We start from the raw sequence: 144,179 nt of genomic DNA, 5'->3' as shown, positions 1-144,179 counted from the left end.
TAAGGCCTTACTAATAGAGACATTTTATACGGATATATTTTGTCCTGCGTCTGTGCTGTTTATTGATGTGTTTTGTAAAGGATATGGATCTTATTAAAAGATTTATACATCTGGTGCCTGCGGTAGATTTGTGGTAGACTCACTATTCCTTTTCTCTTAATACTGAGCCAGAAAACAGAATTTAATATGTGCTGGTGTCAGCTAGACTTTTTCCAGGATGAAAATCACTTCATTTACTCAATACTCAGGTAGTAGTTATACCTCGCCTGTCACTGGGACAACAAATCACAGCCAGTGGTACATATCGGGGGATGGGACGGCAGGTGATTTTTACCTGGGCCCTGCTCCCCCCTCGCCCATAGCAAACAGCTGGGCAGTGGGGAGCACAGCCTCTCTCTCTCTCCATCCCAGCATACACTGCTCATTGCTGAGCTGGGGAGAGAGGCAGCTGCAGCTGCAGCCTGTCCTATCTCTTCCTGTGCTGGTGTGTGAATTTGCAGCCTGAGCGATTATTGAATGACCGCACATGTGCAAGCCATACTTGCGATCAATACTGTGAGTGCCCCAGAAAATGCAGGCATTGCCAGGCTATTGGGAGGGAGAGCCTCTGACGTCAGCACTGGGGGTAAATTATTTAGTGGTGAGTGATTACGAATGGGTGCCCAACTGCAAATGTATACGCGCACATGCACATGGGCAGGAAGACACCGTAGCGGGGCAACGTTTACCTGATGGCTGGGCTCCGAACATTTGCAGCCCAGCAATCAGGTCTGAATCGGGCCCTTTATCTCAGTCCACTCAATCCCCATCCAAGTCTTAGTACATTGACCCTCTTTATTTATTTGTGCTATTTAGTAACAGTTTCTTATATAGCGCACACATATTCCGCAGCGCTTTACAGAGTATAGTTGAACACTCACATCAGTCCCTGCCCCAGTGGAGCTTACAATCTATATTCCCTACCACATGTACACGCACACAGACATTCTAGGGTTCATTTTGTTGGGAGCCAATTAACTTATCAGTATACTTTTGAATTGTCGTACGTGGAGAATATACAAACTCCGCACAGTTAGGGACATGGTGGGAATTGAACCCATGACCTCAGTGCTGTGAGGCAGTAACACACCTCCCAACAGTCCCAAAAACCGCGGGAATGTCCCGGTTTTCGGGGACATTCCCACGGCCGGCAGTGTCCCGCGGTGAGGGGGGCTGTTTGGATTCCCCCGTCGGCTGCTGAGCAGCGGTGAATAAACGCTGTGTGCATGCGCACAGTGTCTATTCCCGCAGCCAGGGGGCTGGGGGTAATGGCTAGAGGCTCACGGAGCCTCTGGGTCATGCCCCCATAGCGACACAGGGGCGTGGTCTCGCGGGAGGGCCACGAGTATAGGCCACGCCTTCTAAATTAGGCCACACCCCAGAATTTTTGGCGCGCATCAGTCTGTCCCTCCTCCCTGGAAGTTGGGAGGCATGCAGTAATGCTAACCTTTACACCAAGCTTGCTGGACCCTATAGTCCTTTACATTTACATTGACCTATGCAGTAGTAGTGTTCTACATAATACCACATACAGAGCTACTTTATAGTGAAACCCTGATTGTACAACCCTTGATTTCCCATTTTTAAATGATCTGTTCTACATGGGTAACTGTCTTTACTCACATAGAGGACTGGTGAATGCAGTGTTAGGAAACACAAAGATTTTCACCTCATACTTGTACCAGAATGCATCTCCACCTGGTTGCTATATAGCCCCCAGAGACATACAGTAAGAGGAGTGCTTTAGATCTGAAGGGGGAAATTTACTAAGATGGGAATAAGACTTCACATGTGATGTTGTTATGGGCAACCAATCAGAATCTACTTCTTATTTATTTAGCACCCTCTAGAAGATAGTAGACAGGATGTGATTGGTTGCCCATAGTAACATCACATGTGAAGTAGAATACACATCTTAGTAAATTTCTGAACTGTGGTGCTCTTTATTTGTACTCTACTTTTGTTATTTATTCAATGTTATGCCAAGTTTTGTCTCCCTGTATTGTCCATTTGTACGGTGCTGCAAAACACTTGTGGCGCCTTAGAAATAAAATAATAATAATAATAAGTAATTCCCCCCGTCTTATACCTGTATGTTTGTGGTATAGCAGAATACTGGTGTTACCCTAGAGCAGTTATTCCCAACCTCAACCTACAAGGCACATTTAAGCCCTGTACACCAGTGGTGGCCAAACCGGTCCTTGAGATCTACCTTCCGGACCACCTGAGGATCTGTAGAATGTGTTGGATAGAAATGAATGTGACAGTTAGTAATGACTACACCTGTGCACCAGCTAGGTGGTCTGGAAAATGTGAACTTTTGGAGATCACAAGGACAGGTGTCGTCATTGCTGTCACATTCATTCCTAACCGGCACATTCTACAGATCCACAGGTGGTCCGGAAAACATGAACTGTCGGTAGATTTCCAGGACCGGTTTGGCCGCCCCTTATATAGAGTCCGTTGAGTTGTTAAGCATTTGGGCTGTGTGGTCTCTGGTATGTGGTCATTAGGTTGATAGTCAAAATGTCGACATGCATTAGGTTGACATGGTCAAAAGGTCAACACAAGAATAAGATAGACATTGAAAAAGGCCAGCATGATTTTTTTTTAAACCATGAAATACTTACATCAACCTTTACCATGTCGATCTTTTGACCATGTTGACCTTATGTGGGTCGACTGTTGACTGTCGACCTAATGATCCACACTTTTGGTCACTATACAAAAACTGGGCCTGTTTACAAGTCTGATGCTCACATGCAGGGGCGGATTGGGAATTTAAAGTTTCCCTGGAATGATTTCTAGGAAGTGGTTTCATGTTGGTGGCACCAAATCAAATGTAGGCAGAACCAACACCAAAGTAGGTGGGATTAATCCATCAGTACAGCGGTGTAGTAACAGTTTGTTTCAATATGCTTGGCAGTCTAGTGGCCCCCAGACCTTTAAGCTGCAATGACAAACCACAAAACTCCACATTTCAAATAATACCCTCCTCAACACATAGACCCCAAACCTCCATTAACAACTCATTACCATAATCCACCAAATATCCCCACACCTCCCCCAATGGAGCCCAGTAACAACCCAGAAATTGTTACACCCCAGATAGCCCCCACTGCTGTCCTTTAAAGCTGGCCATACATCAGAAAGATCGATCTTAAGATTGATTGCGCTCATGATTGTGTACAATTTCCCTTGAAATCCCCGGAAGTGCTTGGTGGTTTTTGGACACACAATCTACTCACAATCCATCTTACAATCAGTCATACAATCCATCTGCTGCATGATTGTGTACACAAGATGTGCACACAATCTGCATACAATCCATCTTACAATCAATTGAGATTGTATGATTGGGTACAATATCTTTCTGATGTATGGCAATCTTAACAGATATCACAATAGATATCATATAGCCAATACCCCAACATGAGTAATTGCAGCATCGGGTACTCTAAACCGCCAAAGGTTATTTTTGTGGGAGACAGGAGGAGGACGGGGCCACTACTCTTAGCAGGGACACATCTGAGAGGTGGCCTCACAGGAGTGCTGGCCTACCGGGACTCTTCCTTGTAAGGTCTATGGCCAGGGCCGGTGCTAGGGTGTCCGGCGCCCTCCTGCAAACCATTCATTTTGCGCCCTTTCACATTGCCATTGCAACAAGCTGCAGCCCGATTGTGGGAGTGTATGCAACAAGCGATCCTATGGAGGATCTCGGGTGCATGTAGATGTATGCATACACCATCTCAGTGCTGTGTCCACAAAATGTTGCAGGCACTAAAGGTGCCCATACACGCTGCGAGAATCGCATAGTTATCGGCTAGATCCCATCACACGGCATGCATGCAATGTGTGTGCGATGCGATCCGAAAGCAGTACAAAAAGTATGTGCAGCACATTACACCCCTCTCGTGACTGAGGGGGAAAGAAGGGGAGAGCAGGAGGAGATGGAAGAAGAGGGGAGGAGATAGAGGGGGCGGAGTGTTGAGGACTGGCAGCGGCACTGGCAGAGCACACCGAGAAGAGGAAAGGAAGGGGAGGCGGCGCTGCTGCCTGTTCGTCATTTGATTGACAGCTGACAGGCGCAGGGAGCAATGGGTAGGGGGCGGATCCGGACATGACATGTCATCCAGGCATTCACAGACAGCGCTACATGCCTCAGCGCAAGTGTCCATGAGGAAGAGGGAGCTGCTCAGCCTCTCCATACTGCCGCCCCCCGCTGTCAGACAGGCGCTGCAGGCGGCATGCAGGAGGCAGTGACAGTGAGGGCTGAGGCAGCTTTAGCAGAGCAGGGAGGGAGACAGCGCCTTTTCAGCATGTCGCCTCCCTGCTTTGCAGGAGCTGCTGAGTTGGTAGCGCCGGCCCTGTCTATGGCCGATCCGCCCCTGTTCACATGGATAATGACCCTTAAGCAGGCAATACTTTACTGCCATCCTGCCCAGCCAAAAAAAGGTATTTAAATAAAAATAATTTCTATTTGTTTACTGAGGATTTAATGAAAGTAGTACTCTGTAGTACACTGTTCTCTCCCACATAACGTATATTTCAGGTTCAGATCCGCAGAGCCTCTGATGATAAGAATAATATCACAATGTAATCTGGACGGCATGTACATACAGTAGACATTAAATATTCACGACTCACCTTGGGCGGCAGCAGACACAAAGCTGTAGAGAGAAGCTAGAATGTTGAACTCAGACTTCTGGGTATATGTCCTGGTTTATGACTTTACATTGCCATCTACTGACTGATTTTCATACTACATTTTAAACATTCATTATACTTATTACCATCAAGTGATGGTAAACCATGTAATGAATCTTGTAACTAACATCTGACACCAGATGACTGAAATGCGTTGACTAGATCAGGAATGTGGGCAGCCGCGTTTTTGATCGAGATGGTAGAGGCAGCCCGGATGGTGTAATGGTTAGCATTACTGCCTCACAGCACTGAGGTCATGGGTTTGATTCCCACCATGGCCCTAACTGTGCGGAGTTTGTATAGTCTCCCCGTACTTGTGTGGGTTTCCTCCGGGTACTCCGGATTCCTCCCACAATCCAAAAATATACTGGTAGGCTAATTGGCAACCTACAAAATAAACCATTGAATGTATTTTGTGTACATGTGGTAGGGAATATAGATTGTAAGATCCACTGGGGCAGGGACTGATGTGAATGTTCAAATATTCTCTGTGGAATATGTTTGTGCTTCATAAATAACTGGTAATAAATAAATAATAATTCTAGATATGTACATGGTCCTCTGGATTATTAAATCATTTTTTAAAGCTTTTTTATTTGTGGTGTCCTTAAGTACAAATGGATTCTGTTTAAACTTTGGTTTATTCCATCTTGTACTAGCTGAGGTATCCGGCGTTGCTCGGATTTGGTTGTGCAATTAGCATTACTTGCACTTTATCCTTCTTTTGTTTTAAGCTTAACCGCTCGCCATGCCCATGGTGTGACCGGCAAACACCGGTCTGTGGTGGGCTTCGGCATCTGAGCTCATTTTTGTTTCTTAAACATCCTGTCCTCTTCCCCCTTTATGTTATGCAACACTGCCATATCTTGCATCCCTGTCCCATTTTGTGTAGTGGTCGAACCACTTTTTGGGACCCCGTTGGGTCAGGATTGCAGGTGTTAGTGGTTGTGTACCTATTCTGGACTCATTCAATGTCTTCTACATACCCCCTCTATGTTATGTAACACTGCCATATGTTGTTTTCGTGACCCACTTTGTGTAGTGACCAGACCCCTTTATGGGGCACCGCCGGGGTCGAGATTGGGTTCACAGCCATTTAGACCCCCAATCTGAACTGATGTTCTCTACCCCCTCTATGTTATGCAACTTTGCCATACCTTGCTTCCCTGACCCACTTTATGTAGTAGCCGGACCCCTTTTTGGGCCTCCGGGACCCCCACAAATATATTTTTCCATATTGTAAATCATACTTGTACAAAGTTTGATGCAAATTGCTGCAGGCATTCCAGAGAGTTACTGTATGCAGGAACATACACACATCCGTCCATTTTTATAAATAATTGTGGTTTTTAATAAATAAAAAATGAACAGTAATTCATTTCGATTTGGAATTTTTTGAGTTGCCTCGGCCGTGTTTTTATACGCTCGCATGTAAAATACGATCACAACCGTATGAAATAAATCAATACGTTATTAAATACATGTATAAAATCACGATTGTCGCTTGTAAACTGTGGATTTGTATAAAAAGACGGAAGGATACATTTTTGCTTTTATAGATTAGATTTATTTGGGGCAACGTTCTGCGATGATGCTCATCTGTCAGGGCTTTGGGTTGGGTGTTTTTTGGTGTAGTTTATTATTAATATGAATGATAAATGAGGCTGATTTGGAGCTTTCGTATTTGAGAATATAGATCAGACCAGGTGCTCTGAATTCATAATGGATGTGGGGTGTGATCTGATAACTGTACTGAGGAGATACTAGCAATAGCCCCCAGCTGAGACAGGACATAAGAAACTGCAGGGTGCCTGGCTATGGAAAATGGGCAGATGAGTCAGCAGACCTAGTTACACATGCGTGCTAGGCGCTAAACACAGACTCCAGCATTAACCCCTGTTGTATGCTGTGTGAGTGCTGCACATTATTAATAAAGCTGTAACGTTTTCATAATCACCTTGCCTGAGGCTAGAGTCACACATAAATGTGCACTCAGCAGCATCTATTGGTGACTGACAGTCTTTGGGCAGAATGCAGCAACCATCACAAGCAACTTGTGAAGCTTGCCGACAGTCTCTGCATGCACACCGGCATCTAGTATCGCCATAAGCATTAACAATGTTGCATAGGGCGGCTCTTGCGTATTTTGAGTTTAATAAACGGCTGAATTCGCTCAAAACAATTATAATAATTGACATAATAATGGAAAAGCCCTGCCAAGTTTGTGCGATGGGCTATTGATTCTTACCGGTGTTTTCCAGCGTGTTTTTTTATTCGTAAATGAGCAAAATAAAAAACTGCCCGATTTTTAGGTTTAGCAAATTTGCCGATGTAGGATTCCCAGCTGAGCATGGGACATTCGTTCCCATTCGATCTAAATACATTTCCCTATTCCAGTTCGGCACAAGCAATATAAAATAAAACCACTACACTCTAAGCAGTGCAATGATCTTGACATTCTATCCCACCCACTTCAACAGCACAGACAGTGGCGCCGAGTGTGTGTTGGGGGGGGGGGGGCACGGGTGGGGTACTTTTTACTGGGGCCTGGGTTAGTTGGAGGGTCCAGGTGCCACTGCCACCTCCCCCTTGCAGGGAGCTAGGCAGTATGAAGAGAGATGACAGGTTGCCACTGCAGCACAGCCTCTCTCCCCAGTCCAGCAAACGCTGGGGATAGAGATGCAGTGGCAGCCTGTCCTGTCTTCCTGTGGAGCCCGCCCCCACTGGCTCCCACCTGCCGAGGTTAGGTAATTTTTTTCCCCACAGGGTGTGGCCAAGCCCCTTTCTAGTAGCCACGCCCTGCATAGCCATGCAGCCCCCTACATTTTACTGGCGCCCGGCTGAACTTGTGGATGCCCCTGAGCACATACGTCCGAAGATGAAGACCTGGAAATGACTATTCTCTCAGTTATAATAAGCGTATTGAAAACACCCACAAATAGACACAAGTATATAAGTTATAAGCTTTATTTCTTTTTCTTCCAATAGATAAATTACAGTACTTGTGTCGTTTTCATTCTTGAGTACACAGATTAAACAGGTATACATTTTACACTGACTTCTTTGTTAGCACTTTACCCTGTGTCACACTTTATTTAGGCCGAACACTTTTTACCAATACATATATCTAAAAGATAAGCCAAAACCATACAACAACATTACAGCTTTGTGTTCGGGTAGACCACGCACTTCTGTTACATCTCACCACTTTAAAAGAAACCAAAGTTACTGTTCCCACTAAAGTCACCAATCATTTCTTTTTAAATCAATATAAAAGAAGAGTGCCTGATTAACAGCATTAGACTATAAACACCATGCCCATCTACATACATACAAGGCTACTCATTCTCATATCTCCACCAGATGGCAGTAAAGAGCGCCACGTCTGTCCATTAAATGACATTGTATGTAAATTGCCATCATAGTGCTCGTTCGTCCCTGTCACTGCTACAGGACATATACACTTTAAATTCTAAGAAAATATAAAACCCGGACTTCTGTTAAACCTAGCCGACTTGTAGAGACTGCTGCTCACTGCCAGTTTCTTCACATCCTATCTTACCTTGACCTATGGGTGGAGGGGATTTGGTCATATGGTTGACCTAAAGTTAGGTGGACACCACTAGGTCGACATACAGAAAGGTTGACATGGGACAAGGTCGACAGGTCATTAAGTCGACACACGCATTAGGTCGACAGTCAAAAGGTCGACATGGGGTTTTTTGAGCTGACATCCACTAGGGCGCGGTGGGAGGATAAAATAGTGTGCCTGAAGCATGGCAAGCACAGCGAGCCATGCATGGGGACGCAGTGCACTTTATCCTGTGTCCATGCTGACCTAGACTGTCGACCTAATGACAGGTCAACCTTTCAGTATGTTGACCTAGCATGTAGGACTGCTAAATCAATCTGCAGATTTGGGAGGAAAAGGAACAGGAGTCAGTTCTTCAACTCTAAACTTGGTTTGGATTATTGATTTATTTTAGAACATGGATCTGCTTTAGCACTTTTAGAGGTGGAAATGCTCAGTGTAAGGACCTCACACCAGTAATGCAGTAAGTAGAGAAAGTGGACTGCAATAAGCCCTACCAATGTAAATGCTCTATTCCCCATTCACAAGGAGACCCCTATCCTAAAGCAATCGGAGGGGCTTGTTCCCACTGACAATAGTGAGGCCATTCGTAAATCAGTATTCAGTGGTGCTTCTCCTGGCATTCACCGGCTGATTCTGTACGTACCCGGAGAAATATACTGCTAAGTACATAATGCAGAGATAAAGTCTAATGTAATGCCAGATTTTAGGGAATATAAAAAGATCGGTACTTGTGAGTTATCCGGGCGTCCGATTTTGAAATCGGGTCGGATCGGGACATCGCATCGCATCGCATGCGACCATCGGATGCGATGCGATGCGATGACCCGATTTTTCCATAGGAATCAATGTTAAAATGGACTGAGTCCATTTTAACATGGAATTCAATGGGAAAAAGGGTCCTTTTCATACCCTACTATCCAAGTGGGCATGGAGTTGGATATAAACCTGTGGCGAGCGAAACGAGCCACCGAGCCCGAAGCGTGGCGAGCGTAGCGAGCCCCGCGAGGGGACACGGAATACCGTCCCCTCGCGGGGCTCGCTTCGCTCGCCACGCTTCGGGCTCGGTGGCTCGCTACGCTCGCCACAGGTTTATATCCAACTCCATGCCCACTTGGATAGTAGGGGTATGAAAAGGACCCCTTTTTCCATAGGTATCATTTTAACATTGATTCCTATGGAAAAATCGGGTCATCGCATCCGATGGTCGCATGCGATGCGATGCGATATCGCATCGCATCGCATCTGATTGTATGCCTTAACTTAAGGCATACAATCAAAAAAATCGGACGCCCGGATAACTCACAAGTACCAAAAGATCTTTGCATTTTCCCACCATCATACCTAAACTAACCACAACAGCAATCAGAGACTTTTCACCCAGAAACCGGTCAGAGATGGGCCAAAGTGCTACATATCCTGCCTCAGGCCACTTGCACATCGTAATGTTCCTCTACAAATGGACTAAGGAAGAAAAAAGAAATGTCCCCTTTAGGAACCAAAAGGGAGACCCTGAAAAACACGATTTTCGCTGAAAAACAGGTAGTAAAAAAAAGTGCACGAGCAAGACAAATAGTGTGCAATATTAGGCGTGTAAAACCCTGTATTTACATACAAATCCTTTGTTACTACTATCATACACAAACTACAAAGTGAATGCAGAGGACGCCAGAAGCAATAAAACAGGTAATTAAATAATTGTATAAAAACAATAAAATATTTGGTCTTTCCCATCTGTACCATTGTCCAGCAGAGCTGCAGCTTCATAAACAATTATACAGCAAATGAAGGAGTCCTTTAAAATAATAAAAAACCCACAGAGGAGGGCGTTACGACAATAGAAGAGCGAGCAGAGGAACAATGTTGTGCACTCAGAATCTGAAGAGGTCAATAAAGTGCTGGGGAGAGACCGGCATGAGGCAGCTGCCTGGATCATTAGCTGTGCAGGGGTGCCCCGAGTCCTGACAAGAGAAAGCCAAATTAGACATGATCATTCCACATAGCAAACTAGCACTGCATACCATGATCTCCGCAATGAAGTGATGGGTTCTTACTAGTATAGCTGCTGATCCAGATACTGTGATTATAGTGCTGGTAATGTGACATAAATACAAGTGAAATAATGCCCCACAGTGCCCCTTATTGAGAACAACTGTTTTCTTGATATCTATTAATTATTACTAGAGTCGCTAATTTAGTTATTTTGTATGTGTATTTTTCTATGTATGTAAAGATTAGTAGATGCCATTCCTCGCTTAGGGTTCTTTCTTTCCCTTTTTTTCTTTCCTTTATTTTGGGGGGTTTAGTTTATGTATATATATGTATATATCTCTTTATGAGACATGTAGTCTAATTGTCTTGTGCAAACAATACTAGTCACCTATGGAGAACGGACACTTCCCTTTTAAACTTGTCCATAGAGGGTTAATAAACTACCTTGCAGCACTAACGAGTGCCTCAATACGATTGGAGAGCAGTGCTTTAAATAACCATCAATCATGATCTCTGTTATACCCTTCTGAAGAAACCGCTACATACAGTTACAGCGGAGAAACGCGTCTGGTTACAGAGACCAATCTCACTCTAATCGTGAAATCCTTTCCAGCAGCTCCTTCACAAAGGTTTCCTATCATCTCCTGCTTACCAGCTGATTTAAGCATCAAGCCTCCCCAGCCGTCACAGCAAGAACCACGCTAGCCGCACGTCGGCAGAATCACATAAGCCTGGGTGAGTGCACTTGTCATACCTGTTGTGCAAAAGTCTCCGGCAATTCAGCGTGTGCCATCCAAGCTGTTGCCGAGGCAGACAGCTCGCTCTCTGCTCAATACAAAATCAGCTGTTCGTCAACAGGCGGCGTCAGCTGGCAGAGTGGCTTGAGCAGTCTGCAGACTGCATCAAATTGTTTATAATCGATCGCTATTTACCATCATCTTTAAGCTGGACACTCAGTATTAGAAACCTTGGCTCAAAGGAGAGCATATACCCGCAATTGGGACTATTGACTGCTGCTACGATTTCACATTGAGTGTAAATATGTCTTTTCATTTATAAATTTTATATTCTATTATTATGTGTTTATAATTTGATATAATGTTGTTTTATACACTTTTAATATAAAAATAAAAATCATTTGTACCTTCCCCAATCGTTTGGCGCTCTCTGGTTGTGTACAGTTACCAGTACACACTTCTTGCTTGATCCAGATACTGTGATTATAGTTACATAGTTACATAGTAGGTAAGGCTGAAAAAAGACTTGCGTCCATCTAGTTCAACCTGGTATAGATATCCATTGCTGATTTGGTAGGTTCTGGTATTTTACAGACAAATTATATTTCTTATTTGTACCCATGGATGTTTTTCTCCAGTAAATGTTTGTCCAACTTTGCCTTGAACGCATTTAATGAGCCAGCCGTTACCACCTCTCTGGGAAGAGAGTTCCAGAGTTTGACTGTTCTGACCGTAAAGAAATTCTTTCTACTAGCTGAATGAAATCTTTTTTCTTCTAATCTATACTCATGCCCTCGCGTCCTAGATTCCTTTCTAGTAGAAAATAGGGTGTGTGACAGTTCCTTATATTGGCCCTTGATATACTTGTACATGTTGAGCATGTCCCCCCTTAAACGTCTCTTTTCTAATGTAAATAGTCCCAAATTGCTTAATCTCTCCCCGTAGCTTAAATTCTCCATTCCCCTAATAAGCTTTGTTGCTCGCCTTTGGACTTTTTCTAATTCTATGATGTCCTTTTTATAGTGTGGGGCCCAGAACTGTACTCCGTACTCTAGGTGAGGTCTCACCAATGCTTTATATAGTGGCATAATTACCCTTGAGTCCCTAGTTTCCATTCCCCTCTTAATACATGCCAGAATTTTGTTGGCCTTTTTTGTAGCTACATTACAATGGGCACTACATCCTAGATTGCTGTCTATTTGGACTCCTAGATCCTTTTCAAGTATGGAATTACCCAGTTCCTCTCCGCTAAGGTTGTAACTTGCACACTGGTTGTGTCTCCCAAGGTGCATAACCTTACATTTATCTACATTGAACCTCATCTTCCATTTTTTTGCCCACTCATCTAGAATTGCAAGATCATTTTGAAGCATGGTGACATCTTCTGGTGATTTGATGACTTTGCTAAGTTTTGTATCGTCCGCAAAGATGGATACATTGCTGAGTAACCCTATCCCAATATCGTTAATAAAAATGTTAAACAAAATGGGCCCCAAAACCGAACCCTGGGGCACTCCACTTAGTACCGGTATCATATCTGATACGGCACCATTCACAACCACTCTTTGTTCTCTATTACATAGCCAATTCCCTACCCATCTGCAGATATTTTCACCCAATCCTAGGTTCTCCATTTTATTAATCAATCTCTTGTGTGGGACAGTATCAAATGCTTTAGCGAAATCTAGGAAAATCACATCTACAGCATTTCCATTATCGAGGTTTTTGCTAACCTCTTCATAGAACCCTAGTAGATTAGTTTGGCATGAACGATTTTTCACGAACCCATGTTGGTTAGTACTGAGTAGACGGTGATGATCTAAATATTCCTGAATACCATCCCTTAAAAATCCTTCAAATAGTTTACCCACAATTGATGTTAAACTAACGGGTCTGTAATTAGCGGGATCTTCCTTTTTTCCTTTTTTGAATATTGGCACTACCTCTGCTATTCTCCAATCTTTTGGTACTATACCTGACGATAGTGACTTGCTAAAGATATAATGTAGGGGGGTAGCTAGTTCATCCCTTAATTCCATTAATACCCTCAGATGAATCCCATCTGGCCCTGGTGACTTATTTGTTTTGAGTTTGCTTAGCCTCAGTATTATTTCCTTTGGCGTGAAATCCACAATGAGATCTGGCTTATTTGTCCCATTTGTGGTAAATGTTCGTTTCACAGTCTGCTCTCCCTTAGTAAATACTGATGAGAAGAACTCATTTAACAGTTTTGCTTTTCCCTTGTCCTCAGTAACACTTTTTCCACTAGTATCAGTTAGTGGGCCTATGTTTTCCTTAATTAAACGTTTACTATTTATGTATTTAAAAAACTTCTTTGGGTTGGTTTTGCTTTCAGTGGCTATGGTAATGTGACATAAATACAAGTGAAATAATGGACTCTACCATGGGGAACCTGGCACCGAAGACCTTCCCTATTTCTGCCCATATACACAGCTGTACATACATAGAGACGTGTCTGCCTCAGCAGTATGTGTGTCTACAAGTCACCATGTCCAGTGTCATCTGCTCAAGACTCCTTATCAGAGGTATATGCCTGGTTCTGCCATATATGTGTAGCACAGTACTCACTCAGCTCCTATATGATAAAGTAGCCGGCTCACCTCCGCCACCCTGTCCCGTCATATTTACCCCACCATCGTTCCTCCTCCGATCCTCTTCTACAGCACAGAAATGTAATGACCTAGCTTCGATCAGGCTCTGATTTAATAATAATAGATGTGGTCCTGATGTATCTGCCAATGTCCCTGATACTTACAGTATCTCACCTCATCTCTTAACGTTGTCTAAAGGGGCTTACACACGGGGAGATTTGCTGAGCGTTCTGAATGATGCAAGATCGCTCAGCACACAAATGTGCCAGTGCTGTGTGATGAGCGATCTGTCAGGGCCAGTGTTCTCCGGTGAGAACAATGGCCTTGCCTGGCAATATTACTAGATGCTGGATATTATTAGCCGGGTGATAACCACGTGCGGTGACGCGCATTGCTTTCGCCCCTACATAAGGAGCGTGTGTAGGCCCCATAAGGGGCGGCACTAATGTCAGTTCTCATAGTTCTGATAGCTGATGCAAATACTACTGGGCAATTTACACTTACCATAACCCTGCACTTCCTGGCATCAAGTAACCCGCCAACCCTTTATGGAACCATCGTCCTCCTATAGAACCTTCGTTTACCCTGATTTGCTAATAGATTTTGTTCCCCTCCCTCAAACACCATTATTAGCTATTTTATTTTAAGGCACACATCAAAGTCTGTTATTAATGTCACCTACTGCTTCTCTCCTCATGTTTCTGGAATATGTTCTCGTATTGTTAATGAATAAGTATACTAATGACTTGTATTCATCAACTGTCAAATGTCATTTGTTTCATTTTCATATGTTGTTTATCTTTGTCACCACCATTGGACACTTGTATTCAATAAAAATGTTGTGAATTAAATATCTAATACACCCATTTTCATTTCAAATCTCTCATTTTACAATATTTTTTTATTTATTTATAGTTTTTACCCAATATATCTGAAGCACCATTTTAAATACAAATTTTATCTTGCAATTTCTATAGGTTTACAGAATAGAGTAATAAATCTGTATCTAGTTTATATGAGGGTATAAGATTTGAATACAGTTTGCGGCACAATTTATTACAACTGTCCTTTACTAATAAACATTTATATTCTTTACCCTTTGAACACAGTAGATTTCAAATGGTAGAAACAACACTCCAGATTTGAATGCTCAGTGCTGGTACAGTTTAAGGCCGGGTACACACCAGAGTGTGTCACCCACCATAGGATGTCATAGTCCAAGCCAAAGGCCCGACTGCCCGTCAGCCTGGGTGTACCAACCCAAAGTTTAGCAAAGTGACGTCTGGACATGAAGCAATGCAGGCCTGTATATTGTAGAGCACGGGATGGGGCATGTTTGTACTGTCAGTCAGTGATACCCATTACAGGCTGACTGCTCCAATGTATATCTATGTGAATGAACCATATGACACTTGGAACACACATATACACACGTACAATGTTATCTGTAGTGAATTCACAGCAGGATGCAAGCAAGCAATATGAGGAATAACAGGGACACGGAACACCCCAGCAATGTGCACTAGTGACATAATACACACTGCATTGTGAGTGCTAGTGACGTCATGGAAAGCATGCACCAAATACCTTAAATAACAGGGCAAGATGGCAATCCTTTACCAGGGAATGAAACAGACAAGTAGAACAACAATAAGATTCTTCATATTCAACTGACCTTAATTGTACAAGTAACACATCTCACGCTTGTGCAATACAGTGACACACATAAAGCACAATGTCATCCGAGTGCAGGATAGTAACAAACCTAGAACTCTGAGGATTACACAATAGAATATACAGCAGTATAGTACCCACTGCCTCCTTATTGCTTACATAAGGCCAAGGGCCTGATTCGGACCAGTTCGCTAGGCTGCGTATATTCACAGCCTAGCAAGCAGAAAACCACCACCCCACACGGCGCCCCCCCCGCCCCCCCCCTTCCCCCCGACTGACTTTCATTCTGGACTCAGATGGCCGAATTCGGGGCGGGCGCCAAGGTTATGCGATGTCAGCTGTCTGCCCCAAGCAGGCGCTCGCAGGTGTACGCCCAGCGTTTTTATGGGTGCGCCCACCGTATCTGTGGGCACACCCACATGGACCCCTGCTCTCCCATCCTGGAATGATCACCCTGGTGAGTGTAAAACTCGCTGAAGGAGTTCGCACACGTGCAAATCCTTAACATCGGACGGATGAGCAAATTCTGCCTGCAACACGCCAGTCTGAATCACCCCATAACTACCATCCTCACATAATATATCGGCTCGGTGGCATCTTACTACTTGTACAGAAAGCAAAGGGCTTATAATAAGTAAAGAAAAGAGCCACAGGACAGCAGCCCTCTCTAACAGGCAGCCAGCTACTGATTCCTAGCAGAGGCCACCTGCACATACATATCACACGAGACATCTTTACTTCTGTCGTTATAATACACAGCGATACAGAAGGTGTATAACTGCGCTGAGACTAAGAACACATGCAAGAGGTGTCACTAAAAAACATATATTACGTTTATTTAAACATATTTAAAAGATGGGATCATGGTTAGTTGTTATTCAATAAATGAATGATTATAGTCACCCAGTGTCCGTTCCTAGAATGCCTTCTTTTTAGTTTCCAAGTGTTTGTAAGCCAATGTATGGACTGTTTCAGGAGAGACTGCGCTCTACAGCCACAGGGATATCGGACCTTGAAAAAGCTGCCCAAGCGAAATGCGTCGGGTATTGCTTACCTGGACACCCACCATTTGGAATACAAATATATACAGTTATATAAAAATGGATTTGTTTCCCGCAAGCCACAGGATTGAGGATAAGTCAATCTGTAGCTGGCAGGAGCCCCAGCGCTTTTAGTTCTAAGTCCTATATAAATGAGTAACACTCAGATGGTAAAAATGTCCAATATATATCAGCTGCTGCAAATCACACCTGTGGGTTTGCCTATGCCCACAAGTAACAATAATGGGATATAAAGAAAGAAGCGATTGGTGTGTATTGCGCTGCTGGATATATGTATAGGGATATACTCCAATCAAAAAAGACCACTGCACAGAGATTGAATGATACGGACACACTGCTTAGTAAAATGCAAAATTTATAGATTAAAAAACATCAAGCAATACATACAGTACAATGTAAAAAAAAAAAAAAATTATATATATATATATATGTTAGGCTGTCTAGCAACCACTCACATACATATAAAAATACTGGAAATAGAATAAATGCAATAGAGCTGTACTTGATACAGAAAATGATGAACAGGATATGGGGTAGGAGGGGGGGAGGGAGAGAAGGGGGAGAAAAATATAGGCTGTTAATGTAGAGCCTAATATTATACAATCCTTAATAGGACTAAGAGTGGACGATTGCTGGGGGTGCTCTGCTGTAAATATGTCACATGTATGATTTAGGAAGCCAGAGGGTTAATAGGCATCTCACGTAAATGCTGTTGTCCTTATAATGGTTAATGGTGGTTAGTGGAATGAAAGTCCAAGAAAGGTTATTGTTAGGAAAGATGAAATGATACAGTCAACAGTCATTTAGCATGTGGGTAACATGCACTAGCGATGGAGAAAAGCTGGGTTCCACACAGATGGTTGTAAGTATGCAATAATAGTATGCAGGGATTCAAGGTTTTATCTCACCCTGTGAATACAGCGTGTTTGCAGACGGCAGCGTGTAGCCCCTACGTCCTGGAGTAATGACGTCAACGCGTTTCGTCTCCTTAGTGGCGTGGAGACTTTTTCAAGACGGAAAAAGTCTCCACGCCACTAAGGAGACGAAACGCGTTGACGTTATTACTCCAGGACGTAGGGGCTACACGCTGCCTTCTGCAAACACGCTGTATTCACAGCTTTCTGGCGTTCCACCAGCACAAGCGAAATATCCACCTACACTGCCGCCTGTATAACTCAGGACGCTCCGTCCCCTTGGAAGTTACCATCAGCCGCCGGCACCTTGCGAAAGGTGACCCTTAGAGGACAACTACCGGCCGCCCTTCTCCCTCTGTGGAACGGAGCAACCAACAGACTGAGCAAGTGCTACTAATTACTGCCACAACAGGGTGAGATAAAACCTTGAATCCCTGCATACTATTATTGCATACTTACAACCATCTGTGTGGAACCTAGCTTTTCTCCATCGCTAGTGCATGTTACCCACATGCTAAATGACTGTTGACTGTATCATTTCATCTTTCCTAACAATAACCTTTCTTGGACTTTCATTCCACTAACCACCATTAACCATTATAAGGACAACAGCATTTACGTGAGATGCCTATTAACCCTCTGGCTTCCTAAATCATATATGTGACATATTTACAGCAGAGCACCCCCAGCAATCGTCCACTCTTAGTCCTATTAAGGATTCTATAATATTAGGCTCTACATTAACAGCCTATATTTTTCTCCCCCTTCTCTCCCTCCCCCCCTCCTACCCCATATCCTGTTCATCATTTTCTGTATCAAGTACAGCTCTATTGCATTTATTCTATTTCCAGTATTTTTATATGTATATATATATATACACACACACATATACACATTTTTTTATTTATCTTTTACATTGTACTGTATGTATTGCTTGATGTTTTTTAATCTATAAATTTTGCATTTTACTAAGCAGTGTGTCCGTATCATTCAATCTCTGTGCAGTGGTCTTTTTTGTGCAGTGGTCCGCTTGCCCTTTGGATCTTGGAGAGCACACATGCACTGGTGATACTTAGGGGGCTTTTCAATCCACCTCCATTTTAATTAGAAGGTGTCTACACCATTTATTTTGAGGTGTGGGATTTAAAACCTTGATAACTACTTACAGCTGGGGCTCAAACCCTAAATTATAAAAAGTAGTCCTTTGTTGGAGGTTGGCCGGGTTGGCCATTTTACTGGAATTAGCCACCCTGATCCAGACCAATAATATTCATCGTATTGGAGGGTCATTCCCTTATAAAAATCCATTAAACATATTGGCCACACATATACGGTCCGACCACATGATCTGAAAGGTCCGGCCACATGATCTGAATAAAGACGGATCATATAAGTCTATAAAAACATCTTCTAATAAGGGACAAGTACTACAGTAGTAATTTATCATTTGGAAGATCCAGCGTGAATAAATTCTCCTAAACTCCGTACTAATTTAAAAACATTCCTTATTGCTGAAAAGATTTATATCTAACCCCTGATGAAGTCCCATAAAGGGACGAAACGCGTCGGGTTCTTTGTTTGATCACCATCCGAGAAAAGTTCTCCAAGTGTATTACCTTTTTATATATTTTTAATAAATGTTTTTTTATTTGAATGAAGTTCTGGTGGATATTAATTCTACATTGAGTGGAAAGATATTACAAATTGTATTGATAAATTGTATATTGGGCGCTTAATAACACTATTGGGTTGTGTATTTGATTGTGTGGGTCCCTCTAGTAGGGGATCTAGTGTTAATAGCGACCACCCCATATCTAGCGCAAATACCTGGTGATATTGGATTGTTATATATATATATATATATACACATATACATACACACACACACATATACACATTTTTTTATTTATTTTTTACATTGTACTGTATGTATTGCTTGATGTTTTTTAATCTATAAATTTTGCATTTTACTAAGCAGTGTGTCCGTATCATTCAATCTCTGTGCAGTGGTCTTTTTTGATTGGAGTATATCCCTATACAAAATATATACAGTTAGCCAAGACCCAACCAGCCTTCCTCCTTCTCCTAAGCCACTAGTACATCAGGACTGGACAAAGCCAGCCCTTTAACAGTGGAACCCTCAAAACAGATATCCCTGTGGCTGGAGAGCGCAGTCTCTCCTGAAACCATCCATACATTGGCTTACAAACACTTGGAAACTAAAAAGAAGGCATTCTAGGAACAGACACTGGCATACATTCCATCTGGATAACTGGGTGACTATAATCATTTATTTATTGAATACCAACTAACCATGATCCCACCACGTAATCTTTTAAAGATGTTTTAATAAACGTAATATATGTTTTTTAGTGACACTTGTTGCATGTGTTCTTAGTCTCAGCGCAGTTATACACCTTCTGTATCGCTTTTTCCTTTTGGGTCTGACACCCCTATACACTTAACTGCCACTTCGCAAACCCACCCACCAGAGAGAAAGAGAAAGAGAAAAAGAGAGAAAGAGAAAGAGCGAGAGAGAGAGAGCGAGCGCGAGAGAGAGCGCGAGAGAGCGAGAGCGAGCGAGCGAGCGAGAGAGTTGAATATAATGAATATCATTGTACAAAATTTTACCTTCCAAAACAGAACGCTGCAATGACGACAGAAGTGTAATGTGTCTCCATACTGTTCCCTTTTTGGATAGTACTTTTGTAGTGTGAAAAACATTAATTTCCAGTCAATGTGACCGTTTTCTGTCAAGATCAGGTGCTTACAAAACTAGATATAAAGAATATAAAAATAAACAAATAAAGATACATGCATACAAACAGAAACAGTGGTTTAAGTCATATGTATATGATAAAATCTAGGCAGCAAATTAGGGAATAGGCTACAGTATATATGATTGTAGAGGGGAAGTTTTAGGTAGAATTTTGACACATTTGGTAATAAACACTCTTGCACCTAAGAAGTCACAGCAGCACAGTAGTGTCACAGCGGCAGCAGGAGGTGTGAGGGAAGGGTGAAGTCACTTCTGGATCCCAGGAGATTAACTCCTTCCTCACACCAAGCGGTTACTCTGCCATAATGATCTACATGGGGCACTGAATAAGGATCATAGGGGCAGATGTATTAAGCCTTAACAAGAGATAAATGCAAGGATGATAAAGAGAGATAAACGCCCAGCCAATCACCTGCTAACTGCCATGTTACAGCCTGTGTTTGAAAAAAGTCAGTAAGGAGCTGATTGGCTGGACGTTTATCTCTCTTTATCACCCTTGCATTTATCTCTTGTTAAGGTTTAATACATCTGCCCCCTTGTTACCAATGAAGGAATGCAGTTAGAAACGTCTGCCACATGCATTTGGATAGGACACGAGAACACCGCATAGCTACTTACACTTTTGATAGCAAACTGCAGACTACAATTCAGCTTCTGAGGCGAGAGCCATGTCTGGACTGTAGGGTGCCAGAAAAGCCGACTTTTAGCAGGTCAGCCGGCCGCCTCCTGAGGTTGCGAGCAGAAATGTGTACAGCAGCGGATTTTCACCCTCAAACAGAGCAACAATTGAATTGCTCCATTGGACACCCAAAAGCGGTAAAAACAATTGAATCGCCAATATGAATCAATTGTTCTAACCTCTTCTCCATCGCTTCAGCTACATTAGATTTTGTGACTTGTAATTAGGGGCATTGTCATGAAAAAGCAGGACCCCATTAGTACAATTTCCCCAGTATTTCCCTTTTAGGGCCTCCTATCAACTCTGCAACTAATAAGATTCTCCAATGACCTAGCAGTTAGTGAAATAGGAACGCTTCCAGGGGAACTCCTGTACTTCTATAATATAGGTTCTTGTAAGGATTCTCAACAGAGCATTCTCTAACACAGTTTCATTAAAGTTCTTGTCAGAAAAGGGAGGGTGCAGGGGATGCAGCTGCTATGGGGCACGGGACCTTGGGGGGGCCTGGGGACCCAGCAGGCAATCCCCTGCACCCTTTTTTCTAAGTAGTGCCAAATGGGCTTTGCCCAACCAGGAAGTGACTGCCGTGCCCCCTCCCCCATCAGAGGTGATGATTTGCTTACAGAAGGGGGGGGTGGGGGTGGTCCTCTCTGATGCTGCCAGGGCTCGACATCACTATCTAGTGACCAGCCCCTGTGTTAAACGTGCAGGAACTGCACCAATGCCACTAGCACTGTGGGGGAGACCCAGAGCTGCCTCCAGGGGGCAGATATTAGGGGCAGAACTGGAGATGGCTGCAGCGGCTGAGACAAGGGATGACCCATGCCCGACAAGGAGACCCTTCCCCAATGCTGCAGGTATATATAGCGCCCAGACACACACACACACACACACTCTCCCGCTGACTTCCTTCTCTTTTTTCTGCCACCTTGAGGGCATTGTATTGAGAAATGGGGCCCTTGTACCATCATCATAAGTTATATGCTACCACATAATGACTATTATTATTAATTAAGTTGAGGTTTATAGTAAAACACTTACCATTTTCTCAGTAAAATGATATTTGCAGAGCTCTTTCCACAGATGGCGGTCTTCACTGAGAACATGTAATGTAGGTGTTGCTTGGCCCAGGTTGATTATGTCCCAGGCATCAGAAAACCTGTACAATATATTGCTCTGCATGTGCATTGGTAGATCACACAGGGTAAGGCCATCGCCAAGTTGCTAGAAAATATCATTGTGAAACAGTAAGCCATTAGGAAAAGTGAGAACTCTGCTAGAGGGTGGCAACAGATAAAAGGGGCACTGACGTGGGCGTACCGGATTCATTTGAAGGTTCATAAGTTGCTGCTGCCATGACAGAATGGTCTCTAAGCGACACATCCAGGTGTCAATATTTCCTACCAGTACAGATTTGCCAACCTCCCGAATCAGGATGCACAAGGCGGAGCTCAGGTCATGAAGAAGCTCTCGAATTAATCGTGGGTTGTATTGGTCTTCCAGAACTGAAACGATAAAAACTTACAAAGTTGAAGGAATTTCCCAAGTTCAGACTAAAAGCACAGTGCAGTCATGTTTTTCATGGTAAGGAAACCTCTGGGGCACCAGCTGGAAGGCATGCTTACTGTACCTACGCATGCTCTTAAGCTGGGTACACATCTATACAATCCTTTTTTTTTGCAAGCGTTCGGCCGACCGTACTCCCGTCCGCAAACAACAGCCGACACGCGCGTACACACCTGTACAATTTACTTGCAACGTCTGATGTACTCCCGTCCAAACAGTCGCAAGAAAAGGATTGTACCACCGTACACACTCTCCCGATTTGGGCTATACACAATTCACATGTGACCAAAATTATAATAATGGGCTGGGTTAGGGCAGCAGTCACCCTTTTACCTATTAAAAAAAAAAAAACGGCGTGGGGTCCCCCCCACAGCCGTAACCAGCACCAGGCTGAAGTAGCCGGGGCTGGTATTAAAAAATCAGGAAACCCGACAAATAGGGCTTCGCTGATTTTTTAAAACCAGCCCCAGGCTCCAGGTCCAGGGCTGGTTCCCAAAATACGGGGGACAAAATGACTAGGGGTCCCCCGTATTTTAAGAACCAGCCCCAGGCACAACCAGCCAGCAGGGTAATGCCACAGCCGGGGGACACTTATGATATAAGTTCCCGCGGCCAAAGCATTCATCCCTACTGACCAGTCAGCCTGGCCAGGGGCCCTGGTGGAGTGGGGACCCCCCCAATGAAGGGGTCCCCCCCCTCCAGGACTTACCTGACCAGGCTGAAGCCTGGTACTGTCCCTGATGCCCCTGGGCGGTGGGCATAGGGCTGATGGAATGGTGTAAAAAAATAGAATAAAAACTATTGTTTTTTCCTGTGGAACTATGAGTCCCAGCAAGCCTCCCCCGCATGCTGGGACTTGGAGAACCACAAGTCCCAGCATGCGGGGCATTAAAGGGCCCGCTGGCACTTGTAGTTCCACAGAAAAAAAAAATAGTTAAATAAATACACACTGACACATATGAAAAATAAAAGTTTAATACATACATACATTACACAAACACACTGATACTTACCTATCTTGATCCCGTAGGTAGGTCCCTGGGTCCGGTCCACTGGCTTGGTTCCGGGGCTGGTCCGGGTCCGGGGCTCCAGGGCTGAAGAGTCCGGGGTCCTGGATCCGTAGTAATCCAAATGGGTACCTGGGGAAGGAAATCCAACTCACCTGTCTTCTGGCGACCACCCCGGCATCTGCTGTTCAAGACGCGCTGCTAAAATGTAGACGCAGTAACTGGTCTATATAGAACTTTAGTCACCCTGCCGGCTGACTAAAGTTCTATATAGACGTGTTTGCGCCTAAATTTTAGTCAGCCGGCAGGGTGACTATAGTTCTATATAAATGGGTTTGCGTCTAAATTTTAGGCACCCTGCCGGCTGACTAAAATTTTGACGCTAACCCGTCTATAAAGAACTTTAGTCAGCCGGCAGGCTGACTAAAGTTCTATATAGACCGGTTACTGCGTCTACATTTTAGTCACCCTTTTACTAGTTTAAAAAAAAACGGCGTGGGGTCCCCCCCACTGCCGTAACCAGCACCAGGCTGAAAGAGCCGGGGCTGGTATTAAAAAAATCAGGAAACCAACCAGATAGGGCTTCACTGATTTTTTAAAACCAGCCCCAAGCTCCAGGTCCGGGGCTGGTTCCCAAAATACGGGGGACAAAATGACTAGGGGTCCCCCGTATTTTAAGAACCAGCCCCAGGCCAAACCAGCCAGCAGGGTAATGCCACAGCCGGGGGGAGACTTTTTATACAAGTCCCCCCGGCCAAAGCATTCATACCTGTGACCGGTCAGCCTGGCCAGGGGACAAGCTGGGGTGTGCCAATTAGTTGTGATTTGTGTATAGTTATGGAATGCAATTATATGTGTGAAACCCATTATGTAATAGATAAGAAAATGAATATATGTGAGCTTTAGGCTATTAAACGCCAGAACATCGTTTTGACACTCCAGAGTGTGTGTGTCGATTTGATTATTCTCCTGCTAGCAGTAAAAGAACACAGGTTTATGATCAATTCCCGGAGACTAAGGACAGGCAGTTGTTAGAATCCCATCATAGAAGGTTCAGGATGGGGGAACACCTCTAACAAAGCACAAATAGGGATGTAACTTGCAGGTAGACATGGTGGGTTCTACACTGCAGCTACATCATGAGAAAACCCCTGGGATTACAAATAGTATGAGTGTGCACACATAGCACTACTAAATCACTACATACTGCCCAGAGGTAACAGATTTATTTAGGCAATGAACCCCTTTGAAGTCGGGCAGGGCTGTTGCTATATGGGCAGGGCGTGATTTGCCCTTTTAAAAATCAGGCAGGGCACGCACCCTGCTAAAACAGCCTGGAGAGAACACCACACACACACACACACACACACACAAATACATATAAACCCATTACCTTTTCCAACAATTGTCTCCAATACGGTAAAGTAATTCCTCTGGGCGGCACCGCTCAGTGATGTGAGTTGTGACTTTGCAATCAGCTGAAGCAACTGAAAGATGGAAATAATATATTGTGGATGTGATTAGATACGGTCCAAATCATATGTACCTAATCGCATAAGTAGTTGAGGATGGGGCTGATACTGAAAGGCTGACTTACTGTACCACTAGATACTAATAGGCATTTCCATAGGGCTAATGAGGGGATCTGTGCGGCTTCAAGTGGCAAAAATGCATAAATTCACACCTGCGCCATATAGTCAACCTCGCTGCTTACGTTCATGCAAAAAGATACAACTTATAGTGTGTAGAGAACACTGGTGATGGCTAGATTTATACTGCATGCAGTATAAATCTAGTCCAGCAAGAGTATTGCCGTGGCCGCGGGCCATACACACAGAGCGATCTGTGCTTCATTTCTAAGCGATCTAGACGGATCGCTTAGACATGGGTCTGTAGTCGCTCCGTGTGTGTATGGCCAATAAGTATTTACAGTACACTGGCAACAACAAAAACTTTATCAAATGAAAACAAAATAATATTTTCTTTTACAAAGCAAAATGTTTAAATACAAATGTTCGATGTCACTCAGATTAATTACTTTGCTGTTTTGTTAAACTATATGAAAGTGGCATTTCCTTTACATCTGACCATGAGAATACAGGACAAGCATTAAGTGAAAGACTGACAGACATGCCCTATCTATTCTAAGAGTCCAAAGAGCACAATAGTGTACAGCAGTTCTCTGATAGAACAGAAATCTAGAGCGCAGTGTTTAACCCCTTTATGCATATAGGACAGTAACTAGTCACTTTCCACCAGTAGTGGTCAATCTAGTAAAAAACTCATGAGGACCTTTTGAGCCTTCACACCTTAAGCTTGTGTCGACCTTCTGCTACTGTAGACCATTCTTAGGTGTTGATCTAGCCACTGTGGACCAATAGTGGGCGATCTAGTGACTTTCGACCTAGACATTGTTGACCCATAATATCAGAACAAAAAAAAAAGACAACCACGTCCTTCCTATTGGAACATCACCTAGTCACTGGGGAACTCTGCTATTGGCCCGGATTCAGATCAGATCTCCCCTGCACATGTTATGTGAATAAGACACTATAATAGATCAACAGTGTGGGCACCCTTAAGAACACCATGTACAATATCTTCAGAAATACATGTAAATATACCAACGTCATACCAGAATATTTGGTACTTATGTACTAACTGGGCTGCCGATTTTGAAATCGGGTCCATCGCATCGCATTGCATGCGATGCGATGGACCCGATTTTTCCATAGGATTCAATGTTAAAATGGACTGAATCCATTTTAACATGGAATTCAATGGGAAAAGGGGTCCTTTTCATACCCCTACTATCCAAGTGGGCATGGAGTTGGATATAAACCTGTGGCGAGCGTAGCGAGCCACCGAGCCCGAAGCGTGGCGAGCCCCGCGAGGGGACACAGAATACCGTCCGCTCGCCACGCTTCGGGCTCGGTGGCTCGCTACAGGTTTATATCCAACTCCATGCCCACTTGGATAGTAGGGGTATGAAAAGGACCCCTTTTTCCCATTGAATTCCATGTGAAAATGGACTCAGTCCATTTTAACATTGAATCCTATGGAAAAATCGGGGCATCGCATGCGATATGGTCGTATGCAATGCGATATCGCATCGCATCTGATTGTATGCCTTAAGTTAATGTATACAATCAAAAAATCGGCAGCCCAGATACTACATAAGTACCGAATATTTTAATATGCACAAAGTTATGAATGAACCAAAAGCAGACTCCGTTTCAACTTACATGTTGTAATGTCAAAAAGGAAAAACAAACAAACAAACAAGCAAGCAAACAAAAAACACACGACATGGGCACCCTTCCTTAATATTTGGTTGCAAATGTGTCTTGTAACCATCAATAAAGCAATTTGATGAAGCAATTGAATGATTGGATGTTTCCTTTTCCCAATTGCAGATTTCAGCTTCCTTCAGAGATTTTAATTGATTGGGATCAAGACTCGTTACTGTCCAGTTTAAACCAGTCAATTTTTTCCTTTACAATTTTTGTCTTTCGACCCAAGCCTCACACTGGAAAGCAGATATCACTCCACGCCTTGTTAATCCTCTAATTCCACGATTCCTTCAATACAGTAAAGCCTTTCTTGGTTTAGTGTGTGCCGTACGGTATAGAGTGAAACCGTCACTCCAGATTGTTCGAGGTCAGACTTGCACGCTAGGCTGTGAATAGGTCTGAATCAGGCCCCAAACGACTTAACAATATTGTGCAAAATTAAATAAGGGATGCCAAGGTCTTTGGAGGTGGCCTTGTATCTTTTAAAAGGTCCTTGTGTTTGGTGACAATAGCCCTTCTCAAGCTCTCAGATAGCGCTCTTGTATTCTCCATTGTGACGAAATAACAGGGAATAAAAATTGGTCTTTGTAAACATTTAGGCCAGGCATGTTCAAACTATGGCCCTCCATCTGTTGTGAAACTACACGTCCCATCATGCCCTGCCACAGTTTTGATATTAGGGAATGCTAAAACTATTGCAAGGCATGATGGGATGTGTAGTTTCACAACAGCTGGAGGGCCACAGTTTGGACATGCCTGATTTAGGCTATCATTCACTGGCTAATCCAAGTCATGGGATAACTGACAGTTCATTTCTAAATGATTACACTTAAGTCTAATCTAGCTGCTGTTTTATTTCACATTTATTTGAATTGTTCCAAAGGGTTCCAATGCCGGTGCCATGTTTTTGTTTTAGCCTGTTCTGGACCACGTAGGTCTACAAAATGTTTTCAGCAGATATTGTAAAAGGATTTAATTGAATTTCAAGGATGCCAATAACATTGACCAAAACTGTACAAAGGACTATAAAACCCAAACCACCATGGATTCATGTCCCCTATAGTTCATATAATAAAAACAAACTAGAAAATATGTTATAACCAATGTGGCTGAATAATGGAACAGCTGCCCTACCAAGTGCAAATGTGTCCCTCCTTGTGATTGGTTGTGGAGTGTGTGGTCCCGACAGTCATTAGCCCGCTGCCGGGATCCCGACTGCCCGGACTCAGACAGCTGGGCGAGCGCAACAAAGCCCCTTGCGGTGCTCGATGCACTAGCCACGCTGCGGGCACGGTGGCTCGCTATGCCAGCCACCTATTCTATTCTCCCTCTATGGGGGTCGTGCACCCCCACGAGGGAGAATAGCCGGTGGCCGTCGGGACCCCGAGTGTCTGGGTTTTGACTGTCGGGATCCTGACGTCGGGGTAATGACTGTCAGGATCCCGACTGTCGGGAAACTGTCCGGCACCCCTTGTGATTGAGCTTTATAATAGAGCCTGTTATATGACTTACCCTGACAACATAGTTGAATCTTCGGATGTCCTGTATTGCGCTTGAAAAGTCTAAACGGTTAAAGGCTTCACCCAAGGTGCAATATCCATGTCTCTGTTGGAAAAGGGGCAGTTAATTTAATGCTGCAAATAATGTGGCAAAGTCATCAGCAATAGTAAAGTTCTACTAATCTGCTCACAATAAAAATGCCCAATACATTATTTGAACCTGAATATTATAATCCATTTTCCATTAATATTACGTTTCTGTGAGCAGTGGAGAACCCAACAGCTCAGCTTCTGGCTGGAAGGACATCAGGAGTGGTTGGCATGAATAGGTTATAAACATGTAAAGAACACAAGCTAATGATGTACAAAATATCTGGTAAAAATGCCAGCGTCGCTCACATTTGTTATATAAATTCAAATAAATGTGTTAGAAAAAAAAAAAGATTATATTGCCTATATAAGGTAAACATTACAGGTCATCAAGCTTCGGGATTATGTGGATAGTGGGGATGTGAAAAATACAATTGCATCACATATACATATTCACTGGGGGTTTTGTGGCATCACATATACATATACACTGGGACAATATGGGCGTTATGCAATTGTTTCTTATGCTACCCATACACTTGTGCGATCGGATTCGATGCGACATCTCAGTGTGATGTCAATCAAACACGATCACATCTTGTGGTGCTAAAGTGCCCCCTTTGCAGCACCCGATGTCGCATGCCATCTTGAGATGGCACATCGGGTGCTGGAAGAGGGCAGGCAGAGGGCGGCATTGTGGAGCGCAAGAAGCGTAACGGGCGGCGGGGGTCAGTGAGCTGGGGTTGGCAGAAACACTGTACAGCCCTCTGATTGGCTGAGATAGCTCAGCCAATCAGAGGGCTGCCCAGTGTTTTAAACACTTCTGCGCCACCGCTGACTGACCCCCACCGCCGCTAGCGCTACTTCTTGCGCTACATAATGCCGCCCTCTGCCCACCATCTCCCATGCCGCCAATGGTCCCTCCGGCCCCCTCTCCCCATCCCCACGTTGATGAAAAAGCGTTCCCTCCACCCCCCACCTGCGGATTGCATTTGAGCATCGCATGTGGTTAAAAACCACATGCGATTGCTCCCGCAATTCGATAAATATTATGTGCAACACATGAGATCTTGAGACCCGGCATTCAACCGGCTTGCCCGCGCATCACGTCGAATGTCCCCTTAAAAATGCATACAAGCATTCGATTTATCTGCCAGATGTGGTCGAAATCGAATGATTGCATGCAATACCTCACAAGTGTATGGGCAGCATTACCCTCCCTGCACAATGTGTGTCCGCCGGCCACTATTCAATTGCTCCTACTGAGGGGCAAACAAACATCACTACAGCTTGCTTTCCCCGGGGGTGGTGATCTGCAATGTGCAGAAAGCCACCCATTTGTGCCCTCAAACAGGATTTTACGCATTGCGTTGTTTTAACAATCCAGATTTGAGCAACAAAAATAAATCAACTGAATGTCGCCCAGCCATCTCATATCATAAAATGGTGCCATATGACCGCTAATACGCCCAGATTACCTACTTCTACATTATACTTACTTCCCGAGTACTCTCTTTCTGCACACAAATCCATTTTTCTCTGTAATAATCTGCAAAAATAACAACAATTTAATTTAAAATGTGCGCCAGTTGGGAGGAATGCAACTGGAGAGAAGAATGCTGAATTACCAAGCAAATCCACATATCATTCTTACATTGTGATCTTGCAGTGTTGTTGAATTGCTCCTTTATCCTTTTATTGTTAGAAAGTACACAATCTTCAGTATAGGGTTCTCGGTCATCTATATTTAATCTGGGAAAAAGAAATATATTGTATAGATTGTAAACAATGACAAGGCTGGATTGTATACTAGGTTAGTTACACAAAGCAGTGTAAGGATAAGAATAACCATCTAGCAACCCAACTGTATCGCAAAGATACCGCCACTAACACCTTATTACACCAAACAAGCGCACATTTTCCACCGACAGTCGAGAACATCCCCAAAGGGGAGTTCTTGCGACTTAGAAGAAACTGTTCGGGGGAACAAGAATTCAAGATCCAAAGTCAAGATCTTACCCAACGCCTACGTGAAAGGGGGTACAGTCACTCATCCACCAAAAAAGCCATGAGGAACGCCACCAAATTGGATCGTGAGTCCCTAATATTCAAGACCAAAAACAAACCAGCAAAAGAACAGACTATCCGTTTCGTGGGTGATTTCTGTCAAGAATGGCAGACCATCAAAGGAATTATACAGAGACATTGGTCCACCCTGCTTCTGGACTCAACGCTAGCCAGGAGACTTGGTCCTACAGTCTCTATGAGTTGGCGAAGAGCCAGAAACCTAAAAGACCGATTGGTCAAAAGCCATTTTGTCAGAAATATACCAGCAACAACCCGTCTAAAAGGGACCCATCCATGCGGACAGTGCAAGGCTTGCCAATACATCACAACTAAGGCCAACATCAAAGACAGATTTGGCAAGATAATTGAACTTAAGGAGTACATCAATTGCAAAACCGAAGGAGTGGTTTATTGTATTTTCTGTGGGTGTGACCAGAAATACGTTGGAATGACGACACGCCCCCTCAAGCAACGAGTACTTGAACATGTAGGGACCATTCGCAATGGGGCTATGGACTTACAAAACCATAAAAAGCTAACATCTGTCGCAAGACATTTCATGACTAAACATGGTGGTTCCCTCAGAGATTTCCAAGTGTGCGGTTTGGAGAAAGCCAGATTGGGTATCAGAGGCGGAGATCTAACTGAAGTCCTCCTCAAAAAAGAGAGTAGATGGACTTTTGACTTGGGGACCATGTGCCCTGATGGCATGAATGAGTACATAAACTATGGAGTGTTCCTTACCTAGATCTCGCATATTAGGATAATACTAATTATATCCCTATTCTTCTCACTGGTTTTAGAATTCCCATCCCATTTAAGCTTCATGACATTCTTAGCTTTCCAAATATAACTTATATATATCTATTCTTATTACCATTATTGTTTTCTGGCCCTTGTAGCATAAATATTATTTCATTTATTGACAGCCAGTATACGTTATTTGACAATGATTTCAATTCTTATTATAATCTGAGTATTAGTACCATATCCCTCTTTTTCTTCCCCTTTATCACTTCCATACTCACTTGATGTATTTATCGAATATGGGTTCTGTTTCTCAACAGATATTTCCCTTCTGCACACATATTCACAAAGGATAGGTGGCATGCTCCCCCATCACTAATTTTTCTTTACAATAATACGAGGAATTTGTTTGTCCTCATACATACATGTATTTTCTTATATGTATATATGTGTATATATGTATACTTTTTCATATATGCATTCTTTCACATATCTGGCAATAGTATATATTGCCCATCATGCTAGCACTTCACTGTTTGGATATATATATATTTTTTTCACATTTTTTTCATATATATATTTTTTCAATTTTATTTCTTTAGTACTTTCTTCACACACATACACACAATCTATATAAAATCATTATGATCATTATAGATCATGGCTTTCACCATTGGATGTGGGTGGGGGCATATGAGTATGTTTATCTGACACCCATATAAAAAATAGAAAGTAGAAAAAAATAAACAATAAAATTAAACAAAAATCAATACAAATATAAGATATGTAAAAGTTACACAACAAAAAAATTAAAATAATTATATCTCAAAATAAAATAAAAAAATAAAAATATTAAACATAAAAATAATAACATTAATAAAAATAAACACCAACCACAAAACAATGTAAAATCGTCATAATAAAATCTTGATAAAAGAATTTATATGTATAAAAAATCAGCAAACAAAAGAAAAACTCAAATGGATAATATAATTATCATAAATGATATAGCTGAGAATTGGCAATGGTCATGCGGCATATAATTATATAAATAAACATAATACATCTACACGCACGAAAAACTCTTCCACACTGAACAAATACTAACTAAATAAAGTCAACATGGTGTACAGTTATGCTGCTTTGAAATGAGATGCGCATATATAGCACTCACCATGTTCACATACAGCCAATAATGTTAGTTGTAACTCCAAAAATTATTATACAAAAAATATATAAAAAAATAAAAAATCCCAATATATAAAGAAAAAGAAAAATAATGAATATATGAATAAAAATACAAATTAACGGGCTTAATATGAAAAAAATAAAAAAATAAAAAATATAAAATCTAAAAAAATGTATATCCTTTAATATTTTGTATATACCCTATATAAGTGCACTTTTTATAATATTAGGTTCCCTTCCCGCATATTGTTATTATCATTATTATTTTTCCATTATCTTTTTATGTAATGTCAAGTGGTGATACACTTTATAAATGGAGAATATATCTGTGCAAATCCATGTTAGGATACGAAGATAAAACCAATCTAATAAACACAGCTGCTGTGGTAAGAGCAATCAATCAATGAATGATTCTTATTGGCCGAACACAGGCATAAGAAGTATCAGCCAAGCAGTTCAGGTACGCTGCCCGGTGATCAAGCTTTCCTTGCGAAACGTACGTCCAGACAGTCGGTCAGGGACGTGGAGCTGCTACCAGACTGGAGCGTCAACACGAGACAAGCGCTCCTGAGTGTCCCTGCGCCCCAGAGATCCGGGGCTGGTAACGTAAAAACCCTGCCTGCAAAGTGGCCGTGCACCTTTGGTGCCGGCTCAGCTTCTGTCACAGGCAACTTGATTGATTTTTTAACACTCTCTATTTTTAACGCTAAAATTGTGCACCTGTTATCCCCCTCTTGTTCTTGATATAGCTTCTAATCATTGGCAGTAAGCACCATTTCACTCATGAAATTTGCGGCATTTTTATTAAATATAGAGTGTGTTTTTGTGAAAACCTCTCTAGATAGCCACACCATTTAAAAGTACAGGTGTATTGACCATTTAAGAACCTATTATAAACCGCTCTGCTTCTGAGCCCGCTAAAGGTTATTTCACGTGCATCTATTTGCTAATTAGCTACCCTCACATCCATCCACACTGTGTCTCCCACGTTTGTGGTTCATTGCTTCATTGAGGAGTGTTCACAGTTATGTGGTTTTGAGCGATTGATACTGCATGCATGAAAGTGACATTCTTGCAGTGAATGTGTAGGATTGAGTGGCTTGGTTGTTGCATATATATATTGTTGCCAGATTGGGACACTGTTGTGTAACCAATGTTTTTCCAATTGATACAATTATGCTTACTAACATTACAGGGCATTTCTGATTACAAGCTCTATACAAGCCAGTGAATCATTAGGGGAACCTATACAGGTGCACAAGTGTAAATAGTGTGTATTGTATATACTTTATTTGGTTTTGGATTTGATTTTGCTGACTGATGATTATAATTGTGAGGTTATCAGATTTACTGGAAATCTGTAATTACTATATTTTATTAGGTGTAGTAATTAATGTACTATTTTAGTCCGTCGGTACCCTCTTGTTCTCCATATATGTCTATATACCCCCTATATGTGTGTGTAGTTCCAGATCATATATTATTAGGCTGTATAATCCCACCTCAAATGTAATGTCTGTATTTCCCAGGACTTTATTCATGTAAGCATTGTACCATTGGCAATCTCCCCAGGGGGGTTTACAATTCTTTGTAAACCTCTGGGCTCTAGCAGACTTTGTGGAACCGGCCACCACAGGGGGTGATCAGCCCATAATGTAATCAGCCGATTATTGTTCCTGCTGTTTACATGAGGGGGATAGCTGAAGGACAATCACCACAGGGGGTGATCAAATTCCCCTACTATCAACAGGAGGGTTGTCCACAGGGGGTGACCACCACATAATGTAATCAGACTGTGTTTTATATCTTGTGTTGACTCTGCTATGCATATCTTGACCACTTCCAGACTTTCTGGAACCGACCCCAGCAGGGGGCAGAAGCAGATGGGCAGCAGCAGTACCTGGGAGGGGGGATAAACCTGACTTGAATCCACCAATAGGGATTGAGTGCAAGCCCACTGATGGTATGGAGAAGCGTGGGAAATTGGAAGTTTTTAAAATGACTGGCACACAAGCCAGGAGAAGATTTTGATGGACTGTCCTGGACTAAGAGGTTATGCTCTGTCTAGGTATCGTGTGGACTTATATGCTATCACTGCTGTGTGGATTAAGTGATAGTTTTGTGCTTTGGAACTGCTGCTACATGGACTGCCATTGGACTGCTACCCGATAACGTTTATATGCTACATTTGCCTCTTTTTCCTGTCTTCATCTACTTTCGTGTGCTGTGATAAAAATAAACCATATTTTGGTTTCATCTGCTCGGTGTCTGAGTGATTGAGGAACTCGTACCCTCACATTTGGCGGCAGCGACAGTGGGATCATTCAGACACCAACCATCGAGCACAGAAAGCGCAGAGAACAGAGGATCAGACCATATGTAAGGAAACGGAAAATGCAATAAGGTGATGTTCAGCAAGTGAGCAGGTGTCATTCCTGTGGAAAGGGAAAATGTTTCCAAGGAAAGAAAATCGATGCCTCAAGACCCCTGTAGCAGAGGAGCTCAGGGATGGAGGTTCTTCAGTGTATCGGCAGGCTGGGAAGCCGGATCTGTTATTTATTGTCAGGAAAATGCATTATATCTGGAAGTACTGGGAAGACGCTCAGCAGATGGTCAGCGGGTGGAGAGTATCCAGCATACAGGACAAGTTGTGTTACCTGGGGGATGCATTTCTGCACTGTAAAGGTGAGGCCACCTCTTGGAATCTGCTGGGAGAGCCAGAGTTTGTAGAATTTACAGAGGAAGTGATTGCCACAGTTACCCAGATGCTACAAAGAGGACAATATTCTGAGGCTGAAGGACAAGTCCAGAATACATTGATGCCCCAGATAGAACCAGAGGAAAGGTCTAGAAGGGGGCTACTGCAATCTGGGCAGACAACTGAGGGGTCTGCCACAGAATTAATTGTTACTGCAAGAGAAGGGTCGTTGTCAGGGGGGCCCCTAACTGCCCTTGAAGAAATGAGTATGGAGGAGCTGATAGCAGAAGGTCAGCTGCGAGGTATACCCATCCGATCCTGCACTCGCGGGGAAATCCTTCAGCAGATCCTTCACGATCAGGGAGATCCTACAAATGCATTTGCTGATTACCGAGCATGGATTCTCCATTTCGGTGCACAGTTGAGTGTGTGGGAACAATTGCAGTGTCTGGAGGAGTGCTTCGTGGTGGCAGAGGAAGAGGCGATTGATCGGGGGCTCCTGGATACCCCAGCATGGCAAGATCAGTGTCGCAGGGGGCGTGATGAAAGGCACCGTTTGCAATTGCTTCTCCCCCATCCTAGGGAGGAAGCTGCTCAGTGTTCTCTGCAGGGGGAGGTTATCCCCAAAGTGAAGGAGGTTATTCAGGAGGAGCTGCGCTACAGCTTCCCTTTTGCTGAGGTGGGAGATGCAGAATTATTAACCTGCTGCCAGGGGATCTATGAGGACTGCGTCCAGGAGGAGATCACCGTGGTTAGAGGAGTATCCGACAACATCCAGGCCACCAGCCCACCAGTCACAGATGACGTCGTGTTTCGGGCTGCCCAGCATACTCAGCTGGGGAAGGAGGCTATCGCGGAGAAGGAGCTGTGCGCAGAAGTAGCTGCAGGTGAGCATCTGGCTTTTAAGGGGACAGAGCTGACACAGCCTGTCCTGCAGCCACCAACGGAATTGTTTGTGATGGAGGGTCCCTCCTCAGCCCTGGACATTGAGACCAAATGCTGGACTGAAATTTGCCATGCCCCTAGTTTGGGTGTGGGGGAGGAAGGACATGACGGGGTGGTGGAAGTGCCAGGGCCAGAGCCCCTATATTGGCCTGCTGTTTGGCCCCTGTTCCTTGGGCAAGAGGGGGAGGTGGAAAGTGGTCCCTGCCCCATTGTGCCCGAGGCAAAAGTATTAGTAGGTTACAATGTTGCAGAGGGGGGGGTACCCAGAATCCGAAGAAGAGGAATCGCTACATCCCTTGTTAGTTCCAATGTATGACTTAGACTGTAATCATGCCCTTGCTGGTTCTGCAAACCAGCCGCCTTTTACAAGATGGGTTTGGTATGATGTCACCCTGTGGGACTCAGGTGGTATATCCAAACCCCAGATTCTCGGCTCTGCATCCCGCTATTCCAGGTTGTTATTGGTTCCTGAACAGCTTGGTACCGGGACTACAATAGTAGGGGAAGGAATGTGAGGTTATCAGATTTACTGGAAATCTGTAATTACTATATTTTATTAGGTGTAGTAATTAATGTACTATTTTAGTCCGTCGGTACCCTCTTGTTCTCCATATATGTCTATATACCCCCTATATGTGTGTGTAGTTCCAGATCATATATTATTAGGCTGTATAATCCCACCTCAAATGTAATGTCTGTATTTCCCAGGACTTTATTCATGTAAGCATTGTACCATTGGCAATCTCCCCAGGGGGGTTTACAATTCTTTGTAAACCTCTGGGCTCTAGCAGACTTTGTGGAACCGGCCACCACAGGGGGTGATCAGCCCATAATGTAATCAGCCGATTATTGTTCCTGCTGTTTACATGAGGGGGATAGCTGAAGGACAATCACCACAGGGGGTGATCAAATTCCCCTACTATCAACAGGAGGGTTGTCCACAGGGGGTGACCACCACATAATGTAATCAGACTGTGTTTTATATCTTGTGTTGACTCTGCTATGCATATCTTGACCACTTCCAGACTTTCTGGAACCGACCCCAGCAGGGGGCAGAAGCAGATGGGCAGCAGCAGTACCTGGGAGGGGGGATAAACCTGACTTGAATCCACCAATAGGGATTGAGTGCAAGCCCACTGATGGTATGGAGAAGCGTGGGAAATTGGAAGTTTTTAAAATGACTGGCACACAAGCCAGGAGAAGATTTTGATGGACTGTCCTGGACTAAGAGGTTATGCTCTGTCTAGGTATCGTGTGGACTTATATGCTATCACTGCTGTGTGGATTAAGTGATAGTTTTGTGCTTTGGAACTGCTGCTACATGGACTGCCATTGGACTGCTACCCGATAACGTTTATATGCTACATTTGCCTCTTTTTCCTGTCTTCATCTACTTTCGTGTGCTGTGATAAAAATAAACCATATTTTGGTTTCATCTGCTCGGTGTCTGAGTGATTGAGGAACTCGTACCCTCACAATAATCCTCATCTCATTTAATTGAGAAAAAATCTATAATGCCCATATGACAAAGGCATTAAGGATATATGAAGGTCAGCCATTTCCTTGTTACCAGCCCCATTATAATTAATTCTCTTCATATAATTCGCAATTAAGAGGCAATTAATATTTTTGATTCACCATCAGGATATATACATTTTGGTTAAATAATACATTAAAAATTCATTTGATATTTATCCATATAAAATAGTCACAGCAGCATAAATTAATATATGAATTACTGAATGTTTTTGCACAATATTCTTTATTAAAATTTATTAGTTCACTTGGCATATAAAAATACCTAAAAAAACATAAAAATCTTTTTTCCAGCAGTTAGCAAGTCTTAGATTGGGGATTAAGAGTGCACCCCACCCGAGTTTCTTTTTTCTTTTGTTTTTTCAATTAAACGTATTTATACTCGGGGGTGCACCACTGACCATCACTTTCTCTTAAAGCCATAGCCTTGGGCATAAGGCTGGTAGGTGATGTTACATTAGAAATTGTCCATTCTTAATTATTGTCAGTTTCTTCCCCAACCTACTATCCCTTTAATAATTACTTATAATTATTTCCACTTCTAGTGCAGGTTCCTCCTCACCCAACTTTCTCTCTCCACAAAGCAGTGCCCTGCAGCCTATGGAATGAGACATTTAATGCTGCAATCAGAGGTCAGGTGAAACATGATCCTACCCACTACTCCCGTCACCTGAGCATGAGGCGTGTCGCTGGCATTTCCTGGTGCTCTGTAATGGGTTGTGAATTTGTAATACTGAGTAGGGGGTATATGCGTGATCCAAGATAAAGCTACAAGCATGGAGCTAGCAGCTTCAAACTTGTCAGCTTTCCAGGGCAATTTTAAAATGGTGTATTTCAATGTATTTAAAATCGGTTAGCTATGTTCCACTTCAGCCAATTATATATATATATATATGTTTTTTTTTTTTGCCGTATACAGCTTTGCCGTATTTCCAACATCAACATTTTGTTTCCATGTGACAGATAGGACTTCATTTGATACACAAATAAAACAATGCTTCATATCTGTCATCAAATTCAACATTTCTATAGAACAGCTATTCCATTCATTCGCCAGACCAGTTACACATGACCTCCCAACATGACCCACTCCAGGAGGGACACAATGCTCTGTTCCCAGACTTTCCTATTAAGGTATGATTGCCCTTACTTGAGATCAATAGGTTTATTGATAGGAAAGATGTTTCCACACAGGTATTGGCAATCATTAATTAAGCCGGAAGTCCAGGAATAGAGCATTGTGTCACTCCTGAAGATTGTCATGTTGGTAGGTACGTACATGTGAAAGAGAGGAACAACAACCCGTAGCCAATCAAAAGGCAAGAAAATTCCAGCTAACTCTGCATTCTCCATGGGCGTTATTTAGACCTGTTCGTTGGGTTGGGGTAGCCGCCGCTTCCTGTCCAGCGAAATCTTACCTTACATTCGCGTTTGCAGGACTGCAACCGTGTACGTGTTCACATGGGATACGGTCATTGCGTCACCACCAAGTAGGTCGACACCACTAGATTAACATGCAGATAGGTCGACATGAGTTCAGGTCGACATGAGTTTAAGTCGACAAGACTTTAGTTCAACATGAGTAAGGTCGACAGGGTCATTAGGTAGTCAGGGTTTTTTTACTGTTTTTTTGAGCCAACATGTGCCGACAGGCGGTATTTCATGCCCTACCATCCACTAGGGCATGGTGGGAGAATAAAATAGTGTGCCGAGCGCAGAGAGGCAACGGGCCCGAAGCAGAGGGGACGTGGTGGTACATTTCGGTGTCCATGTCCACACAACATGTGCCGACAGGCGGTACTTCATGCCCTACCATCCATTAGGACATAGGGGTAATGCAGCATACAGTAGGAGAAACAATGCCAATATGTAGAGTAGTTAAATGCCAACATTAGTGCAGAGGAGCAAGACTATTGTCAGGTTGACGTGCAAAGACTGCGGTGCTTGGGTATATGATTTTTTTCCTACTTGTTTAATGACTTTACTTACAGATGTAGATTAATAATGTTATTTCTTTCTAAATCATCACAATAAAATTCACACCTTTTCCAACCATCTTCTGTTTTCATCCAACTCCAGCCTGGAGAACGCCAGTCTTGACCAAGAAACGGCATGACTGTCCTGCAATTAATGCAATCATTATTAAAGGATTTACAAAGTGCTTGCAATGCCGAAAGGTGTAAACAGATAAAACAGTAACAGCATCAAAGCATATATTGCACAACAGCATACCATAAATACAAAGCCTAAAGACGGCTCCGCACTTGTAGAGGTGTGTACCCAGCAATATTATTGGCGACGAGGACCTGGCATCGGCAAGTGCATACACACTTGCCAGAGTGTCAAGGGGGAGCGGGTCTGGTGAGGGAGGGGGTTGTAAAGGATATGTGTGTATGGGGCTTAAGGGCCTTATTCTAGTTCACTCTTTCTGACAAAATCCTTCTTAGATGGACAAAACCATGTGCACTGCAGGTGGGGCAGATGTTACTTGTGCAGAGAGAATTAGATTTGGGTGGGGTTTTACTTCAAAGTGAGATCTATATTGCAGTGTAAAAATAAAGCAGCCAGTATTTTACCCTGCACAGAAACAAAATAACTCACCCAAATCTAATTCTCTCTGCACATGTTACATCTGCCCCCCTGCAGCGCACATGGTTTTGTCCATCTAAGAAGGATTTTGTCAGAAAGAGGGAACTAGAATAAGGCCCTAAGTCCCAAAAATGAATATTGTACCACAGACCGGGTTGGACAAATTGATAGAGGAAAAGGTAAGGAAACTCGCTGAAGCTACCAGGAGTAAGCAGATGAATTGGTTCCAGAGCTCAAAGCTCATAGCTCATAATGGGCTTCCTCATGATGGACTATAGATTTAAATGAGATTTATGTTCTTACCGGTTAAATCTTTCTTCAAGACCAATGACCCTAGGATTCTTATACAGGAATGGGTACTTGTGTAGTCTCACGGCGCCCATCGCATTGCAGACCATAAGGCATGTGATGGTATGCGATGCGACAAGATTTCCCCCGATGTCATACAATGTTAAAATTGTATAGCATTGTATATGGCATACAATGCGATGCGATTTTAAATTGTATAAGCACCCTAATGGGGGCTTACAATGTTAAATGCACCCCCACTATGAACGTGAACCCAAAGTGTGGCGAGCGCAGTGAGCCCGCGAAGGGCGGCGGTACGCGTCCTCCGACCTTTTCATACCCCCACTATCCACGTCGGCGTGGAGCTGATTTTATAGTGTGGCGAGCGCAGCGAGCCACCGAGCCCGAAGCGTGGCGAGCCCCACGGAATACATGTAAAGTAATACGCGTCCGCTCGCCACACTATATAAAATCAACTCCACGCCGACGTGGATAGTGGGTGTATGAAAAGGTCGGAGGATGCGTACCGCCGCCGCTCGCCACGCTTCGGGTTCACGTTCATAGTGGGGGTGGCGTGGGGGTGCATTTAACATTGTAAGCACCCATTAGGGTGCTTATACAATTTAAAATCGTATAGGGGGCTTAAATCACATCGCATGCCATACACCCGATGCGATGTGATTTAAGCCCCCTATACGATTTTAAATTGTATAAGCACCCTAATGGGTGCTTACGATTAAAAGTCATGCAACTTAATATCGGGGGCGCCGTGATAATACACAAGTACCCAGGAATGTATATATACCCTTTTTTGACTGAGAAGGACCTTAATCAGTGATTTAAGGATCTTGTGTCTGTCCTTCGGCAGGAAGACCCCTGGCAATCCCGAGTCCAAGAGGGCAGCTAGGCGTAGCATTGACTGAGTCAGAACCATGGACGACCTGGTCCAATTGATGATCCATACATGGATCTGAAAGAGCTTCACCACTCCATTGAAGTGATCCATGTCGTCTGAGGCAGACTCTCTAAACGGCAGAGCCTAAAAAAAAAGTGTTTCCCTGAACCGCAAACCAAAGAAACAATAGATGTTTCAAGCGGATGGGAACATAAAGATAGGCATCCTGGATATCCAAGGATGCCATGGAATCCCCTGCCTCTAGAGAAATAGAACCTAAAGTCTCCATGCGGAATTTTGGAATGCAAAGAAACTTGTTGAGGGATTTCAGGTTTAGAATCCACGGAAGGATCCATTGGGTTTTTGTACCAGAAAAAGCCTGGCATATAAGCCTGAGCACCTTTGAGCCTGAGATATTGGCATTGTGATCGCCTTAGATTTTAAATGATGTCCTGAAGCACCCGTGCTCTGACCAAATCCCTTGGCAGACTGGCGTGGGCGTCAGAACCTGAGCATGTATTCATTGGAGACCAGGTAGCGAACCAAAGTGGTTTCTAGACAGATGGTCTAAAAACACAACAGTCGATCTCCCATGCTGGGAACCCCCAGATGGTGGTCCACCCCATCATGATAAAGACTTGTCTGTGGGCCTGGAGTCTGGGTGCCTGGTAGGCCAAGGCTGCTTTCCCAGCCTGTGACTGGGACCTTAAGAAAACTCTGGCCACAGGCCTTACCCTGAAGTCGAAAGGACCAAATGGTAATGGTACGCAGCCTAAGAGTCGCTGTGGAGGGAAGCTGCTAATCTAGCCACATTTTTGTCCAATTCTGGAACAAAAAGCACTGACGCCTCATACGGTAGTGCTTCAAGTGCCACATTGTCCTTATGGATGCAATCGCTGATGCGGAAACCTTGGACGCTAGGTGTCCAAGTCTAAAAGCAGCTTCCCCCAAATAAGATGCCGCCTGCTGCACATGCACCACCAAAGGTGACGCTTCCTCACAGGTAGTGCCAGCCTAGAGACCTACAGATAAGGAGTCTGCCCATTCTCCTAGAACCTTGCGACCCACGCTGAAGATGAGGCTGGTCTGGCAACTGCCCTGGCATGCATGGAAATGTTTTCCAGCTTCCTAGCAGAAGGTTCCTTAACGAAAGCCATGTTAGGAAAAGGTAAAGTGTCCACTGAAAGGGGAATCTCCCACCTGACCCTGTCCTCGAAAAGTAGGAGGTTGAAGGGTGGTTAACCGCTTAGGTAACTGGAAGCCCTGGTTGGGCGACTTCCAGACCTTCGAACAGCATTTCCTCGAGCTGTTCGGACTTAGGCAGTAGCATAGTGGGTTTTTTCTTAAGCTTAAACATAGGCACTTTAGATTTTGGTACCCGTTCTGAATCCGCAATAGCTATTTTTAGACCTTCCTAACAGCCTTGACAGAGCCTTCACATCTAGGCGGTAGGGCACATCCTCAGGGGTAGAGGAAAGCTCTACTCTTAGAAGAGATAGATCCAGTTTCCTCCCTGTCTGACAGCCTCCAAATCTAAGGTATAGATGGAGTGAGAATTGGACCCCCCCACCCCTTTTGTACCACTCCCCTCTTAGCAGACTTATTATGTAAAAGCTGCTGCAGACCCTGCACTAATGCAGATAAGGAACTAAGCCAAGGGGGTTCCAATATAGGGGTTGCTGGAATAGCCTGAGGAGGGAGGGAACTCTGGTACTGGGTGCCGGACACATCGCAGCGGCTGGCAGGCGAAGGGCGGTGATGTATATTAAATACATCCCGCCCAAAGTGCATTAAGGAGAGCGAGAGGGCCAGTGTCACAAGGAGAGAAAGAGAGAGAGAGTACAGGAAAACAGGGAAAATAGAAAAAAAGCGCTACAATGGGAAACAGTGAGTAGTGTGTGACAGGGGCAAAGCGAGAGAAGCACAAGAATGGGAGAGAGTGCAAGAAGAGGGGAGAGCGAGAGAGAGCTAGAGTGTGTGTGTGATGACTAGATGGGGGGAGACAGAGATAGGGAATAATAATACTAGTGATGTCAGGTAGAATGCATACCTCCCAACATGACCCTCTCCAGGAGGGACACATGTCTCTGTTTCTGGTCTTCCCTCTTAATGTATGACTGCCATCACCTGTTTTAAACAGGTTAATTGATAAGAAAGGCGCTTTAACACGGGTGATACTAAGCATAAATTAAGAGAGAAGTCCAGAAACAGAGCTATGTGTCCCTCCTGGAGAGGGTCATGTTGGCAGGTATGTGCATGTGTCACACGCCCGGCATATCCTTGCATGCAGCAACCCCCAGTAGGATTAAAGAGTTAGTAACCTGCAGGCATAGTGGAACCACAAGTCCCAGCATGTCGCACTTACCCTAACCCTCTGCATGGGGCGCGCGGGGCTCTTGTTGACGGAAGTCTCCGGTCTCTTAGCTAATATGCAAATGGCGACGCTGTCGCCGCCCACCTGTATTTCTATTGGCCGGAACCTGGCGTCTGACTTCGGCTCTCCTGGGTGACTCTCACGTGATACCGACCACGTGCTTCTGTTTTTGTTTTTATACTACAGTGCGCATCACCTGCTGCTGCTGCATTCGTCTTTTCCATCTGTATTGTCACATAGTAAAGCACCTTTCCTGCAGATCTTAGTATTGCACCTTTCCCGCAGATGTTAGTACTGCGCCTTTCCTGCAGATGTTAGTACTGCACCTTTTCTGCAGGTACCAGTACTGTACATGCACACATGCTGCTCTCCATCCTTCCTGCTGCTGTGTTTATTACTTTTTCCCTACATCAAAGACGATTCTGAAGTTAGCTTCTTATTCAAGGTCCAGCTTCTTATTCACAACATTCAGTTTTACAAGGGTTAACGAGTCTTGGGCAAAAAATATGAAACCTAATATCAACGGGAAACGGTCGTATTGTCGACTCGAATTATGTCGACAGTCATTAGGTCGACAGGCAACAAGGTCGACATGGATGAAGGTCGACAGGTGTCTAGGTCGACATGGGACAAGGGCGACAAATGCGTTAGGTCGACATGGGTTAGGTCGCGAGGTCGACATGGGGTTTTTCACCGTTTTTTGAGCCGACGTGCAGGCAGGCGGTATTTCATGCCCTACCATCCAGTATGGTGTGGTAAGAGAATAAAATAGTGTGCCGAGCGCAGCGAGGCACCGTGCCCGAAGCATCGCGAGCGATGTGAGGGGCTGCGGTTGACTTCCAACTGTGTCCATGTCGACTGTGTCAGTGAAAAAAACCACGTCGACCTCGCGACCTGTCGACCTAACCCATGTCGACCTAACACATTTGTCGACCTAAAATGTTGACCTTGTCCCATGTCGACCTAGACACCTGTCGACCTAGAACATTGTCAACCTAATTGCCTGTCGACCCACGGTGTCGACCTAATGACTGTCGACCTAAGTTGGGTCGATAATACGATCCACACCCAAATGAACAGAGGGGTGGCACCTGCACATGACCCACATGTATTTTGCCTTGCCCAACACTGGTTTGGGCATGAAATACGCTGGCAAAGTGGGCACATAAACTATAATTTACCATTTTGAATAAGTAGCTGCAGTTTTGCAAGGGTTAATGAGTCAGCCTCGTACTTCAAAGAGGGTTTGGTATAAATTGATGACAATTATGCATTTGATAGCTCAGTGTAGATCAGAGTGCCAACATGGTTCAGCAGTAATTTTATTTAAAGAATTTTAACCATATCCTCCAACTGTACCGATTTAGCAGGTACAGTACCGGTTTTTAATGGTCTGTACCGGCTAAATCTAGCTGTACCGATTGTACCGATTTTTGATAGGCGGCTCATCCGACTCTGGGAATTGTAGTTTTCTTCTGTTACACTGCCGGCTGCTCTTTGGGGAGTGGCCTGCCAAGACTACATTTTCCAGGTTGCACTGCAGGGGGACTCAGCGGGACAGCCATCCTCCCCATGCTTAGTAATTTCTCCCCGGAAACCCCGGCACCTCGTCTTCATTCCCAGGGGAGTGCAAAGCGAGTGCACACCACAGAGCACAGGCGCCGCCGGTACAGGTTTTGAGCTGATGGGCGTCTGAGGAGGCCCTGGGGGGGGCAACCATGGGCATAATGTATAGGCAGCGCTTCTGCTGCGGTCATCTATGGGCATTATGTATAAGCAGTGCTACTACTGTCAGCAACGGTGGGTATAATGTATAAGCAGCGCTACAACTATGGACAATTGTGGGTATTTGTGGACAGCTATGGGCATTGTGTGTAAGCGGCGCTACTACTGTCAGTATTATGTGTATAAGTGGCTTCACAACTATGGGCATATAGGCCCTTATTCAGATCTGATCGCAGTACAAATTTGTTCTCAAAATGGGCAAAACCATGTGCACTGCAGGTGGGGCAGATGTAACATGTGCAGAGAGAGTTAGATTTGTGTGAGTTATTTTGTTTCTGTACAGGGTAAATACTGGCTGCATTATTTTTACACTGCCATTTAGATTTTAGTTACAACACACCCCACCCAAATTTAACTCTCTCTGCACATGTTACATCTGCCCCACCTGCAGTGCACATGGTTTTTCACAGTTTAAGAACAAGTTTGTACTGAAATCAGATTCTGAATAAGGGCCTATGTGTATGTAATGGTGAGCGTATCAAGGGTACGCGTTCCACTAATGAGCGGTCCATGTCAACAGTTATCGACATTCACATAGTTTTTTTGACCTTTTCACGAGTCAGCCTTTTCATGTCGACCTATTGACCCTCTCGACTTTTTGGTTGTCAGCCTTTTGCCCTTGTTGACCTTTCACATGTCAACCTTTTGGTCGAGACTTAGATGTACTAAGCCTTGAAATTGATAGAGTGGAGAGTGATAGACCAACCTCCCAGCTACTGTCATTTTTCAAAACATGGGACATGACTGTTAGAAGCTGATTGGCTGTTTGTTTATTACTCTCCACTTTATCACTTTTCAAGCTTAGTACATCTGGCCCTTTCTCTCTATCTGTACACACACATCCAATTCCATTTACTATTTATGGTGACACGAGAAATAGAATTTGTTATTGCTGCTATTTGACCAGTAAGAAATTAAATTATTGCCCAAATGTACTACAATCACATCCCCAGCGGGAATCGGATCTAAAACATGGTGAAACATGCCCAATTTACATACAATCAGTCGAGATTGCGTCAAAATTGGGGGAATTGAAGCCAAATCGTTCTGGTGTGTACCCTACATTACTGTTTGTGTGCTGTCATTGTACAGGAATGCACCAATGGCTGTTACTGGGACAGGATGCCTCTAACGTTATGTGCCCCATACATCAGCAATCACAATTTATGGATTTCCAGATACAGGGATTTTTTGGCCAGATAAATGGATTTTACAATCTATCTGACTTTGCCCACACATTACAGATTTATTTCAGTGATCAGCAGATTTTTCCATCTAAAGATTGCATCTTCATATCTGGAAATTGCCCCCAATCGATTGCTGTTCATAATGTAAATAGATGAAGAAGACGAATTGGGAATGCCCACACATATAAAAACGATCCGCAGATAATACCAGATTATTAAGCATGTTTAAAAATCCGATTAAGCAATCGATTGGCGATTTTGATTGGGATTGCCAAAAGGGGAAGCCCACACATCTAAAATTAATTGTGGCAATCATCTCCATATCTGAAAATTGTCACAATTAATTGCTGATGTATGGGGCCCTTTAGATAATAGATTACGCAATATGCTGCCCATAGGCTACAACGCTACTGCAATTGGAAACACGGATAGCACAGCAGATATATTTCTACTGAGAAACCTTTACAATACTTTAAGTGGATGCCTACATTATAAGGGTATCCGCCCGAAAATATAAGCAGGAGATTTTCCACAAAATGTACATAATAACTATGTAGAAGATGAAGAGACTGGATCCCTGCATGTCTCTCTCCCTGGCTGAGGCTGTGCATGGGGGGTAGTGAGACTGGATACATTTACAGCTGAAGCGAAGGATAAATGGCGAGGGTATGGTTCCGGTGGATGCCATGAGAAAATGGGATTGCGGCTCCAATCAGGAGGAGGACGCATTTAGTTCTAGGGAGCAGTCCCCTTTCCCTCCTGTAACGGCACCCATGACTAATTTTTGGAGGCATATATATTTGCTGACTACGGCAAGGGGGGTTATTCTGGTTTGATCGCTCCCCCGCGCGATGTTTAGCGTCTGCGCATGTGCAAATGCTTGGTGCGAGCAGTGCGGCAAACCTAGCAGTGTGGGTGGGGGGGGGGGCATGGGGAAGTGGCACCGGGCTGCGCCCATGGGAACACCTAGCATTTCATGGGCATTTCCATGAAAACGCTGGATGTTCCCATGTTCCCGCGTTTGGTGGATTCGCAGAATAAGGTCCAAAGGCTCAGGAAATGCAAGGATGGCATTGAAGGTCTCTATTTAAATTTTACCCTTCTATCTGTACTTTTTCTATTTGTGTGGGGTTTTGGGCTACAAATCTTCTAAAAATAAATGAATAGTAAAATGTGCTTATTTCATAGAGATTGATAGAGAGTAGTGAAATGATTGTGTTAATGATAGGATGGAAGCCAACAGAAGCAGAAGTTGGGGTATATACCCTTAGAACTTTCTGTTAGCATGATTTTATTATTTCCTTTATGTTTAGATAGTAAAAATAATAAAAAAATAAGTTTCAGAAAATGAATGCCAATGGGAATGTTTCACACATCTACTTTATGGGAAACAGTAATGCAGGGTACACACCACGACGACCCGCTCACGATGCACATCGTGAGCGGGTCGCCAGTGTCTCGTTTCACCCGCTCACGGTGACGCGGGGGGGCACGACCCGCTCACGATGTGCACCGTGAGCGGGTCCGATCCGATGGCGACCCGCACCCGGCTGTATGGTCGTCATTCAGATCCTACCTGCAGCAGGTAGGATCTCAATAGTGACCGACCGACCCGCGGGACCGCGCATCGGATCGGTATCGGTCCACACCAGGACAGAAAAGGGCCCAATCACCACACAATATACATCTAATTGGTCGGAATTGGATCTAGATTGAGGGGATTGGGCCCTAGTCGTCCTAGTGTGTACCCAGCATAAGAATAACAACATACGTAATTAGCTTGTAGGCTCCTCTCACAGGATAAGCAGAGTTCAAGGTTAGGGGCCCATATACTATTAAATATTAACGGCTAATTCCCCGGTTAGCCTCAAATATTAAGTACCCCATGCATTTATTGTGGAGGGACCGCAACAGGAATCTCTGATACCTGCAGTGATCCCTCCTGCCGCCAGCTGCTTCCCCCATAGGTTTCTATATGCATCAATATCAGACAGCATGATTGCAGTGGGTCCCTGGGCTACCGCCATTCTGAGATGTTGGTAGCCCATTGTAGCTTCTGGGCTACGGACTATCAGCAGAGCATTGCGGTCAGCGGGCTCGGCGAGGGTGTAACCACTGTTTGCGCATGCGCAGCCCCCCGGCACCTGGCGATGCAGACCGCATGGACTAAAACCCTGTCCCTGCATCTGCAGTAACACATTTGGGAAAATGCTCCCCAGATCGCAACGCATATGCGAATGCAATCCTACATAGAATGGGCCTCTTACAGAGAACGCATTAAAAAACAGAATGCCTTTCACAAAACAATGGGAAAAACCATAGCACTCACCTTTTCTTCTCTTAGTTAAAGCTATTATCTTTACACAGACCAACTGCTGAATATTTGTATTACTTGTTTTCTTACTTATTTAAGCAATTGCTTGAGACTGAAGTACAAAGTACACACATGTGATAAGCCATAGATATTTGTTGCCATGGCACTGTACTGCTTTGAAATATCCAGTCATACACTAATCATGCAAGAAGTCACTAGAGTCAATGGCAGACATTTTGTGTTCTGGAAATTAGGAGAATGCAACCTATCAATTTGCTTGGAAGTAGTCACATCCACTTCTAGTATCTGCCTTAGCATGAAAGGCCCATGGTGAAATGCAGTGAGGAATAAATTACTTATACCCCTTTCAGACAGAAAAAAAGACCCGGGAATTTCCCTGCTCTTGCCGTGTCGACCCGGGTTTTTCTTCTGTCTGAAAGGGTCAACACGGGTCTAAAGTTCCGGGACTTCGACCCAGGTATTTACCTGGGTTTTTCCCGGGTCTGTATTCCAAAAACCCGGGTCGCCGGCTGTCTGAAAGGAAACGACCCGGGTTTTTGGGATTATTACACATTGTTAGGCACTGATTGGCTCTCCTGGTGGGGTGCTGGCTGATTGGTTGTGAGGATAGGCTTCTCTGATTGGCTGGGAGGGCATGGCAATGGAGCTGGCCTCTGAGGTCATTAGGGAGCTGAAAAAAGGATAGCATGGCCCACTGGTAGAAGCAAGAGGTGAGAGCTGCTGGCAGTGAGAGGGGAGGAGGATATCGGCAAACAGATGACTGGGACAGTCAAAGATGCCACAGTGTACTCAAACATTGCAAATATACTGACAGCCATGTGAGGTAACATGTACCTTCCAGTATATAAAAACAATAAAACTTGTTTACAACATATCCTTGTGTCATGCCATGGTTAATGCAATGCAGTGAGCAGTCACCACCCACTTTTGATGACCTCATCTCTGTGTGCATTTAAAACTGTCCTATTCTTATGACACACAGAGTTTTGCAGGAAAAATCCGGCTTCTGTGTGAAAGGGGTCGACACGGGAAATACCCGGGTTTTTGCTCCTGTGTGAAAGGGGGTCAGCCCCTTGCTGCCTAGTTGTACCTGGGTTTTTGTATCCGGGAAATACCTGGGTTTTGGGGATTTTTCTGTCTGAAAGGGGTATTACAAATGTTATCTGTATATAAGCCCTGGGCGCCCCCTGCAAAAACGGATTTTTCTGTCTGAAAGGGGTATTACAAATGTTATCTGTATATAAGCCCTGGGCGCCCCCTGCAAAAAACGAAGGGCTTCTTTCCCCACATGAACATGGCCTAGCCCTCTTCCTGGTGGACATGCCCCCTAATTTGCCACACACTCTTCCTTTTAATGACCTGTTGGCGCCCCTGTCTGCCACACCTGGAGTGCAGCATGGTTTGGCGATTTGAGAAAGATTCAATGCTGGTCTGTGGCTTCACTAAGATGGTTGCCTGTTATTGCTCATCATACTCCACACTCCAAAAGAGCTATGTAGAAAATCAGAAGATCTACATAGGAGTTTGTAGAGGCCTCAAGTGACCGGCAACTACTGGACTTTATGAGGGTGGTACAAGTACAAATTTGTACAGGCCGCAGTTGCTCAGACACAACTTCTGCTGGAAGAAGCAGCACCTGTGCAGTAGTGCTGGTAATTGCAGAATATTTCAACACTTTTTCTTTTGTCCCCATGAAAAGGAGTCAGGACCTGCGGACAAGAGGGGAGGGCCCCATTATCTTAAGTGCTCAGGGTCTTATTAATGGTTAATATGGCCCCGATGAGCCCGCCGTCTCTCCAGCCTCCTATTTCAGAACCCCGGGTGGGGTATAGGGGTCCGACAGTCGGGATCCCGACAGTCATTATCCTGACATCGGGATCCCGACTGACCGGACCCAGACAGCATGGTGAGCGCAACTAAGCCCCTTGCGGGCTCGCTGCGCTCACCACGCTATGCGAGCCACCTATTCTATTCTCCCTCTATGGGGGTCGTGGCCCCCCACAAGGGAAAATAGCAGGTGGCTGTCGGTGTTTTGACAGTCGGGGTCCCGACTTCGAGTGAATGCCTGTTGGGATCCCAACTGTCGGGACCACATCCGGAACCCCAGCACCCCAGTGTCCCTCCAGTCCTGTGTCTTTCCAGCCTTATTCCACTGAATTTACAGTGGTTAGAGAGCTGGGCAAGGTAAATTTGGAGGCATGGCCTAATCGCGGGACTTGAATAAAGTAGGCAAACAAGTATTTTCAATGCCACTTCACAGTAAACAGTGGAGGGTCATCAGCCCACCAGCCAAAAGCAAATCCAGTGCAGGATACGTGCGATCGCTCCCACTGCAGCCCAGCACACAGACAGCTGCTTTGGCCCCACTGCAGCCCAGCACACACATAGAAGCATGAGTTGGGAGGGAGAGGCAGCTGCACAATTGTGTTTGTAGTGTAGCTTTGGTGATCTTCTACATCTGGCATCGTCAGTGCGTGCACCTCTCAGTCAGGTTTTAGGTCACATCCCAACATTTAAAACTGATACATTTATACAAAGCAATCTTCTGCCCTCACCCAACCAAGGGTTTTTAACTACATGCGATTGCTCAAATGCAATCCGTGGGTGGGGGGCGGAGGGAACGCTTTCAGCGGCATTGGGGTTTGGGGAGAAGGTGCTGGAGGGAGCGCTGGTGGCATGGGAGAGGGCAGGCCGAGGGCAGCGGAGTAGCTTAATGCTAGAAGTAGAGCTAGCAGGCGGCTGGAGTCAGCGGTGGCAGCATAATTGTTTAAAACACTGCGAAGCCCTCTGATTGGCTGAGCTCTCAGCCAATCAGAGGGCTGCCCAGTGTATTAAACAATTCTGCCACCACCGCAGACTGCCACCCAGTGGCGGGCTGGGCCGGGGGGCAGGGTGCCATGTGCCCCCCGGGCCGGTAAAGTCATGCAGCACTTGGGCCACCCACTGCTGCTGTGTGTATACATGACAGCCGGGAAGGATGATCAGCCCGCCTCCCGGTTTCAGGGTCAGGCTGCTGATGCTGCATGGATGGGATACCCAGATACTGTACTGATTGCTGTGTCCAGTCCACCACAGAAGGGGCTCTGTCAGGGGCGGAGCTTAGCGGGTCGTGGGACGGAGTGTAGCGGACCGCGAGGGGGGAGCTTAGCGGACCATATGGGGGCGGGGCTTAGTGGGTGGAGGAAGGGGGGCTGCCCAGCTTGTGTTGGAGCACTGCCTGCCTGACTGGCTGTGCTCAATGCAGCATCCGCCTGCTGATCCTGACAGCCGGGAAGGATGATCCGGCTGTCAGGCTGCAGAAGCGCCATGGGGGACTGATTTCTGTGTCCATCATCACACAGAACGGGCTCCATGAGCAGGGGCAAACGCAGGATTTTCAGAAAGGGGTTTCCAGAGGGGCGGAGCAAAGCACAGAGATGGACACTTAGGTGACCCAGTATATGCTTTGATGTCCCGCGGGTGGTAGGGGGTATTATATCAACCGCTCAGCATGTAGGGCCTGGATCAGTAATTTCCACTAATTACCCCTTTACTGCACATATGGTGGGAGATGAGGTGGGAGAAGGGGGCATTGGGCTGAATGAAGGGGCCCTGATACATAACTTCCTGGGTGGTAGAGAATGTTTAATACGCAGAGGAGGGGTGTATAGTGGAGTGGGCTTATTATTCATTATTTTCTGGTGGGAGGACAGCTTGCTTGACTGCAGATATCTCCAGTTCCCAGAAATAGATTTCTTAGATTTTATTGCAATTAAAAACTAGAGAATCCCACCTACCAAATGGTATTGGGGACTAGGGGATAAGAGTTCAGGAGGCAGAGCAATCTGCCAACGAGAATATAAAACTACATACCAGGTGTGTGGAGCTGGAGCAGTAACCAGCTGCTGGAAGGCTGATATCTCTGGTTCTGGGAACAGTAGAGACAAGCTACTAGTGTCCATCAAAGGGGGAGAGTCCCAGCTTTTGGAATATACCCTCAGAAAAACTCTACGTCAGACAGAACCTGAAATATCTGACTGGGAAGAGCAATTAACAGGCTTGGATGGGGACCGCTGCTTTGAAGTCAGATATCTCCAGTTCCCAAGGTCCGATTTTAAAAATTCTAGTACTCATGGAAAGAGGGGACCCCCAGCTTTCAGCCTAGAGTCCTTAGACTCCTTGGGGGATTTCTGGGTACTCGGAAACCCCCCCTGCGTGCGCTACTGATGAGGGGCGATGCTTACTGGTCAGTGAGGGGCGGAGCTTAGCGGGCCGTGAAGGGGCGGAGCTTAGTGGGCCATGAAGGGGCGGAGCTTAATGGGTGGAGAAGGGGGTTGGGGCTGCCCAGCTTGTGTTGAGCACTGCCTTACAGACTGGCTGTTGCGTGCACTCAGAAGCCTTTCCACAGTTCTCTTCCCCTTCCTTTCCACACATGTCATCAGTGTTAAGCTCCACCCCCAAGATGCTGCTAAGGCACAGCGCATTAGCCCACAGCGCATTAGCACTGGCTGTGCACCATCTGGCAGAACCACTCTCCTGCCCACTGCTGCCCTGTATGCTATGTGTGGTGGCGCCATGTACGGGGACCCCATCATGCTACTGCCGGCCCTCCGCAGCCATAAGTTACTTGGGGCGGGATGTTGTAACATCCGCGCCCATTATCGCCGGACATCGCATTTTTAATAACGGCATATGCTATAACATATGCCGTTATTCATGCAAGGGACAGCTCTTGCGGTAAGAGCTGTCCCTTGCGATGCGGTGCCGGCGCTGGACTTCCGGGTCTGTGACCCGGGAGTCCATCTGCGCATGCGCAGACCCCGGCGCCGGCCGCAGGGCACGCTGGGAGGGATCCGTGACGGATCCCTCAAACAGCGCTGCGGTAAGAAGCCCATAGGCTTCTGCAGGGATTCGCCAGCTTTAGCTGGCGATTCCCTCCGCAGCGCTGACACTGCGGAGGCGCCATATAGCATATAGAAATGCGGTAGAAACCCCGAAAACGGGGTTTTTACCGCATTTCTGCTATATAGCATCCCGCCCTTGCTGTTGGGCTACAGGGCACCCTCTCTTCAAGGAGGAGCCACAGACGCCAGCAGCCAGGACAGCATCCTGACCGCGCTCTCCCCAATTAACATGGAGAGGCAGGAGAAGATCAAGCAGTAGCGCATTGTACACCTGGAAGAGAAGTTGCTGGACCTGAAGAGCAAAAAATGCCAGCACCCTGCAGGAAAAGCAGCTAAAGGACTGGGTGCAGGAGCTCCCCACACACAGCTGCCAACTGCTGCTGGGGGGAAGGGACACTCAGTTTTCTGAGACCCCCAGCACAGCCTGTCCTGTGTGTCTACCAGCACCCCCCTCAGGTGGCCCCATCCTCCAAACTGACCGCCAAACCCTAAGGGGGTAGAAGAGAGGGGCAAGAAGCTCAGCCTACTGATGTTGATCTGAACCTACTGAAGGGGGTAAGAACTGATGCCATTGATGGTTGAGGGGGGCCAAGAACTACGGTGTGTGGCATAATGTGTAATAGGCATTACGGTGTGCGACATAAAGTTTAATAGGCATTACGGTGTGTGGCATGTGTAATGGGCATTATGGTGTGTGGTATAATATGTAATGTGCATTACGATGTGTGCCTAAAGTGTAATGGGAAACAGGATGTGTGGTATAATGTTTAATAAGCATTACAATGTGTGGTATAATATGTAATAGGCATTGCAGTGTGTGGTATAATGTGTAATGGGAATAAAGGTGTGTGACAATGTTTTAATGGGCATTACTTAGGCTTGGCATAATGTGTAATGGACACTACAGTGGGTACACTTTTAGCAATGCAGTTCCGCCATCCAGCAGCTGCACTCTGCATAATGTGTACAGAGTCTGTGACCGTTCCCGTTTGCTTTCAATAATGGCACTACCGTGTGGTGTAATGTGAATAACAAATACTAGAGTGTAGTGTAATGGGAATAACAGACACTGCTGTACGGTGTAAGGTGAATTGGTACTGATATATGGCCACGGCCCTTCCCCATGAAGTCTTGGCAAAGTTTTGCTAAATATTTAGCGTATGCTTTCGGAAAGCTCTGGCCCTATTCTCGGTATAGGGGGCACCAATTAAAGTGGCATGCGGAGGAGTTTGACTGCATAATAGTGGCATGTGGAGAAGGTCATGTCATGTGTGCTATAACCAGTGCTGTTGATACTTACAACAATCCTTAGCATGTATGACAGCAGATAACATAGGGGAAAATCTATGGTATCTGCAAACATCTAACCATTTTGCTGTCACCATACTATTGTATGGCGACAGAAGATAATTCAGATTTATCACAAAATAATAAGCGCACTTTTGCGGCCCCTTCTCCCCAAACCCCACGGCACTGAAAGCATTGCACGAATAGCCACATTTACACAGCTAGAGATGGAATGCTATGTGGCACATATAAGTAAGGCAAACACAAATAGCCATCACAGATATAGGGGGTATTCAATCTCCCGCAGCTATTCCCGATGGGGTAAATAGCAGCAGGGCACTATTCAATACTGTCCTCCCTGACAGCATTGAACAGGGATCTCTGCAGAACATGCCCGACTTTACAACCAGTCATTCCCGTTCTGCTGAGAACAGCCAGGAATTGTCAAGTTCCCGGCCGCAGCTTGACTATTTCCGGACGTTTTTCGTGGCCACGACCCCCTTTCGGCGCTCGGCAGGCAAGACATTGAATCTCGACTATGGAAGCACCGTCGAGCTAGCCGAGAACGGGACAGGGTCACGGCTGTCGAGCCATGACCCGGGATTGAATATCCCCCATAGATGGAAGGCTGGTGCTTTTTTTGGTACTTGTGTATTATCTGGGCGCCCGATTTTTTGACCGGGTCGGAAAAATCGGGTCGATCGCATCGCATGCAACCAAATCGCATGTGATGCGATGAACGTGATTTTACATTGGATTCAATGTTAAATGGTCCCTGAGACCCGATTTTACATTGGGTCCAATGTTAAATGCCCCCCAGACCCCATTTTTTATTGTATACCCACCCTGTTCATACCACCACTATCCAAGTGGGCATGGAGTTGATTTTATATAGTGTGGCGAGTGCAGCGAGCCTCCGAGCCCGAAGCGTGGCGAGCGCAGTGAGCCCCTGGAGGGGACGCGGATTACTTAAAATGTATTCCGCGTCCGCTCGCCACGCTTCGGGCTCGGTGGCTCGCTGCGCTCGCCACACTATATAAAATCAACTCCATGCCCACTTGGATAGTGCGGGTATGAACAGGGTGGGTATACAATAAAAAATGGGGTCTGGGGGGCATTTAACATTGGACCCAATGTAAAATCGGGTCTCAGGGACCATTTAACATTGAATTCAATGTAAAAATTGCGTCGACCGCATCGGGTCCATCGCATCTGATTGTATGCCTTAAGTTAAGGCATACAATCAAACAAATCGGGCGCCCAGATATTACACAAGTACCCTTTTTTTTTACACCTTAGTACAGTAAATGACTGTTGAAAATAAGGATAGGTACTTGTGTATTTTGGCGGCGCCCGTCGCGGGCATCGTGTGCCTTAACTTTAAGGCACACGACGCGACGGACGCGATTTCTCCATAGGCTTCAATGTTAAAATATTTTTAACATTGAACCCGATGGAGAAATCGGGTCCATCGCGTCGCGTCGTGTGCCTTAAAGTTAAGGCACACAACGCGACCGACGCGACCGACGCGATTTCTCCATAGGCTTCAATGTTAAAATATTTTTAACATTGAAATACTGTCGGTCGCGTCGGACTTGTGCCATTATAATGGCACAAGATCAAATGTAGTTGATAAAGTCCATCTAACATAGAAAACAATGGGAAATGGGCCAATATGGCCCATTTCTCATTGTATATGGCCCCGTCATGTCCAAATATAAATGGCCCCCATTGTCAGCGGCACCCCAGTATTGACGCCAACCCGAAGCGTGGCGAGCGTAGCGAGCCCGCGAGGGGCGGCGGTACGCGTCCTACGACCTTTTCATACCCCTACTATCCACGTCGGCGTGGAGTTGAGAATAGAATAGTGTGGCGGGCGCAGCGAGCCACCGAGCCCGAAGCGTGGCGAGGGGACGCGGATACCTTCACAGGTATCCGCGTCCCCACGCGGGCTTCACAGGTGTCCGCGTCCCCTCGCGGGGCTCGCTGCGCTCGCCACGCTTCGGGCTCGGTGGCTCGCTGCGCTCGCCACACTATTCTATTCTCAACTCCACGCCGACGTGGATAGTAGGGGTATGAAAAGGTCGGAGGACGCGCACCGCCGCCCCTCGCGGGCTCGCTGCGCTCGCCACGCTTCGGGTTGACGTCAATACTGGGGTGCCGCTCACAATGGGGGGGCAGTTATATTTGGACATGACGGGGACATATACAATGAGAAATGGGCCATATTGGCCCATTTCCCATTTTATTCCATGTAAAATGGACTTTATCAAGTCTATCTTATCTTGTGCCATTATAATGGCACAAGACCGACGCGACCGACACGATTTCAATGATTAAATATTTTAACATTGAAGCCTATGGAGAAATCGCGTCCATCGCGTCGGTCGCGTCGTGTGCCATGTTAATGCACACGACGCGACGCGATGGACGCGATGGACCCGATTTTTCACACACGATGGACGCGATCCTCATCGTGGGCGCCGCCAAAATACACAAGTACCTAAGGATATATGAAAATAATTGATCAAAGAGAAAACATAATTTATATCAGGTTGTATGATTATAATAAATATAATATAATTTAAGAATTCAAATTTAATTATTAAAATATGTATTACAAACATTTTATATAATTTATTATAAATAACTATATATATTTGGCTTAACATTTTAAAGTAAAAAATGTATTTTCATTCTGACATTAACAAAAAGAATATGTGATTTATTCTAAACACTTTAAAGTAAGGGTCATTCTACAGCTGGGGTAGCCAACTCCAGTCCTTGAGAGCTACCAACAGTTAATGTTTTCCAGATCTCCTCACAGAATCACAAGTGAAGTAATTAGCTCCACCTGTGGATCTTTTAAAATGTGTTAGTGAGTAATGAGTGCACCTGTGCAGCAGCTTGGTTGTCTGGAAAATGTGAACTGTTGGTAGCTCTTAAGGACTGGAGTTGGCTACCACTGTTCTACAGTATATACTGATGTTTACACTGAGCAGTAAAATATATTAGAATATCTATAGGTTGGGTTGGACTGGCCCTTTGGGAGTACAGGGAGCAACCCCTGGGGAGGCTCCCACCCCCTCCTCTATGGATCAGATTTTAGTGCCCTTGAATTATACATTAAAGCAGGCATTCCCAACCACAGTCCTCAAGGCACACCAACAGTGCAGGTTTTGTAGATATCCAGGCTTAAGCACAGGTGAGTGATTCTGATTAAACCATCTGTGCTGAAGCCTGGATATCACTAAAACCTGCACTGTTGGTGTGCCTTGAGGACCGTGGTTGGGAATGCCTGCATTAAAGGGTATGGTAAGCCTAAACATATGTATAAACTGGGACACAAAGGAATTATACAGGTTATGTGGCTGGCTGACTTCAAGGCCCAAATTTCACCTGGTTTTAAACGCATAAGGATTTTTTACTGTCAGTCAAAATTCATAATCATTGTTGAAATGGATGCATCTTGGGTATAAGGCACTTAAAGGGGCAATGAGACTCTCTAGAATGGATTACTTTATTCCTAATTGGATATGATAAATTTGCACCTTCTGCTAGTGCTGCACATGGTGGGTACACACAGTGAGATTCCCTTGCTATTCAACATACTGTAAAGCTGTGTACACCCGGTACAATCCAGCATGAGATTTTGACTATATAGTCAAAATCGCAAGCAGAACATAAGCAGATTGCACAGGTTTTTTACCTTGCAATCTCGATGCGTGCTCCCGTGACAGCACAAATCGAAACCCAGATAGACCCAGCAATGACTATATAGTGCAGATTGTATGTAAAAAGTACAGAGATAGCAAAGATTGTACAGCACTGAAATCTTAAGTCGAATAGCAAGGGAATCTCACCGTGTGTACACACCATAAGATTCGAGTGCTATGCAATCTTTGCTATCTCTGTACTATTTACATACCATTCATACAATCTGCATTAGATTTACACTATATAATCATTGCTGCCCTGTCTATCCGGGTTTTGATTTGTGCTGTCCCGGGAGTGCGCATCGGGATCGCAAGGTAAAAAACCTGTGGGATCTGCATGCGATTTTGACTATATAGCAGGGTTGCCGACTTTCTTATTCTCCTCTCCGGGAGAAGCCCGGAGAGGAGAGATTCAGTAGCCGCTCAGGGGGCAGGGCTTAATCGTGACATCACCAAGCCCCATTCCCATGCTTGTAAACCAGCGAATTCAGGGATCTCCGTGGAGGGGGCGGGGCTAAAATGACGCGATTATGTCATTTTAGCTCCGCCCCTCCTCTGAGACCCGAGGATTGCGGCATTTTAATGCCGCGATCCGGGGGACAGCGGGGGTCCCCCCTGAATCCGGGAGGGTTGCCCACCCTTCTGGGGGGGCCGGGAGGGGGCCCCGATTTTCGGGAGACTCCCGGAAATTCCGGGAGGGTCGGCAACCCTGCTATATAGTCAAAACTAATGTCAAATCTCACAGTGTGTACACAGCATCACTCCAAGAGACCATAAATAGTACTTAAAGAACTACAAACTCATATTTATTACCAGATTGTGTATTAAAATCAAGCCAATATATTTTGGTTAATAGCTGTTAATCTGTCTACCCATTTGTTTTTAATACAAATTTTTTTTTTTCTGAACGTCCAGAAACAAAATTTTAACTGTTTTTTTTTATTATTTTATATCTGTTGACTATTTCCTCATAATGAAGCAGCTGTATTAAGCCTGGGAGAAGAGATACACTGGAGATAAAGTGGAGATAAGGTAAAAGGAGATAAAGCACCAGCCAATCAACTCCCAACTGTCATTTTCAAACAGCTCATTGGCTGGTGCTTTATAATCTTTCACTTTATCTGCCCCTGTATCTGATATAGTAAAGAGTTTGCAGTCTGTTGTTACAGCATCTGTGGTCAAACTATACTCAGCGCCATCTAGAGGGGAGTTTGCTACAATTTTTTTTTTTTGCTGCATAAAGTTCTAGAATAGATATTGTGAGTACAATTGGCCCAGGTTAGAAGACAGCAATGGATTCAAATATATGCAATTTGTCGATAAGATATAATCCTGATAATATATATACTATGCACAACAGCTATATTATCAATCAGAGACATTAAAATATGTTTGAAAATAAACACATAAAACACATATTGCAAAGCTCTTGGTGGGTATTAAAAATGCACTTTATGGAATCCCTTAAAACTTAACAAAACATTCTGTCAGTCCGCATATTTAGAGGGCGATGAAGAACTCCCAGGGGGTCTTCTAATTCACCATCCCTTGGCACTGTTGGAGCTCCAGATGCTCGTGCCATGTGATCCTGTGGATTCCGCACTTCGATTCACAGCCGGTTGTGACTTTCTGGGACTGAAATCCAAGTGATCAGTGACTTCTTCCAGCGAAGAGATTTCAGAGTCGCTGTCATCCCACGACTAGGAAATATATCAGTGTTAGTATATCACAGAGCTGGACAATGGGCCTGATTCAGACGTGATTGCACAGCTACGAATTCGCTCAGTGGCCGGTTATTGATACACTGCACATGCGTGAGGCTATCCCAGGGTTACTGACTTTATTATTCTCCTCTCCGGGAGAAGCCCGGAGAGGAGAGTTTCAGCAGCAGCTCAGGGGGCGGGGCTTAAGTGTGATGTCACTAAGCCCCGCCCCATGATGGTAAACCAGCTAATTCAGGGATCTCCGTGGAGGGGACGGGGCTAAAATGACGCGATTGTGTCATTTTTTAGCTCCGCCCCCTCCTCTGAGACCCGAGGATTGCGGCATTTTAATGCCGCGATCCGGGGGACAGCGGGGGTCCCCCCTGAATATGGGAGGGTTGCCCACCCTTCCGGGGGGCCGGGAGGGGGAGCCGATTTTCGGGAGACTCCCGGAAATTCCGGGAGGGTCGGCAACTCTGGGCTATCCTGTAACTATTTCTATACGCACGCCATTCGCAAAGTGATTGACGGTAAGAAGGCGTCTGGGGGTGGAAACCGGCTGTGTAGTGGGAGTGCTAAGAAAAATGCAGGCGTTCCTAGGAAAATGCTGGGAGTGTCCGGGAAAATACTAAGCGTGCCTGTTTTATGGGAGGGTGTGTGACGTCAGCGCCAGCCCCAGATATGCCTTTTTCTATTGTACCAATGGGTAAGTCCAGGGCTAGGTGGCGCCTGCGATGAGTTGTGGCCAGTGTAAAAATCATTAGATGGTGAGCCTGTTACCATGGGTTTTGGATATATTCGCATGGCTGCTAACGGATGTGCAGCCGTACACATCTATTTGCACAGCCACCCCACTAATTCACAAGGAGGGATTTCACTATAGCCTGGCAGTGACTTACCTAAATACTAGTCGCTGCTAATTCGTGATTGTGCGATCAGGTCTGAATTGGGCCATATGTGTCTGAATGCTAAGGATGTATTAGACTGATTTATTATACAGGTTGAGTATACCTTATACAAATAAGATATACTGTAACTGGTACATCTGTAACTGGCACTACAGGGTACATCTGTAACTGGCACTACTGGTTACATCTGTAACTGGCACTACTGGGTACATCTTTAACGGGCACTACTGGGGACATGATATGTAACTGGTACTAAATACTGTATGTGCAAGAAAATTATAACTTGGCATTCATATTCAGTGCCTGAGATTGTACACAAACCTTTGTTTCATGTTTTATAACCTTGTTTCATGCACAAATAAAATATATTTATGTGTATTTCATGTGTTTAATGTGTTCGTACAACATAGCTACAAGATACCTCATTCAAATATAAAAATATTCCAAAATACAGCATAATCCGTTATACAAAATGCTTCTGATCCCGAGCATAACACTAAATTTAAATTCAAGAAAGAAAACTAACCAGTTCCAGTATCAAAGCCAGGAAAATGTGACCATTATCTCTTATGTGACCATTAACAATCACAGGCAATTAGGGGACTTACTGGAATCCTTTATATCATATGATCCTTATAAATTAAAAGCTGACAACCTTATTTTCTGTCTAATGTAATAATGTGATTCAATTATTGTTGAACCACATTAACCACTGCACGGGCATTACATGGCTATTACAGAATCTTATCTAGAATATGTAGTCCAACCTACTAGGCACAACTAGGCTAATACAGTTTTGGAGTTTCCAGACATGTATTGTACCTGAGATTTCCTTGCTTCAGGTGGATTTGGCGGCTTTAATAACTTAGAAGGAACAGTTTCTACTCCTCCGACTGGTTTCTCCCTCGGTCTCGACAGCTGCCTCTCTAAGGTTCGTGCCATGACCTGGACCTGAGATCCTAATCAAGGAAAATAGTAGGCATATACCATTACTAGTGGACCAAACCATTTGCGAGGAAAAACGTTGTTACAACTGATAGACATTTTATTACATAACACATAATATATAATAGTACTGTAAAAGACTACATGAATACTGCCACCAACCACAAATCAAATAATTTCAGACCAACAATTACATTTCCAATCACACTACCCACTATACATTAACAGTACATGCTTGGGAAATGCAGGGAATCAGTATATTCTCATATATATTACTATACGGCTAAACCAACATGGCTGTGCAGCTGTTTCTGACCTTGAGTTGTTGGTTCTTTAGAAAAGCTAACCACTCTGGGGCTAGGTTTCTCAGGAGAGCTCTCTGAATCAGACCAATCATCATCACTGTCCTCTACCGACGGTTTTTCTACCTTGGAGATGGCCTGAGAGCTTGGAGTCAACCTGCGGGCAGGAGAATTGTAGGGAGAGCGGTCAAACATTGACGCATCATCTTCTGAGGTAAACGGTGGAGTTCTGGAGAGTGATAAAATAATGAAATACTGAGTTCATCAGTCTCATGATCCCATGAAGGCAGCGGTAAACCTAAAGGTACAGCATCCAATGCATTCAAGAAGGAAAATAATTTAGTACTTTAACAGTGTGCTACAAAATGGAAGGCGTTACTCTTCGTGGATTATGAATATCCAACAAAATATACTCTGCCAATGTGGATTATCTGTGCTCTGTAATTCCCACTTTGATTCTTTAAGAACTACTCAGCATATCTACAATTAGGAGGTCATTCTGGTTGACCCGCAAAGCAGTGAACTTCGCTGCTTTACGAGCCAACTAACGCCGCCCTGCTGCCCACACGAACGCCGGCCCCCGCTGGACGGCGAATGTCCCTGCAGGCATGGGAATAGATGTTTTGCATAAACATTCAGTCGCAGCCTTGCGTGCAGGCCCGAAATCATTTGATGGTCTCCGACCATCGAATCATTTCTGTAGCACTTTTGCAAATCTAAGTCACTCTCTGGTGACTTGCAGTGCCCTGCTACACGAACAGTGTGGGCAGCTGAGATCCGGTGACATCAGCTGCTTGCCCAAGAAAGGCAGGAAGCCACCCCTATTTGCATGGTGACACCCAGTGTTGTCCTGGGTGCACCCAGCATTTTCGTGGGTATGCCTAGGAAACGCTGTCCGTTCGCATGTGAACACCCCCAGAACGCCTCCTGAACGCCCTCCCTGCTGCGAAAGCCTCAGAGACTAAGCAAGGCTCCTACACACAGAGGGATTTCAGGGCATTATCTAAGCGATCTGAAGGGAACCATAGAAATAGCGATGAGCAGGCCAGCATGTTGCAATCGCCCGGCGATTAATATCCAGCATGTTGGATAAATCTAGTTAGGTCAGGGCCAATGTTCTCACATGACACATCGCTGTGCGCTGAGCGATCTTGTTGAGCATTCGGATCGATCTAGCATCACTCAGAACGCTCAGAAAATCTCCCTGTGTGTAGGCCCCTTTTGACTAAACCTGAATAAATAAATACAGGCAGGACCAAAATGTTGACTTTTAAATATTTAAATTAACCCCTTCCCGACATTTGACGTACATTTACGTCATGGTCGGGATGTACTTCCCGACACATGGCATAAATGTACGTCATGACTTTAAAGTGTCACTGCGTCTAGAGACGCAGTGACAGAGGGACGATGTCTGCTGTCCCTGACAGCAGACATGTCCCTGCATGCCCAGGGGGGGCTGCGATGCCGCCCCCCCGTCGGCGATCGCTGTGATTGGCTGTTCAGTGTGAACAGCCATTCACAGCGGTTTCCTGTGTTACCAGCGAATCAGACGCTCGGTAACACAGGTGTCAATCACCGCCGGGCGTCAGGGGGCATGAGGGGGTCATCGGTGACGACGACACCTCACCCCACCTGCCCCCAAGGCTGTGATTGGTCCGTGGGACCCACGGACCAATCACAGCCAAGGCGCGACATTTAAACTAACGGTGACTGCGCTGCAGACGCCATTCCGGTCTGGAATTGCGTGCAGAGCGGTCACCGTGCCTATCTGCCGTGATACTGACCTGATCCTTGCAAATACTTACCTGATCCTTGCAAATACCTTACCTGATCACCTGATCACTGCTTGTAGCGTGCTGGATGCTTCCTGGATCTGACTTCTTGTGACTTCCTGCTGCTGCTGCAGTGTGATAGAGAGATAGAGAGAGATAGAGAGAGAGATAGAGAGAGATAGAGAGAGATAGAGAGATAGTGATAGAGAGTGCTATATTTTGTGTCTGCTACCCCCCCTTTTTGGGGCTGCAGGGTTTTTTTTATATATATAACTGTCAGTGCTGCTGCTGCAGTGTCATAGAGTGATAGATAGTGATAGATAGTGAGAGATAGAGAGATAGTGATAGAGAGTGCTATATTTTGTGTCTGCTACCCCCCCCTTTTGGGGCTGCAGGTTTTTTTTTTATATATATAACTGTCAGTGCTGCTGCTGCAGTGTCATAGAGTGATAGATAGTGATAGATAGTGAGAGATAGAGAGATAGTGATAGAGAGTGCTATATTTTGTGTCTGCTACCCCCCCTTTTTGGGGCTGCAGGTTTTTTTTTTATATATATAACTGTCAGTGCTGCTGCTGCAGTGTCATAGAGTGATAGATAGTGAGAGATAGAGAGATAGAGAGATAGTGATAGAGAGTGCTATATTTTGTGTCTGCTACCCCCCCTTTTTGGGGCTGCAGGGTTTTTTTTTTATATACAGTATACCTGTCAGTTGCTGCCAGTTGCACTGTCAGTTGCACCAAAGGTTGTGCACCTGCTGCCCCTCACTGGTAATCAGTGTCGCATCAGTGATCACCTTTTTTTTTTTTGAGGGTGCTGTGGGGTCTTTTTTTTAATTTTTTTTGATCAAATTCTTGTTGCCTTTGAGCGCTGTTCAGTGACGGACGTTACTGACCAACATCTGTGCTCAATTTTTGGCGCAGGACCTTTTTTTTTTTTTTTTCTGCACTACATACACACTACACACTACATACTACATTGAAATAAAGTTTGTACCCCCCCTACACTATACACGTGTTGAAACATTTCACTACCAGAAACACAAAAATAAAAATGGCATCCCAAATGTCATCCCAAATGTCATCCCAAATGTCATCCCAGTCATCCAGAAGAATGTATTCAGCGGAGGAGGCATATGCCATGCTTGCCTCTGACTCTGACACAGCCAGTGAGGCAAGCGGGGAATTTGAAGGATTCATCTTAAGCTCCTCTTCCTCCTCTAGTGATGAGGGACCCCCTCAAAGACGCCCCCGTAGAGCAGCTGAGACCCCCCCCCAATAATTGATCTCGTATGGACCCCACCACCAGACAATTTTGAGCCCCAGGTTCCTGAGTTTTTGGCCATCCCAGGAATCCAATTTGATTCAACAGGTCTCAGAGAAATTGACTTTTTCAAATTATTTATCTCTGATGATTTTATAAATTTAATGGTGGACCAAACTAATTTATATGCCCAGCAGTTTATTGCTCAAAACCCCACGTCATCATTTGCTAGGTGGACCCCTGTAGATGCAGTAGAGATGATGACGTTTTGGGGTCTGGTGTTTCATATGGGCATAGTAAAAAAGCCAGAAATTAGGCAATATTGGAGTACAGATGTTCTGTACAGCACCCCACTTTACCGTATGGCCATGACCCGGAATCGTTTTGAGTTAATCCTTAAATTTTTGCATTACAACGATAATGCACAGTGCCCACCCAGAGATGATCCCACCTTTGACCGGCTATTCAAAGTCAGGCCGGTCATTGATCACTTCAGTGCCAAATTTGAAGAGATGTACATCCCAGATAAATTCATTTGCATAGACGAGTCCCTTATACATTTTAAAGGAAGGGTTAAATTCCGCCAGTACCTTCCCAGTAAGAGGGCAAGGTATGGCATAAAAATGTATAAGCTGTGTGAAAGCACCTCAGGGTACACCCACAGGTTTAGGGTATATGAAGGGAAGGATTCAAGAATTGAACCGCCAGAATGCCCCCCCTCCCTCGTAGGTGTTAGTGGAAAAATTGTCTGGGATTTAGTGCACCCCTTCCTGGATAAAGGTTATCACCTCTATGTGGATAACTTTTACACCAGCATCCCCCTGTTTAAGGCCCTTGGTTCAAGAGTTACAGCAGCTTGCGGTACTGTGCGCAAGAACCAAAGAGGCCTCCCAAAAACGCACATTGCCCAAGTAATGAGAAGGGGTGAAAGCAGGGGAATATGCACCGAAAATATGTTGTTGGTCAAATATAAGGACAAGAGGGATGTCCTTATACTGACAACAATTCACGGAGACAGTACCACCTCCGTCCCTGTACGAGGTACCAGTACCCACACCTCAAAACCTAATTGTATCCTGGATTACAATAGGTACATGGGCGGAGTGGATCTTTCAGATCAGGTACTGAAGCCGTACAGTGCCCTGCGGAAAACAAAAATCTGGTACAAGAAGCTGGCCGTGTATATCATCCAGATGGCACTGTATAACGCTTACGTGCTATTCCATTCTACCAGCCAGAGGGGGACATTTATGCACTTTCAAGAGGAAGTCATAAAGGGCCTAATATTTGGGAACCAGCAGGCAGAGGGCCCCAGTACTTCTAGTACTGGCCCCCGTATTGTACCAGGGCAGCATTTTCCTGATGAAATCCCCTCCACTGGAAAAAAGGGCAGGACACAAAAAAGGTGCAAAGTTTGCTATAAAAAGGGAATAAGAAAGCAAACTATTTTCCAGTGTGACACTTGCCCCGACAAACCCGGCCTATGTATAAAGGAGTGTTTTAAAATATACCACACATCTATGGATTATTAGGTTCATCATTTTACCGTGCTTCGGGGGTCTTGCTAATGCCACATAGCACCCACCATTCATTCCACCAGAATCTGAGCCGCAAAATCCAAAAATCACTCCTTCCCTTCTGAGTCCTGCCATGCACCCAACTGGTATTTTTTGGTCACATGTGAGGCATTGCCGTACTCGGGAGAAATTGGGGCACAGATTTTGGGGTGCTTTTTCTCCTTCATACCTTATGAAAATGAAAAATTTTGAGCCAGAACTGCATTTTTGTGTAAAAAAATGTAATTTTTCATTTTCACTGCCCAGTTGTATCAAAATTGGTGAAACCCCTGGGGGTTTGAAATGTACACTATACCCCTAGATGAATTCCCTGAGGGGTGTAGTTTGCAAAATGGGGTCACTTGTGGGGGGGTTCCACTGTATTGGTGCTTCGGGGGTCTTGCTAATGCAACATAGCACCCACCAAAATTCCACCAGAATCTGAGCTGCAAAATCCAAATATCACTCCTTCCCTTCTGAGTCCTGCCATTTTTTGGTCACACATGAAGCATTGCCGTACTCGGGAAAAATTGGGGCACAGATTTTGGGGTGCTTTTTCTCCTTCATACCTTATGAAAATGAAAAATTTTGAGCCAGAACTGCATTTTTGTGTAAAAAAATGTAACTTTTCATTTTCACTGCCCAGTTGTATCAAAATTGGTGAAACCCCTGGGGGTTTGAAATGTACACTATACCCCTAGATGAATTCCCTGAGGGGTGTAGTTTGCAAAATGGGGTCACTTGTGGGGGGGTTCCACTGTATTGGTGCTTCGGGGGTCTTGCTAATGCGACATAGCACCCACCAAAATTCCACCAGAATCTGAGCTGCAAAATCCAAATATCACTCCTTCCCTTCTGAGTCCTGCCATTTTTTGGTCACACATGAAGCATTGCCGTACTCGGGAGAAATTGGGGCACAGATTTTGGGGTGCTTTTTCTCCTTCATACCTTATGAAAATGAAAAATTTTGAGCCAGAACTGCATTTTTGTGTAAAAAAATGTAACTTTTCATTTTCACTGCCCAGTTGTATCAAAATTGGTGAAACCCCTGGGGGTTTGAAATGTACACTATACCCCTAGATGAATTCCCTGAGGGGTGTAGTTTGCAAAATGGGGTCACTTGTGGGGGGGTTCCACTGTATTGGTGCTTCGGGGGTCTTGCTAATGCGATATAGCACCCACCAAAATTCCACCAGAATCTGAGCTGCAAAATCCAAAAATCACTCCTTCCCTTCTGAGTCCTGCCATGCACCCAACTGGTATTTTTTTGTCACATGTGAGGCATTGCCGTACTCGGGAGAAATTGGGGCACAGATTTTGGAGTGCTTTTTCTCCTTCATACCTTATGAAAATGAAAACTTTTGAGCCAGAACTGCATTTTTGTGTAAAAAAATGTAACTTTTCATTTTCACTGCCCAGTTGTATCAAAATTGGTGAAACCCCTGGGGGTTTGAAATGTACACTATACCCCTAGATGAATTCCCTGAGGGGTGTAGTTTGCAAAATGGGGTCACTTGTGGGGGGGTTCCACTGTATTGGTGCTTTGGGGGTCTTGCTAATGCGACATAGCACCCACCAAAATTCCACCAGAATCTGAGCTGCAAATTCCAAAAATCACTCCTTCCCTTCTGAGTCCTGCCATGCACCCAACTGGTATTTATTGGTCACATGTGAGGCATTGCCGTACTCGGGAGAAATTGGGGCACAGATTTTGGGGTGCTTTTTCTCCTTCATACCTTATGAAAATGAAAAATTTTGAGCCAGAACTGCATTTTTGTGTAAAAAAATGTAACTTTTCATTTTCACTGCCCAGTTGTATCAAAATTGGTGAAACCCCTGGGGGTTTGAAATGTACACTATACCCCTAGATGAATTCCCTGAGGGGTGTAGTTTGCAAAATGGGGTCACTTGTGGGGGGTTCCACTGTATTGGTGCTTCGGGGGTCTTGCTAATGCGACATAGCACCCACCAAAATTCCACCAGAATCTGAGCTGCAAAATCCAAATATCACTCCTTCCCTTCTGAGTCCTGCCATTTTTTGGTCACACATGAAGCATTGCCGTACTCGGGAGAAATTGGGGCACAGATTTTGGGGTGCTTTTTCTCCTTCATACCTTATGAAAATGAAAAATTTTGAGCCAGAACTGCATTTTTGTGTAAAAAAATGTAACTTTTCATTTTCACTGCCCAGTTGTATCAAAATTGGTGAAACCCCTGGGGGTTTGAAATGTACACTATACCCCTAGATAAATTCCCTGAGGGGTGTAGTTTGCAAAATGGGGTCACTTGTGGGGGGGTTCCACTGTATTGGTGCTTCGGGGGTCTTGCTAATGCGATATAGCACCCACCAAAATTCCACCAGAATCTGAGCTGCAAAATCCAAAAATCACTCCTTCCCTTCTGAGTCCTGCCATGCACCCAACTGGTATTTTTTGGTCACATGTGAGGCATTGCCGTACTCGGGAGAAATTGGGGCACAGATTTTGGAGTGCTTTTTCTCCTTCATACCTTATGAAAATGAAAAATTTTGAGCCAGAACTGCATTTTTGTGTAAAAAAATGTAACTTTTCATTTTCACTGCCCAGTTGTATCAAAATTGGTGAAACCCCTGGGGGTTTGAAATGTACACTATACCCCTAGATGAATTCCCTGAGGGGTGTAGTTTGCAAAATGGGGTCACTTGTGGGGGGGTTCCACTGTATTGGTGCTTTGGGGGTCTTGCTAATGCGACATAGCACCCACCAAAATTCCACCAGAATCTGAGCTGCAAATTCCAAAAATCACTCCTTCCCTTCTGAGTCCTGCCATGCACCCAACTGGTATTTATTGGTCACATGTGAGGCATTGCCGTACTCGGGAGAAATTGGGGCACAGATTTTGGGGTGCTTTTTCTCCTTCATACCTTATGAAAATGAAAAATTTTGAGCCAGAACTGCATTTTTGTGTAAAAAAATGTAACTTTTCATTTTCACTGCCCAGTTGTATCAAAATTGGTGAAACCCCTGGGGGTTTGAAATGTACACTATACCCCTAGATGAATTCCCTGAGGGGTGTAGTTTGCAAAATGGGGTCACTTGTGGGGGGGGGTTCCACTGTATTGGTGCTTCGGGGGTCTTGCTAATGCGACATAGCACCCACCAACATTCCACCAGAATCTGAGCTGCAAAATCCAAAAATCACTCCTTCCCTTCTGAGTCCTGCCATGCACCCAACTGGTATTTTTTGGTCACATGTGAGGCATTGCCGTACTCGGGAGAAATTGGGGCACAGATTTCGGGGTGCTTTTTCTCCTTCATACCTTATGAAAATTAAAAATTTTGAGCCAGAACTGCATTTTTGTGTAAAAAATGTAATTTTTCAGTTGCACAGCCCAGTTGTATCAAAATTGGTGAAACCCCTGGGGGTTTGAAATGTACACTATACCCCTAGATGAATTCCCTGAGGGGTGTAGTTTGCAAAATGGGGTCACTTGTGGGGGGGTTCCACTGTATTGGTGCTTCGGGGGTCTTGCTAATGCGACATAGCACCCACCAACATTCCACCAGAATCTGAGCTGCAAAATCCCAAAATCACTCCTTCCCTTCTGAGTCCTGCCATGCACCCAACTGGTATTTTTTGGTCACATGTGAGGCATTGCCGTACTCGGGAGAAATTGGGGCACAGATTTTGGGGTGCTTTTTCTCCTTCATACCTTATGAAAATGAAAAATTTTGAGCCAGAACTGCATTTTTGTGTAAAAAAATTAATTTTTCATTTTCACTGCCCAGTTGTACCACAATTGGTGAAACCCCTGGGGGTTTGAAATGTACACTATACCCCTAGATGAATTCCCTGAGGGGTGTAGTTTGCAAAATGGGGTCACTTGTGGGGGGGTTCCTAACTTTTAGCATCTTATGGTGCCTAGAAACCTACATGGTGCCTAAAAAATAATCTCATAAAAAGGAGGCTCCAAAATCAAGTAGGTGCTCCTTCTATTATGAAGCCTGTGGTTTGGTCAACGTGCACACTAGGGCCACATATAGGATATTTATGAAAACAAAAGAATTGGGGGAATCAATTTTTAGTCACATTTCTCTAGTAAAATATACTGTGTTCCTTAGAAAAATGTATTAAAATTGCAAATCTGCAAAAAAAATGAAATTTTGAAATTTCACCTACACTTTGTTTTTATTCCTGTGAAAGGGTTAACAAACTTCCAAAATGCTGTTTTGAATACTGTGAGGGGTGCAGTTTTTGAAATGGCATCATTTATGGGGGTGTCTCACATACAAGTCCCTCAAAGTCACATCAGAACTGAACTGGTCCCTAAAAAAATCAGTGTTTGAAATTTTCTTGAAAATTTGAAAATTTGCTATTCATATTGTAAGCCTCCTAGTGTCCAAAAAAATTAAAAGGAAGTTGAAATAATGATGGAAACATAAAGTAGACATATGGTCTATGTTAGTTATTAACTATTTTGAGTGGTATGATTATTTGTCTCACAAGCAGAAAATTTAACATTTTGCAAATTGCTAAATTTTCCATTTTTTTCCGACATTTTGGTATTTTTCACAAAAAAACACAGACTGTATCGACGAAAATTTACCACTAACTTGAAGTACAATGTGTCACGAAAAAACAATCTCAAAATCACTGGGATAAGTAAAAGCAAAAAAAAGTTATCCCCACTTAAGTGATACATGTCAGATTTGAAAAAAAGGGCTCTGTCAGGAAGGCAAAAACATGCTGTGTCAGGAAGGGGTTAAACAGATCGGATCTAAAGGTTTAGCCACATCTACACTCGAGGTGCCCATACATGGTGTGATGGGGAGGTGCGATGCAATGCTGCGCATACCTTTTGAACTAGGTCCCGATCGCATCGCACACAAATCACATGCAATTTGCGTAAAATGCCAAAATGCATACAAACATCTGACGCCGCTGACGCCAGGCAGCGAAACCCTGCACGGACATAAGCCATGCAGTACACAGTAGTTAATAATGGCCTCCTGGTTGCAGCTGGATGTCACCACTGGAAGGGACGGCTGCCAGGCTGTGGCCATTCCCACCATTGTACACTTCTGTGTGTGGCACGGCTTCTTGGCCCATGGGGGTTTCTAAGAATGCCTTTTGTTAATGAGTTTGCACAGTAGGTGCTATTATATTAGGTTGGAACATTATGCACAGAATATCTGAGCCTATTCCATTTGTGCTGGGTAAGCCTTAAAAGCAGTGGCGTAACAATAGCTTTGCAGGGGTTGGGTGTTTGTTTTCTTTACTGGGGGGGTGCGCTGCAGTTTTGACGGTTACGCCACTGAACAAGAGATAAATGCAAGTGTGATAAAGGGAGATAAACTTCCAGCCAATCGTCTCCTTACTGACTTTTTTCAAACACAGACGGTAACATGGCAGTTAGAAGGTGAATTTATCTGGATTAAACCCTTGGATTTATCTCTTGTTTAGGGTTAATACATCTGTCCCAAGATATCTTATAGTTGGGGGGCAATTGCTTTATTTGGACATTTAATTTCTTTGACTAAAGGCCCCCATACACTATGCGATTTGGGCACGATTTCACCCGGTTCGGACGAATTGGGCCGTGAAATCGGCCCAAATCGCACTTGCAGACACCCCGTCCGATCCGATGCGCGGTCCCGTGCGCATCGGGGTCGGGAGGTCGGACGGGCTGCACATAAGATTTGCTAAATCTTATGTGCAGCCCAGCCCCGGAGCCGTGCGGGGGATGCCGGCTATAGAGAACCGAGCAGGGGGAGGCTGCATAGGGAGCCAGGCAGGAGGCACTTGAAGCTGTTGTGGTGGGGTGACAGCGGGAGCAGGGCGCCGGGCAGGGAGGATGACGCACGCTGGCTGCCGGGCAGCGGCGCGAGCCGGGAGGAACAGATAACTTGAAAAAAAAAAAAACCATACAGATGACTAGCAAGCCATTGATTGGCTGAGACCTCTCTCAGCCAATCGCTGATTGGCTGAGAGAGGTCTCAGCCAATCAATGGCTTGCTAGTCATCTGTATGGCATCTGATGACGCAGCCAGCGTGCGTCATCCTCCCTGCCCGGCGCCCTGCTCCCACTGTCACCCCACCACAACAGCCTCCTCCTGCCCGGCTCGCTATGCAGCCTCCCCCTGCTCGGCTCTCTATTAGCCGGCATCCCCCGCCAGCTGATGTCCCCCCCATGGCTCCCTCCTCCTGCAGCTCCCCGGGGACTGCATATGATAAATCCATGCGATTTCTCATATGCAAACCTTGGCACATCAAGTGCCTAATCGTGTGTCCCCCTCCCGGGAAGCTGCAGGGTGAAATCAGGTCCGACTTGTCCCTAGGACATGTCGGACTAATGTATGGGGGGCCTTAAGAAGTGGCGCTAATCTTCAACACTGGGGGAAATTTACTAAGATGGGAGTTCTATTTCCCATGGGATGTTGCTATGGGCAACCAATCAGATACTAGTATCTTCTAGAAGGTGCAAAATAATAATAAGTAGATTCTGACTGGTCACCTCCCCGGGGGGCAGAGCTCTTCCCTCTATAATATGTAGGGGTTGATGTATTAAGCGGTGATGAGAGTGGAGAAGTGGACCAGTGGACATGTTGCCCATGGAAACCATTCAGCTCCAAGGTATCAGTTATTAAGTACCTTCTATAAAATTATAGGCAGATGCTGAATGGTTGCCAATGTGCAGCCTCCCTGAACTTACCAAAGCTGGGGAAGGGACAGAGGCTGCAACTGACTTACAGCTAAGAAGGAGGGGGAGGGTGGGAGTGCAGACTCGGGACCCTATAGCAAGCCTGGGCCCAAATAATTAGTACCCGCTCCCCTTCCCTCTCGGTGCTACTGTATCTATTTGACAATGGACAGGTGTAACTTACTTTGGTGGTGGTTGAGAAACATTAGTGATTCCAGTTGAATATTGGCTTGCCATCCCCTTGGTCCGCGGTGAAGGGACAGGAGCTTGTAAAGAACGATAGGACTCCACAGTCTGCACATTCCTAGCTCTTGGTGTAACTTCTGGTGGGGTGAAGCTTTGTGTAAATCTCGGACTTTGTCCTACTAAATATAAAGAGGGAAATGGTTTACATTAACCTAATGGGCGGGATGTGCTAACATCCGCAACCCTGTATAGCCGGACACCGAATTCTCTAACATATGCGGTCATTAATGCAAGGGACAACTCTTGCGATAAAAGCAGTCCCTTGCGATGCAGCGCCGGTGCTGGACTTCCGGGTCTGAGACCCGGGAGTCCATCTGCGCATGTGCAGAGCACTGCGCCGGCCGCAGGGCATGCTGGGAGAGATCCGTGATGGATCCCTCACACAGCGCTGCGGTAAGAAGCCCATAGGCTTCTGCATGGAATCGCCAGCTTTTGCTGGCGATTCCCTCCGCAGCGCTTCCAGGAGGAACAATAGAGCATACAGAAATGCGGTAAAAACCCCGATACCCGTGTTTTTACCGCATTTCTGTGTTAGAGAATCGCTCAGAAAATTCACAAATACTCTGCTCTGGATTGTCTGCAATCCGGTCGTTTGGTTTAGAAATTTGAATTCATTTGCATATCCGTATTTGTAATAGTAAAAAACAGTAATAGTGACACCATTTAGATTATTGCGTCTGCTAGAAATAATTAACAATATTGAGCTCTTTTTACATAGTGCACCTAACCTCTACAGAACCAGTAATGATATACATGAATTAATTAAGTGGTAAAATGAGGATCACATGGGACAAAATATAGTGGTATGATGGTTGGTTTTGCCGTTAAATAAATTGGCATTTTAAATCTAGCGACTTCTCAGAAATCTCACCCATGCCATCTAAGGCTATTACATTTTAACCATTTACCAGCACTGTTATGATAGTATAAATGTCACTTTCTAATTTACAGAAAGTATAAAAATACCTTCCTACTCTCCAGGAAGTTGCAGGAGACTCCCGATTTTCTAGGGTAGTCCCCCACAACTCTGGAAGAGAGGACACTCGTCTTGCCTACCACATGCTTCCTAGGGAAGCTGCAGTATACACAGATAATGCAGTCATTTTAGCCCAGCCCCCTCCTCAAGAATACTTGATTCATAGGATCCATGGGGGCGGGGCCTAATGATATAGCCACTAGGCTCCACCCTCTCCCAAAGCCCTGCTGCTTCACCTCTCAGGCTTCTCCTGGAGAGGTGTTTTAATAGGTAGGAAAGTATGAGTATAAGTTACCTCATGTTGAACATTTACCTTCCATGCATTTTGCTAGTATTTATCCTTTCAGAATTCACAAATGCCTGTAGAGTCAGTTCTAATGTGAATTTTGCTTACCTGAGAGCTGGGACGTTGCGGATTGTAAGGTGTCCTCACTCTTCTTGTGATTTCTCACTTGTTTCTGCAGTACTTTTCCCAACTTGGCTCTCATACTTTCAATATCTGGGAATTTCTTCATTTTCTGTTGGAACTGTTTCACCAGAAGAGCTTTCAAATCATTGTAGGTAGATGATGGGATTCCTTTTGCTCCCTTAAACAATACCAAGATATAATAAATAGAAATCTGTGTGAAGCATATTGGAAGGTTTATCATGTTTACTTACAAATAAATTCTTATTTTTATTACAAGAAAAAGGAACACCCGGAGCCGGAGCGCCCCAGGAAGGGGGTGAAGCGGGGCGGGGGGGAGGTGTGTGCGAGCGGGTGGTGGCGGGAGATGGCCGCAGCATCGGGGGGGCTGGTGAGAGAGAGGGGAAGCAGCGTCTCGCTCCAGGGGGGGTGTTGATGGCGATGGCCGCAGCGTCGCTGCACGGGGGGGGGGGGGGTGGGGTGGTGAGAGAGAGAGGGAGCCACTCACCTGATGGGGGGGGAGGGGGGCTGCTCCAAGTGGCCGCCTTCCAGTGGCTTGCGCCCTAGGCAAATGCCTAAGGCTGCCTAGTGGTGGCGCCGGCCCTGGGAACACCACATTCACAGATATACAGTAGGGTAACAGGATAATAACAAACTACATTTTGTGCTGTGAACCTATAAGCTTAAAGGAGTGAATATCTTGCTTTTAGAGGGAAAACCAGCCTTATCTGCTGCCTGCAGATCATTTATAATTCTATAGTATTACAATGCATTGAGTAGGCGAGGGGCAGCTACACTATGGCCCACCTCTTGCTGAGACCGGGCCGCCTTCTGGGATTCCTCTGCACTGTGCAGATTTCAGCAATCTATCCAGAGTCTGGATGGGTGGTGTTCGCAAATCCCACTGGGTCCAGCACCAGTGACATCACTGCACCCAGTGATAACACACAGTTACCTGATCTGTGTAATCCTTATGGTGCAACATATTTGGTATTTTATATAGAGTGCGTACCAAAAAGAAATTTAATTTAAAAGAAAAATAATTAAATCTACAAATTTGACTTTTCCTACTGATTCAGACCAGCTACTTAGTATGCTGCACTGGCAAACGCCGAATCCCCTCGGTACGATGCAAGGGGATATTCGTAGATAAAAGTAAGCTTGCACTTACTTATATCCTGGCCACACATCTCCAAATTCACGGGCGGGCTCTGACATTGTGACATTAGCCGCCTGCCCCCGGCCCCCCCCCGGGTTCCCTGGGGAACTCTGCGTTTTCATGGGGACGCACATAAAATGCTGGGCGTTCCCCTACCCGGGTCCGGTATCCGCCCCCCTCCCTCCCCTTCACGTACGAACACCTCAGCGTCTGTGATAGTACTTTGTACATTTGTACTGTGGCCCTGTACATGCGCAGAGTCGCACCCATCGGTCTCCAGCGCGAATACGCTTGCGACCTCAAACGGTAGTGAATCACCACCATAAAGAAAGAAAGTTAAAATGTGGACCACCCCTCTCTTGATTTACTACCTCCTGAGATGTCAGTTACCTTTTTCACGCCCATACTTTCAAGCTTCTCCATTAAAGTCTCCTCCAGTAATGGACGGAACTGCCTGATGAACTCTGGGTTCCTCCGTACGGCGTCAATCCTCCTCATTTTCTGGCCTAGAGATTCATCCAGCTCTGCATATTGTTTTAAAAAAACAACAAAGTTTAAACCCTTCCAGATTAATTCAGTGGGTCCCTGTCACTCATTACTGCTGCAGCTGCGCGGCGCTTCCACACTGGTCGGCACAACAGGGAAGGTAGGCCGTCTACGTTCCCCGGAAAAAGAAATGGGTTTTGGGTGGTGCGCTGTCAACAGCAGCTGGTACTGGGTTGTCAGGCCCAAAATGGTAGATAGGAAAAAAGAATGGTGTACCAGCGCTGGCTGTGCAAATATATAGACCAGACGGTTTCTCAAAAAATTAATTACAATTTATTATACATCAATATAAAAACAAATAAAATGAAAACACATTAAATGAATTGTATATAACTATAGAGCACAAGATGTTATGTCCATATAATATGGAGCTCCACAATTAGTGGCTTTACTGAATAATAATGTCAGACAGGAGCTGATTGGCTGGCTCTTTATCACTTTCCATTTTACCACTTTTGATACATCTGGCCCTAAATGCTATAAAGCCTGTCAGCGTGGCTTCTCTCCTCAGCCGCCCACCAGTATCCTCTCTCTACACTGTGCCTGTCAGCATGGCTTCTCTCCTCAGCCGCCCGCCAGTATCCTCTCTCTACACTGTGCCTGTCAGCATGGCTTCTCTCCTCAGCCGCCCGCCAGTATCCTCTCTCTACACTGTGCCTGTCAGCATGGCTTCTCTCCTCAGCCGCCCGCCAGTATCCTCTCTCTACACTGTGCCTGTCAGCATGGCTTCTCTCCTCAGTCGCCCGCCAGTATCCTCTCTCTACACTGTGCCTGTCAGCATGGCTTCTCTCCTCAGCCGCCCGCCAGTATCTTCTCTCTACACTGTGTCTGTCAGCATGGCTTCTCTCCTCAGCCGCCCGCCAGTATCCTCTCTCTACACTGTGCCTGTCAGCATGGCTTCTCTCCTCAGCTGCCCGCCAGTATGCTCTCTCTACACTGTGCCTGTCAGCAATTCTTCCGTTAGCTCAGGGAGTCTGCAGCACAGTTCTGTCCCTGTCTCCTCAGGGGAACTCCCAATGGATCACAGGGGTTCACCCTAATACAGTTTCTCTCAGGAGTACCTACTAGAGGATGTATCCTGCTCTCAGGGTATGGAACTCATCCAGCCCAACCTAAGAGCAGCTTAGTGCCATACCCTGTAGCTGCTGCAGCCGGGGAACGCAAGAGTTGACAAATGAGCATGTAATCTCCCAGATCCCACATTGTACCACACACCAGGCATCATGGTGTGTGGCACAATGTGTATTTGGCATTACGGTGTGTGACACAATGTGTAATGGCGCAGTGTGTCTAAAGGGCTCTAGGTCAGTGGTTCCCAACCTGGGGTACTAGTACCCCTGGGGGTACTCTGCAGACCAGTTGGGGGTACTTGTAAATAATATTGGTAATGGCTGAACGAGTATCCTGATGGCAGAAAAAGTCTCCCATTGCCATGGAGATGAACCACGTTGTGTAACTTCCGGTTCCATCTGCAGCATCATCAGTGAACTCAAATCAGCGATCTTCTGCTCCACGCTGACATGTGTGCAGGAATCAGCAGCATTAATCCTACAGATGTTAGTGGTACCTCTGGAGACAGTTCACAGCCTGCGGCCATACACAGAGGGACACAATTCCTGACCGCATACTCAAAAATGAAAAGCCTAATCAAGGGGTACAGGACAGAAAAAAGGTTGGGAACCACTGCTCTAGGTGATGCAGTGTATCTAAGGGGCACTACTGTGTGGTGTAATGTGAATTGGTACTATTATGTGGCCACGCCCTAAATTTTTATATTTGCTCTGGCCACATTGTAGCTCCACCCACAATATACACAATGAGGGGCGCTAAAATCTTTGTTTGTTTACCAAAATAATTAGGCTTGGGATGGCCTTGACGAAGAGGGGCACTACAGCATTTGAGGGAATGATGGTTTCAAATGTTACTGCATATATACAACTACACAGCTGTAACCAGGTGAGAAAGGGCTGCAGAAGAGTTGGGTTGTGTAAAATGTATGTACGGAACACAACTGCATCATGGCTAAAGTAAGCTCATTCCACTCACCCTCTTCACTTGACTCATCCTTTGCTGCTCCAACTGGTAAAACCAACTTTGCTGCTTGTGGCTCTGCATTATAGAAAAACACTGAATTACATAATGTGCGTAATAAACAGCATAATGTGGCTCAAATATCAAACATGAAGCCAAGAGATGGAGCACATTCCTCAATGTACTAAGAAGTCATTTACGCCATGATGCAGGCTGTACGGAAGATATTAGCTGGCAACAGGGATTTGTTGCAATAGGGATTTGCCACTGCTCATTTCCTTGAGCTCTTGCACATCTCCACTGTAACTGGCACCTTACAGTTACATAATGCTAACTGAGTGGGCCTGATTTGATATTGCATGCAAGTGCAAAAGCAGACGCAATGTGCAATTTTCTGCAGATTGCACAAAGCATTTACAATGGTAAGCAGCTCACCTTGAAATGAGTATAACCGGGCGTTACCTGTGTGGTTGCACAGAACAGATGTGTCTTGTGGTTGTGTCATGGAAGCATGGCTGAAGCTTTCTGTAGGTGTGGCCTAATCTTGGGAGGCATGACCAAACCCTATTAGAGAAGCAATGACTGTGGCGCTTCACAGTGAACAGGGGAGGAGCTCCTCAGTCAGGATCAAGTTCTAGGGCGGTAATCACCCCACCCCGTCCTCCCCCTCATAGACAGAGGAGGCTCCTGCTGCTAAGAGGAGGGCGGCTGTGGGAAATTAGAACCATCCCTCAGTAGCCATGCATGGGCGTGTTATGGAAGTGTTACTCACATTGCTTGTTTGAGGAGTATGGTTGCAGATCAGAGGCCTGTTCTGATAGAACAGCATTGGGTGCAAGTGGCAATACAAATGATGAGGGAAGCAGATGGATAAACAGCGGGTGGGGCGACCATACACATGGAGTAGCATGGATACTCGCACTTGCATTCTGTTTCTGTTAAGGCGCCTAGTGAATTATGTTGCTGTTGTTTATCTATACCACTCCTTAACTCTTACGCCTAGAAATAACTGACACGAACACCTTATCTAAAATAAGACACGGACACCAACTGCGTAAGGTTAAAAGGTCATAAATATTTATTGAAATGGTATGACCCCTATTTGTATAAGGGATGGCAAAGAAAACACTTGAGACCAGCACCAGTTCCGGGTGTTGCCATGGTAGCGACCGTAGCACCCCAATCTAGCAACACCCCTTCGCGTGGGGTACAGCCCGCGCTGTGACAGACATACCGCCCCCTTCTATTGCATGACGCGGACCTTCCAGGAAGTGTCCGACGCCCCCAGCTGGAGCATGGGGACTCGCCCGCCTTCTTGGCAAAGGGGGGGCAATACCGCACAGAGACCACCTGACACCCCACCTGACTGCTGGTCGAGAGCGCCTTCTCGCCGATTGTTAACTAAAGCTATGGCATAAGTGCCGAATTTGGTGAAATGGCGTCAGGCCAGGTAGAACAGAGGAAAAAAGGGGGTAGGGAGGGTGGGGATCCAGACTCAAAGAGGCTTACTTCCTGGCTACAATCCCTAATATACCCCTCTCTAGGCTGACGCCCCCTTACACCTTGATTGGCAGGTCTACCTGCCACTCACTGCTATTACCTATGGCTATGCACTGATGCTGCTGTTACAATGCTTCTGGACAACAAATTCCCAGGCTCTTAAATTCCCTCTGACCTATGCGGCCCTCGCTCTATCAAATCAGGCCCAGTATGTGTAAATGTCGGTCTATGTTAGCGCAATTCTGTGGGTGAAAATGTGAGGGTTTGTGTTCTGTAAAATAGAATGTGTACAATAAGGAATAATGTGGACAGTCACAGTACCTACAGTCCACGACCTGGATAAATGCAGTGAGCCTGAGGCCAGAAACATGTGGAAGATTTCTTTATAATTTCATATAACTTGCTATAAAATGGAGAATGTGTTTCCATAGTTACCTGTAGGCATTATTTATGAGACCTGTGCTCTAGAGTAGGAGCAGTATGGCTAGCAATGAAGTTTCTCTCACTGGAAAAATCGCTCAGTGAATACACAGAGCGAGTTTCTGGGTTGGGTTACCGTCAAACAGGATGGTGGCGCACTGGAATGATGCAGGAGAGCGTCACCGGTTATTACCTGGCCAATTTTGAGCTGAAAGCGTTCGGCACTTACCTGTTTGCTAGGCTGCGAATATACACAGCCTAGAGTACAGGACTGAATCAGACCCATGGTATGTCCAGATGCGCAGATAAACCCCTTTTAGATATAAACCCAGGTCATGCTTAAGTCTGAAGGATCAGACCGGGGTTGACAGTCCCAGGTCCATGACCCGCTATCAGCCAGGGTATTTCCTGGGACTTTCAACCTAGATTCAGTGCCAAAGCTGATGTCTGAATGGCACAACCCAGCTTCTTGCAGAGAAAGAGCTGATTGGTTGTTCAGGGCTGTGTGGCAGGGCCATTTGAATGCATGGGCTTACCCCAATTATAGGGGCCTTTGAGCACTGGTTTGATAGTACCTTCAGAGTTTTTTGTGAGGCTAGTAAAGATTTTTAAACTTAATTAGGGGCCCTAGTGCATTGCTTTGCCTAGGGCCCACAATGCCATTAGGAATGCCCTGCTGTCTGGGCTTGCTACTGATGAGCTAATGAGCAGCAGATGGCAGATGTCAACAGAGCCAGGGCAGACACGGCTTATGCATCAAAGAGGTCAACCTGGAAAAAACCCCAGTTCTGAGATGTGGAGTGAAAGGCGCACTGCAAGCTGGGTACCAAGTTTACATCCATATTGAAAAGCCATGTATTTTCCATGGTGAATGTCTAAAGGGGATATGATTTGCTTTTCCATGCTTTATTCCCAACTCACAATTAGCCCCCTGTAGTTAGTTATTTGAATGCCTTTCCTAGACACACAATTTAATCATACATTACTGCTTACCTTCCCTGATTTCTTTACTTGCAGCCAGTTCTCTTATCTGGGAAAATGAGTGAAATAAAGAAGAGTTTTATTGCTTTATCTAATCTTGTTAGTTTTATCACTGAAATAATCAAAGAGTAATTGTAACCTATTCTCTAGAAATAATACGATCATAAGCCCCTTCTATTGAAGTAGCACAGATTTTTAGGAATCGCAACTTATACCCCAATTACAATTACAGTGAATGAAGTACACAAGTCTCTAGTGCAGTGGTTCCCAAACTGTGTGCCGCGGCACCCTGGGGTGCCCTGGGACACTTGCAGGGGTGCCTCGGGTTGGTTGTCCAGGACCGATTCAAATTTTTTATGATCAATTATTTCTGGACAAAACCAGTGCTGGTGGCTGCCAATCATAAAATGTATACAATCAGAACCAAATCCTGCCCTTTACCACATAACTGAACCTAAGAAGCCCATATAAGCACAATCTACTTCATTTGATATATATTTTTTGGGGCCATGGGGTGCCTTGGAAACATTCTGATACTCTAGGGTGCCGTGATTAGAAAAAGATTGGGAACCCCTGCTCTAGTGAAAGAAACCTTTATACACATTGCACCACCCGTACTCCCGTGAGTTGGGGTACAATCCTTATTGATGTAAAGATACCTTTATGGGCACCAATTATCACTCACAGATGTGAATTTGGTACGCCTACAATTAACATACTGGAAGAAAGGGGGTCCTCACATTACACCCTAAAATTGTTCCTAAATATGTGTGAACTGCTTCTGTAGACATTCTACACCATTGAATATATCCGCTTCTTTTTTATACCACTGCTTGATGAGGAGGCTGGCTTGACACTGACTACTGGAAAACACCTTGGAGATTGATCTACTGACTACAATCTGTAATAAGGGGAGTTATTGTATTTTTGACATTGATGATATCTACTGGTAGCGCTTGGGTGTGTCAATCCTTTCCCATTCACATAATTTGTTATTGACCCCTCTATGGATGTTGAAACATATTAAGCACCCGCGCTTGAGGGTGATTTATTCTCCTTTTCTTGATTATTAAATTAATACCCAGTTTTTCCCGGGATCATCGACATAGATTGATTTCATATTGCCAGGGCAACCCAGGGCATGTGTTGGTGTTAGTGTTGTCGACCTGGGTTAAAATGACACAGGCGCTAACAAACCCAAGAAGAGTAACAAGGTTCACACTTTTCACACTGCAGCCTCCCCAAGTTTGTCCTGGGTTTGACCCGGATCTTGATGAAGGTGGAGGACATGGGACACACAACCTGGGTTGCCCTTCCCCACTGGCACATGACTCAGATTGCCCTGGAAATATCCTGAGTCCGAGTTGCAGTATGACGGGGTATCAGATTGCACTATTTAAGCGAGACTGTGGAATTGAATGCCAACGCTGGCCCATTTCATGCGTTCAATAGTGGGTAAAGTCTTAACCCAACAGTTCTGCCAAGTTGCTGATACAGTATTTCCCAGTTACATAGGTGAGGCTTCCCACTATGCCAACAAAAGAGTCCAAAAAGTGTCCATTTGAACACTTTTTGCAAAAGTAATCAATTCCACCCTCCAATTGCATTTTTTTATCAGAATAAATGATTACTTTTTGCTCCTTGGACTTGATCATTTTTTTCTGATTTTCGATGGTAGATTTCATGGACTGCATGGTTGACTCAAACTGTTCATCTCGTGCCCGCTGATCATTGGACAACGATGCTCTCAGTCGCTTGTTTTCATTTAAAAGCTGGTCAGTTGAAAATAAAATATATATTATTAATAAATGCTCAGAGATAAGTTCCCTGGAAACGTAAAATGTATTCTAATTGTTTGAATTATTAGGTAATTCTTCTAATAATTTTTATACAACAATTATACATTAACAAATGTTTTCCTTGCTCCCCAATGCCCAAACAGAACAGAATTTTGGCTCACCTAGAGGTAAACATGGCACCCCTCCGTTCCTACGTCATTATGATAGGACCCGGAAATTACTAATCTGTGCTATTGGAGAACATGCTCTTCACACTATCTAATATTTAGTCTGTGACTTCCCTCCTGACCGTATCAGTCTGTATATAATGGCACAGCTGCTGTCACATGCAGTCCTTTCCTCGCTACTATAGTTACATGGGTGGATAGGACACTTTCTCCTACCTGATCAGCAGATCCATCACATACAGGGGGTTATTCTGGTTTTTTGATCTGTGCATGCGCATTTCTGCGCATGTGCTGAGAGCGAGCGGCCATGGGGAACAGAGTGTTCGCCGGGCGATCGCACCCACCACTGCAGGCAGGGGGCGTTGGGCGGCGGTAGGTAGTCGCGCTCATGGGAACGCTCAACTTTTCCTGGACGTTCCCATGAAACTGCTGGGCGTTCCCATGGTAATCACCCAGTGACGTGGGTGCCGGGGTGGGCAGCTGACATCACTAGATGTCAGCTGCTCGCCATTTTCCCCTTAGGAATACAGTCAAAGCTAAGACACCTCAGAGTGTTTTAGTTTAGTGTGTTCCTTCCACATCCATTAGCAGCCGTGCATGGGAATTGGCCCTGTGAAGGGGGCAATGGCATCTGCGAATGGCGGGTGGGCGAAAACTCTCCCAAAATTTCACACTTTCTGATTCTCCCACCTATTACATTTGGCCCCTGGACTGTAATAGCAGAGTTTGGGAAACTCTGAAATATTGTATTACTATGATCATTCAGAGCTGATTGGCTACAGGCATACTCTCCAACATGACCCATTCCATTAGGTACAAAATGTTCTGCTTCTGGACTTCTTCCTTAATTAGGATTGCCTTCGCCTTTGCTGGAACACCGTTATCATTTATCACTGAACTAGTTCAACACAAGTGACTGCAATTATCAATGAAGAGGGAAGTCCAGAAACAGTGCAGTTTGTACCTAATGGAATCGGTCATGTTGGAGGGTATTCTACAGGTCATTCTAGCAGGAGAAGACTGAATACAATAAGATGCTTAGTCCTGAGTCATATACACCTTACATCAGAGCGATATTAACCATAGCCTTGCATTATAGTCAGATCTAATACTCCCAAACAATATAATTGCTGTCTTCTAAAACGATATATTGTTGGACAAGTAATGACTATGCACCTAATTCTGACTTGATCGCAGGAAAATTTGTACTCAAAATGGATAAAGCCATGTGCACTGCAGGGGGTCAGATGTAACATGTATAGAGAGAGTTAGATTTGGGTGAGTTACTGTATGTTGTTCCTGTACAGTGTAAATACAGGCTGCATTATTTTTACACTGCAATTTAGATTTAAGTTTGAACACACCCCACCCAAATCTAACTCTCTCTGCACATGTTACATCTGCCCCACTTGCAGTGCAGCACGGTTTTGCCCATGTTGAGAACAAATATGTCTGCCAATAATTCTGAATTAGGCCTTGTGTTTTGTAAATAGGTTCCCTTTTTTCCCTCCAGGTCCTAAAAATGGCCAATACTGTATCTGGATAAGAATTGTGACAAATTGTGCCCCACCTTCTATAGTACCTATTTGTTTCACTTATACCCAGTTGGTGTCCCATCAAATTTTTTTTTACGATCCCCTCATGACTAATATCTAACATACTCTGGCCCTAATTCTAATTCCTTCGGTCTTCCGCGCATTCGCACAGGGGACCGATGGGTTATGGCCTGCGCATGCACATAATTAGTTACGCGCTTGTGCAGGCCTTCTGTACGAGCGCACTTGCTGACCTGCACTGTTGGCGTGGCGCTCACACATTGGTGGTGGTGTTGGGGGGGGGGGTAAGCGGGATGCAGGCATCAGTGGGCGGATGGGGGCGGAGGTGGCAGGGGGGCATGTTTCACCTCCTGAACGACGCAGCACGTCAATCAAGAAGTTGTGAGCGATATCGCATTGTCTGTTCTGAACATTCGTAGACCACTGAACATCGGATTTGTAAGTGAACCATCAGGTTTAATTACAAACCTAAATCAGGTCCTTAATGCACTACAATATTGCGCTACAACAAAATATACATTTTTGCTTTACCTCTGATCTCTCCAAGTTATGATCCTTTTTTATTTCCTTCATCTTCTTTTTCCATTCCGTGTCCTGCAAGGACCATACAAATAAGCAACAAATCTCATTATCTATCTCATTATCATCTATAGAATGGATACTTGGAAGGCAGAGTAAATGCTACTGCAGACTTCCTTTCCACATATACACGTCTCAACCAGATGAGTAACGTGTATTACTCTTGTGCCGCCGTACACCAGGGCTGAGGTCCCGGAGATGGATTGCCGCATCTGGTTTACATTGGGTTCCATGAAGGTGGCTTACCTGTCTCTTCATCTCCTCCCTCAGACTCCGCAGCTCCTTCTGTACCTTCTGCCGCTCCTGACGTTCCTCTTCATCTAGCAGCTCACCGAGATTAGAGGACGTGGCTTTTTTAGACTCCAGGTCTTGGTATCTCTAAAGAATGATTTAGGAATAATAGAACATTGCATTCATTTCTGATACTGTACACTGGGTATAGAGGGTATTTCAGATATTCTGGTTGGCTCGGTAAGAAGTGAAATTCGCTGCTTACTGAGTGCTGAAATGCCACCGGACCGAACGCCTGCGACACCCTCCACAGCTGCATCCGAATCCCCTCTGGGATGTGCTCCCAGGGTTTTCTTGGGGAGGCCCATAAAACGCTGGGTGTTCCCTGGCTCCAGCTCGATGTCCGCCCCCACCCAGCCCTCCCTTCCTGCTGCGAACGGTCCAACGAGTGAGTAACTCGCCAAAGCCATTTGCTGCCAGGATTTGCACATGCATAAACCCTGACCAATGGGCTGGTGCCAAATTCGGATTACACCGATACTGAATCGACCCCTTAATCCTCTGTTCTGTCAGAGACTTCTACCTCTGCAGTGGACGTGATGTGGAGCTATGATCGGTGGCTCACCCACTGCCCATTCCCCAGTCTCATAGGGAACGTTACTGGAGGGGAAATCCTTTACAGCAAAACTATTGGACTTGTGGGCATCTCTGAATCTGGCCCTCTAATTAGATTATATTAATACAGATTAGTTATCTAGTGGTCCTTTAATCATAAATGTAGGTTTGGGCTGAGTTTATATACACTAAAAGCAACATTTGTGATAATACCTATACCCCTAAATCTCCCCAATTATACAGTAGATGCTAATCCATTTATATTGGATATGGGACTGTAAAGGTGGACACACATCAGAAAGATCTGCTTTCAATCATGATTGTGTCCAACTTTCCCTCCAACTCCCCGGCTGTCCTTGGCAGTTATTGGACACACAATGAACTCACAATCCGTCGTACAATCCGTCATACAATCCAACTGCTGCATGATTGTATGATTGAAGCTTCATCTAAATATGTGGCTGGCCTACTAGGATCAAATGGACAGGAGTGCAAAAAATCCTGTTTTTCTATTTATTTGTTTAATTTACAGGTTGCCATAACTACCAATCTGCTCACATCTGCTGTGTTATGCCATTATTAAATAGCCCGAATGCAGCAATCATCTGAAAACTGTGACAGAATTGAGCAAAAGGACGTCCACCGCTCTCTTCAGCCACATGCCCGTCTGCCGCTTGGAAACTTCTGAGGCTCCCAGCGTCTTCACTGCCATGGGCTGCCCGGAAGCTGCACCTCTCTTCTCTGCTAGTCAGGGAGGGAGTGTCACATGACCCCAGTTGTATGAGCCATCTAATGACAGATTGCATGTGGTTAAAAGCAAATGCAATCTGCTCCCAATCCCAACTGACTGGACGTGCAGCACGTCAGATCAGAGGACCAATCCTTCAACCCCCCCCGGGGCCGGCATTGCACGATTATCTGCACACGATGTGCACAAAATTTGCATACAATCCATCATTCATTCCTTTGAGATTGTATGATTGGGTGCAATGTCTTTCAGGTGTATGGGGGCCTTAAGACAAGCTTGGTAGCTGACAACACAATTCACATTCTGACAGTAGCAGGACACCGGTGGTCTGATTCTGAGCAGGAAGCTACAGTATTTCAGCAGCTAAAGACGCACAAAGTGGACATCTCCATCCTTACGCATTCAGATGCATGGCCAGTATCAGCATTAAGCTGCATGCGCTACAGCGGCAAGAGGCGCACACTTGGATAGGGTTGCATCTGACCCAGAATCAGGACCTGCATACGGAAAACAGTCCATCATTTTTTATATTGAATGTAACAGCACTTTCAGCACAGTCCATCATATTTGCAGTAATGTTTCTGTCCACCTATCATAGCTCAGTTCTCTAGTGTGGCAAAGTATGAACAGCCGTAACAGCCAACCTACCAAACCTAACGTTTCACTTACTGCTGCATTCTTAATGGTGATATCTTCCATCTGAGAGAGGAGCTGCTGTCTCAGTTGATCTATCTCATTTTGCAGCTTGGACCTCTCTTCTTTCTTCCATGTCTCAAAATCTCTCTTGATATCTTCCTCTCTACGTCGCGCTTCCTCCAGCTCCTGGTGTGTAAACAAGTGGGACATGTAGCATTAATATGCAAGCTTGCTACACATTCTAACAATTCATTTTAATTAATTGGGGTCAAAGTCCTCTCGTGTTTCCTTTGTCCTTGTGGGTTCCACTGCTGGGGCCCGATTCACCTGTGTTTAGATTAGCACCACATTCCACAAAGTACATTGTATATGCGCCATCTGGATGTGCAGTATGGTATCACCAACAGTCTGCTGCCATTTGGGGGTGGGATGGGGACAGCAACGGCCTTTGTTTCTTCAAATGTCCCCGCTGTTACACGGAAGGGCTGAGGCCAGGATCTCCTGGACCCTATGGGTAATACAGCCGGCCAATGGTGCCAGGGAAGATCCGATACATTTAGGATCAGTAAGTCAACAGTGGGCATAGTGTTGGCACAAGGAAATATTTATGCCATGTGAGGTGAAAGGCAAGAAAGGACGGTACAGAGCTCATCCGAAAATAATTTTTTTAAATTTTATCCAGACAATTTTATTGCAGTGTAATATATTTCTATATGAACTCAATTACAGTAAGGCATACAGCAGCATATTCTTGTACTTGGTAATGTTAATATGTAGAGGCACCTGCATCCTGCGCTGATGTTCCGTCTCCCTTTCTGCCTCCAGCTGAGCCTGAGTCTTCTGCAACTTATTCCTCAGATACTCAATTCCATCCTCCACCTGCTCTGCTTGCTTCTTCCTCTGTCTCTCTGCAACAAGCAAAGCAAACAGCCATAAATACATGAGGTCATCCTGAGCGACAGGAAAGCTGCGAAATTCACCGCTTTGTACGTCATCTAAATGCTGCCCGCACGAACGCCCGCCAGCACGCAGATTTTACCTGCATGCATGTGAATGGATGTTTTGCATAAACATCCATTTGCAGCTTGCGTGCGGGGCAGAAATGATTTCTCAAGTGCTCGCAGATCTGTCAGTCTCTGCTGCGCCCCTGTATGGGAATAGGGTGGGCGGCTGACATCCGGTGTCGTCAGCTGCCCACCTCTCGTGTCACTGATGCATGTCCATGGCGCTACCCCTGTCTGCTGCCCCGCATCCCCGTCCACTCTGCTGCATGCGAACGGGCCGGCGAATAGTCAAGAGGCTGCACATGCGCATAAATGTTTATGCTGATACGACGCAGTATCTAAACATCGGTCCCCTATGCAAACGTGCAGGGGTGCGAATGAATTAGAATAAGGGCCGATATGTATATGATATGAGCATGACTTGCAAGATTGCATTGTTACTCTTAAATATTACTGTGAGATTTGTGCCTGGGAATTATAAATAAATTGGAATATTTGATGTATTAGTTAAAATTTACTGTTCATTATAGAACGTTAATAATAATCAACGTAGGCTGGGTACACAGTTTACCGACACACTCGCCAACCAAGCGGACAGTTAACCTATACACAGATTCCCCATATATCTGGCCAGATATCACACCTGGGCTGGCATTTAAATTTGCCCGCCTAGTTATTACTATGGCCATATTATTGGTCAGATGCACCGATTTATTTGCATGATATATCGGCGTTGCCTGTGTTGCAGGGCCACATCAATATGTCTAAGAATTATGTAATTCGCAGACATATCAGCTGTACATACCAGCCAATCCCCTAGCAATATTTGGTTCATCAACTATACTGTACAAGCGATGTATCGCATAATGCAGTGGTTCCCAAACTTTTTGAATCACGGCACCCTAAAGTATCAGAATATTTTTCACGGCACCCCTAGGCCAAAAGTTGGTTACTAATTTCAAGAAAAATATTAAATTAGTTGTGATTTAAATGTTTTCCTTAGGTCCACTTATGTGGTGAGAAACATGATTCACTTCTGTTTACCCACATATTCTTAATTGGAAGCCACAAGCACTGATTTTGCCTATTTCATTGGCCATAAATAACTTGAATTGGTTCTGGACCACCAACCTGAGGCACCCCTGCAAGTGCTCCAAGGCACCCCAGGGCGCACAGTTTGGGAACCACTGGCATAATGTGTACCCAGCCTTACACTGCTTTTAAATTGTCTGTAAAATTCAATATCATTTTTTTTTAAATAAGTTATAGGGGGGATATTCAATCCTGGGTCACGACTGTCGGGCTGGACGGGGGGGGGGGGGGGGGGGGAGGGCATGGCTGCGATATGTGCCCGTAAATCGTCGAGCTGCGGCCGGGAGCTCGAGAATTCTGTTTTCGGCAGAATGGGCTGACTGTTTGTATAGTCTGGCCCGTTCTGCCGTGATCCTAGTTCAATGCTGTCGGGGTAGACAGCATTGAATAGGGCCCCGCTGCTATTTCTCCTATCGGGAATAGCGGCGGGGGATTAATTATCCTCCATAGGGGTACATTTTTTAACCTTCTTTTAAATGATTGCACATCACGCAGACTCTCTGTAAAGTCACAAGTTGTTACGTTTACTCCATAGCATTAAAATTGATGCTTAAAGGCCCATACACACTGGGCGACTTTGAGTTGAAAGTCGCTCAAAACAGCAAGTTTGAGCGGGTTTCAGCTCAAAGCCGCCCAGTGTGTACGGCCCGGCGATGAGCGGTGAGCGCTGCTGCTCGCTCCCGCAACATCGCCGGGAAAGCCGTTCATCTGCTGGTAATACCAGCAGATGAGCAGCTTTCACGCCGGCTTTGCATAGCGCTCTGCTATGCAATGTCGTCCTCCCCCCTCCGTCGGCGTCGGGCAGGGGGAAAGTCGCTCAGTGTGTATGCACTGAGCGGCTTTCCCCCAGCGATGAACGCGATCATCTCTGTTCATACACGCTGGGCATAGTCGCCCAGTTTGTATGGACCTTAAGTCATTACCTGTGAAAGACTTTTGCTAAACTTTTTTCATTATAATTCATCCCATTTGTAATAATACATTTGTTACAATCAACTTTTGTTTATGAGTTTGGACAATGAGAGGACTATTTTTAGCAATCTGGGTTTGTGTCTGATGGCTCATTTTTGTTCCCATACACTTTCCATTATACTAAATAACAGGGCTGCATTGTGTGTTACAATAAGCACAATAAAATCCAAATTCTGCAACAAGGTATCATGACATAGAAGTAACGTGTGACAGAAATACATTTCACATATCCTGTACATAAACTAAGTTATACCCAGACATACAGTAAATACTGAGCTAACCAATTTCGGTGATTTCGGGATGCCTACGTTCGACATGCCCCTGGAGGAAGGAATAGTTCATGAATGCCTTATCACATAGCTGGCACTGTAAGGAGAAGCAAAACAAAGATTGTTATACTTATGTGAAATCCTTTTCTAGAGACCATTTGGGTACAGTTGCTGATATTACAAATGGTATTGAGGGTAAAATATGCCTCTTTGCAGATGACACAAAGGTATGCAACTGGTAGACACACCAGGAAAACAAATGGTGGATGATCTAGGAGGAATGGTCAAGAGCATGGCAATTACAGTTTAATGGCAAAAAAAAATCATGCATTTGGGTCTCAAAAATCCATGGGATAAATATAGTATTATTGGCACCATATTGGAAACTGTTGAGGAGGACAGGGATCTAGAAGTCATTATTTCAGGGGACTTAAAGGCAGGTAAGCAATGTAACAAAGCAATTAAGAAGGCAAGTCAGATTCTTGGTAGCATAGGGAGAGGAATCAGCAGTAGAAAGAAAGAAGTAATAATGCCACCGTATAGGTCATTGGTCCCACATCCTCTAAAACACTGTGCCCAGTTCTGGAGGCCATATCTCCAAAAGGATAGGAATACAAAGAAGGACAACAAAAATGGTGCATGGCCTAAAGCACAAAACTTAACCAGAAAGACTAAAAATCTTAATATGTATAGTTTGAAGCAGAGAAGAGAACAAGGGGACACTATAGAAACTTTTAACTAAATCAAGGGCCACGGCTGCGAAGAGTCTGTAAACTAAATTTCTGTTTATTCTTATTGCGTTGAAACTATGTGACTGCATATGATGATTTATACATTGGAGATATACTCATGTTGCACATTTATTGTATGTCATGCTTCAATAAAGGAAAAATATTGTTTAAAAAAAGGGGATTTTGTACTTACTGTTAAATCCTTTTCTCAGACTCCATAGGTGACACTGGAGAGTTACAGTGGGGAATAGAAGGCGACCACAGGGAGCTTGGGCACTTTAGAATAAATTAACAGTGACTAACTCCTCCCCTTCTACTTCCCCTCCTAGGCAGTCTAGGTATGTGCCCGGAGGGAGCTGGAAGAAAGGAAAACAACACACTTCCGAGAGGAGGTCAAACATAACATAACAAGTCACACACACACTCACATAGAGTGAAAATATAGTTCAAAGAACAGCAGTCATAACAGAATAAACTCAATCATGAAAACTTGGTAAAACTTAGAACTTAGACTAAGTATAACAGTCTCTTTAACAGCAGGTATTTAACCCAACCTGAAAGCAAACAGTAACCAGGAGAGACAGCGTCGGGTGGGCGTCCAGTGTCACCTATGGAGTCTGAGAAAAGGATTTAACAGTAAGTACAAAATCCCCTTTTCTCTTTCCTCCACTAGGTGACACTGGAGAGTTACTTTGGGGACGTCCCAGAGCTCCCAACACGGGTGGGATGACGCTGAGAGCCCCTTAACACAGAACGGCCAAACCGCGAAGCAGCTGCTGCAAAAGTGTCAAACTTGTAAAAGCGGACAAAGGTCTTCTGACCAGACCACGTAGCCGCTCTACATAGATCCTGTATAGAAACTCCACGGGCAGCCGCCCAGGAGGTACCCACCGACCTTGTAGAATGGGCGGAAATAGAAGAAGGTGGCACCCTAGAGGAGGCCACATAAGCTTGACGAATTGTCAATCTGATCCACCTGGCCAGGGCCTGCTTGGAGGCGGGCCAACCAGGACGCAAGGAGTCATAGAGGACAAACAAGGCATCCGACTTACGTACAGACTCTGTTCTGGCCACGTAAATACGCAAGGCCCGGACCACGTCCAACGCCCTAGACTCCTGTGAGTCCTCCCGAAAGGCCGGCACCACAATAGGTTGGTTAATGTTGAATGCCGAGACCACCTTTGGGAGAAAAACACTAGAGGTGCGCAGCTCCGCTCTATCCTCGTGGAAACGTAAGAAGGGTGCCTTACAAGAAAGAGCACTGAGCTCCGACACCCTTCTAGCTGAAGCCAAAGCCAATAGTAGGACAGTCTTCCAAGTGACATATTTCAGTTCCACCTCCTCCATAGGCTCAAATACAGAGGACTGGAGAAAAGCCAGTACCACATCCAGGTCCCATGGAGCAGTAGGAGGTCTGAAGGGAGGTTGCAGCCGCAACACCCCTTGGAAGAAGGTCTGTACCTGAGGAAGAAGAGCTAGCTTCTTCTGGAAAAAAATGGAGAGGGTGGATACTTGAACCTTCAAGGACCCCAGCCGGAGTCCTGAGGCCAAGCCTTTTTGCAAGAACAGCAGCAATCTGGCCAACTTGAAGTTCACAGGAGAGACCCTCCTGGATTCGCACCAGGCCACATAGGCCCTCCAGATGCGGTGGTAATGCACCGAGGTAACCTGCTTTCTGGCTCCTATCATGGTTGGAATCACCACCTGCGGGATCCCTGCCTTCCTCAGGATGGACCTCTCAACAGCCATGCCGTCAAATGAAGATGCTGTAAGTTGGGACAGGCGTACGGACCCTGTGTTAGCAGGTCTTCGCAGAGAGGCAGAGGCCATGGCTCGTCTACTAACAGGCCTGTTAGGACCGTGTACCACGACCGGCGAGGCCAGTCTGGGGCGATGAACAGCACTGTCACCGACTCCCGTCGGATTCTCTGCAGAACCCGAGGGATGAGAGGCACTGGAGGAAAGATGTAAAGAAACTGATCCGTCCAGGGTGCCGTGAGAGCATCCACTACCACTGCCTGAGGATCTCTTGTCCGGGCGCAGTACCGGGGCAACTGGTGGTTGTGTCTGGAGGCCATCATGTCTATCTGCGGACAACCCCACCGACGGGTCAAGGTCTGGAAGACCTGAGGGTTCAGACACCACTCTCCGTGGTGGACGTCTCGGCGGCTGAGGTAGTCTGCCTCCCAGTTTTCCACGCCTGGAATGAAAATGGCAGACACGGCCCCTGCGTGCTCCTGCACCCAGCACAGAATCCTCTTCACCTCTCTCATCGCTGCACGGCTAGGGGTGCCTCCCTGCTTGTTTATGTAAGCCACAGCCGTGGCATTGTCCGACTGCACCCTGATGTCCTTGTTCCGGAGGACCACTTCTGCCTGGAGCAGGGCATAATACACTGCTCGCAGTTCCAGCACATTGATGGACATCTGTGCTTCCTCCGGGGTCCACAGTCCCTGGAAGTGGAGGCCCAGCGTGACCGCTCCCCAGCCCCTGAGGCTGGCGTCCGTGGTGAGGAGCGTCCAATTGTGTATGGCGAACCTCCGCCCCTCCTGCAGGTTGCTGGAGTTGAGCCACCACGCCAGTGATGCTCGAGCCTGATGGGAGAGAGAGATCCGCTGCTGTAGAAACAGGTGTGAGCCTGTCCACTGGCGGAGCAGACACAGGTGGAAGGGGCGAGATCGAAACCGCCCGTACTGCACCGCCTCGAGCGTGGCCACCATCCTTCCCAGCAGCCTTGTGCAAAGGAGAACTGTGACTGTTCGATGCTGCAGCACCAGTCGAACCGCTTCCTGCAGGGACAAGATCTTGTCCATGGGGAGGAACACCCTTCTCTGGACTGTGTCCAGAGTCATCCCTAGGAACAGGATCCTCTGCGATGGGGTCAGCTGTGACTTCTGGATGTTGAGCATCCAACCATGGGACTCCAGAGTCCGACGTGTCAGGTGGATGTTGTGCAGAAGAACCTCCTTGGACGGAGCCTTCAACAGAAGGTCGTCCAAGTAAGGGACAATTGTAACTCCTTGAGCCCTGAGTATTTCCATCATGACAGCCATCACTTTGGTAAACACCCGGGGCGCAGAGGAGAGGCAGAATGGGAGGGCTCGGAACTGCAGGTGACAGTTCTGGACAGCAAACCGCAAGTATGCCTGGTGAGGGGGCCAGATGGGGATATGCAGGTATGCATCTTTGATATCGATGGATACAAGAAACTCCCCTGGTTCCAGGCCTGCAATAACAGACTGCAGTGACTCCATCTTGAAGCGAGTGAACCGCAAGAAGGGATTGAGCTGCTTCAAGTTCAAGATGGGTCTTACCGAGCCGTCCGGCTTGGGAACCAGAAAAAGGCTGGAATAGAATCCATTTGCCTTTTCCTGTTCCGGGACCGGGATAACCACCCCTAGGTCCCTGAGCTTTTGAATGGCGGCCTGCAAAGCCCTGCCTTTCTCCTGTGAAGCTGGCAAACCTGTGGGAAAAAACCGTTGAGGAGGAGGCAACAAGAAATCTATCTTGTAGCCTACTGCTACCAGGTCCTTTACCCATGCATCCTGGCATGAACCGGCCCATACCTGATGATAAAACAGCAGCCGGCCTCCCACCCTGTGATCTGGACAGGAGCTGGGGGAGTCATGCCGAGGGCTTTGAGGTAACCTTTGCATCCAGGATTGGAGCACTGGCTGAACCTCTGCCTCTTCCTCGGAAGCCTCTGGAGCTAGTAGCCGCTCCCCTAGACCTACCCCTGAATCTGGGGGTGGGCCGAAATGACCGAAAGGACTGCCCTCCAGTAGTAGGAAATGACCTATGTGGGGGAGGGGCTGCAGTGGGCAGGAACTGAGACTTACCCCCTGTAGCTTGTGAAATCATTTTGTCCAGCTCAGGACCAAAGAGGGCCTTCCACCTCCTTCTTGGAGTCGGCATCTGCATTCCACTGTCTCAACCAAAGAGTACGGCGAGCAGAAACTGAGAGGGCAGAGATACGAGCCGCAAGCATACAAACATCTGAAGAGGCTTCAACCAAATAACCTGCAGCCTCCCGTATGTGTTCCACTAAGAGCAACATATCACTTGCCCCTGGGTCTAGAGAGGAGGCCACCTGGGATGCCCATACCTCCATGGCCCTATTGACCCAACAACCCACTTGTGCTGGACGTTGTAAAAGACCAGCAGCTGTATAAATATTCTTCAGAGCACTCTCTAACCGCCTATCAGACACATCCTTAAGGGTAGAGGCTCCTGGAATGGGTAACACTGTCTTTTTGGACAAGCGTGATACCGAAGAATCAACAGCAGGTGGCGTCTCACAAGACTTTCTAGCATCCTTAGGAAAAGGATAGGCAGTGAAAAATCTCTGGGACACCTGAAACTTTTTGTCTGGGTGTAACCAGGCTTTCTGCAAGTGTTCATCCAGCTCCTCTGAGGCTGGGAAATATGCAGACTGTTTCTGCTTTTTAGCAAACACTGAGGGACGCGCAGCCGGTCTCACCTCCTCTGTGACATTGAGGGTTAACCGGACTGCTTGTATTAAGTCCTCTAAACCCTGAGAAGGGACATCAGTGTCCTGTATAAGCGGAGCATCAGGCTCAGCATCAGGCTGAGCATCAGGGTCATGAAATTCACCCTCCTCTAGAGCTGGCATGTCATCATCTGTATCGTCTAACAGAGGGACCTGAGGAAACATCCTATTAGCAGAAGCCAGTCTAGGGGGAGGGGGTGTAGAGGTGTCTGCATGTAACGCTCTAGACAAACTCTCCATAGCAGAGGTTAACTCTGCCTGCTGATCCCTGGCTGCATCCCTATCTTGTCTGGCCGAAGATAACTCAGAAGCTAGCTGAGAAATCTCTACAGACAACTGGGAAGCCCATACAGGCGTATCCTGCCCCGATGTTGATGGATTGGGGGCTGGGGATGCAGCACATGAGGGACATAAAATGGCGCCCTCCGCGTGTGGCGCGAACTTATTGCTGCACTTTTGGCACGCAATCTTTTTACCAGCCATCATACACTCAGCAATCTTTCACAGAGAGGAGAGAAAGATGGAAATACCGGACAGGAGATGAGGTATAGAAAAAAGGCAGAGTCTGCCACAAGCCCGATATGCGCACTGTATATAAATATAACTTGCGCCGGCTAAGGGACCTTTTTGGACACAGTCCAAGCCGCCCTGACCTCCTATGTCCCGCTGTGACTCACTGCACCAGGGTCACCGGCACTTCAGACGCCTCGAGGGAGCCGCGGATCACGCTGCTGCTTCAATGGCTGCCGCTCCCACAAAGAAGGAGGAAGCGGAAGTACCCAGCATGCCGCGCTCTCGCTCCTCAGGAATGGCGCTGTATTTAAAAAGTGCGCTGCCGCGGCTTTTTACACTGAATCCCCCGCTAACGGGAGATCAGCGCTATACTTACCCCTGCCATGGCTGTCGGGTGCGGCGTGCTGACTGGTCCTCGAGGCGCGCTGCAAGCAGCGGCGACGGGACCTCAGGATCTGTGGATCCTGCAGCCGGGTACCGGAAGGCAAGCTGCATGCAGCTGCGACCGGACCCGCCGACAGCGCCCTCGTCGCAGGCAGGTAGGGACAGGGAGCTACCTGCCTGTCCTCTTGCTGATTGTAGCATCATTTTACAATAAAAATATATAAAGCTCAGGAGTGAGCCTTGAACGCACCCAGCTCCCGCAGGGCACATGCTAAGACTGCCTAGGAGAGGAAGTAGAAGGGGAGGAGTTAGTCACTGTTAATTTATTCTAAAGTGCCCAAGCTCCCTGTGGTCGCCTTCTATTCCCCACTGTAACTCTCCAGTGTCACCTAGTGGAGGAAAGAGAAAATAAAAATAAATCAAGGGTTTTATCAAGGTCCAGGAGAGAAAAATTCTTCAAGTGAAGGAAAGTATTAGAACACGAGGACATGCACTGACACTGGAGGGAGGTTCAGGGGAAATATGAGGAAGAATTACTTCACAGAAAGGGTAGTGGACAATGGAATAGCCTCCCATCAGAGGTGGTAGTGGCTAAGACAGTCGAACAAATTAAACATGCATGGGATAAATATAAGGACATCCTTACATAGGAATAAGGATCACATAGGGTTTATGGGTAACAATATATTTAAAAAAGGGGCAGACTAGATGGGCACAGTGGTTCTTGGGGGTTATTCTGGTTGAGTCCACCAAACCCCACCTGGCGAAAGCCGGTCCGCGACCATCGCATTATGTGGAACGTGCACACATATGTGTGCACCCTCAGGAGGAAATGGGAGGGCAGTTGACATCCAGTTTTATCAGCTGCTCGTCCCCCCACCCACGTCATGGCCTCATTAGCATAACGCCATGAAACACTGGGCATTCCCATATGGTAATGGGGCTGCCCACCGCCCCACTCCGCCCCCCGCCAGCTGTCCTAGGTGTGTGCACCCAGTGATCCCACTATTCGCAGTGGGTGCACGCACCCAGTGCATGCACATGTGCAGAAATGCTCATACGCACAGCCGACCATCGGTTGCAAAGCAACCAGAATACCCCCCCCCCCTTATCTGCTGTCAAATTCTATGTTTAGGGGGCGTGGCTTGGACGAGCTAGGAGCAGGCAGCAGTTTCCTGGAGCTTCTGGATCCCATCCTATATATTATCCTTTTTTTGATCTGATAGATGGCTCTGAAGTTGGTGCTGCTGAGAGAACACCTACCTGACCACCTGGTGCCCCTGCTAAATCTGAGCCCGAAGCGTGGCGAGGGGATACGGATTACTTTACATCTATTCCGTGCCGAGCACAGTGAGCCCCACAAGAGGATGCGCAATACATGTAAAGTAATAAGCGTCGAGAGGCAGAGGGGGCGGGTACATTTTACCTGGGCCCGGGCCTGCCAGGGGGGCCCGAGTCCGGTCACACACTTTAAAAAAAATATTTATTGGGCTGCGGGTGCGTCGGGACGACAAGGACCTGTCCGCCCGCTCGCCCATGTGACCGGCCACCCGCCCGCCCATGTGACCGGCCACCCGCCCATGTGACCGGCCACCCGCCCGTCAGCTGCGGCTGCCCCAGCCTTCCCCTGTCTGTCCCTCTCCTGCACACAGAGAGACAGACGCTAGAAGTCATAGTTCACCTCTAGCGTCTGACAGGAAGCACAGCTCTGCACTTCCTGTGCTCCCTGTCAGAGACGCTGGAAGTGAAAAATGACTTCTAGCGTCTGTCTCTCTGTGCGCAGGGGAAGGCAGGGGCAGCAGCAGCTGATGGGCGGGTGGCAGGACACACGGGCACATATTAACCCCTTGACAACGAGCTAGAACCCCTGGCAACGGAAATCCCCCTTGACAACGAGCATTAACCCCTGGCAAAAAATATTAACCCCCTGGCAACATCCAATAACCCCTGGCAACCCATATTAACCCCTTGGCAATGAGCAAGAACCCCTGGCAATGGACAATAAACCCCCCTTGGCAACGAGCAAGAACCCCTGGAAACGGACATTAACCCCCCTTGGCAATGATCATTAACCCCTGGGAACAAATATAAACCCATTGGCAACAAGCAATAACCCCTGGCAATGCATATTAATCCCTTGGCAACGAGCAAGAACCCCTGGCAACGCACATTAACCCCCCCTTGGCAACGAGCAAGAACCCCTGGCAACGGACATTAACCCCCCCTTGGCAACGGACATTAACCACCTTGGCAACGGACATTAACCCCCTTGGCAACAAGCAGGTAATTTATAATTTATTAGAAGCCTTATTGTGGGGGGCAATGTGGTGTGCCATAGTCAGTGTGTATCGACTTTTGTGTGACATCCCATTGTTTTGGGACGGTCCTGCGGGAATTAGACACTGCATGCATCTAATTAGGCAGGCAGGCAGGGAGGCTGAGGGCATGGCCAGCAGTTCACACAGCACTGGCCATGCCCTCACAGCGACAAAACGGCGCCCAAAATGTTTTGGCCTCCCACATCTTCCCACATCATACCCGACGCTGGAACCTGCTCGCCGCCGGGCCTCCCACATCCTCCCACATCATACCCTACGCCGGAACCTGCTCGCCGCCGGGCCTCCCACGTCGCACATGTCTACCCGACGCCTGCCTCTGCACTGCTGCCGCCTGCCCCCCTCCACAGCTCAGAAAAAGTAAGTCAGTGTGGGGGCACAGGGAGCAATTTTCTTTTAGGGATGCCAATCCCGGGATTGAGCATTTTTCAATCCCAGTGATATTGGTGTACCGGCCCCAAGATTTCTGTTGCCATCCCTTACATAGAAATGACCTTCTAGACCTAATTTGTCTCTGTCCCTGCGTCCCCACCATCTCTGTCCCCACCCTCTGACCCTTTGTCACCACCGTCTCTGTCCCTGCATCCCGCCATCCCGCTCTATGCACCTTTGTCCCCACCATCTCTCTCCCTGCATCCCCACCATTCCTCTCACTGTCCCTGAATTTTGCCTCAATCTGTGTGGCAAAATGTGAATTTTGGCACAATCCATGTGGAATAATGTGAATTCTACGACATTCCATGTGAATTTTGGCTCATTCTGTGTAGCATAATGTGTAAGGGGCAAGTATAAGGAGTCTACTATTGTGTTGCATAAAGGGTATATGGTGTGGTACACACCCCTATATCCTTTTAATGGCCACACCTCTTTTCTGTAGCTCGCCACTCCAGGAGGGCCCTGTGACACTGTTGTACCGGGGCCCAGGATTTCTCTTGGCAGCCCTGGCTGCGCTCGCAACACTATATAGCATCAACTCCATACGTAGTGTATAGTGGGGTTATGAACAGGTACAAAATCACATCAAATCGCATCCGATCGCATTGCATGCAGTTTATCTGCCGCCGTGAAACTAAACAAGTACCTTTAATTTTTGGGGTGTCTAAGTGTACCGCTGCGCTCGCCAAGCTTTGGGCATGGTTCCTCGCTATGCTCAGCACACTATTTTATTCCCCTCTATAACCGCTAGGATAGTAAAGTGTGAAAATGTTGGTTAAAACAAAAAAATCATGAAAAATTGTGTCGACCACGCCCTGTTGACCTGTTACTTGCATCAATCTTTTGATGTCGATGTAAACGCTTCCAGACATTTTTAGGCGTGCAACTATACGCGTTCGACCATGAGTGATTGACGATCCGTCGACCGAATATGATGTTAACTAACCCCCCAAAAGTCTTAACTCCGTCATCATAACTGACCATAATAAAACCCATACACAACTTCCATATAAACTTTCCCTAGCTATACCAATTACTGTGCATGAACAATATAAAATGGCGAATGCGCATGTGCCAGAGCTCACTTATACTAATTGATGGAGATCGCCCCTGACAATGGATCTGTAGAGCCCAGTCAGGTGGGGAGCAAGGTGCAGTATAACTAATAATGTACACTACAGGTAAAAGCCTATTCCCCTGCACTATTCTGGTTCATTCCATCTTATCTTTTTGTAACAAAGAGATGAGGAGTATTGTCACAAATACAGTAATTATGACTCTTTTATTAAAGAACTTCTTTATTCAAGGAAAGATCATCTCAAGCATAACCAAGGTGGACAAATATACACAGCTTCTACAATTACATTATCTCCAATAATAAACCTCACGCCACATCTGTGCTCTCAGTCTGTTACCTCCAGGACCAACTGCTGCTCGCTACCTGCTGTCTCTGCTCTTATAGCCTGACACTGCTCATGTGACATGCTCCTGCAGAGGCTGCTGGGAATTGTAGCCTGCCTGAGTAATCACATGCGCTGTAGTGTGATGCACAGTGCCAGATATAGTACCTTGCAAAGTGGGGTACTGCAGATTGATGTAGGGGAAGATTATAAGACAGACGTCATCATATATTGGAGATACACAAATTACTTGAACCCCTTTCCTTTGTAGCATTTTCGGAGCCCTTGTCATAGAACAGAAAAGCAGGAGTGAATATTGCAAGGGACTGATCTCCTAGAAATGCGTCTGAATCTCTTATGCAATGGTGTACTCTGTGGTTTAGGTTTACCCAATATGCCATCATGTTGACATCTATGGCAATTCTCAAATATTTTCTGCACAAGGGGACCAAATACTGGGATTTCGAGTATTCCTGCCCAAAAAGTGCACATGCCTAAGAGAGGCAAATCCCACCAGCCAGGAGAATTGAATGTGACAAGTACAGGATCCTTTTATGTCCAAGTGCAGCATTGCTAGGCCAAAGCCAGTTAATCCCTGTCATGTCCCCAACAAAGCCATGTGCTGGAATGGTTTCCATTCTGCCCCTGACCTGACCCCTGGCCCCCTCAAGAAGCATATGCCCAGCACCTATTCCCTGGCAAAGTGTGTGCCAAGATGCACGCTAGCTGCTGTTACTGCCGATAGTAAAACAAATAATAAAAATAAAGTGAATGAATAATTAAAAGAACTATTAGGCAGACAGGAGTGGTAGGCAGAAGGGATGGTATTCATGCAGGGTGGTGGTAGACAGACAGGAGTGGTATGCAGACAGAGGATGGTATGCAGGCAGGAGATGGTATGCAGGCAGGGGGGAGTATGCAGACAGGGGGGTATGCAGGTAGGGGGTGGTATACAGGCAGGGGGTGGTATGCAGGTGGGGGGGAGTATGCAGGTAGAGGGTGGTATGCAGGTAGGGAGTTATGCAGGTAGGGGGTGGTATGCAGGTAGGCGGTGGTATGCAGGCAGGGAAAGTATGTAGGCAGGGGGTGGTATGCAGGGAGGGGGTGGTATGCAGGTGGGGTGGTACTCGGGTAGGGGCAATATGCAGGCAGAGAGTGGTATGTAGACAGGGGGGGGAGTATGCAGGCGGGGGTGGTATGCAGGTAGGGGGAGTATGCAATCAGGGGGTGGTATGCAGGTAGGGGCTGATATGCAGACAGGGAGTGGTATGTAGACGGGGGGAGTATGCATACAGGGGTGGTATGCAAGTAGGAGGAGTATGCAATCAGGGGGTGGTATGCAGGCAGGGTGTGGTATGCAGGCAGGGTGTGGTATGCAGGTAGGGGGAGTATGCAGGCAGTGGGCGGTATGGAGGAGGGGGTGGTATGCAGGTAGGGGGTGCTTTGCAGTGGGGTGGGTGGTGGTAAGCATGTAGGGGGTGGTATGACCTCCGTCTACATTTGCATTGCTAAGATCACATATGTTAATCTACTGTTTTCCCCCATTATGACCTTTATACCAGTTCATACCTTATGATAACTATTAGCACCAGCCTGGAGCAGCATCTGCTGAGTACCAATCAGCTTTTTCCTCCTCTTGTTCTCATCCTTCAGTTTCTTTATTTCCTCTTCCAGTTTTATTATCTCGTGCTTAGTTTGCTGACGGTCACTTGCTGATTCTTGTAGCCGCTCCTCCAGCTGTGCGACAGTGTTGCTTAGGTATTCTTGGCACTGTAGGAGGTACTCGATGGTCAACTGTGCCAATTTAAGGATTTTTAGCAACACGGGATCCACTGGTTGCTGACAATATGGACATCTCTCATTATCTAGATTACAGAAGGTGACTGAATTTATACTCTCTTGCAGTGTTGCGATGTCTAATTCCCGAGCCACCTTTTCCACATCAATGGCACTAAAACGCCTAAAGTCAATGCTATCTCTGCGTGGCTGGAACCTAAACGCTTGAATGAAGCTGCCTTTTGGTGAGAGAGCGGCAAAGGACAGAGACGGGTATTGTACTGGAGTCGGGATGTATCCTGGCATCTTTGGTGGAGATGTGGGTGATGGCAGAGATGACAAAGGGTAATATATATTGTTGAGAAAAGGCTGCAAAAGAAAACCAAACAAATTACTGATAGCATGACGCCATAGAGCAGTAACAATTCATATAGTCATACATAATTCATACAATTCATATAGTTAGCTGTTTAAACATCTATGAAAAATACATCTAAGACCTTTTTTTTTTTACTTAAAAGCTGCATAACCAAAAAAAGGGCAAACACAATGGGCCTTATTCTGGTCGTTGCGGTTATATCCGTGTGCGTTCGGCCCGCCGATGTTTTGTGTCTGCGCATGTGCAGAGGCGTCTCTGCGCATGTGCGAGCGGGGCGTACGGCCAAATCCCGCATGATATGTGAACACTCAGAACAGGGGGTGGAGAGGGGCGTGAAGGGCTATTTGGGCTCATTACCATATGCATACGCCCCGCGTTTCATGGGCGTTCCCATGCAAACGCTGGGCGTACGTATGGTAATGCGGCTGTGACGCACGTGTAGGGGGCGGACATATGACATCGCCGAATGTCAGCTGCCCGCCCAGATCCCTGCTTTTGCACGGAAAAATGTCCGTGTGGTCTGAGGTTGCGGGAGCTGGTGGAGCACTCGGTCCTGCATTCGATGGTCTGCGACTATCGAATGATGGGGGAGGTTCCCTGAGATGGAGGAGGCGTATTCCGTGAAAAATACATGTGCGGTCCGTTCGGCTAGCTTCTTACCGCGTACGGACGGAGTTGGCGATCCGTATGGAAGGCGGGGTTTCGCACGCACGGTCCTGGCCGCATATTCGGATCCGGCCGCACCGATCAGAATAAGGGCCAATGTTCTAGAAATTAGACCCAATATAAGGCACACTTAGAAGTGGCAAACAATATTGTGTGTGTGACGGCTACAAATGAAGACTTGAAACATTTGTGGCTATTTCCATAAAGTATGAATCACCACAATAATATACAGGTTGAGTATCCCTTATCCAAATATCCGTTATCCAAATTATTCCTAAAACCATACATTCCAGAAAGTGAAAAAAATAGTTTATTTTTTTTTTTGCTAAAAACCTACTCGGGACATCTGTCAAGGTGCCCATACACGCACCGATTTTCCCGATGCGATCCTATGCGATGAGATGCGCGCTCCCGCGACATCTCATCGCACAGTACAAAAAGTATGTGCTGTACATTTAGCACAAAAAGTACCGGGTAATCGGTACATGTATGGGCACCTTAAAAGCACTACTGGGGACATGATCTGTAACTGGCACTACTGGGGACATGATCTGTAACTGGCACTACTGGGGACATGATATGTAACTGTCACTACTGGGGACATGATCTGTAACTGGCACTACTGGGGACATGATATGTAACTGGCACTACTGGGGACATGATCTGTAACTGGCACTACTGGGGACATGATCTGTAATTGGCACTACTGGGGACATGATCTGTAACTGGCACTACTGGGGGCATGATCTGTAACTGGCACTACTGAGGACATGATCTGTAACTGGCACTACTGGGGACATGATCTGTAACAGGCACTACTGAGGACATGATATGTAACTGGCACTACTGGGGACATGATCTGTAACTGGCACTACTGGGGACATGATCTGTAACTGGCACTACTGGGGACATGATATGTAACTGTCACTACTGGGGACATGATCTGTAACTGGCACTACTGGGGACATGATATGTAACTGGCACTACTGGGGACATGATCTGTAACTGGCACTACTGGGGACATGATCTGTAATTGGCACTACTGGGGACATGATCTGTAACTGGCACTACTGGGGGCATGATCTGTAACTGGCACTACTGAGGACATGATATGTAACTGGCACTACTGGGGACATGATCTGTAACAGGCACTACTGAGGACATGATATGTAACTGGCACTACTGGGGACATGATCTGTAATTGGCACTACTGGGGGCATGATCTGTAACTGGCACTACTGAGGACATGATATGTAACTGGCACTACTGGGGACATGATCTGTAACAGGCACTACTGAGGACATGATATGTAACTGGCACTACTGGGGACATGATCTGTAACTGGCACTACTGAGGACATGATCTGTAACTGGCACTACTGGGGACATGATCTGTAACTGGCACTACTGAGGACATGATCTGTAACTGGCACTAAATATCTTCAAGAAAATGATTGCTTGGCATTCACATTCAGTATCTGAGATAGTACACAAACTTTGTTTCATGTTTTGAAACCTTGTTTTATGCACATTTGTGTGTATTTGATGTGTTTGATGTGTTTATACAACATAAATGCAAGATACCTCAAGATACATCGTTGAAATATTAAAATATTCTGAAATACGGAATAATCCGTTACCCAAAATTCTCCTGGTCCTGAGCATTTTGGATAAGGGATACTCCACCTGTATAATGCTAAATATTATAATAAAAAAATAACAACATAATGATAATGAGTGCTGGCTGTTTATCACTCTCCATTTGATCACTTTTGAAGTTTAGAGAATCTAGCCCTCTATCTTTTATCTTCTAGAATGTGCTAAATAAATAAGGAGTAGATTCTGATTGGTTGCCTATAGCAAGATGCCATGTGAAACACAAGCCCCATCTTAGTAAATAAACCCCTCAGAGATTTATAGGGCCCGATTCAGAGGTGGACATAATAACAAAGTTTGTGTAATTCACTGGTTATTTATGTACTGGGCAATGTCAGTATCGCACTGTGCACATTAGCATTTAGTGAGAGGTAGTGAGCAGGGGCTCAGAGAGGAGTGAAAGTGGGATGGGACGAGGCTATGTGTCAGGGGGTGGGACAAGGCTGACCTCACTAAGCCCTGCCCCAGTGACAGGCAGCCGCGGCAATTTGCGGGTTTGCGGATTGGGGAGGGGCTTAAATTATGCAATATTATGTGATTTGCGCCAATTTAGCCCCACCCCCTCCCCATGAGCCTGCAAAATTCAGAATTTTATGCAGCAGGGAAGGGGGCTGTGGGGACGATGGGGGAGACTTGCCCACCTTCCCGGGGGGGGGGGGGGGGCCAGGAGGGAGACCCGATTTGCGGGAGCCTCCCGGATATTCCGGGAGGGAATACAAGTATGTTTCAGAGTAGTGCGGCACTGCCTACCTGAATCAGGCCCATAAGTGGAATAGAAGTTGCCCATTACAACCACCCAGTAGCCAGCTATAATTTTTCTAGCACAATCTATAAAATGACCCTTACAAGCTGATTGGTTGCTATGGGAAACCTATCTACTCTATTTCTATTTAAGGCCTGATAAAAGACCATAATGTCCCTGAAAATCAATACAAATATGTGACAACACATAACTTGTAACCTCCATTACAAACAGCCATGAATATACAGTAGTTAGCCATCCTTTGATAAAGCCGTTCCTACCATTAGGCCTTGCAGTACATGAAATGTCCACCTAGTGTCAGTATTACCCCAGTAACTGCTGAGGCTTCATGTAGACTTGGTATATTTAGCATAAATTGTACAGTACAGAAATATATGTATACTTACACTCCCCCCGCATCAATAACGACCCCCGTACATGCAGCTCAATTCTGACTATCTAGAACAGGGGTCCTCAAACTATTGCGCTCTGGGACCCCATCAGGCAATAAAAATAATTACCGGACCCCAGCAAGTTACTGCAGAAGGTCATCACATCACATGTGTAGTCAGCAGACAGCACATACATGGCAGCATTGTGGAGGCACAAAGGGTGAGATGTACTAAAAGTGATAAAATGGAGAGTGATAAACCACCAACCAATCAGCTCCTACCTGTTGTTTTTCAAATACAGCCTGTGACATGACAGGTTGGAGCTGATTGGCTGGTGGTTTATCACTCTCCATTTTATCACTTTTCAAGGCTTAGTTCATCTCACTCCTTGAATCACTGACTGAAATTAGAATAGTCATCTAATGGTCAGCAACATGGAGTCACGACCCATGCTGCTCAGGACCCACAGTTTGAGAACTGGTGATCTAGAAGAAGGAAATAAGGTGAGGAGAGGTTACTGGCAGGCTGAATACAAATACGGGTGAGGAGGGGGCTGTTGGGAGTCCCCCCTGTCGGCTACTGAGCAGCGGTGAATAAACGCACAGCGTCTATTCCCGCAGCCAGGGGGCTGGGGGGCATGGCTAGAGGCTCGCAGAGCCTCTGGGTCATGCCCCCATAGCGGCAAAACGGGGGTGTGGCCTCAGGGGAGAGCCACAAGTATAGACCACGCCCCAAAATTAGGCCACGCCCCAGAAAATTATGGCGCGCAACATTCTGTCCCTCATCCGTCTCCCTGAAACTTGGGAGGTATGCTACATAGCTACAAAAAAAGTCATTACTGTATATCTAATCTACAAGGTGAATAAAACAATAACTATTGTAACATCAAACATTAGACTCCCATTATAACCACACAAACAGACATTCAGAGATTATTTATTATTTCATTCAGTTATTTGTAAATGTCTATTATTATTCATTATAAAACAAATACAGCTTTCACTGCAATGCTAGAAAGCATTCAGATAAATTAACAGCTTTCATTAATATTTTAATTGTTTTACATATGACAAAACCACAACATACCTGATTCTTTTTAGTAAATGAATGGTTTGGGACGTACAGTATTACATTACATGGTCCTATAGCAAACATTTTGCAGGGGAAAACATTTTGAGTTTCAATGCAATTTTAGATTTGATTCTCTCCATACATACCATGTCTGCTTACATTTAAGCGTCTTCAGGATCTGTTTGATAATTTGGTAACCAGGTGTGTACAGAAGTAACCTGACTCCACAAGTCTTTCAACAGTATCCTGTATAACACTGCATGCAATCCAGCCATGCTGGTTTGTTTACCCACAGACTGTTACTGTACTGTAAAACATCTCCCCTATAACTGCTAAAGGGGTTTGTAAAATAGTCGTAAAAAGTTCTGTTTTTACAATGTTCTAAAATTGCGTCTAATACGCAAGTGCGTCTCAGTAATTACTGCGGCAGGGTACGGCAACCACTTCAGGGAGACGGTCAGGGTTAGGAGTTCGGTCGCGCGTGCGTTTCATGCACAAAGGGGGGTGCAGGCGCAAGTGCGTCTCATACACAATAAAGCACGCATTTGCCAGTGCTCCATGTTACATACTGGCAAATGCCTCCATTTCAAACCCCTACTATCCACATCAGCCCGAAGCGTAGCGAGCACAGCGAGCCCCGCAAGGGGATGCGGTACGCGTCCTTCCGACCTGTTCCGACCTGTTCATACCCCACTATCTACGTCGGCATGGAGATTATTCTATAAAGTGTGGCGAGCCTGATGCGTGGCTTGATTTCTGCATCCCCTCGCGGAGCTCGCTGTGCTTGCCACTCTTTGGGCACGGTGGCTCGCTACGCTCGTCACACTTTATAAATTCAGTCCACGCCTACGTGGATAGTGGGGGTATGAACAGGTCGGGAGGACGCATACTGCGTCCCCTCACGGGGCTCGCCCCGCTTCGGGCTGATGTGGATAGTAGGCGTGTTTCAGGAACACATTCACACCTGTAATAAGCGGTAACACAATGCGGACTGACTACTCTAACTGCGTAACGTAAGGCTGACTGTATACGCTAACTGCGTAATGCTGACTGACTACGTAAGCGCTGGTTAGCCAGGAACATGCACACAGTTGCAGATACAAGCTGATTACGGGATTACGCAGGCTGCGGGAACACGACACTGATGCTGACAGGGACACTATGCTGACTACGTAATTGCCGCCATGAAACTACACAATTACCAAAAAATCTAATAAAAAAATATATAAAATGGGGAAAAATATATATTTTTTATTATAGTAAGAAGTAAGTATGATTTATCTGAATAGCAAAATGTTTTTGGTACTTGTGTATTATCACGGCACCCCCGATATGTCATTGCGCAATATTTAATCGCATCGCATGCCATACACCTGATGCACTGCGATGCGATGCGATTTTAGCCCCCTATGCGATGAAAAATTGTATAAGCACCCTAATGGGTGCTTACAATGTTAAATGCACCCCCACGCCACCCCCCCAGTATAAACGTGAACCCGAAGCGTGGCGAGCGCAGCAGTGGTATGCGTCCTACGACCTTTTCATACCCCCACTATCCACGTCGGCGTGGAGCTGATTTTATAAAGTGTGGCGAGCGCAGCGAGCCCCACGAGGAGACGCGTATACCTGTGAATTTATGCGCGTCCCCTTGCCACGCTTCGGGCTCGGTGGCTCGCTGCGCTCGCCACACTTTGTAAAATCAACTCCACGCCGACGTGGATAGTAGGGGTATGAAAAGATCGTAGGACGCGTACCGCTGCCCCTCGCGGGCTCGCTGCGCTCGCCATGCTTCAGATTCACGTTTATACTGGGGGGGGGTGGTGTGGGGTGCATTTAACATTGTAAGCACCCATTAGGGTGCTTATACAAGTTATAATCGCATCCCATCGCATTGTATGGCATTGTATGCCATATACAATGCCATACAATTTTAAAATTGTATAACATTGTCCAACATCGCGCGATATCGCATCGCATACCATCGCATGCATTATGCACAGCACAAACCCCTCTGCACTGCACAACACCCGTCTACACACTGCACAAAACAAAACCCCTCTAGTCTGCACTGCACAACACCCCTCTGCAGGCTTCACTGTGCAACACCCCTCTGTCTGCTCTGCACTGCACAGCACCCCTCTACACACTGCACAAAACAAGACCCGTCTAGCAGGGGCGTAACTAGATATCAGTAGGCCCCATAGCAAAAGATTGTAAGGGCCCCCCATTTACCAACTGATGGTGATAAATCTATGTAAAACATATTACTTAGACAGTAAAGATGGGCCCCCCTCAGCTCTGGGCCCCATAGCAGCTGCACCCCTTGCACCAATGGTAGTTACGCCCCTGCCGTCTAGTCTGCACTGAACAACACCCCTCTGAGTCTGCACAGCACAAACCCCTCTGCAGTCTGCACTGTGCAACACCCCACTGCACAGCACCCCTCTGCACAACACCCCTCTGCACACTAATGATTGATGTGACAAGTGATTGTGATCCACCGGCCACGAGCAGAGCAGTGCGCAGCTGTCTGTGAAATGGCGCAGAATTCTCGGAACGCCGAGCTTTTATAGACTCAGCGTCTTGCGAGAATCCAAGGCCAGATTCCAACGTTCAGCTGCGCTCGGGTTTCCGAACAATGCCGGAAACTCACGAGTGCTGCTCGCAGACATTGAGCCAGGCTGTGTTCTGAGATTGACAGAATTCTAATAAACATACATAGGGGTATGTTCAATGTCGGGGGCTAGCTGTGACAGCGAGCAGGGCTGGCTGCTCACTGTCACAGCTAACCCTGTCAGTATTCAACTGACCCCCCGCTCACCCCGCGTCTGAATGCAGGGGGCTCCCTGCATTAGTCGCGAGCCTCGCTGTTTGGGGGAATCCTCGCTGTCATGTGCGGCCAGCGCGGGGGTTAAACAGTAAGGATTGCTGCTTTTCTGCGATCCCCGCTGTTTATCCCCCTCGCCGGCAGCATTGAATACTGCACATAGTGGTATCAGGCTGAAATGGCTTTTCCACTCCTGTATTTAAGAAGTTTTGTAATAACATAATTTCTCAAAAACAGGGCTTTGGCGGGTCCCTCTTCAGTAAGGGCCCTTCCTTATAACAAGAGACCTAAGCATGGTCAAATGTGATTGGCAAAATGTTTTCCAATGCTGGGACCCTGCTACTCTACATAGAGCACATGGGCCCTAAATCAGGTATGGTGGGAGTTGCTGTGAGTGCTTCTTCCTTGGAAGCAGCATTAATAGCCCAGTATGTCGATAAAGCAGCAGAAGGCATCTGTTGTGAGTAGTCGCCTGCTACCGCAGTAGATAGTGATCTGCGCTACATACTAGGGCACAGCATCGGATGGTGGTAACAACAATGGACGGATTGTGGCACCCATCCCTGCTCTTTAACTAACTTGTCCATGCACCAATCATTGCTGTGGGTATGGATCATTTGGGCAACAGTGTCTAGGTAGACAGTCAAAAGGTCAACCACTATTGGTCGACAGTCAAAAAGTCGACACATGGAAAAGGCCAACATACATTCGGTCGACATGGTCAAAAGGCCGACACAAGCAAAATGACAACATGAAAAAGGTTGGCGTGGGAAAAGGTCAACATGAGTTTTTCACTTTTTAGGTGTCTATGTCGTTTTTTAAATAAAAAAAAAATGTCACCTTTTTCTATGCCGAACTTTTCATGTGTCGACCTAGACACTGTCATCCTAATTACCGCATTCCCATGACCAGCGGATCGGCAGAACTACGCTCAGTGTCCTGACACTTAAAAAAAAAAATGAATGCAGTTCTGCTGTGCCATTGGTGGAGGGAAACCATCTGGTTCTGCTCCATCGATGGCAAAAGAATTCAACATTGGCCATAAACCATTTAGGATTATGAATCATTGGTGGTCGATGGCCAAACCTAGCAGCAGCGACCAGACCGTAATGAGGTCTCTGGTGGTGTGTATCGGTACGCACCAGACTGCTATCAATAGAAGGGGAGAGGGTTGGGGGAACAGCCATACAACGTGGAAAACCCTTTATAAGAAGTCACAAGGTTAACAATATCCGGTCACCTTTACCCAAACACAGCCCAGAACAATCATACACAGCACATACTGACAGCAACAAAGTGACAACTTACTGTACTGTAACTAAACTACTGTACTAGCAGCGATCATGGACATCAGCTGTACAATACTGTATATGGATAGAGAATCATAGGCAATCAATCTCATGGAGGTCACATCATATGGTAATACATAGAGCGAGTAACGTACAGGGTACCTGAGCTTTCCCTGAATAGCAGGTACTGTAGTAGATCAGCTGGAAGCCGTCCCCATGCTGCCCAGAGAGATGAATGACTACAAGCTGGGAAGGATCAGTGTCACTCTCTGCACTGTTACACTACACCAGCAGCAGCACAGCAGGAAGGCGGCTCTGTAACCAGGGAAGCTACATGATCAGTAGATGACAAACAGCCAGAGCCCGGCCTTAGCTGTGCAGCAACTGCCATCCTGTACCTGCCTCAATACACCTGTCTGACTACACTGTGTTAAGCTGGCCATACATCAGAAAGATCGATCTTAATATTGATAGTGCTCATGATTGTGTACAATTTCCCTTGAAATCCCCGGCAGTCCTTGGTGGTTTTTGTACACACAATCTACACCCAATCCATCATACAATCAGTCATACAATCCATCTGCTGCATGATTGTGTATACAAGATGTGCACACAATCTGCATACAATCCATCTTACAATCAGTCATACAATCCATCTGATGATTGATTGTATGATTGTGTACACAAGATGTGCACACAATCTGCATACAATCCATCTTACAATCAATTGAGATTGTATGATTGGGTACAATATCTTTTTGATGTATGGCCACCTTAAGCTTGTATGTACACACTGCACTGCCACCACAGCTCCTCAGTAATATACAGTACTGTATACAATAGTGGGGTTACTTGTTAGCTTACATGTTTTATGTGCAAATCTGACAGAAGTATCACACAACAGCCAATGTGACATTATTAACCCCTTCACTGGCACTCCTGAGAATTTACCGGCTCTGCTAAAGTGCCCAGACTGGCAATCCCGGAAAATTCTCGGGATTGCCACTGTCTGTCTCTTAGTGCCGGGCAATGCCGCTGAGCAATCCCCCCGGCTGTGTGCCGTATGACTTGCTAACATCCCGTTGCACACTGGGTTGCCGGTGGCAGCGGACGATGTAGTGCTCAGCGGCGCTGCCCGGCTCCTGGGAGAGACAGTGGTGGGGTTTTTTTAGGGAGCACTCCCAAAAAAACCTCACCCATTGGGTAGCGCTCCCTATTAAACCAGACCACTGAAGGAGTTAAACTCAACGTGTGCATGTATGTGTTTGGGTATGGGTCTTGGATCAATCAGTAAAGGTCGACATGGCTTAGGACAAAACATGGAATAGGTTGAATAAGGTCGATAGGGTTGGAAGGTGGACACAAGAATTAGGTCAACGATGGAAAGGTCGACAGTCAAAAGGTTGACATCGTTTTTCACAGTTATTTTTCAACACTGGACACTGATGCTGCGCGCGGCACACTATTCTATTCTCCCACCACACCGCAGTGCATGGTAGGGCATGAAATACTACCTGTCGGCACATGTCGGCTAAAAAAACAGTGAAAAACTCATGTCGACCTTGCTTGTGTCGATCTTAGCCGTGTCAACCTATTTCATGTGTCGACCTAACCATGTCGACCTTCAGTGGTCGATCCACAGTGCATGTCGACCTAAATAGGATCGACCCAATGACCGTATCCCATTGTGCTGCAGTGCTGTGCCCGGCTACCGCTCATATGGACAGAGTACTATATAATGGACTTGTACTGGCTGGGATGGAATGAAAAGGAAAGTATTACCGGCCATTCAGAATGGAACTCTCAGCAGTGATAAAGAAGTGAGGAGAAGTGATAAAGTGCCTGGTACTTTATCACCGGCCAATCAGCTCCTGACTGTTAAGTTACAGGCTGGGTTTAAAAAGGAACAGTTAGGAGCTGATTGGCCGGTGATAAAGTACCAGACACTTAATCACTTCTCCCTCATCACTTATCAAAACCACTTTGGCAAAATCTTCAGTGCATCTAGTCAAAATTGCTTAGTCAGAATTGTCCATTAGCCTATATCTCACCGTGTGTACGGGGTTTAAGATCTTGTGTTGACATCTCATCACTCTTTCTGGTCTCCTTTATTGGTATCATTGAGCACCCAGAGATGGTCAGCTAAAGTGCCCCAAATGTGTTTGCTTGTAGGGATAACTGTAAAGCCAATACCATTTTTCCAGACCAGTGGTTCTCAAACTGTGGGTCCTGACCCTAAAGTGAGTCCTGACCTTCTCAGTATGGGGTCGCGACTCTATGTTGCTGACCATTAGGCTGATGACTTCTCTAATCTCAGTCAGTGCTTCAAGGAGTCTGATACTGTAGATCTGTTGAATTGTCTGCTATTTTAGACTCCTCCCATCGGGTTGGGACCATTTGGTCTACAGCATGATGGTTGACAGCCATTAGGTCGACACCATTAGGTTGACATGGGAAAATTTTAACATGTGTCTAGGTCGAAATGGGAAAAGGTTGACATGGTTCTAGGTCAAAAGGTCATTAGTTCGACAGGTCGTTAGTTCAACAGGTCATTAGTTCGTCAATATCTAGGTCGACAGTCAAAAGGTCGACATGGAGTTTTTCACTGTTTTTTTACACAGTCGACATGGACACAGTTTAAAGTGCACAGCATCCCCTCGCATCGCTCGCTGCGCTCGCAATGTGTCGAGCACTATTTTATTCTCCCACCACGCCCTAGTGGATGGTGGGGAATGAAATACCGCCTGTCGGCACATGTCAGCTCAAAAAACAGTGAAAACTCCCATGTCGACCTTTTGACTGTCGACATAGACACTGTCGAACTAATGACCTGTCAAACTAATGAACTGTCGAACTAGTGACCTTTCGACCTAGAACATGTTGTCCTTTTCCCATGTCGACCTTTTCCCATGTCGACCTAATGGTGTCAACCTAATGAGTGTCGACCATCATGCTGTAGACCAAATCAGAGCCGGCCTTAGGCATAGGCAAACCAAGCAATTGCCTAGGGCATTTGGAATGCCTAGGGGCACCAGCAGCTTCTGCTGATTAAAATGATATGCATCATGCCTATATTCTGTGTGAGAGTGAGGCTGTATCTGCATATGAAATAGTGTATTCATGGAAATCACTGTAACATAGCATTCCGTACGCAGGTACAGCCACAGTCGCACACAGAAATTAGGCTGCCATATATTTTAATCATCAGAAGCTCCTTTGGGGGCATTATGGTTATAAGGACATTAATAATGTGTAAGGGGCAATACTGTGTGGTATTATCAGGGGTGCCGAGAGAAAGGGGTAGGGGGTACAAATTACCCAGGCCAAAGTCTGATGGAAGGGCCCAGTGGGGGCCCGGGGCCCCCTCCTCTTAAGTGACAGCAGCAGCTGCAGCTCTTCTCCTCTGCATAGCACACACTGCTTTGTGCTGGGTTGCAGTGTGGCCATGGAGGTGCTTAAAATACAATATTTTCTCTGGATTTTTAAGGGTATAATTTGATTAATGTGAGAAGTAATGTACATAAGGTAAAGTGGTACTACAGTGTGATGTAACGTTAATAAGGGACACCATCGCATGATATAATGTGAATAAAGTTGCACTACTGTGTGGCATTATTTGAATTGGGGGTGCTTTTGTGTGGCCATGCCCCTTCCCAGCAAGAACACACCCCTGTTTGGGCTGCGCACCGAATGTGTGCACTGTTTCTATTTAAAATATTGCGGGTAGGAGCACCAAAATGATGACTGCTATGAGGGTTGATGGTGCTGGGAAAGGGGAGCAGGGTCAGAGGCGGAACTAGTGGCGGTGCTAGGGTTGCACCAGCCAAAATCTTGCCTAGGGCTTCATTTAGGATAGGGCCGGCTCTGGACCAAATGACCACATCCCTCCCATCATGTAGTGCCTCCACAATGCTGCCATGTATGTGCTGTCTGCTGACCACACATGTGATGTGATGACCTTCTGCAGTAACTTGCTGGGGTCCTGTAATTATTTTTATTGTCTGATGTGGTCCCAGAGCAAAATAGTTTGAGGACCCCTGTAAATACCTTACATCTTATAGTGTGTACACACGGTGCGATTCTGGCTCATGGGCAATTTTGACTATGAGGTTTTGACGATCTTGAATTTTGACTATGTGCTATTTGGCCGGTATACGGTCGTTAGGTCGAAACATATAAGATCGACATGCATTGGTGTCGACCACTTAAGATTGACATGGCTTAGGTCGACACGTGAATTAGGTCAACAGGGTTCTCCCAGGGTACACTCTGCTGTTGATCACATGCTATTGTAATGAGGATGGGCACAAGGCCTATCAGAGCAGGGGGGAGGGTTTAGACAGGGTAGGAATGATCACGAGTTTAGAGTGACCACCCTCTGTTTAAGAAGCCCCACCCACCCTTCCCTATTTCTCTTCCTCTTCGGCGGCGGTAAAGAACGGTCATTCTTTAAGAACTCTGTATGTGTGTAGGTAGTGGGGGTGCACTCTCCCTCGACATTGATTGTCATGGGCCATGCTTCTGTCCGGGGGATGGCCGTCACCACCAGGCCTGGTGGCTGACCAGGGAGAGTGGTCACCCAGCGTTGTATGTATGATTAAGTGATCTTTAACCCCACCTTTCCTATAGTGACCGTTCTTTAGTGCCGCCACCATTCATAGTCTTAGTTAATTGTCAAAATAAATTTGACATTCTTTTTGAAACGCCAGCACTTTGTGTCATGTCTTTATTTTAAGTTAAGTTATATAAGGTTTAGAGTTAAGTTTGTATTTAGGTGTATCAACCGTCGGGGTGGGCCAGGGGGATACCCGATGGTGAGTTTATGGTGTTTGTCCTTTACTACTGTATATGGGGTTTCCTATGGACTGTTTACAGTTATATTCTTGCTTTCAGATGAGATGAAAATACTGGATATGCGGTAGCAATAATTCTGCATAAAATCACGAAACAAGCAAAAGGTTGACATATTAAAATATTGACACAAGTTTTACATTTTTCTGCGTGTCGGAGTTGACACCTGAGAGCGTGGATCCCCAGTTACTGCACCACTTCCCTCGCCATGCTTCATTCAGGCGCCGTTTGTCATCCACATGGATGGTAAAGTATGGCAGCGTTAATAATAAAAAATCATGTTGCTCGTTTCATGCGTCGACCGATGGAATGTTAACCTTTTTGCTTGTGTCGACCTTTTTATAAAGCCTGAAGACTCAGCCATTCGGATACCACAAAGTGTGTATACTCTACTGTCTCGTAAATGAAGCTGCAATCATCCATAAAATCTATGGCTATAACTTTCAACAGTTTAATTTCATGGAGGTCAGTCACATAAGTCACATAAAATGAAGAGTTACAGAAGCGCAGCAACAAGTCACACATCCACAGAGTATACACTATCCCTCAGAGACACCTATGGTAATACATAGAGCGAGTAACATACAGGGTACCTGAGCTTTCCCTGAATAGCAGGTACTGTAGTAGATCAGCTGGAAGCCGTCCCCATGCTGCACAGAGAGATGAATGACTACAAGCTGGAAAGGATCAGTGTCACTCTCTGCACTGTTACACTACACCAGCAGCAGCACAGCAGGAAGGCGGCTCTGTAACCAGGGAAGCTACATGATCAGTAGATGACAAACAGCCAGAGCCCGGCCTTAGCTGTGCAGCAACTGCCATCCTGTACCGGCCTAAATACACCTGTCTGACTACACTGTGTAATAGGACGTACACACGGTTCAATGTAGTCCATACTTGCCTACCCTCCTGCATTCTACAGGATACTCCCTGAAATAGCAGCAATCTCCCTCTCTCCCTCATTAGTCTAGCAATCTCCCTCATTTCACCTAGCACATTACACTGTTACATTTTTGGGGAAAAGGTATGAGAGATAGATACATTTACATTGAATCATCAGCACCATTTTCCAGCACTTTACCAAACTACCTTTACTAACTGCTTAGGGGCTCATCTACATTTGGATAGAAGTCATTTTAAAAGATTCCTCTCAGATGCAGCAGTACACACCCACTTCTAGGTGCCACGTTCATAATCTCATTTCACAATCTCTCCATATATGGAACTAGACACGCCCTGTTGGTGGAACATGACACGCCCCCTGAATGGGGCCCTTTACAAAATTCTACTACCAACTATTATCTCCCTGAAACTAGTTTTCAAAAGTAGGTAAGTATGATGTAGTCTATTTCTCTATTCGATTTTACTTATATAACCAAAATTGAATCGTAATCTAACTGAAATCGAACGGATCTCGAACACATTCTTTATAAACATATTCTAAATCGAATGTGTACACGACACAGTGCAATTCGTTCCCGGTTCAATCAGGGTCAAATCGGGATTGAATAGAAAGTAAATCGCACCGTGTGGATACTACTCAAGCTTGTATTTGCCCACCTCCGTCCCCAAACTGGCCGGAAGGCTCACGAAAATAGGCTACACACCGACATCACGCACACATTACACAGCATTCAATACTAGCATGCTGCTGTTACTTTTATCAGACTTGCTGTTAACTGTTTAAATGGTTGCCCAGCGACCACTCTGTTGTAAGTCCGTTATTATAAAGCAATTCAATAATCTAAAAGATTTGTATATTTTAGGATTTTTTTTATACTGTACATTTATTATTTATTTGCAGTTTCTTATATAGCGCAGCAGATTCCGTTGCGCTTACATATAGAGACCTTTGTTAGATTACCCTTTTGTTAATTTGTTAACATAATATAAATAATAGATTTCCAAGTTAAGATCTCCAGAAAAGCAAAGAGTTAATAAATCAGGAACGCCCAGTAACTATAACTTAATCCATGCTGAACTCAGATGGTTGCCCAGCAGCAAATCTTCGCATACTGTGCATGTTTACAAGCTCATGCAAATGAGATAACTACTATTTCATTCAAGGACTAGCCACTGTTTAGATAAAGAAAGCATACACTCCAACAGTTGAAGGGCAGAAATCGGTACACATTTAGGGAGGGGGCGTGGTCACTGGTAAAGTGGGCATGGCCTTTATGAATTAATGTGTACTGGGCAGTGGGTAGTTTTTTAATGTACAGGGGGAGCAGCATTTAATGTCACATACAGGGGGAGCGGCCTGTGGTGTGTCCTATTATACAGTGTGAGCAGCATGTACTGTCCTATCATACATGGGGAACACTGGTGGCAGGTGTGTAGGGGGGGGGGGTGCACTGCTGCCGGGTGTGTGGGGGAAAGGGTGCACTGCCGCAGGTTGTGTGGGGGGGGGGGGAAGGGTGCTCTGCCGCTGGGTGTGTACCCCCTGGAATGTGTACCTGCTACTGCTGTCAAACTGAGCCAGCGTGCTTCTTCTGCACCTTCAGAGTCCTGCAGGCTGCAGCTGCAGTAGGAAAAATGTGCTCCGTGCTGACTCCTCCCCCTGATGAGGACAGTGGGTCACATGGGTGGTGACTTCACCAAAGATCCTCCTTTCCACAAAGGGATAGTAGCTGCTACCTTGATCTTATCGCCTGTCATGCCGCATAACCCCTGAAAACCGGTAAAATTGGTACAATTTTTTTTACTCGGTACAGACCGTTAAAAAAAACGGTACTTTAACGACTAAATCGGTACAGTTGGAGGGTATGAAAAAGCTTGATCACACTAGAGAAGCCCCAAACCGGCATGAGTTGTCTATGGGGCCCATTTATTATTCAATATTTGTGGCTAAATCCCACAAAACACCCATTTTGGGGGTTAGTTACAATTATTAAGTATCACCCGAATGTATCAGGAGGGACCGCAGCAGTAGGGATGCCAATCCCGGGGCATTTTTTAAATCCCGGGAATCGGGATTGAAAAATGCTCAATCCCGGGATTCCCGGGATTGGCATCCCTAATAGAATATTTCCGCTGTACCGCCACACAACTTACTTTTTTGGAGCTGTGGAGGGGGGCAGGCGGCAGTGGTGCGGGGGCAGGCATCTGAGGTGCGGGGGCAGGCGGCAGTGGTGCGGGGGCAGGCGTCGGGAATGACGTGGCGGCTGGGAGGCTGGTATAGGCCCGCCGGCGAGCGTCTTCCGGGTGCTGGGGATGCCACGCTGCGGCCTGCGCAGCGTGACCTATGACCGAATCACGCTGCCCAGGCCACACACCGGGTCGGGAAAAGCCGGGCATTAGACTGCGCATGCGCAGCGATTGGCTGAGAGAGGTCTCAGCCAATCAATGGCTTGCTAGTCATTCTGTATGGGCTTTTTTTTTTTTTTTCAAGTTATCTCTGTTCCTCCCGGCTCCCGCCACTGCCCGGCAGCCAGCGTCATCCTCCCTGCCCGGCGCGCTGCTCCCGCTGTCACCCTCCTCTTGCCCGGCTCCCTATGCAGCCTCCCCCTGCTCGGCTCTTTATTAGCCGGCATCCCCCGCCCGCTGATGACCCCCGCACGGCTCCGGGGCTGGGCTGCACATAAGATTTAGCAAATCTTATGTGCAGCCCGTCCGACCTCCCGACCCCGATCCGATGCGCACGGGACCGCGCATCGGATCGGACGGGGTGTCTGCAAGTGCGATTTGGGCCGATTTCACGGCCCGATTCATCCGAATCGGGTGAAATCGTGCCCAAATCGCATAGTGTTTGGGTCCTTTACAGTCTCCTCTCCGGGAGAAGTCCGGAGAGGAGACTGTCAGCAGAACTGCCGGGGAGGGGCCTGATATCGGCATCATTAAGCCCCGCTCCCCAGTACGGCAAATACCAGGATTTGTGTGTCTCCGAGGAGGCCTTTTCCTTTCTCTATGTTCCTATTTTAACCACCTACTTAATTTATTGTTTATTTCATGTGTCTACTCGACTTTAGTTATTGAATGATATTTATTTATTGACTGGACCAAGATTGCCTTGTTAAAGCAGGGTTGCCTACCCTCCCGGATTGGCCTGGAGGATCCCAAAAATTGCCGTACTGGGGGGCGGGGCTTAATGATGCCGATATCAGGCCCCTCCCCGGCAGTTCTGCTGACAGTCTCCTCTCCGGACTTCTCCCGGAGAGGAGACTGTAAAGGACCCAAACACTATGCCATTTGGGCACGATTTCACCCGATTTGCATGAATCGGGCCGTGAAATCGGCCCAAATCGCACTTGCAGACACCCCGTCCGATCCGATGCGCGGTCCCGTGCGCATCGGATCGGGGTCGGGAGGTCGGACGGGCTGCACATAAGATTTGCTAAATCTTATGTGCAGCCCAGCCCCGGAGCCGTGCGGGGGATGACAGCGGGCGGGGGATGCCGGCTATAGAGAGCCGAGCAGGGGGAGGCTGCATAGGGAGCCGGGCAGGAGGAGGGTGACAGCGGGAGCAGCGCGCCGGGCAGGCAGGATGACGCTGGCTGCCGGGCAGTGGCGGGAGCCGGGAGGAACAGAGATAACTTGAAAAAAAAAAAAAAGCCCATACAGATGACTAGCAAGCCATTGATTGGCTGAGACCTCTCTCCCCCTGCCCGCTGATGACCCCCCCGCACGGCTCCCTCCTCCTGCAGCTCCCCGGGGACCGCATATGATAAATCCATGCGATTTATCATATGCAAACCTTGGCACATCAAGTGCCTAATCGTGTGTCCCCCTCCCGGGGAGCTGCAGGGTGAAATCAGGTCCGACTTGTCCTACTAATGTATGGGGGCCTTAACAGTAGGCAGCCCTGATGTAAGAATAAATTTGTTACTCTGGAGAAGGGGCTGTTGGCAAATGCATGCTCCATTGCAGGGTGCTAAAAGTAAAATGTTTATGGTGTATTCTACTAAATGTTTATAGCGGCCACCTGTCAAGTATACTATATATTATAATCAGCAGAAAGCAATGATTCAATAATAATAATTCATCCTGACCACTGTTTCAAGTTTCCTTATGTAAATGCAATGGGGACTCTCTCCGCAATACAGTAATATATTAGAGAGCCCTGTTAATATATAGCTTGGTTTTCCCTTTATCTATAATGTGGTACTAGAGGCTGCTGCAGACTTCTGACTCCTTCCTCTCCTGTGCTCAGCAGCCTGTGGAATCTATGCCAAGCTTGCATTCCTTGGTTAATACATTAATGTTGCTCAGTAACCAGACCTGTGCACTCACCTGACCATCTGCTTTATACTGTACTTGGAAAGGGGGGAAGACAAAGGAGCACAACACATAGATTACAGCTTGGTATATTGAATACCACACAACTGTCCTCATTTCTCATTTCATTCGGAGATGTTACATCTGCCCCACCTGCAGTGCACATGGTTTTGTCCATTTACTAAAAAAAAAAACAGCTTTGCGATCAAGTCTGAATATCCCCCTCAATAATACTGCTTTCACATTACAGAAATGGGTAATGACACGGTATTCTTAAATGGGACTTTAAAATGGGTCTGAGCCTTGAGACCTTTCACATTGCAGGTGAAAACCGTTTTAAAAATCATTTAATACCATTCAAACATTCAACCAGTTTAACCCCCAAGGGACACGTTTTAAGCCATTGAAATAGAGCTGTTCAAACTGCCAAAAAAACGGCTTTAAAACGTGTAGGAATCTGCTTTTTAACTGTGTTGAAATACCGGTTAACTTTAACCGGTAAATCAACTCTGGCACTTTCACATTGCAGCCTTAAGGCGCCCAAGGGATTATGTTGGTTGCCTTGTGTTGTTACCTCTACCTTAAATGCCTATAAATAATTCACACGGACACCTTACCTAAAAATAAGACTCAGACAACCATGGCATAAGTTTAAAATGGTCAAGTTATTTATTTAGGTGGTATGACCCTTGTTTGTCTATCAAAGGGATGGCCAAAAAAGCACTTGAGACCAGCACCAGTCAGAGGTGTATGCCAATGGCAGCGACTGCATCGCTCCAATCTAACAAACACACCCCTTACGTAAGGTACAGCCTGCACCGTGACGGCTCCCCGCCCCCTCTAAGGAAGGGCGCGGACACCTCAAGGAAGTGCCCACCGTCCCCGCTCAAATCGGGACTCGCCCACCGTCCTGGCAAGGGGGGGGTAATACCGCACGGAGACCACCTGACACCTCACCCGACTGCTGGTCGAGAGCGCCTTCTCGCCACTGCCGAGGTTCCCAAGACACTAACACAAGGTCGCCCGGGACCGAGGCCCGCCACCCCTCAAACTAGACCAACATGCCTGCCCTATTGCTGAGTTAGACGAGAAAAGATGTCCCCCAGGAAAACCTCCATGCCCGCGTCAGACAGGTGAACCCCGTCTGACCTGAACAAATGGGCCGACTCCCTGACTATCGTGGGGTGCCGTACTGCTCTACCTCCCCTGGCGTGTACCCTACGAGAAACAGCATGGTTAACCTTTCGCCTTGCCCTATCCATGGCAACTGCATTCCTGCAGCCCCGCCAATGAAAACGGGGGACAATGTCGGACCACACTATCTGCAACCATGGCCAAAGAGCCGCAATACGCTCTAGGTCTGCTGTTGTGTTGCAAATGAGGGAGAGCCCCGTAGTCTTAACCAGGTCGTTGCCCCCTAGGTGTATGATCAGCGTGTCGGGGCGCCCTGAGCTGCGGGCCTTGGTGACCAGGAGGTTGTAAAGCCCACCCCATTGGAGTCCCCTAACCCCAAACCACTGAACTGAGTCGGCTCGCAGGAGGCCTGAAGCCTTGGCGGCCATGGGATGCCTGGCCACCCAAAAAATATAGGAGTGACCCACGAACCAAACTATCCCCCGAGGCGGTGAGGAAAGGGAAGGGGCTGAAAAAGAAGAAACCTAACGTTAACATCATTATAAACTATACTGTAAACACAACCAGAATGCAAAAATACAGCCCAAGTGAAGGTGAAAAACTTAAAAAACCTCCGGTGAACTTTGGTGACAGCCGAATTGAATTAGTTCTACCTCGAAGGAAAAAGTAAAAAATTCACTTCACACCGTCGATTCCAGAACGCTAGCCGTTCCAGAACCGATTGTAAACTGACGTTTTTGGGCTGGCGCAACAGGCGCATACTACAACTTATCTACCTTATCTATCTTATCTAATCTTACATATTTTTTATAAGCCGAGGACTTCCACCTCCCGACTCTCTGTATGGCAGAAGGCGGAAGCCCCGCTGCTGCTGCGCATGTTGCCGATTCTATGATCTGCCATACAAGATTTGGACACCTAAGCCCCAGGGGTGACGCTTCAGGAGCCAGTTCCCGAAACTTCGAGAACTGAAACCTAGACAGGGCATCCGCTACGGTGTTCTCTACGCCGGGGACATGTCTAGCTCGGAAATGAATGTTGTTCCTCAGGCAATGGAGCACGAGGTAACGCAGTAGCCTAAGTGCCTCCGGGGAAGACGCCCTCTGATTGTTAATGGCGTGAACCACCCCCAGGTTGTCACACCAGAACACTATGTTCCGATTCGCCAATCGTGTGGCCCATAGCTCTACCGATACTACAATGGGAAACAGCTCTAACAGTAAAAGATTGACCGTGAAACCCCGGTCTATCCATGACTGCGGCCACCGCGAGACGCACCATTCCCCTTGGAAATAAGCCCCGAATCCCGTGGAGCCAGCGGTGTCTGTGAAGAGCTGTAGCTCTTTGCTGGATTCTGGTTCTGTGGGCCATATAAGCTCTCTGTTGAATTGCCCTAGAAATGCAGACCACACTTTCAGGTCGTCCCGCATTTCCCGTGACAGCCTGACCGTGTGGTGGGGGTCCCGCACCCCCGCCGTGGCCCTCTCAAGTTTGCGGCAGAACACCCTACCCATGGGTATAATGCGGCAAGCAAAATTGAAGGATCCTAGCAGGGACTGCAGTAGTCTCAGCTGTATCCTCCTCCTTTGCAAGCACTCCGCAATTAACCCCTGGAGCTTTGTCACCTTATCTTCAGGGAGGCGGCAGCACCCCGCACCCGAGTCGATTTCTATACCTAAGTAAGATAGGACCCTGGTGGGGCCCTCCGTCTTGTCCGCGGCTATGGGGACCCCCAATTCCCCCAGCAGGGCAACTGCCCGGGACAATATGTTTGCGCATGTGCCATCGTCTCCTGGCCCTACAAAGAGAAAATCGTCCAGGTAATGGGCTACGCCCACACATCCAGTACTGTTCTGGATGCACCAGTGCAGAAACGTACTGAATTTCTCGAAGTAGGAGCAGGAGACAGAAGAGCCCATCGGGAGGCACTTGTCAATGTAAGAGCCCCCATCTAACCTGAAACCCATAAATCTGAAGGAGCTGGGGTGCAAGGGGAGGAGCCGAAACGCGGACTCGATGTCCAGTTTGGCCATAAGGGCTCCCTGGCCGAAACCCCGGACTATGCCTAGCACCTCATCAAATAATTGGTATTGCACACTACAAAACTCGTCTGGGATGGCGTCGTTTATAGACTCGCCGTGGGGGTGCGACAGGTGCTGTATCAACCTGTATTTTCCCGGGGTCTTCTTAGAACTACCCCGAGAGGGGAAAAACACATGTCTGGAAGGGGGTCCCCCTGGAAAGGGCCGCCATCCTGCCCAGGGCCACCTCAGCCTGTACCTTCTGGCGGACCACTTCGGGGAAATCCCTTGCGGACTTGAGATTCCTGTTAGAGGAAAATCTGACACCCTCGGGGATGGGGAGGGGGAAACCGAAACTAAAACCATCTAGTAAAAACTTTGCGTCTGCCCTGTTGGGGTAGCCCATTAACTTGCGGGCAAGCACTTCTACCACAATTGGGGACGGGGCCTTACTTTCCGCCAGCGTCGGCGTCACCCTGGTCACCGCCCTTGCTGGCCGACCTGCAAGATTTGGACGAGTGTCCCCCCCCGCAGTTACTGCATTCGTGACGGAAGCGGCACTTGGCGCCCCTGTCACATTTGCCCTCATTGAAAGCAAAGCACTTCCCTTTGCCGCCGGTCTTGGAACCGGGTTTTGACGCTGGAAATGGCTTCCTGCCTGAGCTGTCGGAGCTATGTTGCCCCTTCCCAATGACTTCGAGCCAGATCTCCACGTGCTTACAGCCCATGGGCATGACCCTGGACCCCGCGTGGGCGAGGCGGAATTTCTCATCATAATTCCGCCACGCATTACTCTTATAGTCCATGAACGTCTCGTTCACCAGAAACAGGTAACGCAAGACGTTCACGTGCTCGCCTGGCCGTGTACTTAAGTAACAGGAGGAGAAGACCAGGAAACCCTTAAGCCAATTGTGGAAGCCTTTGAAGGCCGCCTCACTACTGCTCCCCGCCTTCTTGGCTGCCTCAAAATCTTTTTTCATGTTGACCGTTAGCGTGAAAAAGTCGACAAACTTTCCCCTCTTGATTTTGTCTTTCACCCCCTTATGCAGGCCCCGTGACACGGCGGTATTGGTGCAATGGACCATATCGCCTGCCGGGGGAACTATTTCCTGCTCCGCATCCTTCCTAGCGCGCTTAGTGCCCCCCACTTTCTTAGCCACCGCACGCGCAACCATTTTTGCAAATTTGCGCGGACGCTTGGGGGACCCGGACTCGTCACTGCTAGCCGACGAGTGGGAGGAGGAGGAGGATGCACACTCAGAAGAATCATCCTTTTCACCGTCTCCTGAAGCCTCGCCTTGAACCACGGGGTCTGCCCACGGTGTGGCCACCGGCCTTGCAGAAGTAGATGCTTCTGGCCTGGACGTAGAAGCCGGGTGCTCGTCCCTCGAGGCAGCAGGTGCTGACCCCCTGCCTGGGGCTGGTGTCGCCACTGGGGTTGCTGGCCGAGATTCTGCCGCCCTCCTGGACCGGTCTGTGTCGTCCTCTTGAGACGACCCTCCGAACACGACACTCGCCCCACCAGCTGTGGATACCTTGGGAGACAAATGGGCAACGTTAGGACCAGATCCTGAACCTGTCACCCTCCCCGTCTCCCCTGCTGCTGTACCAGGACTCCCCGGGCCCCCAGTCGCGTAAACCTGATTGACCTGGTGAGCCTGATGGTACATGCTGGGGTGTGTATAAGCCCCCCCCTGAAACGATTGCTGTTGCCCTCCCGGGACCTGTTGATTGGGGGCACTAGCACCCTGCCATGTCCCCCCGAAATACCCCCGGGAAACCCCCCCGCAGGCCCTGCTGCTTGGGGGAAATAAGGGAAAAGGGCTGGCTGACTCCCCGCGTAGGGCCCATACTGTGGGTTAGGCATGGGATACCCAGGGTACCCCCCTGTATTTGGGGCGGGAAATGCCCACTGCTGCTGCTGCTGCTGCTGGAAGGGGGCGTGCATATAGGCTTGCGGGCCCGCCCCGAACCCGGCATGGCCGAACCCTTGGGCCCCCCCGTGACCCGCCGGAGCCCCGGCGAAGCCCTGAGGGGCCGTATGGAAGGGCTGCTGGCCCTGATGCCATTGCTGCTGCGGGGCCTGCCAATCCTGAAAGAGGGCGGCACCCCCATCGACCCGGCCGCCGACGAAAGCGCCCGCGCGGCCACCGTCCCAGCCTAAGGGAAGGAGCGACTCCCCTACCGGGGCCATGATGGTTGCCAGGGATGCCAGAGCCCCTTGACCTGTGCCGCGCTGACCCCCCGTGGCCACTGGCAGAGGGCTCCATGCGGGGCCCCCGGTGATGACCTGTAGCGGGCTACCCTGCCCCTGTGTCAGCGGGGTACTGGTCCTCGGAGGCATCCCCCCCACTGCGTGATGTACCACTAGCACTCACCCCGCTGCCTGAAGCGCGCAGGGTGACATCAATATTGCCATCCGCCTGCACCGCCGGCGGTACGCCAGCAGATGGCGCCAAAGTGCTGTCCCCAGCCGCGCTGCTCGCGGCTGGGCACACGCTGTGTGCGGAGGAAACTGCTTGCTCCCCGCCCGCAGCAGAGCCGTGCCGAGCCGGGGAGCTGCCTCCGGGAGCAGGGGAACCCTGTCCCCCGTGCACTATGCCAGCAGGAGACGGCGCGCGCACCCGCGATGACGCGGTCGCGGCCGTCCTGCTAGCTCCCCTCCCGCCGCCGCGCGCTGGCACTGTGACCAGCGGGCGGGAGGCGTCTGCCAACCACCGGGGAGGTGGCGCGGATCTCTTGGGGCGGCCGGACATGATGAAGGCTGCTAAGGGGATAACTACACTAATGAGGTACTTAGCTTCGGTCCCTGCAGGCTTCTCGCTCAGATCCGGATTCCAAGAGGAAGTTCCTACCCCCAGAGCTGGACCCTAAATACCCTGCTTAAGCTGCCTCCCCTTTTGCTGCTGATTGGCCCAGCTACCCCACATGCTAACCTGCCTGTGAATCATCACACTGCACGGTGCTGCATTGCTTCTATGTTTAACCCCCAAATCCCCGGGCTCTTAACTGCACTCTGGCCTATGCTGCCCTCGTTTTGCCTAAACGTTTTAAAATGGAAAAAAAACGGCAATATACCATTTTAAAAGTGCGATGTGAAAGGGGTATGAGTAACAGCAGGATGCAGAGATGCTGAAGGTGGTAATCTCAGTCCTAGCACTGTCAGGATCAGGCTACTACATATGCATATTATCGCAGATGGGACACCGGCAATATACACAAGAGTGGGCAGAGAAGTGCCCGCATCTGAATCATGACCGAAATGTTAAATAAAAAAGGCCCCTCAGAGAGTGTATTAGCTCACATCCATTTTAGCACAGTCAGTTACCCAATCTCTCATCTGTATGGAATATTAGGACATCCAGCAGATACTACCGGAATTTTCTTATCTTAAACCAACAAGGTTTTGTACACAGGAGAGTGATAGAGACACAGACCTCTTTGTATTACAGGAGAGGATCGCTGTCCCAAACACACAAAGTAGGGTTACCAACATCCAAGGACACTAGCACTAAAATGACAAGGTGGGAAAAAGTGAACAATGAGTGTGTGAAATGGGTTCAGAGTAAAAGGCTAGTTGGTATGCATGGGAGGAGGGAAATTCCACTGTCCCAGCTATGGTTGGACTGTGGGGAGGAAGGGATAGAGGTAGGCACTTAGAAGGGAGGGTTAAGATTTACCAGCTGGTCAGGAGGGTTAGGTTTAGGCAGATGGGTATTGAGGTTAGGGTTAGCCCCCCCTCTTTTCTCGTTGCCAAGATGCAGCCACTGCCTACTTGTATGTCTGCTTGTCAGCAGAGACTGTGCACTGGCTCTGCCATATTGGTGTGTGACACACAGAGCCGTGACTGCCTAATCTGGAGCACGGCCATTTTAACGTATGAGATTGAAGGGAAGTTGCCCAAGGGCCCCAAAACACTAGGGGCCCAAAGCCTAACACCGTTGGCAAGGCCCGATCTCACCTTCCCCTGATCGCACCCTGGGTCACAGTGCACCTGGCACTCCCCACCTTGCTAGCAGTTCACGACACCAATGTCCGCCCTCCGCCCGCAGTCTGCAGGCCAATCCATGGAACATCACTAGGAGTCTGCTGGGAGGAGGCGGCGGCTGCACACACCAATGACCTGCTTCCACTCTCTGCAATGTGGTGCCATGTAGGGATGGCCAATGATGAGTCAAAATCATTGATGGTTTATGGCCAATGTCGAATACTTTTGCCATCGATGCATTACTGCCTGTTTTCTCCACTATTGCTCAAGGTAATTCAGGTGGATATGCTTTGACTTCCACCTTGAGGTTGAAGATATCTTCTCCGCCTGTTATTTTTCCTGTATGGCTCACCCCTTGATCTCCTGCTGGCATGTCCAAACTATGGCCTTCCGGCTGTTGTGAAACTACAAGTCCCATCATGCCTTGCCACAGTTTTGCTATTAGGGAATGCTAAAACTATTGCAATGCATGCTGGGATGCGTAGTTTTACAACAGCTGGAGGGCCATAGTTTGAACATGCCTGATCTACTGGGATGCCATGGCCAAATGGTTGGTGTGATATACACACAAGGTGTGAAGATGTGCTTCTTATTGGGCTTACTAGTGCTGTGACACAATTTTAGACCTTTAGCGCAGATAGGAGGGCACTAGGCATTGTTCAGGGGTTACTCCACCCCCCCCAAGGGAATAAGGTAATCTGGGTACTTGGCCCCGGATCACTGAATGTGGCCAAGTAGACAGGCCAAGCGACCGGATCCCTTTACATAGGTGGCCAATACAGAGGGTTGTTTGCTGTCTTAGCTTCTGGTTAAGGTAGGGCCAGCTGGCCAGGTACGGGTCATAGGGTCGACTACAAGAAGGTCGACAGTCATTAGGTTGACCACTATTGGTCGACAGGGCATAGGTCAAAACATTATAAAGGTCAACATGGCTTAGGTCAAAAGGTCAACACATGGACTATGACTACTTGGATAATGGTGACTTTTTTGGTGTTTATGTTGACATAAATCAACGTGGACACTGTATAAGGGTACCTTGTTCGCTCACAATGCCTCGGGCATGGCGCCCTGCTACGCTCGGCACACTATTATATTCTCCATCTATGTGCACTTTTTAATTTTTTTTTGAAGAACTCATGTCGACCTTTCTTAGCTCTACCTATTCTATGTGTCGACCTTTTGACCATGTCGACCTAAGGTTTTTATGTGTTGACCTATGGTGTGTCGACCAATAGTGGTCAACCTATTGACTGTAAATCGATTTATTGTCGAGCTGCCAACCGCATCCCCCAGGTACAGGACCAAGTAGAAGCCAAAGCAGGCAGGAAAAGAAAAGGGCGGGAACTAGTTTGTATTACTGTACTGTGTCGGTGTTTGTGGTTGCCAGTCCAGGCCACAGGTAATTAGTACTGTTTTTGTTAAAGGTTGTGCCTCACTACACACACAGTGATCAGTTGAGGGGGATACCATTGTGTTCAGTGTAGTTGTCAGATCTAGCAGTATAAGGCGACATTTAACCTTAACTTAACTCTATATTACTCCTAGAAATAAGTCACGCCGACACATCTTATACTAAAAATAATGTCACGGACAACAACTGCAAAAGTTACAAGGTCATGGATATTTATTTAATTGGTATTGTAATGGGATGGCCAGAAAAGTGCTTGAGACCAGCTCCGGTCAAAAGGTTACTCATGGCGGCGACTATGACGCCCCAACTTATAACCTGTGCGATGAAACGCCCCCATCTATTTAAGGTGCAGCCCACACTGTGACGATCTTACTGCCCGTTCTATGGCATGGCGAGGACATTTCCAGGAAGTGGTCAACGTCCCCCCACGGAGGCAGGACTCACCAGCCGTCCTGTCAAAGGGGGGTAATACTGCACAGTGACCACCTGTACCTCAAAATGATTGCTTGTCGAGAACGCCTTCCCGCCTAAAGATTTTATGAAGCCAAATTAAGTGATGGCCAATCGGCCGGGTAGCAATTAAGAGAGCAAGGGAAGGGAGGGTGGGATTTCAGACTCAAAGGGGAAGCAGCATCATCTAACTTCTCCTAATATACCCCTGCACCATAGTTACCTCCCCTCATGCATTTTGCAGGAGACTCCCTGAAATAGCAGCAATCTCCCTCTCTCCCTCATTAGTCTAGCAATCTACCTCATTTCACTTAGCCCACATTGCACTGTTACATTTTTGGGAATAAAGGAATGAGAGATAGATACATTTACATTGAATCATCAGCACCATTTCCCAGCACTTTACCAAGTATCGCAGCTCTTACTAACTGCTCTGTGGCTCATCCACATTTGGATATGTCATTTAAAAAGATTCCTTTCAGATGTAGCAGTACACACCCGCGCTTCTAGGTGCCACATTCACAATCTCTTTTCACGTTGTCTCCATATATGGGACTAGCCACGCCCTTTGGGTGGAGCATGAAACGCCCCCTCAATAGGGTGCTGTGCAAAATACTGCTACCAACTATAATCTCTCTGAAACTAGTTTTCAAAAGTAGGTAAGTATGCCCCTGCACAAGCTACCACCCCTTGGCTACCTAATTGGCTGAACCATCTATCAATCACACATCTAAACCTCTATGGGTAATATATATATCTACAACAACTTTATTGAGACAATCACAAACTTCACAGGCTCTTAAATGCCCTCATGCCTCTGCAGCCCTCGCTTAATCTAGTCAGTGCATTTGGTTCATAACTGTTTCTTTATGTAATAAAAAGTAAGGCAGGCTTTTATATTTAGTGCTATCAGGTTCTCCAAACGCCCTAAACACCTGCTATCCTTATTATGAAGTATTGAACATTTTACTATCAACATTGCTGTGTTCATACCATACTAATTACAACAACATCAGCCACTGGAGAATACACGGACGTCTAATGATCCTCAGGCACCCTGTGTGACGCAAGCATAAATTCCCCAGTTACCCTGATGTTCAGTGGCTCATGTGCTGTGTGCATTAATTGGTAGCATGTTACCATCAGATAAATGAGGGAGGAGCAAATATTACAATACTTGCTCTGTATCAAAAAATCAAAAATAATTTTAAACCTTTACCGGTTTACTATTTATCCCTATCTTCATAATGCAGTCTGCGGCCAGTCCCAGCACAGAGATCGACTGGTCAGATAATCACCATCATCAGTTCTCCTGGTGCATAAAAATAAGAAAATAGAGAAACAAGTCTCCACATTATTAGTGCATACCTCTGACCTGTCCCGATTTTCACGGGACCATCTCGCCCGGGACCAGCAGTGTCTTGCTGTGAGGGGGGGGGGGGGGGGGGGGGGACCAAATATGACCTGAGGATGAGAATCGAGAAAATGAATTTTAAGGGACATATATGAGTAACATATATATTGAGTAACAAAATATGGCTGCCAATAACCCAGGATACCTGTACTAAGGATTGCCAACATACAATTTATTTAAATTAAAAAAATCCCTAGTATTTTTAAAAAATCCATCAAATTCTCTAGCATTTAATGAAATATGGTTATATCTCAGCGTTTTAAATGCCATATTTGCATACCTCCCAACTGTCCCGCTTATCGCAGGAACGTCCCAATATTTTGGGACATTCCCGTGTCCCTCCCGCCGCCAGCAGTGTCCCGCGGCCGGGGGGGGGCAGGGGGTGTGGCGGCAGTTGGGAGTCCCCCCCTGTCATTCGTGAATACATTGAATAGACGTTGTGCGCATGCGCAAAGTGTCTATTCTTGCAGGCAGAGGGGCTGGGGGCTGGCCAGAGCTGCTGGGCATGCCCCCACCGTGGTGAAAAATGGGGACGTGGCCTTGTGGCAGCACCGCGAGTATAGACCACGCCCCTTTCTGATAGGCCACGCCCCAAAAATTCAGCGCGCACCTCGTCCCGACCCCAGTGACTACAAATGTTGGGAGGTATGTATTCGTATTTCCCATGCTTGAATAAACTAGAAATTACTGTTTGTTTTGGAAGCATTTTTACCGTTGGCTAGTGTTGGTATTCCGGTTGTTAGGTCAACAATGTCTAGGTTCACACTCAATAGGTCAACCAATATTGGTCTACATGCGCTAGATCGCCACTGACAAAAGATCAACACAAGCAAAAGGTCGACATGCCAATGGTCAACACATTAAGAGAGCAACATGAGTTTTTCACGATTTTTTTCTTTTAACCAACTTATTCATACTGTATGATCCACGTGCACTACAATCGGGAATGGTAAAGTGTGCCTAGCAAAGTGAGCAATGTGACATTATCACCACAAACCGTGAAAAACTCATGTCAATGTGGTAACCAAGCTCCAATGGGGAATCTTTCCCTTACCTTGAATCTCAGGTGAAGATCACGTCCTTTTGGGTTTTTGAAATCCGGTGGGCGGGAGGTAAGTATCTCAATGAAAGGCATTGGCGTAACTATAGCACCACAGCCCCCGCCACTGCGGGGGGGCGCTGTGCATGTGGGGGCGCCGGTGGCTGCGGTGCTATAGTTACACCCCCCCAATCCCCTGCAGACTTACGTATCTCACTGGTCCCAGCGGCCAATCATATACACAGTTCTCTGAAACTGTCTGCTGAATAGGGGCGACCATTTTGTGGTGGTCCTCAGCAGAAGAACGGAGCCGCCGGGACCAGCGAGATAGGTAAGGCTGCGGGGGATTGGGGGGGGGAGGGTTTGAATGGGCGGCGGGGCGGGGGGTGCTTGGCAGGGTGGTGGCGGGGGGGGGGTGTGCTTGGCAGGGTGGCTGCGGGGGGGGGGGGGGGGGGGCGCTACGCCACTGATGAAAGGGACACTGGTTGGTTAAGTAAATCGGATTTGTTGAGGGTGCGGCAGGAACGGGGTTGGTGTGCTGCCTCACCACTGACCCCCTTGACTAAATAGTGAATGCAAGATAATGCACTTTAGTTAAACATCAGTCAACAACAAGGGACTATATTGGCACTTAGTGGATGTAAGGCACAATAACAAATAACCAAATTAACTTTCACCATTAAACGTATTTGCACTTATGGATATATACTAACTATCAGTGACAATAACGAATCAGAATATAAATGATCCACACGAGTCCACTAGGATGACGGTCTCTTCTAGTGTTCAAGGTACCGTACGGCCCACTCTGGGTCAAACACCCCCGCTTTACTTCTACCACTGGATTAACTTGAGTAGCAACGGTACCACTAACACTGGAGGCCACACATTCTATATTCACACATCAACTTTCAAATGAGCATGTAATATTAAACATCTGTACCATTATACAACGACTGTAACCTCTGGTGCACCAGTAATATCCCCTAAAGGGCTCCCTGGGGTGACGTCACCTTTAAATGAAACTCAGTCCCGAAAAACCTGTGCAAAGGGGTTTTCGATCTTTGTTAATCCTGCAAGGATATCAATAGTCCCGGTTAATATCTGTTGTGCTTTTGAGAAGAGGCGTTTTACCTACTGTATAAATGGGCCCAGCCCAGATGATGGGAAGAAATGCGTATTCTAGCAACAAACAAGGGGATTATTCAGTCCAGCCACAAGATGGTGCTGTTTCCTCACAAGTCAATAGGTCTATTAGGGTATGGACCCTGCAATAGGAGTTATAGTACTACAGACTTCCAAGGGTTAACAGGGCGACAAAGTCTCTATGCTCACTTTCTCTTGCAGGGGGTCTCCTGGAATAGGGAATATAGGAGTACTGATTTCAGGCCCCTTTTGTCCCCTGTACTGGACACAGGGCAGCTATGTTGGCTGTGGGGAACGTTCAGCTTTACCTGAGGGGTGGTCTGGTGGTCAGTGGTGGGGTAGAGTTCCCTTGTGCGGCTGTCCCTTGGTCTGTGGCCCTCGCTGGGTTTCTCTGGGGCTTGGGTTGAGGTGCGGCAGTGCTGCAGGCAGCCACCTGGCTCCTCCTCTCTGCTCGGCGGCGGCGGCTCTTGGTGGTCTCATTTTGCGGCCGCTGCCCCTTCTCCCTCTGGGGTAGATTTATTAAGCTCGGTGAAGTGATAAACTATCTGGTTTTTATCACCAGCCAATCAGCTCCTACCTGTCATTTTTCAAACCAAGCCTGTAACTTCACAGGTAGGAGCTGATTGGCCGGTGATAAAAACCAGACAGTTTATCACTTCACCGAGCTTAATAAATCTACCCCTCTGTGCGGCAGAGCTCCAGTGGTGCTCCATAGCCGCTGACATCACCTGGCGCCCGACAGCGCTAGTCACTGCCCTGCGTGCTTGACCGCTGCGCTCCCCGACTCTGGCGCCTCTTCCTGCTTGTCTGCCGGTCTCTGGTGCGGCCGCGGGTCTGCTACCACTCGCCGCTCACTGCGCTCTCCTCTTCCATGTGAGTCTCCTCTTTCTCCTGCATGTGTCCTCTCTCTCTCCTCTCTTCTCCTTCCGCCCTGTGGCCCATCCAGCCAATCCGAGTCATCCTCTGCTGCCTCAGGGTACCACATTAACATTTTCACAAGTTGACCATTTCCACGTAGACCTTTTCTTTGTGTCGACATTTTGTCAACATCATCCTAATGCACATCGACCTTTTACCTGTACGCCGCACCACCCCGTACCGCCATACTTGCACCCCTGACAATACCACCTGTGTATTCACAGCGGCGCTGTCCATCACCACTCACTGCCACCCACAAACCCAACACAAGGGACTGCTGGAGCCGCCTCCTGTGTATTGACGGCACTGCCGCTGCCCGGCCTGCTGGCTTCTGGCAGTGGCAACGCCGGGCCCGCAGTGGAAGGCTGTGGAGGCTTTTTCACTCACCCGGATTCTGGGAGAATCCCAGAATCTAGGAGACTATAAAAGCCTCCTGGAGGGTTGCCACCAAATCCAGGAGAATCCAGGAGAGGTGAGGGGAGGGGGCTGTGTATAATGTACATGGTGTAATATGAGGGAGGGTGGGGGGGGGGGGGTCTGGTGTAATGTACTGTAATATGTAGCTGGGTGTAATATGGGGGGGGGGGGCGGTGTATAATTTACTGAGTATACATGGGGTAGGGAGGGGGTCTGTGTATAATGTAATGTAATATGTAGCTGTGTGTACTGGATCCTATATGGGGAGAGGGCTGTGTATAATATAATGTGCTAAAGTTCTGTGTGAAGATGTGGTTACAATGCCAGCAATTGGTATGCCTGCAGCCAAAAACCTGGTTTTGGAATCCCAGCTGGCGGCCACAACACTGGCATTGGAATCCCGACCCCCCTGAGGGACAATGGGTAGAGCTAGACTCGCCCCTCAACGGCTCTGTGCAGCGCATTCTGCTACCACCTACAGTGTAGTATCTCCCTGAAACTAGTTAGGAGTTATATACCTAAAAACTGAGAGACATGGGATGAGAAAGATATAGCACCAACTGTTGGGAAGTCAAAACTTTAGGGGTGTTAGGGGTGGGCTGTCAGGATGCAGCCAGTATGGGTGGATAAGCGGGTTCAGTATACCGACAACGGAATTCCGACCGCCAGTATGTTGATAGGGGAGCGCAAAAAAGTCCCTTGTGTATGTGGCACCCCAGAACTTGGTGGTACCCCGTTTAAGCCCCATTGCAAGCCCCATCAGGGGTCTGCTGCATTTTAACATTGGTGGCCAGTGCTGCCCTAAACTAAAATGGTGGACATGTTCCCAGCCTGGGGTTGCCAGGCAACCAACCCGACCAGGAGAACTGACCTTTACCCCGGCGAGCAGGGAGGAGAAATCCGCAGGGATTGGAGGCCGGGAGGGCGGGAACCCAAGAAGGTGGAGCGGGTGCTGGGTGCGAAGAGTCCAGTGGTGGTCCGCCCCAGAGAGAGACAGCAGTGTGTCCGGAGCGGGAGAAGAGAGGGCGCGCGGTGCAGGAGCCAGCTGCTCTGAAGAAAGACGCGCTGGAAGGAGAGTCGCGCTGCCCGGCGGTGATTGACAGCGGGGACCGGCAGTGGCGCAGTGACCCGGTGGCGCAGAAGCCGCAGGAATCGAGCGCGACCCCCCCCCCAGGGCAGAGAGTGACAAGGGGGCAGAGAGAGGACCGGAGCCGTGGCGCACAAGCGGCACAGCGAGGACCTGCCTGAGGGAGAACCTGCAGCCTGGCCTACAGATCCCAGCAAGTCCTGACACCCTGCAGCACGAGGAGCCGTGACAGACAGCGCACCCAGCTTAAAAGGGGAGGTGCAGGCGGTGCGACTCCCTGATGACCCCAACCGTGACTGGCAGGAGCTGGCAGCTTGTTGCTGGAAACAGGTACTTTGCACCCCTCACCCCGCAGTGGCACGGACACCCTTAGACTGCATCCACACAGTGAGCCTCTGAACCTCCCCTGCCTGTCCTAGGGATTGCCCCCCCCCCCTACTGCGCCCGCAGTGAGAGCCATCAGTCCTTTTAAGTTACTCTGCTAGTGTTCACAAACTAACCGCTGCCTTAGGTTAGTGACTGGAAGCCTAAGTGACCGTCACCTACCAGTATTGGCAGGGAGCCAAGACACCGGACATACTTACCTTGGATTACAAATTCCTTCATTACTTGTTCTTCTAAATCACGGTGCACCTGGGCCAAAGGGTACCCTATTGCTCTAGAGAACTGCGCAGTTCAGGGACTCACTAATAAGTTGCATCTGGACACTTGTTATTATTTATACTAAATGTGAATTGCTGCCTACAGTATTACTACCGTTTGTTGAGTTGGAAAAGCCTTGGTGGGAATTTTGATGTTTGAATCTCTTTGCACTGTGAGTTAACTGCATAGCGGTACTGTTGACGGAGTGTATCGTGTGAATTGTGGCCTGTCAGTATGCCCGACGGCCCCATCGCGCACGATATCTCCCTTTATAGGGTCTTTTATTATTCTGACTTTTTCACGTAAAGTTATTTGTTGAAACGGTGTATTGCATTTACTGCAGTGGTGTTGTGCGAGGTGCGGCCTATGGTGCCCCCAGTGACCCCATTGCGCACAGCATCACTTAGGTGGAACTTCCTTTAAAATCTTTATTCAAAAATGTCAACTGTCTTTATCTCTTTGATAACAATTGCGTTTCTTTGTTATTGTATTGCTGCATCATTCTTTATATAGCGGTGATCCACGATCTTCTTTGTGGAAAAATAAAACCTTTGATCACCGTCCTAACATGTGGTGACCGTTCTGTGGGGTTGTCTTGGGGTACTGTCGTCCCGGGGTGCCTTTGTCCCTCTGCCCTCTGAACTGCAGGTGAGCGAAACCGGCAGGTCGTGGACCAGCAGTGCCGAAGAGGGGAACCGGAACACCAGGTAACGAAGATACACCTACACGCAGTCTGACGACATCACATGTACTTGCTGCACTCACCATACTGCAGGTTCTTGCAGCCAGCCAATCAGCTCCTAAATTCCATTTTACAGGTAAGGTTTGAAAAATTACCCGTAAAAGCTGATTGGCTGGCCCTCTCCTCTTTTATCACTTTTTGAAGCTTGATACATCTGGCTTTATGCGAGGGTTGAGGACCCCCACGAGGGAGAATAGCCTCTGTTGGTCGGGATCGTGACTGATGGGCAGTTGAACAGTTAGGATTTCGACATCGGGATCCTGACTGTCGGTGGGTCATCCGAAAACCTAAGTGAGCTGTGCTAGCATGCAGTCACAGGTTTCCATCTCCCACTCGCTCACAGTGACTTCAGCCTGGACCCAGGAATATGAATTGCATAAAACAACAAATAGACAATCCAGATAGGAGGAGTTGCAGCCTAATAGGACACTACTGGTGGTGGAGGCGGGGCTACACATGTGCCAAATAGCTGTGTCACTTATGCAAAGTAAATGTCAGTGTACAGCCTATAAACTTTCTATTGGTAGATGTGTGTTGTGTGACATCATTACATAATATTCTTATCACTAATTAACTATTATAACTAGAAATAACCACACGGACAACTGAAGTGCCTTTTAACATTGGTCAACCAGAATTTATTTAAATCTTTAAACTAAATATGGTGGCAATAAGAAAGAACGGCCAGACCCACAGTGACACTACGACTTAACGCAGACACTTATGTCAACGACATGGTATTCTTTAATTTATTGGCAACGCCAACAAATGCCGGGTCTCTAACTCTCTCCCCAATACACCGTAATAGAGCCGGCCAGACAGCTAAACCCCAATGACCTCCGGTAGGAAAGCCACTTTATACAATGTATTGGGCAAAGAGCGCACACTAAAAACAGCAGCGCAATAGCCACTGTTACTGCCGTTCTTTCCAGCCACAAATATAGGTTGACAAACACCAACCGGCAAAGAAAAAAAAGACGGGTGGGGACAAAAAGGTGACTTGGGAAGGGAGGGTGGGAAAATTGGAATCTTCTAGTGCATATCACAAAATGTCCGATTAACCCCTCCCTGACACTCCCTTATTTAAATTACCTACATGTCTAGCCTGTTAACTATTTCACTACCTAACTGAACTATGCAAAGCTCACAGAACCCCTCAACCAGGGCCGCCACTAGTAATGTTGTGGCCCGGGACTGACCTTCAGCCCGGGCCCCCAGCGGCACCCCCCCCTCCTTGCGCGCGCCGCCACCCCGCCTCCCCCACCCCAATTACTTACCAGTGGTGGTGTCGGCGGCGTAGCAGCATCTTCTCCCGGGACTCTGGGCTCGGAGCACTCACTGCACAGTGCAGCCTGCAGAGTGCCGAGCCCCTCTGTATCCTAGGCTCGGCGCTCTGCAGACCGCACTGTGTATTGTGCGAGCCTGGCCGCCGGCGCCCGGTAGGGGCATTTGTGCGGGCGGCTCGCTGTGCTCACCAGGTTTGGGCACAGTGCCTTGCTGCGATTGGAACACTATTATAATCTAAGTCTATGCCCACTTGGGTAAAGTATGAACCAAGTCGGTTTAAAAAAAAAATCTCAAAAAACTTTTGCCCACCATGTTAATGTCTACCTTCTGTCAGTGTTGACCAAGGGTATGTCAACCATTGAAGGTCGACCTAGTGACTAGGACCGGATACCACCTGAATAAGAATGGATCTGCTCCCCAGTTCCATTAACTCTCAGCAGTTGCTATAGCATTTAAAAAGATTGGCGCTTTAAAAATGTGGCCTATTATAAAAGGCCAAATGAAGGGAACAGATGAGTGTAGCAGAAGATCTTTAGCAAAAAAAACAAAATAAATTAGTAAATAGTTTTGAGCCATAGATCTCCCCCCAAAAATTAGTAGCAGAGTCCCTTTTAAGATCTATTACTCCTGATTTTAAGTGACACCAAAAAACCCCATCAGGAACTACATTAGCAACATGAGGTTAAAGTGTTTTTACTTCAATAGATCTACTATCATGTGTGTACTGACATCTTGTGGTTAAAGAGGATATGACATCAATTTATTTATAGCGTTCAATGTGGATTATTCACACCCGATCACAAAGCTGCTATTTTTTTTTCAAATGGAGACAAAACCATATGCACTTCAGGTGGGACAGATGTAACATGTGCATAGAGAGTTAGATTTGGGTGTGGTGTGTTGAAACTGAAATGTAAATTGCAGTGTAAAAATAAAGCAGCCAGTATTTACCCTGCACAGAAACAAAATACCTCACCCAAATCTAAAATTCCCTGCACATGTTACATTGGTCCCACCTGCATTGCAATATGGGGTTGTCCATTTGAGAAAAAAAGCAGCTTTGCGATCAGGTCTGAATAATCCCCAATGTTATTAGTAAAATTTGCTTGTTTAAACTTTGACCTAAGTCAAAACTTCTACTTATGATAAGGTGTTCCTACAAATTCTGATTTGATACCCTGATCTCCTGACCCGACAGCACGGGTGTGGTGTGGGACTCCGACAGTCGGGATCCCGACAGTTATTATCCCGACGTCGGGATCCCGACTGCCCGGAGTCAGACAGCATGGTGAGCGCAGAAAAGCCCCTTGCGGGCTCGCTGCGCTCGCCACGCTGCGGGCGCGGTGGCTCGCTACGTGAGCCACCTATTCTATTCTCCCTCTATGGGGGTCCTGGACCCCCACGAGGGAAAATAGCGGGTGGCCGTCGGGCACCCGGCTGTCGGCATTTTGACAGTCGGGATCCCGGCGTCGGGTAAACGACTGTCGGGATCCCAACTGTCTGGAACCCGTCCGGCACCCGACAGCACTACTGTCCCGCTGAAAGGAATGCGCTGAAATTTATGATCGTGTATCCATAGGGTAAATTAAGCATATTACAAAGTGCTGATTCATCGATCCACTCCAGGATCAGGGATCGGGATCTTTACACAAGTTTAATATCCCCGATCTCCTGGCACATGCGTCTGGTGAATAGGGGATTGCCCCAATATACCACTGGAGTAAGAACACGTTTTAGATAAGAGACTAAAAGTAACTAAACACATTAATATACAAATATGGGTCTTTTATTAACCATACCTTCCAACATGACCCATTCCAGGAGGGACACACTGCTCTGTTTACGGACTTCCCTCTTAATGTATGATTGACATCACCTGTTCTAAACAGATTATTGATAAGAAAGACGTTTCACCACAGGTGATGGTAATCATACATTAATAGGGAAGTCCAGGAACAGAGCATTGTGTCCATAGGCGTGCGCAGCCCATTTTTTTAGGGGGTGCACCATTGGAGGGGCGTGTCCATCGCCGCCTACTGGGCGTGTCCATCACGACCTAATGGGCATAAATGCAAAATAAATAGGTGACTTATTTATGTATATGCACTTTAGAGTGAATCATCCCCCCCCCCCACCCCCTCATATAGTATAAACAGGGACAGTGTGCACCTAAGGAGTGCTGCAAAAATTTAAAGTATAATGACAGGGCCGTAACTAGGGGGGGGGCTGGGGGGTCACGCGCACCGGGCGCTGGAGGTGAGGGGCGCTGTGAGGTCCGGTGACAGGTATGTCCGTCCATCTCCTACTAGCGCGGCTGCAGGAAGCGCTGATGACTTCGAAAAGACTTGCCGGACGCTGATTGGCTGAATTCAGCCAATCGGCGTCCGGCAAGTCTTTTTGAAGTCATCAGCGCTTCCCGCCGCAGCGCTAGTAGGAGATGGACGGACCGACATACCTGCGGCTTCAACGGTGAGAGGACTGTGCGGGGAGGGGGGGGTCTCCGGCGCCAGGGACAAGGCGTCATTTGGTCGGTCCCCCCTGTCAGCTGCTAACTAAGCAGCGGGGAATAAACGCTGTGCGCATGCGCACAGCGTCTATTCCCGCAGCCAGGGGGCTGGGGGCATGGCTAGAGGCTCACAGAGACTCTGGGTCATGCCCCCATAGCGGCAAAATGGGGGCGTGGCCTCGCGGGAGAGCAGCGATTATAGGCCACGCCCCCAAATTAGGCCACGCCCCCGAAAATTTCGGCGCGCCTCCAGCGCGCAGCAGCATCACTAGGGGGGGGGGGGGGGCACCAAAAGACTGCCTTGCCCCGGGCGCCGGAAACCCTAGTTACGGCCCTGATAATGACCATTACACATAATTCCGCACACTGTAATGGCCATTACATATAATGCCACACACCATAATGCCATTACACATTATGCCAGGACTTGACAATAGCGACAGTGCGCGCCAAAGGCATGCGCCAAAAATTTACACCATAATGCCTATTGCACATCACACAGCCATTACATAGTATACCATATGCCTTACACATTATACCACACATTGTAATGCCCATTACACGTTGCGCCCCACACTGTAATGTCCATTACATGTTACGCCTCACACTGTTATGCCAATTTTGCTTCACACCATAATGCCAATTACATATTAGGCCACATAAAGGTACCATAATACCAATTACATATTAAGCCACACACTGTTATGCCAATTACCTATTACATCCCACACCATAATGCCCATGACATATTACGCCCACACCGAATTGCCTATTACACATTATACCATATGCTGTAATGCTCATTACACATTATTCCACACACAGCAATGCCCATTACACAGTATGCCACACACCAAATTACCCATTACACCACACTTATATGGTGTATAAGTGTATACATTACATATTATGACACACACCATAATGCCCATTACTTATTATGCCATATAAGTGCGCTTACCTACATGCTCGTTGTCAGGAG

General features: G+C 46.6%; 2 protein-coding genes across 7 annotated transcripts; both read right to left on the bottom strand.

The window, feature by feature from the left end:
* Positions 1-9,474: 9,474 nt before the first annotated feature.
* On the bottom strand, positions 9,475-43,710 carry FBXO25 (F-box protein 25). 2 transcript variants are annotated; one of them, XM_083178431.1, is made up of 11 exons: positions 43,560-43,710; positions 39,466-39,543; positions 29,896-29,993; positions 29,741-29,790; positions 28,165-28,257; positions 24,753-24,846; positions 22,107-22,291; positions 21,828-22,010; positions 19,960-20,103; positions 15,267-15,293; positions 9,475-10,299 (listed from the first exon to the last, which is right to left on the bottom strand). In XM_083178431.1, the coding sequence occupies exons 2-11, from the start codon at positions 39,534-39,536 to the stop codon at positions 10,210-10,212; spliced, it is 1,035 nt and encodes a 344-aa protein (XP_083034557.1). In that variant the 5' UTR covers positions 39,537-39,543; positions 43,560-43,710; the 3' UTR covers positions 9,475-10,209. The 2 variants fall into 2 exon arrangements, with proteins under 2 accessions (XP_083034557.1, XP_083034558.1); XM_083178432.1 differs by lacking the exon at positions 15,267-15,293 and having other exon boundaries at positions 9,476-10,299.
* A 16,480-nt stretch (positions 43,711-60,190) lies between these two features.
* DZIP1L (DAZ interacting zinc finger protein 1 like) lies at positions 60,191-118,546 on the bottom strand. 5 transcript variants are annotated; one of them, XM_083178428.1, is made up of 16 exons: positions 118,375-118,546; positions 103,703-104,278; positions 91,837-91,921; positions 89,271-89,395; positions 88,521-88,673; positions 86,504-86,635; positions 86,210-86,272; positions 83,788-83,928; positions 82,169-82,205; positions 79,271-79,333; positions 77,069-77,202; positions 75,508-75,700; positions 74,076-74,256; positions 62,634-62,848; positions 62,195-62,331; positions 60,191-60,461 (listed from the first exon to the last, which is right to left on the bottom strand). In XM_083178428.1, exons 2-16 carry the CDS (start codon positions 104,213-104,215, stop codon positions 60,300-60,302), a joined length of 2,334 nt encoding a protein of 777 aa, XP_083034554.1. In that variant the 5' UTR covers positions 104,216-104,278; positions 118,375-118,546; the 3' UTR covers positions 60,191-60,299. The 5 variants fall into 5 exon arrangements, with proteins under 5 accessions (XP_083034554.1, XP_083034556.1, XP_083034555.1 ...); XM_083178430.1 differs by lacking the exon at positions 118,375-118,546 and adding an exon at positions 113,093-113,288 and having other exon boundaries at positions 62,634-62,776; XM_083178429.1 differs by lacking the exon at positions 118,375-118,546 and adding an exon at positions 113,093-113,288 and having other exon boundaries at positions 74,076-74,253.
* Between the last annotated feature and the right edge of the window lie 25,633 nt (positions 118,547-144,179).

This window comes from Crinia signifera, chromosome 3 (assembly GCF_055691185.1).
Source record: "Crinia signifera chromosome 3, ASM5569118v1, whole genome shotgun sequence".
NCBI classification, from domain to species: Eukaryota; Metazoa; Chordata; class Amphibia; order Anura; family Myobatrachidae; genus Crinia; species Crinia signifera.
The sequence above is the reverse complement of the archived record's forward strand: the minus strand, read 5'-3'. Positions and strand labels throughout refer to the sequence as shown.

What these genes read in the sequence shown, in the direction of transcription:
- DZIP1L (XM_083178428.1), bottom strand. Translation starts at nt 104,215, where the DNA reads ATGCCAGGATACATCCCGACTCCAGTACAATACCCGTCTCTGTCCTTT. An exon ending in AAAGTATGGGCGTGAAAAAG is followed by an intron (nt 75,701 to 77,068) that starts GTAACTGACATC and finishes GTATTGTTTAAG; the next exon opens with GGAGCAAAAGGAATCCCATC. An exon ending in GTTTCTCAACCACCACCAAA is followed by an intron (nt 62,849 to 74,075) that starts GTAAGTTACACC and finishes ATCACTCTCCAG; the next exon opens with AACTCCACCGTTTACCTCAG.
- FBXO25 (XM_083178431.1), bottom strand. Translation starts at nt 39,536, where the DNA reads ATGCCGTTTCTTGGTCAAGACTGGCGTTCTCCAGGCTGGAGTTGGATG. An exon ending in AGAAAGAGAGTACTCGGGAA is followed by an intron (nt 28,258 to 29,740) that starts GTAAGTATAATG and finishes CTTTTCCAACAG; the next exon opens with AGACATGGATATTGCACCTT. An exon ending in TGAACCTTCAAATGAATCCG is followed by an intron (nt 22,011 to 22,106) that starts GTACGCCCACGT and finishes GATATTTTCTAG; the next exon opens with CAACTTGGCGATGGCCTTAC.